We start from the raw sequence: 144,179 nt of genomic DNA, 5'->3' as shown, positions 1-144,179 counted from the left end.
AGCTTATTGCTTTTCCAATAGTTTTCTGGGTAGACAAATGCAATCTATTTAGTCCTAACTGATGACTAAATGACATTGAACGACCAGAAATGATCTTGCCTGATACACAGGAAGGACCTGGAAAAACTTGGGGATGCTGAATTTGCTTTCTTATTACTGAGTTTCTCTCTTACTCTATCATTAGGCTCCGTAAGACAGGGCCAAATGCCTTTCCTTGAATCCATGCCATGGGGAAAGCATCACTATATTTAGAAAGTGCTTTATGGCCATTCCTTTTTTTCTTAAGTCTTTTTTAAAAATTTTATTTTATGTATTTATTTTTGGCTGCGTTGGGTCTTTGTTGCTGTGCGTGGGCTTTCTCTAGTTGTGGTGAGTGGGGCCTACTCTTTGTTGTGGTGCACGGGCTCCTCATTGCAGTGGCTTCTCTTGTTGCAGAGCACAGGCTCTAGGCACATGGGCTTCAGTAGTTGTGGCTTGTGGGCTCTAGAGCGCAGGCTCAATAGTTGTGGCGCACAGGCTTAGTTGCTCCATGGCATGTGGTATCTTCCCGGACCAGGGCTCGAACCCATGTCCCCTGCATTGGCAGGTGGATTCTTAACCACTGCACCACCAGGGAAGCCCTATGGCCATTCTTAAGATGCTGGGCTTACTGGGGTGGGGGCTGCTTCTGAACTCCCGTAAATGAAGGAGCCCAGGAAAGCTGAGCTCCAGATAGCAGCAACTTGCCAGGTGCAAGAAGTCAATTCAGGGGCCATCATTTTAAAGTCTACAAATAACAAATGCTGGAGAGGGTGTGGAGAGAAAGGAACCCTCTACACTGTTGGTGGGAATGTCAACTGGTGCAGCCACTAAGGAGAACAGTATGGAGGTTCCTCAAAAAACTAAAACTAGAGGTACCCTATGATCCAGCAACCCATTCCTGAGCACATATCCAGAAAAATTTATAATTCAAAAGGATACATGCACCCCAGTGTTCATAGCAGCACTATTCACAATAGCCAAGACATGGAAGCAACCTAAATGTCCATCAACAGAGGAAAGAAGACGTGGTACTATATACAATGCAATACTACTCAGCCATAAAAAAGAAATGAATTAATGCTATTTGCAGCAACATGGATGGACCTAGAGATTGTCATAGTGAGTGAACTAAGGTCAGACAGAGAAAGACAAATATCATATGATATCACTCATATGTGGAATCTAAAAAAGGGGTACAAATGAAGTTATCTACAAAACAGAAATAGAGTTACAGATGTAGAAAACAAACTTATGGTTACCGGGGGAAAGAGGGGGATAAATTGGGAGACTGGGATTGACATATACACACTACTATATATAAAACAGATAATAAGGACGTACTGTATAGCACAGGGAACTCTACTCGATACTCTGTAATGACCTATATGGGAAAATCTTAAAAAGAGGGGATATACGTAAATGTATAACTGACTCACTTTGCTGTATAGAAGAAATGAACACAACATTGTAAAGCAACTATACTACAATAAAAAATTTTTTTTTAAAGTTCGTACAGTAAAACGCACTCATTTTGGGTGTAGAATTCTAACTTTGACAAACTCATACAGGCATGTAACCTCTAAAACCAAGATGTAGAGGACCCAAGAATTCCTTTATGTCTTTTGTAGTCAGTTTCCTCCTGCCCCCAGCCTCTGGCTACCACTGATTTTTTTTCCTGTCTTATATAACACTATAGGGTGTCATAAGTGGAATCACACAGCATGTAGCCCTTAGAATTTTTGATGATGACTGTAATAATAGCATTATGCCTGGCTGTTGTTTGTGAGGTCATTCACTGAGCCAACAATGTTCTCAGCTCCTGGGATAAAGAAAGCTCTGGAGGCAGGTGAATCAAGATAGCAGAATAGAAGAGAACAGAAGTACGTGGAGCTCACCTCCTCCCACAAATGCATCAAAAGTACGTCTCCACGTGGAACAGTTCTCATAGCATAACTTACTGAATGCTGGCAGAAGAACTCAGACGCCAGAAGTACAGGAAATATCACCATGTAGCAGGGTAGGATGAAAGAAAGAAAAAAAAAAAAAACAGAGGAAGCAGGACAGGACCTGTGCCCCTAGGAGGGAGCTGTGAAAGAGGAAAGGTTCCTGCACCCTGGGAAGCCCCTTCAAAGCCCTTTCAGCTGGGACAGAAAGGGAGCCTCAGAAGCTTGGAGGAGAGCACAGCAGCTGGTTGGCAGCAGGCAGAACAGAGAGAGACTGACACAGAGGGTCTGTGCTACCAAGCTGCACTTCTCAGCCCAAGAGGCGTGCAACCGGGGGTGTATGGGGAAGAAACCCAAGCCCACCACAGGAGCGAAGCACCACTGTTAAGGGGCATGTGAAGGGGGGGCGCCATAGCACCCTCACTCTTGGTGTGCTCACAGCAGGTGCATGGCCATTGAAACCCCATTGTAATGCATGAAGGGCTCAGTTATGCATCTGCGGTCAGCTGTGGGTTGGATGGGGGCTGGCTGGTACAGAAGGGCTCAGCTGACTCACATCTTGCCTGGGTGTGCTCTCATGGACAGAGCAGGGATTTATGAGAGTGGGGACACACAGGCACAGCTTCAAGTTTGTTTCTAATCCCACCGGCCAAAGCAGGCCCCATGGCCAAGCCAGGGGTAGCCTAGGAAGGGCCTACCTAATGGTGTGGCTACAGGGAAGAGTGAAACATGGTAATCACTAATGCAATCCATCTGCTGTTTTGGTGGAATACAAGTGTCAATCACACAGCATGACCTCTACAAAATTATTTTATGGGACTTTCCTGGTGGTGCAGTCGTTAAGAATCCATCTGCCAATGCAGGGGACATGGGTTCGAGCCCTGGTCTGGGAAGATTCTACATGCCATGGAGCAACTAAGCCTGTGCACCACAACTACTGAGCCTGCCCTCTAGAGCCCATGAGCCACAACTACTGAAGCCTGCACACCTAGAGCCCGTGCTCCGAAACGAGAAGCCACGGCAGTGAGAACCCCGCACACCACAATGAAGAGTAGCCCCTGCTCAATGCAACTAGAGAAAGTCCACACGCAGCAACGAAGACCCAATGCAGCCAAAAATAAATAAATAAATAGATAAATAAAATATTTTATGTAATCCATATGATTCCCAATTTACAAAGTAAAAGAAAAATAAAAATTTTACCCCATCTTCCCCCTCCCCTACAGCCAGCAAGTTCCTCTCCCTGGAGGCGACCACCCTGAACAGTTTCCTGGTATCTTTCCAGAACATTCTATGCATATATAAGCAAATATTTATGTGGACTTTTTATATACATAAATATTCCAAAAAGTTGTATAGTACACCTTTCTACACAAATGGTAGCATGTGGAACAGTTTTCCATCTTGCTTTTATCCATTGTCATCTGAGACCCCTTGTGTCCTTAGACAAGGGGGCTGTATATTATCATTTCACAAAGTTTGGGCATAAGATTTATTAAAAGAATTCCTTATGATTGTTTTGATCTCACTGTGATTTGTTCGGCTCCAGAAAAAGAAATCGCTGAAAAATATTTTTCAGTTATGAATGAAGAATGCTTTTCGTCCGAGTGTGACCACTGAATTGTCCTGTGTTGTAATGCAGCATAGGACTCCTCTGCATAAAAAAGAACTTCCACGTTTTTAAAAAAAATTTTGTTAGGAGATTTCCAATTACACAGAAAGGTATAAAGTACAATAAATGGGGCTTCCCTGGTAGTGCAGTGGTTAAGAATTTGCCTGCCAATGCAGGGGACACGGGTTCGAGCCCTGGTCTGGGAGGATCCCACATACCGCAGAGCAACTAAGCCTGTGCGCCACCACTACTGAAGCCCACATGCCTGGAGGCTGTGCTCTGCAACAAGAGAAGCCACCACAATGAGACGCCAGCGGACTGCAACGAAGAGTAGCCTCCACTCACTGTGACTAAAAAAAAAGTCCCCGTGCAGCAATGAAGGCCCAATGCAGCCCTAAATAAATAATTTATTAAAAAAAAAAAAAACAATAAATGCCCATATTCAATACCTTAAAAAATAATTTTGGTAACATAAAAATATAATACCTAAAAATTTTTAAATAATGAAATTTGCCATATTTTATAACATGTATTTACTTTTAAAAGGGGAAATCGACAGTAACACAATAATAGGAGGGGACTTTAATACCCCACTTACACCAATGGACAGATCATCCAAACAGAAAATAAATAAGGAAACACAAGCTTTAAATGACACAATAGACTAGATAGATTTAATTGATATTTATAGAACATTCCAACTGAGAGTGGCAGAACACACTTTCTTCTCAAGTTCACATGGAACATTCTCCAGGATAGATCACATCTTGGGCCACAAATCAAGCCTTGGAAAATTTAAGAAAATTGAAATCATATCAAGCATCTTTTCTGATCACAATGCTATGAGATTGGAATTCAATTACAGGAAAAAGACTGTAAAAAACACAAACACATGGAGGCTGAACAGTGCGCTACTAAATAACCAAGAGATCACTGAAGAAATAAAAGAAGAAATTTAAAAATACATAGAAACAAATGACAATGAAAACATGATGACCCAAAACCTATGGAATGCAGCAAAAGCAGTTCTAGGAAGGAAGTTTATTGCAATTCAATCTCACCTCAAGAAACAATAAAATCTCAAATAAACAATCTAACCCTACACCTAAAGCAACTAGAGAAAGAAGAACAAAGAAAACCCAAAGTCAGTAGAAGGAAAGAAATCATAAAGATCAGAGAAGAAATAAATAGAAATGAAGAAAACAATAGCAAAATCAATAAAACTAAAAGCTGGTTCTTTGAGAAGATAAACAAAATTGATAAATCCTTAGCCAGATTCATCAAGAAAAAAAGGTAGAGTATGCAAAGCAATAAAATTAGAAATGAAAAGGGAGAAATCACAACTGACACTGCAGAAATACAAAGGATTATAAGAGACTACTACAAACAACTATACGCCAATAAAATGGACAACTACGAAGGAATGAACAAATTCTTGGAAAGGTACAATTTTCCAAGACTGAACCAGGAAGAATTAGAAAATATAAACAGACCTATCACAAGTAATGAAATTGAAACTGTAATTAAAAACCTTCCAACAAACAAAAATCCAGGACCAGATGGCTTCACAGGCAAATTCTATCAAACATTTAGAGAACAGTTAACACCAATCCTTCTCAAACTCTTCCAAAAATTGCAGAGGGAGGAACACTCCCAAGTTCATTCTATGAAGCCAACATCACCCTGATACCAAAACCAAAAAAGATATCACAAAAAAGAAAATTATAGACCAATATTACTGATGAACATAGATGCAAAAATCCTGAACAAAATACTAGCAAACAGAATCCAACAACATATTAAAAGGATCATACACCATGGTCAAGTGGGATTTATCCCAGGGATGCAAGGATTCTTCAATATACACAAATCAATCCATGTGATACAGAACATAAAAAAATTAAGGAATAAAACCCATTATGATCATCTCAATAGATGCAGAAAAAGCTTTTGACAAAATTCAACACCCATTTATGATAAAAAACTCTCCAGAAAATGGGCATAGAGGGAACCTACCTCAACATAATAAAGGCCATATATGACAAACCCACAGCAAGCATCATACTCAATGGTGAAAAACTGAAAGCATTTCCACTAAGATCAGGAACAAGACAAGGATGTCCATTCTCACCACTCTTATTCAACATAGTTTTGGAAGTCCTAGCCACAGCAATCAGAGAAGAAAAAGAAGTAAAATAATACAAATTGGAAAAGAAGAAGTAAAACTGTCACTGTTTGCAGATGACATGATACTATACATAGAAAATCCTAAAGATGCCACCAGAAAACTACTAGAACTAATCAATGAATTTGGTAAGGTTGCAGGATACAAAATTAATGCACAGAAATCTCTGGTATTCCTATACCCTAACAACAAAAAATCAGAAAGTGAAATTAAGGAAACACTCCCTTTTACCATTGCAACAAAAAGAATGAAATACCTAGGAATAAACCTGCCTAAGGAGGCGAAAGATTTGTACTCAGAAAACTATAAAACACTGATGAAAGAAATCAAAGATGACATAAATAGATGGAAAAATATACCATGTTCTTGGATTGGAAGAATCAATATTATGAAAGTGACTATATGACCCAAAGCAGTCTACAGATTCAATGCAATCCCTGTCAAACTACCAATGGCATTCTTCACAGAATTAGAACAAAAAATTTTACAATTTGTATGGAAACACAAAAAACTCCGAATAGCCAAAGCAATATTGAGAAAGAAAAACAGAGCTGGAAGACTTAGGTTCCCCAACTTCAAACTATATCACAAAGCTACAGTAATCAAGACAGTATGGTACTGGCACAAAAACAGAAATATAGATCAATGGTACAGGATAGAAAGCCCAGAGATAAACCCACACACATATAGTCACCTAATTTATGACAAAGGAGGCAAGAACATACAATGGAGAAAAGACAGCCTCTTCAATAAGTGGTGCTGGGAAAACTGGACAGCTACATGTAAAAGAATGAAATTAGAACACTACCTAACACCGTACATAAAAATAAACTCCAAATGGATTAAAGACCTAAATGTAAGACCAGACACTATAAAACTCTTCGAGGAAAACATAGGAAAAACACTGTTTGACATAAACTACTGCAAGATCTTTTTTGACCCACCTCCGGGAGTAATGAAAATAAAAACAAAAATAAACAAATGGGACCTAATTAAACTTTAAAGCTCTTGCACAGCAAAGGAAACCATAAACAAGACAAAAAGACAACCCTCAGAATGGGAGAAAATATTTGCAAGTGAAACAATGGACAAAGGATTAATCACCAAAATATAAAAACAGCTCACGGAGATCAATATCAAAAAAAACCAAAAACCCAATTAAAAAATGGGCAGAAGACCTAAATAGACATTTCACCAAAGAAGACATACAGATGGCCAAGAGACACATGAAAAGATGCTCAACATCACTAATTATTAGAGAAATGCAAATCAAAGCTACAATGAGGTATCACCTCACGCCAGTCAGAATGGCCATTATCAAAAAATCTAGAAACAGGGACTTCCCTGGTGGCACAGTGGCTAAGAATCCATCTGCCAATGCAAGGACACGGGTTTGAGCCCTGTTCCGGGAAGATCCCACATGCCGCGGAGCAACTAAGCCCGTGCACCACAACTACTGAGCCCGTGTGCCACAACTACTGAAGCCCACGCACCTACAGCCCGTGCTCTGCAACAAGAGAAGCCACTGCAATAAGAAGCCCGCGCATGGCAACAAAGACCCAACGCAGCCAAAATTAAATAAATAAATACATAAATTTATTTAAAAATAAAATAAAACGAGGGTGGTGATGATAACAGCAACTTCCTCCTAGAGTCGTTGTGAGCTTTCATACACAGTGAGTACCTAATGAATGAACAAAAAGGTTTTTTCCTCTTCCTGGCTCGTCCTTGCCCTTCTGTGTGGGCTTCTAGACATCCTGCCCGTACTCCAAAGCTGAGCTGACACATCACCACCCCGGGAGACCCCGTGAATGTTTGCCACCCATAAAGTGCTCGAATGGAAATGACTTTTTTCAAACCATTTCTCAGCCGGAACTTTGTGCCAGTCCTGTGCTGAGCATTGAGAATCTGAAGATCAGTTGAGCAAGGTCACAATCTCCTGGAGGAGAAAGACAACTAAGCAGAGAGGATTAAACAGAGCAGCCAGTATTGCTTTGAAGGTAAAAAGTAAGTAACGCATATACACTGCTTAATAGCTATTACCTGCTATTATTATTGTTTATTCATCTTTACAAGGCAATGACCACCGCCTCTCCTGGAGGCTACATCAAAATTTTAAACTTTTTTTTTGGCTGTGTTGGGTCTTTGTTGCTGCGCATGGGCTTTCTCTAGTTGTGGCGAGCGGGGGCTCCTCTTTGTTGAGGTGTGCGGGCTTCTCATTGTCGTGGCTTCTCTTGTTGCGGAGCACGGGCTCTAGGGACGTGGGCTTAGTAGCTGTGGCTTGCGGGCTCTAGAGCGCAGGCTCAGTAGTTGTGGTGCACAGGCTTAGCTGCTCCATGGCATGTGGGATCTTCCCGGACCAAGGCTCAAACCCGTATCCTCTGCATTGGCAGGCATCCGCTTAACCACTGTGCCACCAAGGAAGCTCCCAAATTTTAAACTTTTGACAAAGTCAAAGATGGGGGGAAAATAGTCTCCCTTTAGAGTCTTATTTCATTTCCTAGGGAGACGGAGGAAATGTACATGTTTGTTGGCCAGATTTATCTTCCCTTCTGTGAATTGCCCATTTGTACCCTCCCTGCATTATTCTATTTGTTTCTTTTTTTAGCTTTTATTTATTGATTTACAGGAATTCTTTATTCTGGATATTGACCCTTTGCCTGTTACTCTGTCTGTGGCAGATATTTACTCCTGGCGTGTCCCTTTTCTCTTCACTTTACTTACACAGTGTCTGAAGTCTTGGATTTTGATAAAGTCCAAGAAATCAATTTTTAAATGCTTTTCCTCACCTTACTCTCATAAACACACTTTCCTGTTAGGTCTCATATTTTACAGCCTTGTTTTAGATGTTTAGTTGCTTGAACCTTCTGAAATTTGTTTGAATGACGTGAGGTAAGGATTTAATTTTCTTTTCCCAGTGGAGAGACAACTGAATAATCTTGGTTACTCAGAAAAACAGCCCAAATAACTAATTTATCCAACAGATAGGATGAGCAAATGCATTGTATGCAAATTATCTTATTAATCCCAGCAGCCCCAAGTGGTAGGTATTATTAGCCTCATTTTTTTTTTTTTTTTTTTTTTTTTGCTGTACGCGGGCCTCTCACTGCTGTGGCCTCTCCCATTGCGGAGCACAGGCTCCGGACACACAGGCTCCGCGGCCATGGCTCGCGGGCCTAGCCGCTCCGCGGCATGTGGGATCCTCCCGGACCGGGGCACGAACCCGTGTCCCCTGCATCGGCGGGTGGACTCTCAACCACTGCGCCACCAGGGAAGCCCCAGCCTCATTTTTTTTGTTTTTTTTTTCCAGAGAAGGGAACTAGGTGTAAAGGAATTAAATGATTTGTCCAGAGGATACATGACAAGACTATGAAAGAATTGAGATTGGTTTTCTTACGAGTATCCATCTATGTCACATAACTGGGAGGGGAAACTTCCTTTGTTTAGCTGTTTAAGATGTGGGTTTCCAGGCATTCCAAGGATAGGTCAGTATGAAGAGGGGAGAGATAGATTTTAGAGTAAGACTCTTAATTCACCCCTCACTATTTCCTTGTTTGTTTGGTTGTTTGTTTGCCGCACCAAATGGCTTACAGGATTTTAGTTCCCAGACCAGTGATCAAACCTGTGGCAGTGAGAGAGCCAAGTCCTAACCACTGGACCACCATGGAATTCCCGACCCCTCACTACTTCCTATAATAACCAGTCATTTAGTGCAGGAGACCAGGTCGGGGAGCCTTCAGGGGGTTGAGAGCTCGGCCTCCTGACCCAGATCTACCACGAACCAGCTGTGCAACTTTGGGAAGTGAATTAACTCGGTCTCAGTTTCCTTATCTGTAAAATGGGGACAATGAAGTTCCTACCTCACAGGCTATGGTGAACATCAAGTGAATAATACACATGCTTCACATATATTGACTGCTCAAGAAATGTCATCATGGTATCATTATTACTGAGCACCAGGTACTCAACATGGGGAGAATTCCACAAGTGGTCCTGATAGTTCAGATAATTAAAGGTTGTTCTTAAAATAGACTCAAGTTTGAGGAGCTCCCTCAAGGCCCTGGGGAGCTGGGGAAGGCTGCTGAATGACTTCTTGGGTGAAGATTTCTTCCCGAAAGACAAGAAGGCAGTGAGGAGACAGTGTCCATCCAGAATCTCATTCTATGTCTTTTTTTTTTTTTTTTTTCTTTTTGCGGTATGCGGGCCTCTCACTGTTGTGGCCTCTCCCGTTGCGGAGCACAGGCTCCGGATGCGCAGGCCCAGCGGCCATGGCTCACGGGCCCAGCCGCTCCGCGGCATATGGGATCCTCCCAGACCGGGGCACGAACCCGTATCCCCTGCATCGGCAGGCGGACTCTCAACCACTGCGCCACCAGGGAGGCCCATCATTCTATGTCTTACTCTCATTTTTCTCAAACATCCGTCATTCATATATCTCTTTGTCAACGTTTGCCACGTCTCTGCATTAATGGCTACCACCTTACGACTGTTTCCATTTCCACATAACATCTGAATATAAGTAAACAGTCATTTATCTAATATTTTTATTGTAAATGATCTCGTTTTGTAGAACCCTTTCAAAAGGACCTTTACAAAGGAAACTTTAGAGCAGCCCTATAAACCAAAAGCCAGTTTCATGGGCCATTACAAAAAAATAATAAAGGAAATAAAATCAAGATTAATAAATCATAGCTAGAAGCTGCTGCTTGGTGTGGTAAGTTGAATTACTGGCCCACGTTTTTCATCTTCCTGCTATAGCATAACACATTTTCCTCTCGCTGTAGCCTCATGGCAAGCCAGGGCGCGGAGAAGTAAACTCTGATTACCATGAGGCTGTGGTAAAGGGTAAAGATGTATTATTTCCATGAGCCTTGTCCCTTTGCTGATTGTGCTTTGTATCCTTTCACTGGAATAAACCACAGCCATGATGAGTTCAGTGAGTTCTCCCAGTGAATCACCAAACTTGGGGGTCATCTTGGGGACTGGCAACACAGCTCTCAAACCTTGGGCCAGCACAGATGACCACCGTTCTACCAGAAGTTGAGTGCTGTTGACATCTCTTTGGGGCCCCATGAGTAGCTGACAATTTATTTATTCATTCATTCATTCATTCAACAAAGACTTATGAAACAGCTGCTACGTGGCAGATGCTGTCTTGGGTAACTAGGACAATCAAGATATATGACTTGATGAAGTTTACCTGCTAGTGATGAAAACAGACAACGGACAAATAAACCCAAAAATATAAAATAAAATATAGTTTGTGCTAGTTCTATAAGGTACATGACATAGAACTATGTGATAGTAATGGTGAGGCCACTTTAGATGGGAGGTGGTCTTTTTGAAGAGGTGGTGATTTTGAGCTAAATCCTGAAAGGTGGAAAGGAGCCAGTTATGCAAGAATCTGTGGCAGGGAGAACAGCATGTGCAAAGGTCGAGGGGGACAACAAGGAGGCCAGTGTGGCCAGAGCGGTCAGGCAAAGGAGGCAGTGATGGGGGATAGGGTCAGAGAGGCATCCAGGGTCTTGAAAGCCACAGTAACATCAATTTTTTTTTTTTGGCCGTGCCGCATGGCATGTGGGATCTTAGTTCCCCAACCAGGGATTGAACCCGTTGCCCCTGCAGTGGAAGCGTGGAGTCTTAACCACTGGAGCACAAGGGAAGTCCCCCACAGTAACATCTTTGAATGTTATTGTAGGTGCGTTGGGAAGCGATGGAAGGGTAGAGGAAAGGTGTGATATAATCTGATTTATATTTTCAAGACTTCACTGAAACTATTATGTAAGGAATGACACAGAAGGGGCTATAGGTACAGAGGATCAGTTAGGAGGCTGTTGTACACCAGGTGAGAAACAATCGCATTTGGTGGTGGCAGTGCGTGTGGAAAGCAGTGGACAGATTCAGGGAATACTTTGGAGGTGGAGCTGAGAGCCCTCACGGATGGTCGGAATGGGAAGAGTGAGAGGAAGGGAGGAACCAAGGACGACTTTTGGGCCATGAACCTGACCCGCTGAGTGTCCTGCAGCACATTAGGTAGGGCCACGTGTTTGTGTGTGTGGAGAAAATCCAAAAGTCCCTTTCGGGCATGTTAAGTGTTCGATGTCCGAGTTTCTGAGGTCAGCACCAGGAGAGCCTGGATTACTCAGATATCAGGATTCAAAGACTCTGGGGGTGAGGGTTGGGAGTGGGCTCAGAAATCTGCTCAAAGAGCACAGGCATCTAGCAGGGGCAGTGGCAAAAGTAGGCTCCCGGTACTGTCCGCGGTTCTGAAATCCTTCAGGCGGATCTGTCCGTGGTGCTGAACCAGCCGCTCCTGAGCTGTCCGTGGTACTAAACCTCTAGGAACAAGAGCTGGAGACTCTCCCTCCCTCTCCCTCCCTCCCTCCCTCCTTCCCTCCGTCTCTCTCTGTAACTTTTTCAAAGTACCCACCCTCCTGGGAAAGGCCCCGCTGTTGCCTGGAAACAAAGCTCTCTGGAATGAAAGCAAATGAGGGGAAAAAAATCTGCAGTCATTTTTAAGAGGCATCTTTGGCTCTCAGGACTGCAGGACCTGGCTACATCTTACTGGAATTATTAACACGAAGTTTCCAAAACATCTCTGAATATAGGAAAACAAGGGAAAGATGTGCCAGAACTCAGGCTGTTGGTTACGTTGGATTGGGGGAGGCAGGGAAGTGAGATGGGGAGTGACAAGCCCTTCGTTTCTATGTTGTGACGTGGGGGCTACAAGCAGGATATTATTGTAGATTTACATAAATACATCACGGCTATATTTCATGCCAACCTGAATTGCAAACACTTGAAAACATGAGCTTTGGGTGGCACTTTTTGAAAGGACAAGAAGCCTTGTGATTTAAAAATGCCTCGGGACTTCCCTGATGGTGCAGTGGTTAAGACTCCATACCCCCAATGCAGGGGGCCCCGGGTTCGATCCCTGGGGAAACTAGATCCCACATGCATGCCGCCACTAAGAGTTCGCACGCTGCAACTGAGGAGCCTGCCTGCCGCAACTAAGACCAAGCGCAACCAAATAATAAATAAATAAATAAATAAATATATATATATATATATATATTAAATTTAGAAAAAAACTAAAAAAAATTCCTCAAAAGTCCATACTTGAGAATATGATCAATTGTGTAAACTGTGTTTGTTATTTTCATGTCATCTTAGCTGGTGAATTATCATGCTGGCCATCTTTTGTTAGGATTAGTCTTGATTTATGTAGGTTTTGAATTGTGTAATATCTTAAAAAATGAGTCCCTGGGGTAAAATCCAACCATTCTGGGATTGATGAATGAATGAATGAATGAACACGTTTGTCATTCCCAAAGATCGGGTCACCAGGGAAGCCACAGCTTTTCCCACCACTATGAAGAGACAGACATTCACAAAGCACCCACTATGTGATGGATTTTGCAGGGGACACCCAGGACGCCTGAGGTGTTTCTCCGTTTCCTAAGTGGATGATTTCCACACCTCTTCAAGGGGGAGGAAGATCTGCGGCTTTGATGTGAGCTCGTTGATCAGGTGGAGACGCTGAAATCTGGCCCTTACGTACTCTTCTGTCCTCTCATGGCATTGTCAGCCCAGTGGGTTTTGATGTTCCAAATTCTCTAACGAAGCTGTAGCTCATTACATTCTATATTTTTCTTGCCTATTGTCGGTCTCACCTTCTAGAATTTAGGCTCCATGATGGTAGGGACTATCTGTTTCTATGTCATCCCCAAGCCTCCAGCATCTAGAACACTTCTTCTAGATGGTCTATGAATTTTTTGAAGGGTTAAATGAATTAAAGGTGATGTTTGTAAACACAAGATATCCCAATATCTTAAAGTTGGTAACTCACTAAATTAAAAAGAAAATGAGTGAACTGAACTAAGCACATCAGTTGGCTGGATGCAGCCCAAGATTTGCCCGGTTGAGTCCTCCAAGGTCATGGAATCCCTACTGAGAAAGACTCTGTCATGGGACCACGTCACGGCCAGGAGAAGTGATGTTCCCTCCTTCAGTCCATCAGTGGTGGCCCAGAAGGCAGGGTTGTGTGCCACCAAGCATGGAATCTGGTCAGTAAGGATCACCCCACAAGGATAAGAACTTACTTTATCCCTTTTAACAATTTCAGGGAAAATTAATCACATTGTGTGGGTGCATCTATTTACCGTGGCTCTTCCCCCAACTAGCAGACACTTAGGCTATTTCCAAACAGTAATCATTTGGAAGCCTCAGACCTCTTGAGAGAGATGCAAATTCAACTGTAAACCACACAGCCATGATTTAACCCAGGGCAATCTGTTGCCAAAGACCTTCTTGTTTCACGACTACTGAAGATTCTTCAGTTTACTCTGCAGGCAAAAAGTAGAATGACTAATGTGAGAAAAACTCACCTAGTTGCCAAAAACCTTAAAGCATCCAGTCACTCGGGGTGTCTAGGGTGAAATATAAAATGACAGAGAGTTGCCACATCTGCTTAGAGAAATACGTGCCCACAGAGCTTTTCTGTGGTCTGACTGATGGGGTTCACATTCTAAAGACAGAATCTTTAAAAATCAAATAACATTTATTGATAGCTTATCGTGTCCTCAACAAGATGCTATCCATAGGGTGATGTTATTATCCTCATTTTACAAAACAAAATAGATCTTTGTGGACTGATATGGAAAGGTCTCAAAGACACATCATTGTATAGGAAAAAAGCACGTTGCAAAGCCACAGATGGAGTCTGACATGCCTTATATGAAAAAACCAACAACACGTAAAACAATGTCAGATATTTTCTATGGATGCATAGATGTGTATGTAAAGGCTTGCCAAATTTAAAACACAAAACGTATTTAAAAGAAAAAGCTCACAAGACATTACCGAGTTTATCAAGGTTACATTTGTTTGTTCATGATGAAAACCCACTAATCTTTTTTTTTTTTTTTTTTTTTTTTGCCACACTGCACATCTTGCGGAATCTTAGTTTCCCAACCAGGAACTGGATCCGGGCCCCTGGGAGTGAAAGAGCCAAGTCCTTTCACTGAAGGACTCGAGTAGCTAAACTGCCAGTGAATTTCCCCCCAAAAACCACTAATTATGTTAAACGATTATCACAGTCAGAAAGTTCATGACAGACCCTCAAATTTCAGCATGGCAAAACTCACAGATAGGAGGGCTTCCCTGGTGGCGCAGTGGTTGAGAGTCCACCTGTGATGCAGGGGACGAGGGTTCGTGTCCCGGTCCGGGAGGATCCCACATGCTGCGGAGCAGCTGGGCCCGTGAGCCATGGACGCTGAGCCTGCGCGTCCGGAGCCTGTGCTCCGCAACGGGAGAGGCCACAACAGTGAGAGGCCCGTGTATGGCAAAAAAAACCCCAACCAAACAAACAAAAAAAACAACTCATGGATAAAGTTGATTTTGCTTAAATTCCAGGTTTACAGGAAGTTTTTTGTTTTGGGGGGATCAGGACTAAATAGGATGACCCCGTTAAATTTGGTTAATCTCAGGGTGTAAACTAATTTTTCTTCCTGGACTATGGCACGCCGTGAATGTGACAGTTTTGCTTCCATGTGTATTGCTTACCAAATAAGAAGTTAAAAATCCTAAAATCCAAACATTGACCATTGTATTTCAATGTCAGAGATGTTAGCAATAAAAAAAGTAAAAGTGCACCTTAACATAAATGAAATATGACATATCGATTTAATTATGACAACTTAGTCAATAACAACAGTGCGTATATCCTAGTAAGAGGCTGATATGCATTTGGCATTGTTATTATGGGATGGGTAATATTAGCCAAGATAAGGAAAGTCAGGCCAGTATCAATGCATTCGCAGATATGCACACACAAATTCCATTTCCTTCTGTAGGCACAGAGATGTATGTAAATGAAAAGTAAAAGCGCACTCCCAGTGCACCCCAAATCCACAGCAGTCACTCACCTCTAGAGCAGAGACTGGGGTTGCTGAAGTGAGATCAGCAGGAAATCTTGATCTTTGACAGAGCAAATGTGTGCACTTGTTGACTGTCAAGAAAGAAAAATAAAATAATAAGTTTAAAAGAGAGATTTGGAGAAGGTAAGTCCGTCTCTGAGAGGTGAACTATGAATGGTCTTGCTCACCCCTAATTCCCACTGTCTAGCACACAGCAGTCACCCTTCTGATCCCTATTAAACCAGATCACCTGGCTCATACAGCCAGTCACTAGCAGAGTTGTGATTCAGACCTGAAACTCACAGGCTCTAAAACCTACTCCACCCCACAGACAGCCTACTTCAGAAGGCTTTTCAACACCACGAGAGATAGCCCTCCCCTCCCCAGCCTCACCCCAAAATAGGGTTTGTAAATTCCCCAGGGAGGGGGCTGGGGGATGGCGGTCAGTTCTCCACAAGAGTCCTCTCCTCCCAGAGAGGATCCTGGGTCCACCCTTGGGCAGCCAACCTGTTTTTCTTTCCATCTGTGGGAGACAGTTGATTGCCATGGAAACCCACATCACCCTCCCAACGATCCAGACCACCAGCAATGGGAAAGACAGTCCTACCTTTTGATTCCCTGGTTTGTTGGGCCTGATAGGATAAGATGAGGGCTGTGTGTGTACATGTGTGTGTACAGCATCTCTTGAAGGTTTCTAAAGAACCTGATAATTGTGGTCACCAGAAGAGAATCCGGTGTTGGAAGATGAGGAGAACGTTGTTTTTTGTCTTATATTCTCTGTCCCTTTTGAGTGTTGTATCAAATAAGCTCTTAAATAAATAATAAAGGCATAAGGTGGAAAAATATGTATGTTTTTAAAACATTAGGATAAAATGAATAAAGAATTGGAATACAATGTTGACATGAGATGTACAGTGATTTAAAACTTCTTTCTGGGACTTCCCTGGTGGCACAGTGGTTAAGAATCCGCCTGCCAATGCAGGGGACACGGGTTCGAGCCCTGGTCCGGGAAGATCCCACTTGTCGCAGAGCAACTAAGCCCGTGCACCACAACTACCGAGCCTGCACTCTAGAGCCCATGAACCACAACTACTGAGCCCGCGAGCCAAAACTACTGAGCCCACGTGCCGCTACTACTGAAGCCCGTGCGCCTAGAGCCCATGCTCCACAAGAGAAGCCACTGCAATGAGAAGCCCATGCACTGCAACGAAGTAGCCCCCGCTCGCCGCAACTAGAGAAAAGCCAACACACAGCAACAAAGACCCAATGCAGCCAAAAATAAATGAATAAATAAAATATTAAATTACTTAAAAAAACTTCTTTCTGAAATCAAAGTCATGTACCCACATACTTTAAAAAAATCAAATAGTTCTGAGTGGCAGATACATGGGAGGTAATGGGGGAGGGATGGAGTGGGGGTTTGGGGTCTGCAGATGCAAACTATTATACAGAGAATGGATAGACAAGGTCCTCCTGTAGAGCACAGGGATTTATATTCAATATCCTGGGATACACCATAATGGAAAAGAACATAAAAAGAATGCATACATATGTATATCTGAATCACTTTTCTGTACAGCAGAAACTAACAAAACACTGTAAATCAACTATATGTCAATAAAAAAATACATGGGAGGTAAGTTGTCCTATCCTCTATACTGTCCCATAGGCTTGTAGGATTTCATCATTACTTTTTGAAGGGCAACGGGAGGGTCCCAGTTTCAGGTGAGGTACAGTAAGTACACTCTGCCCTGTATCTCTCACTGAGGCGTTTCAATAAATTAGCAACCTGTAAAGAAGTAGGAGTCAGTCTGAGAATTTTAATCACCAACAGCTGGCACCCTTTGGGTGATACGTAGGACAGGACAAGGCAGCAGGGTCGGAGGCCTTCAGTCAGCAGCTATTTACCAACTTTCAGAGAAGCATCTCAATAGATTAACAACCTGTACAGAAGTAGTGGCGTTTCTCCTATCGATACTTCTCTCTCTGTCTCTGTCTCTGTCTCTCTCTATATATAAGGCTGTATAGTTATATAGTTATATAGACATAAGTATATATACTTCATATATAGTTACATAGTTATATATGTACAATATATACATGCACTATGTATATAGTGTATATATATATACTTTTTAAAAACATAAATGAGAATACACAAGATACACTGTGGTCAATTGTTCATTTGCTTTCTCATTTAACACTGTAACCAGAGCTCCTTCCATATCAGTCTATTCAAGTCTTCCTCACCATTTCTTACCCAGACGAATCCTAAGCTACTTAGCCAACTTTCTAAGGACAGACTCTTGGGTGCTGCCTATTTTTCCTGTCTTCTGAGCAAGGTTTCAGTGAACCTTGGGGTGAGAGGAGGCTATCCTTCCCCCAGATATGCATACAGCGGTCTTTGCCAACTGGGGCTCTGCTCAGATATCCCCTCCTTAGCGAGGCCTCCCCGACTGCCCAAGCTGAAGTAGCCTTCCCCTTCACCCTCCACCTAATTACCTCTGATCATGCTCAGAATTTAGTGCTCATGGCTCCATATGACAAAGGGCTTTGGTTTGCTCACTGCTGGATTCCCAGCCCCTAGAACAGTGCCTGGCACAGAGGAGCTGCTCAGATATTCGCTGAATGAATGACTCTCCACTCACCCTGAAGCCTCTTGTCTCTTGAGATTCCTGATTATCAGAAGATGCAGAAATTCTACATATTCACATACTTAAAACCGCCTCTCCTCCACCACTAAGGGGGAAAGAAAGGAAAAAAACCTCAGGCTCCTTGACCTAATTCTCTCCTCCCCCTTTCCACACACTTCTGCTCACACCAACCTCCCTGTGATACCTTGAATTCAGCAGTGAAAAGTGGCAACTTCACACTTGCCTCTCTCTGTAAAGCAGGTGGTCACTTATAAATAAACACCCACATTCCCTGTAGTCAGCTCTTTAAAGAAACTTGGGCAATAGGAAAATTCCCTCTATGAATTTTCATGCATTGGAGAATATTGGTTGGGTAAATGAGTATCTATGATGAAGGAAATGGAAAATCTATGGAGCCTCCTAGGGTGATGATGCCAGTGGAGGTGAGTGGGTGGGGAGATGGATGGATTTAATTCCCTCCTAATATTTCTCCCTGGTCGTGGGAGACCAATAAACCCCAGGGAAATTTGTTCTGATAATAGGCATGGAGCATGGTTGCACTTGAACCTCACATCAACCTTAGGAAGTGATAATAAAATTATTATAATGATAATTATGACACATAATAGAACCCTTTTGTGCCAAGAACTGTTCTAATTGCTTCACTGTATTACTTCATTTGCTCTTCATTACAACACTATAAGGTAGATACTATCCTTATCCCCATTGTACAGATGAGGTAACTGAGGTGCAGAGAAATTAAGTCACTTTCCCAACATTCCTTAACAGGGGAACAAGAAAGCCAGAATCTGAATGCAGCAGTCCACCCCGGAAGCTATAACCTGATACTGTCATTTGCACCTCGTTGGTCAGAACCTAGTTACCTGGCCACATCCAGCTACAAGTGAGACTGGGAAGTGCAGCTAAAACTTAGGGGTTCTGGCACAATAGAAGTAGAGACAAGTTTTGCGGGACAGTGAGCAGTCTCTACCCGCTCATCCCCAATCTTGGCTTTCTTCCATGTAGTTAAGATCCAAAAACTCAGGAACGCACAGCCCAGCCACCCCACATAATGGGCCAGGCAGTAATTAAGACAGACATTCTTATACATTGGCAGGGGGAGTGCCAGTAGAGAAATCATTCTGGGAAGGTGTATTGGTATCGCTAACTGATGCTATCTCCAGGTAGATAATGTCTCCAACTCCCAGCTGGTGTCAGAGAACTGCTTGGTGGTTTTGGGAAAAACACACATTGGAACTGGTGTCAGAATCAGAAGGTCTAAACTCCAAAATCCTACAGCATCACTTCTGCCATATTGTATTGGTCAAAGCAACCCACAAAGACAGCACATGTTCAGGGAATGGGAAAACAGAATCCAGCTCCTGAGAGCAGAAGCTGCAAAAAATCATGGCCATTTTTAATATCAAAAATGAGAATATATTTATTTATTTATATATTTGTATGTTTGTTTTTTGGCTGCACCACCTGGCTTGTGGGGTCTTAGTTCCTGGTCTTAGTTCCCTGACCAGGGATCGAACCCAGGACCCTGGCAATGGAAGTGCAGAATCCTAACCACTGGACTGCCAGGGGATTCCCAGAGAAAATTTTTAATGGAAAAAGGAAATGGGGGGGGGAAAGAGGAGCAATAAAAAAAGTTTTTTTAAAGCTTATGGGAAGAGGTAGCATGAGGGCCCCAGTCCTAGGACCACACACATGCCCCGGGACGGTGGTCGCAGCTTCAGGGCAGGCAGATTCTGCTCTATCTCCTCCATCTCTGCAAGCTTCAGGATCTAGCGCAGATCCAAATAAAGACAAAACGCAACCACGTGCTACTCCCATCTTGCTGACCCTGTCCTGTGGCCTTTCCCAAATATATTATACCTAAGCCTCTCCTCCTGCAGTTAAATGACATGATATGTGTGTCAAGAGTTTCGGGGGTGCAGAGTACACACTCAAATGATAATAGTAGTGAGACTTGTTATACCCAGTGAGAGGCAACGTCTCATGACTATGAGAAGATTCAAATGGTTAATCCACATCAAGTCCTTAGGACAATCCCTGGCACTTAAAAAAGACCCCCAAAGTGCTGTTGCTATTGTGGTTGCTGTGGGTATTTTAAGAGGCCCCATCAAACTGTTATAAAACTCGAGAAGCTTAGTATATGTCACGAAAACAGCTAAGGCTTTAGAACTACAACGTCCAACGCAGTAGCCAGTAGCCATAGCAACTACGAAAACTTTATCAAATTAAGTACAACTAAGAATTCAGTTCCATGGCCACACTAGCCACACGCCAAGTGCTCAAGAGCCACATGTGGTCAGTGGCCACCATGCTGAACGTCGCGGACACAGAACTTCTGCATCTATGTATAAAGTTGGGTAGGACAGCGCTGTTTTGCGGGCCCCAGTTCCTTTTGAAAGGACTTTATGCCAATTAACTCACGTCATCCACACAACAACCCCATCTATAGTGCAGGTTTCGTGACTGCAACGTCTTTACAGACGAGGAAACCGAGGCTCAGAACATTAGGACACGGGTCCAAAGACACAGAGCTGGGATTTGAACCGGGCAGACCTGTCTCCCAACCAGTCCTAATCAATTCTTGCTGTTTCTTTCAGTATTGTTGAAGCAATTCTTCTTCCCTTCTTCATTCCTGCATCTTCCTCCCCTCCCCGCTCTCCTTCCCAACCCCCTCCCTTCCTTCTTCTCTTCCCTCTCCTTCCTTTCCCCCTCCCCTCCCTCTTCTCTCAAGCCCCTCCCCTCCTGCCCCTCTTTTGGTCTTCCCTCCTCCCCATTTCTCCCTCCTGATCCCCTCCCCTTCTCCCAGTAGGAGTACCACTCTCCTCCCCGCCCCTCTCCATCCCCCCTCCACACTCCACCCCTCCCCTAACTCCTCCGCCCTCCTTCCTTTCCTCCTCCCCTCCCACTCTCTCCAAGCCCCTCTCCATCTCCCTCCTCCCCTCCTCCCCACCAATCCCTCTTCTTCTCCCACCTCTCAGTCCCCGCCCACCCCGGTCGGCGCGCAGAGAAGTCTGGGAGCGCGGGGTGGGTGTGGCCTCACGCGGCGCGGGGGCGGGGCGGGAGCAGTGGAGTCGCGCAGGCGCAGACCGAGCTCTCGCTGGCCATATCGCGGTCAGAACCCCAAAGCGGCCCCGCGGCCGCCGGTGAGTCCACGCAGCCCGCCCCGCCGGGTTCACTGGTCCGCCGGGTTTTCGTCGAGGGGGAGGACCATGCACTTTGGATCGCGGGAGGGACCCTGGAGGGGGCTCTGAATCCCTGCCCCGCCCCTGCGTGCCTCAGTTTCCCCGCCTGGACAGTGGGTGCGAGGACCGCACCTGTAGCCGAGGTGCTATCCATCCGCCGGATCTGCTCCGTTCTCGCTACTGTTTAGGTAATAGTAACGGCCCCGCCGCCGCTGGCAGTCACGGAGCGTTGATTTCCTCAGTGCCGGGCGTTGAGCTGAGTGCTCAGTGCTTAGTCAGCTAAGCTGAGTGCTTAGCTGAATACTCACTCCGCGCCCCGCAGAGGGTGTCCCGCTCCAGCAGTGCCAGCGTCGCCCGCCCGGAGGTCGTCAGAGATGCAGATCCTCGGGCCCCCTCTCCCGGGAAGACCGACCCAGATTCCCTGGGTGTGGCCCCCCGGGGCCGTGGCCTCCTAAGCTCTCCCGGTGATGCTGATGCTGATGAAGTGAGAGAGACGCCCTTTCAGCTCGTTAAACCCTTGCAGTAGCCTGATCCGGTACGCACTGTGACTTCCCCATAACTGAGGCACCGAAAAGAAAAGACTCCCCACCCACCCCACCCTCCCGCACCATCACCACCAGGGGGTTATTAAGTGCGACTTAATAACCACACTTAGGAAGCTCCGAGTCCGGCACCATTCTGGGGTCTTTATCTGTATTGACTCACTCAATTCTCACAACCCTATAAAGCAGGGGTATTATGCCCCTCACCTTACAGAGGAGGAAACAGAGGTTAAGTGACCCGCCCAGGAGCACACAACTAGGATGTGGCAGAGCCGAGACTGGAACCCAGGCATCTGGATCCAGAGTCTGGTCTCCGTCAGAACAGTGCTCTCCAGGGTGGGGCGTCCGCCAGGCCATGCAGTGGGGTGCAGCCAGAGAATGTTAGGGCTTGTGTTCCTGGGTCGTTTCAGTCCGAACATATAGTGATTCACCTTCACTCCTTAATTCGAAGATCCGTTTTTTTTCATAGTTTAATATCTCCGAAATTAGGATGTGTCTTAACCACTGACGGTATGTTGCGGTTTAATTGGCAGATTCTTTTTTTTCCTTAGTGAGATAAAATCATGTTTTCTTTCGACCTATGATCTCTTGGAGTAAATGAAATACAGTTTTTACTAGAGTACATGTATATACATATGTACGGTATTTGGTGTAGTTACGTGTATTAATGTAATTATGGTATTTCATGTGAGCATGTATTAATAGACCTTATTATATACATGTATGTACAGCATTTAGTATATCTTTATATATACACCTTATTTACAAGGGAATATGGTATTTAGAGTTTATTTACCATATATATGTATATATGGTATTTGTTCTGTGTAAATAGTTTATATGCCCATGTATATGGTAGTCAGAACTGTAGTATATATAATCAGTTTACATATATCTTACACACGTGCCTATGTAGTATTTAGTGTGCATGATTACACATTACACATTTATACAGGTATAAATGGTATTTAGTACCATAGCACACAGATATAAGATCACATATATCTTATATACATATATATGTGGCATTTAGTGTGTGACTGAACCACATATACATGTATATGTGATATTTTGTGCATATATCTTATACACATGTCATGTATATCAGTTTCTATATATCTTATATGCATGTACATATGGTATTTAGTATGTGGTTACATCTCATATGCACATAGATATGGTATTTAGAATGTGTGCACCTTATGTACTCAAATATAGATATATCTCGTTTTATTGTGTTTTGCAGATACTGCGTTTTTTTACAAATTGAAGGCTTGTGGCAACCCTGCATTGATCAAGTCTATTGGTGCCATTTTTCCAACAGCATTTGGTGACTTCTTGTCTCTGTGTCACATTTTGGCAATTCTGGAAATACTTCAAACTTTTAAAAATTATTTGTTACGGTAATCTGTGATCAGTGATTTTTGATCTTACTATTGCAAAAAAACTACCACTCACTGAGGCTCAGATGATGGTCAGCATTATTTAGCAATAAAGGATTTTTAAATTAAGATACGTACATTTTTTTAAGACATCATGCTACTGCACACTTAACAGATTACAGTATAATATAGACATAACTTTATATGCCCTGGGAAACCAAAAAATTTGTGTGACTCTCCTTATTGCGATATTTGCCTTATTGTGGTGGTTGGGAACCTAACCCACAATATCTCCAAGGTATGTTTGCACCTGACCATGCATACTCATGGCAGCATTACAACAGCCAAAATGTGAAAACCACCCTAATGTCCATTAGCAGAGGAATGGATAACAAAACATGGTGTGTTCACACAATGGAATATTTTTCAGCCATGAAAAGGAATGAGGCCCTGATACATGCTACCACATGGGTGAACCTCAAATACACCCAGCTCAGTGAAACAAGCCAGACACAAAGGGCCACATAGTGTAGGGTTCCATGTGTATGAAATGTCCAGAACAGGCAAATCCATGGAAACAGAAAGCAGATTGGTGATTGCCAGGGCCTGCGGTGAGGAGGGAATGGGGAGGGACTGCTTCATGGGTGCGAGGTTTCCCTTTGGGGGTGATGAAAATGTTTTGGAACTAGATAGCGGTAATGGTTACCCAACATTATGAATGTGCTAAATGCCACTGAATTGTACAGTTTAAAATGGGTAAAATGTTAAATTTTATGTGTATCTGAGCATAATAAAAAAGGAGGGGGTGGGGGGCGGCTAGTTGTGGGCCAAATCCTTTGCAGGGTACTGGAATAAAAGATAATAAAGGGAAGCCCAGTTTAGTAGGACGAATGTTGAGTATATAGATGGTGATAATAAAATAACAACAACAACAAAACATATATCCCTTACCATATGGCAAGCACTTGTTCATAGCGAGTTACTTACACTAACTTGTTGAAACGTCGTAATGACTCCATGAGATGGGGACCTTATGCCCATTTTCTAGATGAGGAAACTGAGGCACAGAGAGGTTGACTAACCTGTGCAAAGCTACACAGCAGGTAAGTGGCAGAGCCAGAACTGAAACCCAGGTATCCGGCTCCTGCAGCCTCACAGTTCACCAGCCCAGGCAACAAGTGTCAAAGGACAGTGGCAGGCAAGGCTTGGGTCGGCGCCTAGGTGAGAGGCCCTGGTTCTCTCCAGAGCCCCACGAGCTGGGTCAGGGGTGGTGGCCAGAGGAAGCTGATGCAGTACGGAGCAGTCAAGGGCGTGATGAACACTCTGCAGCTGGGGACTGATTTCTCTGTCCCTGGGCCTTTGTTCCTGGGGGATTTTTCATCTGGTAGCAGAGCTGGACCCCAAGTGTAAGCTGGGGCCTGGGGCAGTGGTGGGGGCTCAGCCGCTTGGCCCTAAGGGTGGATCTCAGGTCCAGGTCCTGATGGGGGTGTCTAGGCAGAGTGGGCCTGGGTCTGATCCCACCTGGGAGACACATCCCCACTCCCCACTTCCCCAGCCACCACACTGTGGCGGTGTCTGGGTAGCGTGAGCCCTTGGCGGGTGTGTGCTGTGTGTCTGTGTGTTTCTCTGGATGAGAAGAGCTGTGTGTGTGTACGTGTGAGTGCGTGAATCCAGGGGGCAGGGCTAGGCCTGGTCTCTCACTGTCCCCCCCCCCCACCACAGTTCCATCAGCCCCCAGACCCCACCACCCATCCCCTGGTCACTGTGGGCAGTGCAGGGGTGGCTGCCCAGCTGCCGGCTGACAAGGCCCTGGTGAGTAGTATCAGCTCCTTGCCCTCCTCCTTGTGGGTGGCTCAGCCTGGGCAGCCAGAGTCAAACGAGGCCCTGCTGGAGCCCCCCTCCGGGGCCTGTGCCCTGTCACCTGGGGCAGGGTGGCCACGAATACAGCTTTATGCCGAGTCCCACAAGTCCTCACAGAGAATCATCAAACTTTGGGATGGCCTTGGGGACCGCCACACAGCCCTGAAGCCCCAAACCAAATCCAGTCCCAGCCCTGTACTAATGATGTCATCCTAATGACAGCTGACGTTTCTTGAACACCTACTGTGTGCCAGTGCCATTCTGTGCTGGGGGAGGGGGATAATCCCTGGGAGGACCCACTGTGGCCAGGGCCTTGCCCCACCTCCCTGGCTCCTCCAGCCCTGCCGGCCTGGTTGAACCAGACATCTTTGCTGTCACAGGAGTTGGTGACATTCAAAGATGTGGCCGTGAACTTCCCACAGGAGGAGTGGCAGCAGCTGGAGCCGCCTCAGAGGGACCTGTACCAGGATGTGATGCTTGAGAACTTCCAGAACTTGAGCTCCCTGGGTAAAACGGGGGGTTCTGGGGAGGGCCCTATTCCTAGTTCACAGGTGGCCCCTTCTCGCTGTGTCCTCACAAGGAGGAAGGAGTGAGAGCTCTCACTAATCCCATCTGAGTACTCTGCCTTTATGACCGACTCACCTCCCACCCACCTAATGCCATCGCCTGGGGATTAGGATTTCCACATATGAATTTGCGGGGGGCACATACATTCTGTCCACTGCACACACACACTGGACCTCATTCTAGAGCCCTTAGCAAGTACTTGAGGAGCCTTCTCTTTGCTTTCCCAGCCCCCAGCCTTCACCCCTTCCAGCTCTGCGAGTAGGTGACATGGGTGACATTCGTGTTTTCCGTCTCTTTCAGAAATGGAGTCTAGACTGGAGAGGAACGGCCCAGTGGAAGCTGTCCCTGCAGGAGTATCCCCTGAGCTGGACCTGGAAGAGCTGGGAGGGGGCTGCCCCTGGGGCTGTGCATCAGGAGAGGCCGGGACAGCTTCAGGAAGGGCCCCTTCAGAGCATCAGCCAGGAGACCCCCAGCCAGGAATTCCAGGAGGGAGGGGACCCCACAAGTGCGGCTCGTGGAATCCCAACTGGGAGAGCCCCTGCCGTCACTGAGAAGCCCTGTGTGTGCCAGGAGTGCAGGGAGGCCTTTGTGCACTGCACCGAGCTGGCGCAGCCCCAGCGCGCGCACGCCCTGGACAAACCCTTCGCGTGCGGCGAGTGTGGGAGACGCTCCCGCAGGAAAGCCACGCTCACGGCGCACCGGCGCGTCCACACTGGCGAGAAGCCATTCACGTGCGCGGAGGGCGGCAAGGCCTTCTGCCAGCTTGCCAACCTCACGGTGCACCGGCACAACCACATGGGCGACCGGCCCTACCGGTGTGCCGAGGGCAGCCGCGCCTTCGTGCAGAACACGCAGCTGCTCGGGCACCGACGCACACACACCGGCGAGCGGCCCTACAAGTGCGGCGAGTGCATTAAGGCCTTCACCCTCATCACCAACCTGGTGTACCCACCAGGTGCACCGGCGCATCCACACCAGGGAGAAGTCCTTCGTGTGTGACCTGTGCGGTAAGCGCTTCACCAAGCGCTCCTCCCTCCTCGGGCACCAGTGGGCCCCCAGAGGCGAGAGGCCCCACCCGTGCAGGGTGTGCGGGAAGGCCTCCCGCAAGAAACCCGAGCTGGGCAACCACCACCGCACGCACACGGGCGAGCGGCCGTTCAAGTGCTACGAGTGCGGCAAGGCCTTCAGCCAGAAGGCGTGGCTCGTGGTGTACCGGCGCAGCCACACGGGCAAGAAGCCTTTCCATTGCAGCGCCTGCGGGAGATCCTACAGCCAGAAGGGCTACCTCACCGTGCACCGGCGGCCCCATACCGGAGAGAGACCCTTTGGGTGCACGGAGTGCGGCAAGACCTTCAGCCAGAAGGCGCACCTCTCCATTCACCTGCAGATCCACACGGGCGAGAAGCCCTTACCGCTGCGATGAATGCAGGAGAAGCTTCCGGAAGGTGTCCTTCCTGCTCCAGCATCAGGCCATCCACAGTGACGAGGCCCTTCCAGTGTGGCGTGTGCAGCAAGGCCTTCGTGCGGAAGTCCACCCTGGTCCAGCACGGCTGAAGCCACACAGGGGAGAAGCCCTACCAGTGCGGGCAGCGTGGGAAAGACTTCCGGCACCAGCCCACGCTGACGGCGCACCGGGAACCTCACCTGCCACCAGAAGACCCACGCTGCTGCAGGGGTGCCCGCCAGGGAGCCCAGCCTTCTGCCCAGCCTCCCAGATATCCTGTCACAGGTCAGGCCTGAGAAGGCGGCCAAGTTTCAGCATCCTCCCGTCATCACTTTAGAATTAACTTAGGGACGTCAAGAGACGCCCTTGGGGCTTGTGACACATTCCTGAGAATTCCCTCAGGACAGGCGACAGCCGCCCCACTTCAGCAGCGTGCGACCTGTTCAACCACACAGGGCCTGGCCCACACTCGGTCTCATGCTCTGCAGTCACCATTTTGAAATGCTTAATAATCTCTGGACAGAGGGCCCCATATTTCTGTTTTGCACCAGGCTCCAAAAATTATCCCCATTCCCAGGGGAGAGATTAGATCAGGCAGGGGTTGGCAAACTGCAGCCCTGGGGCCAGACCTGCTTTCACATGGCCCCCGAAGTAAGAACGGCTTTCACACTGTAAAATAAAGCGAAAAGAATACGACACAGAGAGAGCTTTTGTGGCTTGCAAAGAATACATAGTCTCTGGCCTTTTGCAGAAAAGGTTGGCCAACCCCTGCCATCAACCAACAGTTATTTGTGGAATTCCACACCCTTCCTCAGCACACGCTGGCAAAACCCTTTTGGTCTCATGGTCCCTCTTGGTGGTTCCCTCAGGTGGGCTCCTGCGACTAAGTGGAGGAGACTGGCCGGCTCCGTTCTTTCATTTCCCTCTAGGCCTTTTAAAAATTTTATTTATTTATTTATTTTTGGCTGCATTGGGTCTTTGTTTCTGCACGTGGGCTCTCTCTAGTTGCAGAGAGGGGTGGCTACTCTTCGTTGTGGTGCACGGGCTTCTCATTGTGGTGGCTTTTCTTGTTGTGGAGCACGGGCTCTAGGAGTGCGGGCTTCAGTAGTTGTAGTACGTGAGCTCAATAGTTGTGGCTCTCAGGCTCTAGAGCGCAGGCTCAGTAGTTGTGGCGCATGGGCTTAGTTGCTCTGCGGCATGTGGGATCTTCCCGGACCAGGGCTTGAACCTGTGTCCCGTGCATTGGCAGGCAGATTCTTAACCGCTGAGCCACCGGGGAAGCCCTTACTGTGGCTCAGACCAGCTGCTGCCTTTGGTGCTGAACATCACCTGTGTACCTGGCACTTTACCGGGAATAAACGTGATTCTCTGTTAAATGGCTGCTTAGTCACTGCCGGATCCGGCGTCTCTGCCAGAAAGGTCTGTCCAGTGGGAGCTTGCTGTAGCTCACTCACTGTATCCGTTTGCTCCGGCTGCCATGGCAAAAGGCCACAGACAGCACAGTGGACTTGAATGGCAGAAATCTCTTCTCTCGCCGTCCGGGGCCAGGGTGGGAGCAGAGGTGATTCCTCCTAAGGCCTCTCTCCTTGGCTTGCAGATGGCGGCCCTCCTGTGGCCTCTTCACGTGGCTGTCCCTCTGCCCATGTGCGGCCTGGCATCTCTCTCTCTCTCTTCTTAGGACACCAGTCATTGGATTAGGGCCCACTCATATGACCTCACAGAACCCTAATTATCCCTTTAAAGGCCTATCTCCAAATGCAGTCACATTTTGAAGTTACTGGGTGTTAGGATTTCAACATATGAATTTGGGGAGAACACATGCAATCTATAACATCCTTAAATGCCTAGAAACTTAGCCTTTTGCAACTGTAGCTACTGTCTACATGTTACCGGAAAGCGTGAGCACCCACCTGGCATTGTGGGTGGCAGGGGAGACAGCGACCCCCACGCTCCTCACTTTCCTTCCTTCCTGGTGCGGAGTTAGTCCTGGGACGCAGCTGTCCTGTCAGAGGCCGCATTTCCCACTTGCATCCAGGAAGGGGCATGGACCACTCCTCCCTGTGGAAGGTGAGGAGAGGGATGTGTCCAGAAAAGGCTGGGCCTTTGCCACCTGCCCTTCCCCCGTCCACCCCCTGGATGCCGACCCCAGGGTGTTTCCAGAAGCGGTGAGCTGAAGGTGGTAGAGGGAGTTTGGACCCCCGAGTCACCCTGTGGAGATCCTCCTACGATCGGCTGCAAGGAATTAGGCCCCAGGTCTTTGGGGTTTGTTGCTGCATTTCGTCCATGCTGACCCAGCTCTGTGACCGCACCATCACCTCCACCCTGTGTGGGAGGTCAGGCCTCACCTCCACTGAACAGACAAGGAGGCACTGAGCAAGCTCAGGTTCACCACTGGGTGAGGGCCAGTACCAGTGGTTGAGCCCAGGATCCCCGGACCCCAGAGCCCACTTGATCACTCCTCCACTCTGCAGGGGCTGCAGACCACGCGTCCAATCTGTTTCTTGCCCCAGATGTCGTTGGTGTGGCCTGCTTGGGCCTGGCCCAAGTAGCATTTCTTAAATATGGGAATTTGGTGCTGCTTGGGAAATGGAAACATTGCACATAAAAGCTTTCAGCTCCAAGATCTTGAGCAAAGCATTAGTACTCTGAGCCTCAGCTGAAAAACCAGGATAATAATAGCATTCTAGATAGTACTTATTAATATTTTATTTGACTGTTGCTAATAGAGCACTGTATTTATTATTTACTCTTAATTAATGATAACAACAATAGAGCACTATTATCAATAGTAAAATAATAAGATTATTAAGGCTGTGGATGAGGCATATATTAGACAATAAGCCTGCTTGACTCAAAGCACTTTATGTTCACAAGAATCCCATCCAGTATGTCGGGGGGTCATAAATCTGTGATTTGAGAGAGGATGGTTTGCACTTCTCCTGAAATTCCAAAACTTCCAGGAGATTCCTGGCCATCACCAGCTTCTGGATCTGTGTCCAAGCCCTCAGTGAATAATACTGGATGGTGACCATGGGCCTCTGATAACTCCCCAGGGCTTGTCTCTGTCCAAGGTCTCAGTTACCTGCATCCCGTCCTGACCTACCAGGGACCGGGTGGCGCTGAGAGAAGAGGGTGCTCCCACACCCCTCCTCTCTGTCCTTTCCCATTTGATGAGAGGACTGGGCCGGGTGTGGAAAGGTCTAGCAGGGAGAGGCTGAGTGTCCCATCTCATGAGTAGGAGGTGAAGGGAAGGGAAGCACAGGAGGGTGGCGACATGGCTGCCAGGCCAAACCGTCAGAGACCCCGACTCTTAGCTCCTACTGGGGGGCCTAGAAGGTTGCCAAGCTCCATGTGCTCGTTTTATTGAAAGACCATGCCTCATGCCCCTGTCTGACTGCACGATCTGCCTGGACAGGTCCTCAGGGTGCAGCCTGAGGGATGGTTGTCTCCACTTCGTCCTGGAAACACCCCTGGACGACACCTCCCAGCCTCCATGTAGGTCTGAGGGGAGGCAGTTGTCAAAGGCATGGCAGACAGTGGGAGACACTGGGCCACTTCCGGTCTGGTGCTAAGGTGTTGGTCAGACTTACCTCCTCCAGGCTGCCTCCCCTGACCTGCCGCTGGAACGCTCATGGTAGCTGGCAGCCAGCTCTGACCAGCCCTGTGTCCTCAGGGGTGGACGGGATGTAGGTCCTAAGAGACCACAAGGAGTGGGACTGGGTGGATATTTTGGTCTGAGACTGAGAGAGAAGCGAGGCAACAGGAGAGAGACAGAGAGGCTGGGGGCTCTGTTGTCTGAGGCTCTGTGTTGCCAGGACCTGCAGCTTAGCCTGCCCCCGACTATCCTAACAATCAATTGACTTCTTCGGAGATGCCCACTGCCCCCTTTTTAAAGCAGAGGGAACCGCAGCACAGAGGGTTAGAAGGAACTCACTCGCTCACAGCTGGGGCTCACCTTCCATCCACCCAAGGCTCATACTTGCCCTGTGCATCACAGTCACTCACCCGGCCCCCCCTGCCCCCCCTGCCCCCACCAAGCAGGAAACCTGGTCACATGACATCTGTTCTGGCCGACGGGAATGGGGGCATGGCGACGAAAGCTGGTGCAAACAGATGTGACCTGGAGCCTCTCAGCCTCTCTGGGCCCTGCCCCCATCCCGTGGTCAAGAGAGCACAGGGGACAGCCAGGACCGGGGGCTCTCATGGTGACCGAGGCAATGAGAAGACTCCCCAAAGAAAGTGTCACGCGCAGCAGGACCTCACTGTCACAACAAAATCCAGAGAGGCCATCCGATGACGCTGGGGCCGGCTCCTCCGTGTCATCCCACTTCTCCCCGACTGGTGACCTGGGCAGAATGGACCCCACACCCACGTCAAGGGTGGACAGTGGTTTCAGGCCGATCTGGGCAGTCACTCCCATTCATTCCCCTTCCACAGCTACTATTTCAAGGATGAGGGTGAGACCCATATCTAAGCCAATCAGCACATGGCATTTCTCTGGTCAGAACAATCAGCCCCTGGTGAGTCCAGCGGAATGAAGCGTAGGGCTTTTTTGCCAATGACAGGAAGAGGTCTGTCTCCATTTGGACGAGACTCAGGAAATGTGTCAAGAGGAGCTGCTGGAAACCAACACGAAACCACAAGGGACGCCAGCCTGAGGACGAGGCCAGGGCGTGAAGGGAGAGCCGGGGCCCACGGGGAGGCAGTGCTGTGGTTCCGATGCGCCGCGCGTCTGCATCAAGTCCACCCTGACGCCTGCCCCCGACAGACATTCAAACACTGTCCATGGTGCTACATGGCTGTCTCTCCTACCTACAACACGAAGTGTGCTGACTGATATAAGTGGCTGCTTAAAATGAATTATTTATTCTTTGTGAACCCCGGCGTCAGGAAGTGTGGGACATTCAGACACGCCAGGACATTTGCGACCAGTAGCACAGAACATTAAAATAAAAAGGTGGTGGAAAAGGTCCCAGAGAGGGGAGACTGGGGGAACTCTATGTGTACACAGAGCTCAGGTCAGCCTTAGGAGACTCCAAGTTTAACTGCAAAACATAACTATGTAAAGAGACTCAGCTGCGCAACTTGTTGAATCCGGTGAAGCATTTAACCCTGAATATCAAGCCCGTTGTTACTCGCTCCCCGCCCTCTCCCACAAGCACTGGAGCCGACTACAACAGCACACCTGGCACCTGTATCGTTCTCACCTGATGACTGTTTAAGATGACATCGGTCTCCCTTCATGAAAAGTTTTATTTAAAAAAAAGAATTTAACAGACCACTATGAGAAACCTTGGCAGCCAAGGCGGTTACTGTTATCGCTTACTCTGAAAAAAAATTGTTTTCCTCTCACTAACTTGCCAACCTCTACCGCTTATTAGCCTGGGGGGAGGGGGCTTCCAGTACGGTTTAGGGAGACCGCAGGGGGGCTGGGATGTGGAAGGACGACGAAGGGTCCCCGCTAGCTCTTCCCCAGAGGAAACTCACAGACAACCTACGTCTGGACTAGACCGAGGGTGTGTGTGACAAGGGGAGAAACGTCCCCACGCTCTTATCAAGTCCTGCACGCCTCTCCCCAACTTTGCTATCGGAACGGAGACCGACCGGGGGCTCCATCTTAGCGCTTAAAATTTACTGAGCGCTTGGTCTGGAGCCCTGACGCGCTCCGTTCCTGGAACTCCCGTGAATTACCAGCCACAGCCAGCCTTGCAACGTTCCCAAGTACACTGGGCACGGAGGAACTTGCCTTCCGGCTCGGTGGTGTGGACGCCCGGCTGGGAAGCAGCGCGTGGGAACCAAGACCCCCACAATTCCTAAGAGCCGCGGGGCTGCGCCACCCTGGGCCGCCACTTGAGAACTCCCGGAGCCGACGGCCCGTGCTAAGGACCCCGCCCACCTGGTGTAGACTGGGGCGCCCCAAGCTCCCTAGGTGTGGATCCTCAGGTGCCGCGTGAGGTTGGTGTTCCGGCTGAAGGTTTTCCCGCACTCGCCGCACCTGTAGGGCTTCTCCCCGGTGTGGATCCTCTGGTGAACCGTGAGCGAGGAGTTCTTGATGAAGGCCTTGCCGCACTGCGCGCACCGGTACGGCTTCTCGCCCGTGTGGATGCGCTGGTGCTCGATGAGGTAGGCGCTCTGGCTGAAGGCCTTCCCGCACTCGCCGCACGCGTAGGGCTTCTCGCCGGTGTGGCCCATCTGGTGCACCACCAGGGACGAGCGGCCCGTGAAGTGCTTCTTGCAGATGTAGCAGGCGTACGGCTTCTCGCCGGTGTGGATGCGCTGGTGCTGCGTCAGCGCGGAGTTCTTGCTAAACGCCTTGCCGCACTGGCCGCACTCGAAGGGCTTCACCCCGATGTGCAGCCTCTGGTGCTGGATCAGGTAGGCGCTCTGGCTGAAGGCCTTGCCGCACTCGCCGCACGCGTACGGCTTCTCGCCCGTGTGGTTGCGCCGGTGCAGCGTCAGCGACGAGCTCTTGTTGAAGGCGCGGCCGCAGTCCCCGCACGCGTACGGCTTCTCGCCCGTGTGCGTGCGCTGGTGCTCCGTCAGGTGCATGTTCTGGCTGAAGGCGCGCCCGCACTCGCCGCACACGTACGGCTTCTCGCCCGTGTGCGTGCGCTGGTGCACGATCAGGTGCATGTTCTGGCGGAAGGCCTTGCCGCACTCGCCGCACGCGTACGGCTTCTCGCCCGTGTGGACCCGCTCGTGCTGGGCGAGGGAGGAGGTCTTCCGGAAGGCTTTCCCGCACACGCCGCACGCGTACGGCTTCTCGCCGGTGTGCGTGCGCTGGTGCACGATGAGGTTCATGCTCTGGCTGAAGGCGCGGCCGCAGTCCCCGCACGCGTACGGCTTCTCGCCCGTGTGGACCCGCTGGTGGATGGTCAGCGACGACCGTTCCAGAAAGTGCTTCCCACACACGTCGCACTGGAAGGGCTTCTCCCCGGTGTGGATGCGCTGGTGTTTCACCAGCGACGAGCTGCGGCCAAAGGCCTTGCCACACTCGCTGCAGTCGTAGGATTTCTTCTTCACGTCCGGTCTGGAGGGTTTACCAAGGTCTGAGTTACCTGCGAGGTTCTTGCCCCGCATGGCAAACGGGTGGATCCCTGCTTCTCTCGGATCCCCCGACCTGGGTGGCGCCGGGGTGGGGCTCTGGTTAACGAACGCCTGCAATTCATGACATTCGGGGGCCGACTCCCGGGAGATTTCCAGCCGCCCCGGGCAGGTCCTAGCGCTTCCCCGCCGCGACTCCACCCTGTCACCCGGCGTCCGCGCTCCGTCCAGGGCTGAACCCCAGGCCTCGGATGGTCTGTCTTCCGAAATCTCCTCCTTCAGGTCCGGTTCTTTCATTTCAGGTCTCATTTCCAAGTCTGGCGGGGCAGGAGGAGAAGGAGAAGAAATGTACGCGGTTAATGCTGGGTGGAAGTAATTTCCCAAGCGGGGGTCGGTAAACGACAGGGCACGGATGGAGAAGCTAAGAGCAAAGCAATGCGCTGACGACACACGTGGTTTGAGAAGGCAGAACCCACCTAGGAGGTGAGCAGAGAACTAGAAATGTCCCTTTCGGAGCTCGGAGGAGACACACAAGTTGGGCGGGGAGGGGGCGGGTCAGAAAGGCTGTCGCAAACCTGAGTGAGGAGTTTCTGCAATGGATTCCTCCCCTCCAGGGTCCATCCTGAATATCCCCAACCAGTCACGCTTCCCAGAGTATCGATTTTGTATTAGAAATGATACAAATACAGCTGACGTTTATGGCGTGTTCAGGTTACGCCGTCTTCCCGGGCCCCGGCCCAGCTCCATCCCGCACCCCCCCACCCCGGCCCGCCCGTAGGCCCCACTCCCCTCCTCCACCGCCCAGTCATGGAGCGCAGGTATCCCTGTGGGGCTGGCTCCAGACCTCTCCTCTTTGCACATCCATCCCTTCTTGGTCATCAAGCGGAGTCTCCAATCCCCTCTCACGTGTATCCTGTTCATTTCTATTTCCAGTCTGAGTTCTGGACTCTGTATCGTGGACCTAATGGCTTCATTCCCAACATTTAAAAGTTGTGAGATCTTACACAAAAATGTCACGAAAAGTGTGACGATATGACCACACAAAGCCTTTATTCCTATGAGGCGATAAAAAGCAGGAGTGGAGCAGCAGCTGTTCCCAACCCCTCATTTAAACCCCCCCTGGCCCCACCAACACTTGAGTTTGAGACCCCCCTCCCTTAAGTCATGTCATGCCTTCATGGCCCCGCCAAGGGAGTCTGGACTTCTGTATAGTATCTTCTATACAGTGATGCCTCCCAAATGTGTGCCCCCCACCCAGACCTGCTGAGTTCTGCTGAGGACTATTCAGAAGACTCCTGTGTCCCTCCTGTGTCCCTCTTGGGTATGGCAAACCCGTTTAACAGGAAACTTGTGATTTTGGAACCCTCACCCCCACCCCAAATGATAAAAAAAGAAAGAAAGGCTCATCAAAGAGATGTAGCAACATAGTCAGACACAGAAGGACACTCATATGAGGTCCCCAGAGGAGTCAAATTTACAGAGACAGAAAGTAGACGGTGGGTCCCAGGGGCTGGGGGAGGAGGGAATAGGGAGTGTTTACTGGGGACCAGGTTGGGGAAGATGAAAAGGGCTCTGGAGATGGATGGTGGTGATGGCTGCACAATAATATGAATGTACTCAATACCACTACTGTACACGTAAAAAAGGGCTAAAATGGTAAATTTTGTGTTCTATGTATTTTACCATAATTTTAAAAAGTGTTTTAAAAATAAAGATTTAGCAGTCATTTTTGATTCGCCCCTTCCTTCCCATCATCCAGGCTGTTGAGTGCCACTGGACGGGCAAAGCAGCTTGAGCCAGACCAAATCTCTCCAACACAGCCAACCATGGAGTCAGGCACCGCAGATTTCCTGCCTACACCCTCTGCCCTCTACAAGGCGCTGTCCACTCAGTGGTGGGGATCTTCTCAGGCAGGCCAAGCCCTCCAGCATCTCCCCAGCACACTGAGAATCAGGGCCAAGACCTTCCCTCCTGGGCCCTTGGGCAGACACAGCCAGCCTGGATCCTGCCGACCACGCCGGACTGACTCACCTTCCTTTTCTTCAGGCACACTTGCCCTGCGGTTCCCTTTTTACCCCCTTGTCTGTGCTGAGCTCTTCCTGCCTTGGGCCTTTGCACCTGCTGGCTCCTTGATACTCCTTGCATGCTCATCCTCAGGCCTCAGTTAGCATTTATCCTCCATCCTACGGTGGAAAGGAAGATCTCTCTTGGTATCCTCTTGCCTGCTTCCTAGTGATCGTTCGTTATGGCCCGTGGCAACTTGTCTTTGTCCCTTGATCTGTTTACTACCAGTCCCTGCCCTGCAGTGGAAAGTGAGCTCCAGGAGGGCAAGACCCTGGCCTGTGCCTGGTTAGTTACAGTACCTGGCACACAGAAGGTAGCAGGTAAACATGCACTGCACACCTGCAATGTGCCCAGTACAGGGCTGAGCAATCGGCACAGATCATTCCGTGTGGTCCCCACGACTATGTAGTTATGTTTGAGATTATACCCATTTTACAGACAAGGAAACTGAAGCTCTGAGAATTAAGTCACTTACTCAAGGTCACACAGCATACTAGAAGCAGAGCTGAGATTGAAGCCTATGACCACAGAGCCACGGGCCCTGGTCAGTCACTGTTTTGCTGTGTTTTTATGCTTTCCCACGCCAGAGCAAAGGATCTGAGAAATACTTGAGAGTGATTCTGGCTTAGTGACCCTGGGGTGTGGCGTGATGCCCAGATGTTACGGCAGATGGAGGCATGGGGCATGAAGGCCCCGTGGCATGGGTGGGGGTAACTTCTCAGTAGGAAGAGGAAAGGAAGGCTGATGGTGGGTTTGGTTTGGGGTGCATGGGGTCTGAGACGTGCTGGGGACATACACTGGCCTGAGCCTGCAGAGATGGGAGGCAGTGGAGTCTCGGTTGTGAATACAGTTGGAAGTCTTCTGGAATAAATATGAGAGTTGGAGGGAGCATGCCAGCAAAATCCCAGAGTTAAGGGGCAGTTAAAAGGGGGCAGCCTCCCTTTCAGGGATTAAAACCCTTCAGGAGATGTGGCAACATGGATGGACCTAGAGGATATCATATTTAGTGAAGTAAGACAGAGAAAGACAAATATTATATGAAATCACTTATATATGGAATCTAAAAAATAATACGTATGAATCTGTATAAAACAGACAGACACAGAAAACAAACATATGGTTACCAAAGGGGAAAGGGGGGAGGGATAAATTAGGAGATTGGGATTAACAGACACACACTACTATACATAAGCTAGATAAGCAACAAGGATATATTATATAGCACAGGAAACTACATTCAATACCTTGTAATAACCTATAATAGAAAATAATCTAAAAATATATACCTGTGTATATAACTGAATCACTTTGCTGTACACCTGAAACTAACACACTATTGTAAATCAACTCTACTTCAATTAAAAAAAACAACACAAACACCCTTCAGGAGAATTTGCAAAAAAGCAAACATCAGCTCTTACTCGTGAAAAGGTATGCAAACACAGCTCAACATCAGCCAAATTAAAAGGACCCTGCCATATGGCTTTTCACCCATCAGATCGGCAAGGAGCAAAGCATTTGATGATGTGTGGCTGGTGACAGTGTGTGGACATGGGCCTTCTTGCCCACGGCCAAGGGAAATGTTAACAGGACAATGTCTGCAGAGGCCATTTCGGCAACAAGCTACAAACGTCCAAAATGTTATTCATTCCTTTTGGTCTAAATGTGGATTTTATTTTCATGGTACTAGATTTCTTGTCCTTTATAGTTTCTTTTCCCATATTATGTATTTCCACAATTGCTTCTGATCACAAAGTAATTCACACTTGTTATTAAAACATCAAACATCCAAAAATAACATAAATGGAAGTCTCCTGCAATCTCACCATCTAACAGTTTGATGTATAGTTTTAGAATTTTTTCCCAGTGCATACTTTAAAAAAATACGCACCACACACCCTGTATGCACACACACATATGAACACACACTGTTGTTGTTTTTCTAAAACGTGGCCAAGACAGAGTAACAAAGATAAGATTTCCCTCCAGCCTCCAGCCTAAAGCAATGGGAGGAAGAGAGGACAAAATGTATAAAGCAAAGGTTTTCAAGACACTGGACGTCAGGCAACAGAGTGCAGTGGTTCCTGAGACACAGGACCCAAAAGAGGCGGGCCCTCCGGCCACCCAGCTTACTCGCAGGAAGGTTCGCACGCCACAGCACAGGAGGGGAAACTGAGGCGAAGCCCGGCAGACTCCCTGAGTTGAGGAGATGGAATTGAGAGACGGAGGCAGGTGAAGTTCACGGGTCAGAGTACTGGGCAAGAAAGTGTGGAGAGTGGGCTCTGGACACAGGCAAGGTCCTCCCTCCAGGACTTGGGTGACTGATCAGAACACTCATATACAGAAGCTACCCAAGGCTGGAGAAAAACCACCCGAAAGGAATTGAAAACAGTCCCCAGAGCCGACGCAGGGCTGGGAACAGTGCCTCCTCGCACCAGCCATGTAACTCACACCATATAATTCATGGGGCGTTGGGCAGAACATACAGAAGGGTCTTGTGGAGATTAAGTCGTCCTAGACTGAACACAAGCCACAAAGGCAAAAATGAAAGCAGGTCAAATGACGTGGTACTGGTGTCCAGACAGACAAATAGAGGGATGAAACAGAACAGAGTCCAGAATTACACCCACACATATATGGACAGCTGATTTTTGACAAAAGTGCAAAGGCAATTCAGTGGAAGTTTCTCAGTGGAAAAATTCAGTCTTTTCAACACATGGCAGAACAACAGGACATCTCTTTGACACAAAAAAGTGAACTCGAATTAACATTTTGTGTCATTAGAAAAATTAAGGGGATCATAGAACAAAATATGAAACCTAAAACTATACAACATACAGAAGAAAACCTCTGTGGCTTTGAGATAGGCAAAGATTTCTAAAATCTGACACCAAAAGCATGATCCCTAAGGAAAATAATTTATCAATTGGACTTCAAATTTAAAAATTCTCTTCAAACAAATGGTGCTGGGGAGCCTGGATAGCCACATTCAAAGGAGTGACATTAGACCCCTTTTTAACATCATTCACAAAAATTAACTCAAAGTGAACCAAAGATGTACATGAAGAGCTACGACTGTTTCACTCTTAGAAGAAAACACAGGAGTAAATTTTCATGGCCTTGGTTGGGCAATGGTTTCTGAGATACGAAACCAAAAGCACAAGCAACAACAACAAAATAAATAAATTGAACACATCAAAATTTAAAATGTTTGTGTTTCAAATGATGCCATCAAAAAAGAGAAAAGTCTACCCACAGAATGGGACAAAATATTTGCAAAGCATCTACCTGATAAAGGACTTATGTCAATAATAATAATAATAAACCTATAAAGAACTCTCAAAACTCAATAATAAGGAAACAAACAACCCAACTAAATAAAACAGGCAAAAGACTTGAACAGATATTTCACTGAAGAGAATATACATGTGGCAAATAAGCACATGGAAAGATTCTCAATATCAAATGAAAACTACAATAATGATAAGACTACACACCAACGAGAATGGCTAAAATGAAGAAGATTGAGCATACTGAGATTTGGCAAGCACATGGAGCAGCTGAAACTCCCACTCACTGCTGGTGGAAATGTCAAATGTTACAACTGCTTTGAAAAAAAGTTTGGAGTTTCTTAAAAGGTTAGATATACACCTCATATCTGATCCAACCATTCTACCCACCGGTGTTTACTCAAGAGAAAGGAAAGCATATGCCTACAGAAAAACTTGTACACGCACGTTCACAGCAGCTTTATTTGTAATAGTCCAGAATTGGAAACAACCCAAATGTTCATCAACAAGTGAATGGATAAACAAATTGTGGGCTATCCATAGGCAGAATGGTATTCAGCAATAAAAAGATGTGAATTATTGATACATACAACAACATGGGTGAACCTCAAAATCATCATGCCAAGTGAAAGAAGTCAGACCAAAAAGAGACTACATGCTGTATGATTCCATGTATACATGGAATTCTAGAATATGCAAATTAAACCACAGTGACATAAGGCAGACCAGTGGTTGCCTGGGGATGGAGGGTGGGTATGGGAAGGGGAGGGAGATACTACCAAGGGGCATGAGAAACTCTTTGGGGTAATGGATATGTTCATTATCTGGATCATGGTGATGGTTTCCTGGATGTGTACAGATGTTGAAATACATTGAATTATTCTTTAAATATGTGCAGTTAATTATAGGTCAATTATACTTCCACAAAAGCTGTTGAAGAAATGGGACCATACTCTAGTTCTGAAAGTTAGTGTTTCAGCAACACATCAAGGGACATCATTCCATGTCAGTGCCTACAAAGAGTGCACATCTTTGAAAAGCATGGTTTCCATCATATGGCTACACCTTGATATGTTAGTCAGTCTTGTACAGGTGGGCATTTAGGTCATTTCTATTTTTCTTCCTATGGAAAACTTTGTACACTTATAGAAAGATTTCTAAAGGATAGATCCCTAGAAATGGAATTGTTCAAAATTTGGCTGATAATGCCAAACTGTCCTCCAAAAGAGTTGTCCCAACATTATACTCCTAAAAGGACAGAGTCCCTTTCCCAATACCTTCATAATACAGGCTATTATTCTTTTTCATTTCTGTGTACCTCATGAACAAAAACTGTATTTCTTTGACTCAGTTTGTATTTCTTTGACTATTAGTAAGATTTAAAAATCTCTTATAAAGCGTGATTCCATGTATTTCCACATTTATGAACTGCCAGCTATAAGTCTGGCCATCATTCAGTCTTTTTCTTATTTATTCCTAGGAGCTCTTTACACAGTTATAATCCTTTAACTGTTATCCATGTGGTAAATATTATTCCCCATTTCATCATCTGTCAACTTTATTTTTAGCTTTGAGTGATTTAAACTTTCTACGTAGTCAAATCTGTCAGTGATTTAAACTTTCTACATAGTCAAATCTGTCAATCTTTTTTCTTATTTCTCTGTAGTCCTCACATGACAGGCTGATGGTAAGTAACTCAGCGAAGCTGCCCCTTACCCAGCGAGACCAGGTTCTGGAGGTTCTCTAGCATCACATCTCTGTACAGGTCCTTCTGGGCAGGTTCCAGCTGCTGCCACTCCTCCTGGGTGAAGTCCACAGTCACATCCCTGAATGTCACTGACTCCTGTAAGAGGAAACCCACAACCACTCACCGCAGGGCCCTCCTTACAGAGGTCTGGAAGAATGGCCAGAAAAGCTAAGAGGATTTAGGGAAGGCATACAGGATGTATCTGAAGTGATTTCAACAAGGAGCAGCCACTCAGTTATCTTGGTGCCTCATTATTTGGGGATGGTCCTCTGACAGAGAAATAAAACAAATATGAGGCTGTTTAGAGCAGAAAGTCACAGATTTGAGAGACAGAGAAGGAATCAAAGGCAAAATGATCATAACCCAGTGAATCAACACATTCATTAGAAGCCCAGCAAAGGCAGAAAACTAGATGGAACCCAGTAGTTCACCAAAGATTCCTGAGCCCCTACAAAGCTGCAGGCACTGAGCAAGGTGCTGGGATACAGACACAGAAGGTTTAAGAACTAGTTCCTCAAAGGAGGGGCAGACGAAAACACCTGTAACTGACCCACAATCTGGTCAATACTGTCATGCAGGTATGAACAAAATTCTCCAGGCGCCTGAGCAATGGCAGCTTTAGGGGGCGTCCGGGAAGACTTCAGAAAGGTGACACTGAGTTTAGGCTGGGGGAAGGATCAGTGGTCAGGTCCTTGGGGGGAGATTCTGGAGGGAGGAAGAGCTTGGGTCAAGATATGAGGCTTAAAAGGCAGATTAGACCAGTGAGGAATCATGAGAAGTTCATGTGGTGGAAGCATAAGAGACTTTCTAGCTGATGCCATAAGCCCTGGGGATGAAATGAATGTGGCTTAGCAGGGAGAGATGATGATGATGATGGTGATGGTGGTGGTGGTGACGATGGTTGTGGTGATGATGCTGATGACAATGATGTTGTCAATTGTACGTCACAACACGTATCACTTCATAGGCAGTTGCTATGTACCAGGTACTATTCTAAGGATTTGTTATAGGTTGAATTATGCTTCCTCTCCTCCAAACCCATGAGTGGAAGTCCTACTCCCAGCACCTCAGAATGGGACCTTATTTGGAAATAGGGCCACTGGTTAAGACGAGGTCATACTGGAGTAGGTGGGCCCTAATCCAATATGACTGGTGTCCTTATAAATAGAGGAAATTTGGACACAGAGACACGCACACATGGAAAATACCATGTGAAAACAAGCCAAGAACTACTGGGAGCTGAGAGAGAGGCCTGAAATGGATTCTCCTCTAGACCCTTCAGAAGGTACATGGCCCAGCCAACACCTTGATTTTTGACTTCCAGCCTCCAGAACTGTGAGAAAATATGTTTCTGTTGTTTAAGCCTGTCTGTGGTACTTTGTTATGGCAGCCCGAGCAAACCAATACATCCATCTTGCTCTCTACTATTTCCCCAGCGTTTAGTACAAGGCCTGGCATATAGTGGGCACTCAATGAATAGTTCTTGAATGAATAAATGGGTCAGTGAGTAGGGATGGTGGGAGGATTAAATGAGTTAATCCATGTTTGACACTCAGTGCACAGCATACAGTAGGTGCTTAATTACCATCAGCTACTGTTACTGCCACCCACATCCACAGGTCCTTGGCTCTCCCCAGTGCTCTGAGCCCCTGACATGAGAACCGTGAACCCTGGCTCACCCTCCCTGAGAGGAGGCCTCACCTCCTGGCCAGTCCTATCATGGTCCCCATGTGCCCGCCCAGAGGCTTTGGGCTCATGCTGGCCTCCTCTGCCTCGTGGGTCACTACTGTTTGATGAGCAAGAAGTACAACGCAGTGGTTGAGAGTGTGGGCTCGGGAGCCTGGAAGCCTGCAACGAAATCCTGGCTCTACCCTCAACGGCTCTCTTTTCCTTGAGCAAGTGCCTTAACCTCTCTGAACTTCATTTGTTCATAATAACAATGTCCCCCTCTGTAGTTGTCATGGGGGTTGAATGGGGTCATGCCTATATGGTTCCAGCACAGTGTCTGGTATGGCTGGAGTAAGTTCTCGATGAATGTCAACTATTACATTTGATTGACTTTGACATTTCATATGCATCTTATATATATACTTATTATTAGTTATTATTTAATATTTATTTATTTAGTCATGGCATGCAGGATCTTCGTTGCAGCATGTTTAGTTGAAGCGTGCAGGATCTTTAGTTGTGGCACGCGGACTCTTAGTTGCGGCATGCGTGTGGGATCTAGTTCCCCTGTAGTAGTTATTATTATTATATGATATTATTATTTGATTCTTTGGCCCATACATCCTTTGGCCAGTCCTGCTAATAATTCCTTTTTTTAAAAAAAGCCACTTTATGGAGGTATGATTGACCTATTTAACTAATACAACTTGATAAGTTTGGACAGTATGCGCCCATGAAACATGATCACAATCGCGGCCATAAGCTATCCGTCACCTCCAAAGGTTTCCTGCTGCCCCCCTCTATCTGTTTATTTATTTTAAGTTTTAAAAATATTGTAGTTCCTTCAGAGAGTCTTCTCTAAGTATGCCCCACATCAGTGAACTCACTCAATAAATAACATATTTACTGAGTAGGCTCCATGCACTGCTCTGGGGCTGGGCTGGGAGGGGTGCACTAAAACCAAAATGGACAGTCCTAGAAGTCTCAGAGCTGACACCTTACAGCAAAGGATGCTGAAGGGCAGACAGCAGGGGCCGCCCTCCTCTGGAGGGTTGGGAAGACTTCCCCAGAAGTATGGTTTAGCCCCAAATGCACCGAACCTGAGTGCTTTGTCTGTGCATGTCTGAGGCCACTCATTCTCGTGCTTCATCTGTTTTGGTTTCCTGTCTAATGGCACAAACCAATTCGCCACAAGGAAAACCTCCCCAAATTCCAAAGAGCTGAAATCAGATAGGCTCTATTTCTTGAAAATCAGAATATATTTGCACTAGATGTAATTAAGAAGAAAGCACTTAAATAAAAAATCCCAACCATACCAAAATAAAAATAATCAACAAGTCCTTCTAAATTAAGTAGGAAAAAGAAGAAATCAAGACGATAATCACAGACAAGTTAAAAATGAAGACATCATGGTGCAGTTGCTTTGGAAAATAGTCCGACAGTTCCTTAGACAATTAAGCAGTGTTATATTAGGACCCAGCAATTCCACTCCTAAGTATACACCCAAGAGAATTGAGAACACATGTCCAAACTAATGTCTGAACTGCAGCATTCCTAATAACCAAAAAGTGGAAACAGCCCAAATGTCCATCAACCAGTGAATGGATAAATAACATGTGGTCTAACCACACAGTGGAATATTATTCAGTCATGAAAAGGAATGAAGCACTGACACATGCTAAAACATGGATGAATCTCAGAAAAATTATGCTTAAAGAACCCAGACACAAAAGACCATATATCATATGATTTCATTTATATGAAATGTCCAGGATAGACAAATCCAGAGACAAAAAGTAAATGAGTGGTTGCCAGTGGTTGGGGGTCAAGAGAGGAAATGGGAGTGAGTGCCATTGGGTACACACTTCCATTTGGGATGATGAAAATGTTCTAAAATTGACTGTGGTGATGGTTGCACAACTCTGAATATACCATAAGCCAATGAATTGTACACTCTGTGGTATGTGGGATATATCTTAATACAGGTGTTAAATAAATAAAGGCATGACAAACCAAAACTCACAGGTAAGTGAAATGACACATTTAGACATCAAAATAAATTCTAGGTGGATTCAGAAGTTCACTGTTAACATCCAAACGATAAACAGAAAAAAAGGAAGAAAAACAGATGATGTGTGACCTGTGGATGGAGAAACCCTTTTATAGTTTAAAGACAATGGAAGACACCAGAGGAGGAGAGACAGACTCGATTTTAAAAATATGAAATGCTTTTGGACTTAAATATAAAATAAGAAACGAAAAGTAAAGCTGGTAAGTATATTTGCCACAAATATTTCCATACACACACACTTCTTTAAAATCTTCAAGAATACTAAGATTCCTGGAGACTGGTAAAGTACAAGATAGATCATTTAACCCCCTGCAGAAAAGGCTAATAGACATTTTCTAAAAATCAAACCTCACTAATATACATACAATGCTACTCGGAAAAGATTTTGTGACACCATTTGTCACCTATCATGCTCAAAGTTTATACCATTTGTCACCTATCCATTTATCATTTATATCCAACTTGCACAATAAATACCCGACAGCCATAAATAACTAGGGACAAATAAATATCAAACAATAGGGGAACCATTAAGTAAGCCAGGTATGGCCCCAAGATAAAATTTCTATGGAGTCATTAAAATGGATGTTACCAAGGAGTTTTTAACAATGCAGAGAAATGCTCAGGATGAAATCTTCGATGAAAAAGGATATAAAAATTGCTCAGCTGGGGTGATTCTTATTTTTGCAAAAAACATGTATCCAGGGAGAGAAGGACACACAACTTTCGAGGGTGGTTATTTCTAGGATGAGATCAAGGGTCATTCTGATCCTCTTCACTATGCTCTTCTGGATTTTCTAAGCTTTTTGTAATGATCATGGCATTTCCTTATTTATCGGGAATTTTCTTTTACTTTTACAATAGATTATTTACAGCATTGGAAAATGATTTTTTAAAAAGTCAAACTCACCAATACCAGATGGACATTTAGATACACTGATTATGCAGCCAAAACAAGTGATGTCTGTAGTTTTCAAAGGCTGGGGAAATCCTAATGATTAATGTGGGATGGAAAAAAAAAATCTTCCAAGATAAAAATGGCAGAGCCAATACTGGGTCAATTTTTAAAAATAATTATCAGAGAAGGAAGCCAATAAATGAATACACAAATAATCCACACGATTATCTCTGGGTAGAGGCACTATGGGTGAATTATACTGTCTTACCTACAGGTTACTGGATTTTCCCTATTTTCTATAAAGAACATTTATATATTTATTATTATGAAATATTTCTGGCATAAAAGCAAGCTTAGAGAAAAATTCAATACACAGCTATATATGTACCACCCATTAAAACATCATAACACATTACAGTGAGAGCCGGGGATGCCAGCCGTGCGCCCTCCCTATGGGCACCCTCCCTCCCCCGAGGTAACTGCTGTCTGAAATGTGTGGGCCTTGTTCCAGCAAGTCTTGTACACATTTAAACCATCACTTTCCAGGTGCCCTCCTGCGTCTCCTGAGGGCCCCCAGGGCAGAACCAGTCACTCCCCAGCTGCCCTGTCCTCCTTGGCTGACAAAAGCCAATGTCAGGGACAGGAAAGAGAGAGGCTCCTGGGCCTGGAGGGGGCAGGGTGGACAAGAGCATCACCCCTGAGCACTGCTGTCCTTCCTCAGGGTGGACGGAACCCCCAGGAGGTGGGGACATGGGCCCTGGATAGGGCTGGGGGTCAGAGGGTCATCCCTCTGGAAAGGAGAGGGAGGCAACATGACTCACCAGGGCTTCATCAGTCAGCAGCTGGGCAGCCATCCCTCCACTGCCCACGGTGACCGGGAATGGCGGGCTCTGGTCAGGGGGGAAAGAGAGGGAGGCACGGTGAGAGACCAGGCCTAGGCCCACCTCACAATGCACACAGGACAGACACACACATGCCCACAGAGGGGCAGGAGACAGGAACACACACACACATTAACAGCGAACATTCCGGGTGCTTACCGCCTGCAAAGCACTAGACCAACGCCTCTCACTTAATCCTCCTAACACTCCCGCAAGGTGGGCACTATTTCCACCGACCCCATTTCACCATATATGTGGAATCTAAAATACGACACAAATGAGCTTATCTATGAAACAGAAACAGACTCACAGACATAGAGAACAGACTTGTGGTTGCCAAGGGGGAGGGAAGGATTGGGAGTTTGGGGTTAGCAGATGCAAACTATTATATACAGGATGGATAAACAACAAGGTCCTACTGTATAGCACAGGGAACTATATTCAATATCCTGTAATAAACCATAACAGAAAAGAATATGAAAAAGAATACATATAACTAAATTGCTTCGCTGTACAGCAGAAATTAACACAACATTGTAAATCAACTATACTTCAATAAAAAAGGAATATTGTCAAATTCAATGTTGGTCCCTATAAACTTTAAACAGTGAAATTTCAAATTAAAAAGCAATACAATTATTTAAAAAAAGAAGCCCCGCTGCACATCACAAAGGATCACAAAGGTATGGGCTTGTGTCCCCACCACTTCACGTCTGCAAACCCCACAGCAGCGTGCCCGGCCCGCAGCAAGCCCTCCGCAAAAACATCCTCCAGCTTAAAGCTCTCCGGTGGCTTCCCACAGCCTTAGAAATCATCCACAGTCTTCACTGCTGCCCACATGGCCCTTATAGTCTGCCCCGAGGGCCTTCCCCCCCCCCTCCACTCCCCTCTCAAACGCTTGGCCCCAGGTACAGTGGCCTTCGAACCTGCCGCTTCCTCTGCCAGAAATGCTCTTCCCCTGGCTGGCTCCTTCTCACTGTCAGCTCAAATGTCACCTCCATGGAGAAGCCTCCCACTCCCAGGGCCCTGAGCTCAAGTAGCCACCAACGCCCACCCCTGCCATCTTCTTATAGCCCACATCATTGTTGACAACTGTCTCTTTAAAAAGTTTTCAAGTTCATCATCTGTCTTCCCTTCACAAGAATGCAAGCCCCCGGGGAGCAGAGATGATCATTTTTGGATTGTGTTTCCAGCATCTAGGATAACAGTCAGAGGTACCCAAACATAGAGCTGAGTGAATGAATAAGCCAACTTCTATCACTGGCAAAGATGCAAAGAAATGGGCCTCCCACACACAGCTGAAGGAACGGGAGTCACTCAACATTTCTGGAGAGTGAGCTGGCAAAACACAAACCCCATAACCCAGCAGCCTTGTTCCCGGGACTCTGCCCATAGCAACAAAAACTCCATGTAAAAGGTTATATATGGAAAAAAGATGTTTATTATAGCACTATTCCTAGAATCCAACCAAATCAACAAACACACAAAAAAACAGAAACAAAATATAAGTATCCATCAACAAAGGAATGTTGAATAAATGGCGAGGCATCCGTTGTGTGAAATATCAGGTCTCCTTAGCAAACAGGAGTGGGTTCTGCATCTGCTGACATATATATTGGTGATGTCATAATCAGAAAAGCAAGTTACTTGGTTTTATACCTAACTTTAACCCTTCTGTATAAAAATGAACCAGCACATGTGGGTGTTTCTGAGCCTGGGAAAGGCCTGGGGAAGGCCATGGAATAATGGACACCAGATGGTGCCTCGAGGCGTTGGAGGGGGAATGGGAAGGGGGAGTTATTCATTTTTTTTCTTATATTCCTTTGATTGTTTCCCTGGGTGAGTGACTTCATATTAATGTCATAATTTTTTAAACAGAATTTAACTTTTTAAAGAGTATTCTTTCTGGACTGGCAATCTCCATCTGACTCCCATCCCTACACTGTGAGGTCAACAACACTGGCTTTGGCCGGATGTGGACATGACCAGAGCCGACTTACCCAGGAGGCACAGCGAGCCCAAGGCCCCTGATACCTGTAGGGGCCCATGAGAATGTCTTAATTTAAGATCATTAAAAAAAAAAAAAAAGTGACTCGAATCCAGCCTGGATTATATTTGTCTTCATATCAATGTGATCACTAACTGTAATTTTTTTTCTTTCATGAAAAAAGGAGCCCATGAAGGCACAGGGGCCCTGGAAGTGACATGCTCTGGGCTGGTGACTGTTGGACCCATGTGGCCTGAGACCTATGTGGCTACAAAGCTGGGGGCTACTTCCCTCCTCTCCTTCCTTGAGGCTTCTGGCATTTCCTTCCTTCCATTGTTTCTAAGGGTAAGATTCCCATGGGGGGAAAAATCCTGCAACTGTGTGTCAGATGAGCTGATAGGAAGAAAGGATTTCCCATTTGTCTGGTGGTTAAGTGTGCGGTCTCTGGAACCCAGATGCCTGGGTATAGAGTTGGGTCATTCACTTAAGTCTCTGAGCCTCGGTTTCTCCATGTATAAAATGGGGATGATGAGGTCCCTACCTTGGAGTTACTGGGAGGCTTATAAATGAAGTAGTCCCAGCAAAGTGCCCAGAACAGCACTTTGAGGGCCTAATACACATCCTCTGAACAAATCAACGCCGGTCGGGAGTGGGTAGGGGACTCTGACCCTCCTTTAAGAAGGTCCTGTGGAAGGCAAGAGAAGAAGCCTTAGCCCCACATCCTGTCACCCACACACTTCCTGCCACCCCCAACCCTCCAGAGCCTTCTATGAGCCGGACAAGGCTCTGAGGGGCAGGAAGGAGCTGGCGAATCTGGGGGCCCCAGGCCAGGAGACCTGCAGGACAAGAAGGGAGGTAGCTCTGCTAGGCCTCCCTGTCCAAGCGTTCACAGTCTTTCACACATGCTTTTAGGAGGGTCGCACCCAGATGCACTCGCATACAAACACCCAGAAAGGCCCAAAGACAGAGACACACAGGTGAACACACACACACAGAGAGGTAGAGACACTGACGGGGCGGACTTCGGGAGAGACACACCCCATGCTCACAGACACACTCACACCCAGGGACACAGCTACAGAGTGAAAGACGAGACCCAGGTGGACACCTGGATGACACCCTCACACAGAGACACCGTGGGCAGAAATAAAGGCAGACACACACACAACCAAGGATGTGGACATGGCGGTCACCCAGAGATACATGCCCCCACCCCAACAGGGAAGGCAAAGACTAGACATAGAAGACACCCACAGAGACCAAGACCGGTAGGCGCACGAGCGCGTGCGCGCCCCCGCCCCCGACTTACACTGATGCACACACACACAGATTCGCCTCCTTCCCCATCGCATCACATTAAGTCAGTACCGGCCTCCTCCCTCCACTCCTCTCCCCAGCACTCTCTCTGAGCCGGCACTCCCCTCACCTGGGCCCTCACACCTCCCTTCAGGGCCCACCTTCCCCTCAGTCCACACGGCCTCTCCCGGTGCGCACACCCTCCCCTCCTCCCTCACGCCCCTCGCCTAGGCCCGCACACCCTCTCCCTTCAGTCCTCACACCTTCCCCTCAGTCCGTACACCCTCTTGCTGCCCGCACACCCTCCCCTCAGCCCTCAGGCCCCTTGCCTGTGACCTCACGACCCCTCTCCTCAGTCAACATGCCCCCTCCCGAGCCTCGCCCTGCCCTGCCCCGCCCCGCCCTGCCCGTGGCCGTACTCACCAGCGCGGGTCGGTCTGTACAATGACGGCGCCCTACGCCCTCCAGGCCGCACTGCGCCTGCGCAGACGGGCGGACTACACTTCCCAGAAGCCCGCGCGCCTCCGCCTCCGCTCAGGCCTTCCCGCCCGCGGAACCGAATGGAGCCGAGCGGACCCGAACCTACCCGAGACCCGACCGCGCCCCTCCAGCTCCCAGAGGCCCCCGCGGCACCGGAACCGCGGCCTCAGGGGATGGGGGTGCGCGGGGGGTGGGTATTGAGGGATGGGAGGGGAGGAGGAAGAGTGGGGGGGAGGAGGAAGAGTGGAGGGAGAGAGGAGATGGGGGGAAAGGGGAGGGGGAGAAGAGAGAGATGGGCGAGAGGTAGGAGGGGTGGGGGATTGCTTAGGGAGGAAGGTGGGGGAGGTAGGAGGGAGAATTCCAGCAAGGGCGGGGGCATGGGTGGAGGTGGAGAAGGGAGGCTGTAGCCCACCTTCTGCAGACTTCTGGGCTGGACTGAGGGAGGATCCTGGGCAATTTTGTTGAGCGTGATAATGCTGAATTGTAGAAAATTTGTAAAGCACAGAGATACAAACCAGAAAATAATAAGAAAAAAAAGTATTCACTCTTCTTGAGTTTCCTACGTGCCAGCTCCTGTTTGGGGCGTTTTATGACTTAGGAACGTATCTAATCCTCACAACCATGCTACTTTCCAGATGAGGACAGTGGTGCAGACAAAAGAGGTGGCACAAGAGGACAGTGGGGGAGCTGGGGTAGGAACCAGGGCTCCTGGCTGGGCCTGTTACACCATAAACCACAAAGCCAAGTCCAAAAGCATCTGCTGAATGTCTCAGTGGCCACAGAAATGTAAACAGCAGCTAGACTTTTTTTTTTTCTTTTAATTGCAGTATAGTTGATTTACAATGTTGTGTTAGTTTCAGGTGTACAGCAAAGTGAATCAGTTATACCTATATCCACTCTTCATTTGGATTCTTTTCCCATACAGGTTATTACAGAGTACTGAGTAGAGTTCCCTGTGCTCTACAGTAGGTCCTTGCTAGTTATATATTATATATATAGTAGTGAAACAGAGGCTAGTCTTAAGGGGTGATTAATAACTTTAAATACTTTATTTGAGACAAATGTAGGTTCACCTGCAGTTGTAAAAAATACAGAAACCACCGAGAGAGATCCAGTGTACCCTTTATCTGGTTCCCCCAAGGGTGAAGTCTTGTGTTACCAAACCAGGTTCATTTGCCCAAGGCACAGCAAAAAGCCAAGGTTTGCAACAAAGAAAAGATTTATTCAGAGGCAGCCAATGAGGAGAGGGGAAAACATCTCAGATCCACCTCCCTGAGGCGAGGGGGGTGAGATAGTTATGGGTTAAAGAAGCAAGGTGATTCTAGGCATAGGAAAAGGTATTGGCAGTAGGGAAAAGGTGAGGTAATCTGTGTTCTGTGGGTTACATGCTTCCTCATGGGATGCATGTCCCAAAATGGAGGTGCTTATTATGATGTGAGGGAGGAGTTTTTGGCCCTCTGATGTCAAAAGTTTGTTCACCAGACACATCAGGCCTTTGTAAAGGCCCAGGTGTAGGGTCAGTGGTCCCAACCAGTCTTAACTGGCTTGAGCTTGAACTGGACACAGCTCAGTCCAAGTTCCTGGAAAACGACTTGGGCAAATGTCTTACCGTACAGGCTAGGTGTGGCTTGGAGCACATGCAAATCTTCTGAAGCAAAAATTAAAGTGAGCTTGATCAGTGAAGCCTGGTTACAAGTGGAGGTGGTTTTAACGAGCTGTAAGACAAGGTCAAGAATTTCTGTTAGGGGCTTCCCTGGTGGCACAGTGGTTGAGAATCCGCCTGCCAGTGCAGGGGACACGGGTTTGATACCTGGCCCGGGAAGATCCCACATGCCGCGGAGCAACAAGCCTGTGCGCTACAGCTACTGAGCCTCTACTCTAGAGCCCGTGAGCCACAACTACTGAGCCCATGTGCCATACCTACTGAAGCCCACGCGCCTAGAGCCCGTGCTCCGCAACAAGAGAAGCCACGGCAATGAGAAGCCCGCGCGCCGTAACTAGATAAAGCCCATGCGCAGCAACGAAGACACAACGCAGCCAAAAATAAATAAAATAAATTTATTTTAAAAAAGAATTTCTGTTAGTCACCAGTTTCTGTTAACCCTATAGGGCACGGTTTCACTTGCAAAGTCACAAATAGGATACAGACATGAATATTGTCAAGATACAAAACGTTTCCGTCACCACTAGGATCCCTCAGGTTGCCCTTTCATAGCCACACCCACTTTCCTCCATACCCCATCCTTCCTTAACCCTTGACTATCGCTAATTTTTTCTCCATAATTTTGTCATTTCAAAAATGTTATATCAATAGGCATTTTTTTTCATTCAGCGTAATTCTCTGGAGATTTATCCAAGTTGTTATTTGTATCAATAGTTCATTACTTTACTACTGAGTGGTAATCCATGGTAGGGATTTACCACAGTTTGGCTACCACATCTGGGATGTTTCCAGTTTGGGGCTATTCCAGTCACAATTTTCTTTTCATTTCGGTAGAAACACTTAACATAAGATCTACCCTCATAACAAAAATTTAAGTGTACAATACAGTATTGTTAACTAGAGGCACGATGTACAAACACTAGAACTTAATCACCTTGCCTAAATGAAACTTTATACCTGTTGACCAGTAACTCCCCATTTCCCCTTCCCTCAAGACCCTGGCAACCACCATTCTACTCTCTTCCTTGTGTTTGACTGTTTTAGATACCTCATATAAACGCAGTATTTGTCCTTCTGCATCTGGCTTATCTCAGCACAATGTCCTCAAGCTTCACCCACGTTGTGGCATGTGGCAGAATTTCCTTCTTTTTTAAGGTTAAAGGATATTACATTTTATGTGTATACCACATTTTCTTTATCCGTTGACTCACTGATGGACATTTAGGTTGCTTCCACATCTCAGCTATTGTGAATAATGCTGCAGTGAACAATGGAGTGCAAATCATCTGAGATCCTGACTTTCGAGTACCCAGAAGCGAGAAGCGAGATCATTAGGTATTTCTAATTTTTTTTGGAGGAAACTCCATACTGTTTTCCATAGTGGCTGCACCATTTTACATTCCCATCAGCAGGGTACAAAAGTTCTGATTTCCCCACATCCTCTTCAATTTTTTTTAAAAAATAATATTCATTCTAATAGGTGTGTGGTGATATCTCAGTGTGGTTTAGATTTGCATCTCCCTGATGATTAGTGATGCTCTTTACCTTTTCATGTACCTGCTGGCCATTTGTATGTCTTTTTGGAGAAATGTCTATTCTATTCAAGGCTTTTGCCCATTTTAAATTATTTTATCTTTTGCTATTGAGTTGCAGGGGTTCCTTACATATTTTGGATATTAACTCCTTATCAGATATTTGGTTTGCAAATATTTTATCCCATTTCATAGGTTGCCCTTCTACTATTAATTGTTCCTTATTACAGGGTTTCGTGTGAACCTAAATCTTCATTTCTCTAGGATAAATGCCCAGGAGTGCATTTCTAGGTCATATGGTATTTGCATTTTTAGTTTAAGTTTTGTTTTTTTTTTTTTGCCGTACGCGGGCCTCTCACTGTTGTGGCCTCTCCCGTTGTGGAGCACAGGCTCCGGACGCGCAGGCTCAGCGGCCATGGCTCACGGGCCCAGCCGCTCTGCGGCACGTGGGATCTTCCTGGACCGGGGCACGAACCCGTGTCCCCTGCATCGGCAGGCGGACTCTCAACCACTGCGCCACCAGGGAAGCCCCTAGTTTTTTTTTTTTAAACAAACTGCCAAACTGTTTTTCAGAGTGGCCGTACCATTTATATTCCTACCAGCAATTTATGAGATATCCAGTTTCTCCAAATCCTTGCCGATACTGGATGTTGCCATTATACATATACATATTTTACTTTAGCCATTCTGATAAGCGTGTAGTGATATCTCATTATGGGTTCCTTGTTTTGTTTTGTTTTTGTTTTTACTAATGACTTTACTTTTTAGAACAGTTTTAGGTTTACAGAAAAATTGAGCAGACAGTACAGAGTTCTCATACACCCACCTCCCTGCACCCAATTTCCCCTATTAGTAAACGCTTGCATTTAACGTGGAACATTTGTTACAATTAATGAACTGATATTGATACATTATTACTAACAAAACCCCACAGTTTACATTAAGGTTGCTCTTTGTGTTGTACACTTCTGTGGCTTTTGGCAAATGCATAATAATATGTATTCACCATTACAGTAGCATATATTTCAGTGCCCTAAAAATGTCCTGTGCTGCAACTGTTTGTCCTCCTCCATCTTCATGAACCGGTATTTTTTCAGTTTTGTCTTTTCCAGAATGTCACAGAGTTGGAATCAGACAATATATAGCCTTTTTCAGAATGGCTTCTTTCACTTAGCATTTAATATGAACTTAAAGTTCTCCATTTTTTTAGCTCATTTCTTTTTTAAAAAAATTAATTTTTTAAAAATTTTTATTTTTGGCTGCATTGGGTCTTCGTTGCTACATGCAGGTTTTCTCTAGTTGCAGTGAGCAGGGGCTACTCTTCTTTGCAGTGCGTGGGCCTCTCATTGTGGTGGCTTCTCTTGTTGTGGAGCATGGGCTCTAGGCGCACAGGCTTCAGTAGTTGTGGCATGTGGGCTTCAGTAGTTGTGGCTCACGGGCTCTAGAGCAGAGGCTCGGTAGTTGTGGCGCATGGGCTTAGTTTAGATGCTCTGCGGCATGTGGGATCTTCTGGGACCAGGGCTCGAACCCGTGTCCGCTGCATTGGCAGGCGGATTCTTAACCACTGCACCACCAAGGAAGCCCCTGGCTCAATTCTTTTTATCACTAAATAACAATCTACTGGTTGTGCCACAGTATATTTATCCATTCGCCCACTGAAGGACATCTCGGCCGCTTTCATAAAACTGCTGTAAGCACCCACATGCAGCTTTCTGTGTGGACATGTTTTCAATTCATTTGAGCTAATACGTAGAAGTATGGTTGCTGGACAGTGTTTAGCCTTGTAAGAAGCTGCCAAACTGTCTCCCAAAGAGCCTTGGTCTCCAGATCCTTGTTCTTCTTGTTAGACTTGAGGCGACATTTTCAGGATATCTAAATTTTAGTTCCCCAAAGAAGGAAATACTCAACAGATTTTTAAAAAAAAGGTTTCAATGGGTAAGTTTACGTAATTGATTGATTTTTATGGACCCCCCCAAAAGCCCTACATCTGTATTATGCATTTTCAAAACAAGATGTACTTTCTAAATTATTCCGACTCTTTGATGTTCACATTCGTTTTAAGCCACTTATGCCTACTTAACTTGTCGAGTCACATCTTCTTCCTTTTGATCACCTTCCCTTTAAAATTATTCAGAATTATTTTATTTTTTTTTCGGTATGCGGGCCTCTCACTGTTGTGGCCTCCCCCGTTGCGGAGCACAGGCTCCGGACGCGCAGGCTCCGGACGCGCAGGCTCAGCGGCCATGGCTCACGGGCCCAGCCGCTCCGCGGCATATGGGATCCTCCCAGACCGGGGCGCGAACCCGTATCCCCTGCTTCGGCAGGCGGACTCTCAACCACTGCGCCACCAGGGAGGCCCAAAATTATTCAGAATTTGATTAGAGTCTCTCACTTCCTCTGAAAACACTGTATCTTAAAATGACAACAGTGGTATTAGAATCTCAGGAATACTGGCTAGAAGAAATCCTCAGTGGTGCTAGTCCCAATTTGAGTTACTCTGGATCGTCTGTAAATCAGACTGTCTCCTTTTGGGAACCATATTCAAAATGTTTAGTAACAACTGTGGCCCCCAGGTGACCACTCACTGGCCTTATGAGGAATGTTCCAGAATGATACATGAGGTACATGCACTCTGAGTTCTAGGCTCCTTGGATACAAGCAGCACAAACACTTCCTGTGAAGGCCATATCTGGAGTGAGCAGTGGGAATTTTTCCTGCTGTAATCTAGAAATGTTGATTCCCTCAACTTACCATGTGGCTCCTTGTCATCTCCAGACCAACTTCCTATAAAGGTCAAGGTCAGTTCTTCTGGGGCTAAATTGCCAGAAACTTTTCTCAATTGTCACTGTAACTTCTCTCTAGTACCTCTGATGTCTCTCCCTCTTCTTATAAGGTTACCAGTTCTATCAGGTTAGGGCCCCACCCTTATCACTTCATTTAACTGTAATTCCCTCCCCCAAAGCCGTCTCTCTCCATATACAGTCACATTGGGGGTTAGGGCTTCAATATGTGAATTTGGGGGTGGGAGGGATACAATTCAGAACTTACAACCACTCTACAACAAAATACAGAATTTAACCAGCATCCCACCTTAGCAACCCATAAAAGGAGTCTCTCAATTTGGCTTTAAGCAATCTTGTTTGGTTTTTTTTTTTTTATGCGTTACGTGGGCCTCTCACTGTTGTGGCCTCTCCCGCTGCGGAGCACAGGCTCCGGACACGCAGGCTCAGTGGCCATGGCTCACGGGCCCAGCCGCTCCGCGGCATGTGGGATCTTCCTGGACCGGGGCACAAACCCGTGTCCCCTGCATTGGCAGGCGGACTCTCAACCACTGCGCCACCAGGGAAGCCCCAGTTTTAAGCAATCTTAACCCTATGACTTCAAACAGTGTAAGACATCTTTCAACAATATCATACAAAGACCCTTAGTTGCTAGTAGTTCAGAAAGTTCAAGATTTGAGTTTTAAATTACCCAAAACAGTTAGCTACCGGCATCACAGACACTCTTTGGACTTGGCATTCCTCTTCCTCTTGAAACTGTCATTATTCAGGACTCTAGACCTCTATACACCTCAGGCGACTACAACTAATAATAATTCACTTGCGTGTTTGCCCAGTGCACACCACGAGTTGTTACTTTCCTAGGCTAGGAAAGAAACAGGAGTCTCACTTGCCCCATCTCACCCAAACGCCAATCCCTAACACCTCCAATATTCCAAAGATTCTATTGCCTATTACATAATCTTCATACCAAACTCTGACTTGGTTAAGTTTCTTTAACTGCAAGCAAACAAGCAGAAAATGAAGTATTGAGAGGATGGTAAGTCGTTTAAGGAATCGCAGCCTTGGAAAGCACAAAAACTAGGGTGGCTCCAAAGATCACAACCACAAGGGCACCAGCATCATCCCTTTAGGGAACAGATCCTTCTCCCTTTCAAGCTCCAGAGAGAATCTGATTGACTAGGTCCCTCAGAACTGTAAGACAGGGTATGGCCAGTTACTCAAAGGAAAAGAGAGAGTGTAGTCAAAAGAAGGAGGCAAGGACTTCTCTGGTGGCACAGTGGTTAAGAATCCGCCTGCCAATGCAGGGGACATGGGTTCGAGCCCTGGTCCGGGAAGATCCCGCATGCCGTGGAGCAACTAAGCCCGTGCGCCACAACTACTGAGCCTGCGCTCTAGAGCTTATGAGACACAACTACTGAGCTTGCATGCTACAACTACTGAAGCTCACGCACCGAGAGCCCATGCTCTGCAACGAGAAGCCACTGCAATGAGAAGCCCGCACACCACAATGAGTTGCCCCCGCTCACCGCAACTAGAGAAAGCCCAAGCGCGCAACTAAGACCCAACGCAGCCAGAAATAAATAAAATTAAAAAAAAAAAAAAAAAGAAGAAGAAGAAGAAAAAAAAAGAAGGCGGCAAGGAAATCTGGGCAGAGGAAAACAGAAAAACAAGGATTTTTGGTTTTATTTTTGATATTATGATTATGAATTTATACTAGAATACAGGTCTGAAAAAATTCTTTTCATTTAATATAGCACAACTATCTTTTATGGCTATATACACATTTATAGTTTTTCAACAGCCGCGTATAATTCTATTGAAAGAATACAACGTAATTAACTTACCCATCTGCCCATTACCCTAAGTTACTAAGAGTTTATCATTAAAAATGCTTCTCATTATACATTTACCTACCTGTGTTGTACACTTTGGTTTCTGAGGAATATTGATTCGAATGGTCTATACATACAGCAATTTATATAACAAACAATGGAACTGTCTTGTTCTTCACACATTCACCAAAACTGGATATTATCACTCTTCTGTGACTTAAAATCAATCTATTGGGGGAAAAAGTCAATATATCATCACTTTATTTTGCACTGCCTTGATTACTAAAGATAGTAATTTTCCTTAGCTGTTTTTATTTCATCTTCTTTAAAGAGGCTGTTAGCTCTGTCCATGTTTCTGAGTTGCAGATGTTACTATTACTGATTTGTAAGAGTGCTTTAAATATCAGGGATTATTGCCCTTTGTCATATTCGTTGCAGACATTTTCTTTCAGTCTCTCATTTATGTTAACTTTGATGTTTTCCACACAGAAGTGTTACTCAGTTTAATGTCAGCTCCTGGGTTATGTGTAATACTTAAGAAGGTCTGCCTCAAGCCAAGGTTATAGAAATATTCTAAATTTTTCTTGTACTTTAATATTGTACCTTTAGATCTCTAATCTGTCAGAACTTCATCAGTGTGCAAAGTATAGATCTACGTCTTTCCAGAGAGCTAACTGTCCCAAGGCCACCTGATCAATCCGTCTTTGCCCCACTGAAATGAAAAATCCTTTTCATCATATATAAGGGCAGTCAAAACCCCCTACATACTCTGGATAAGATCATCCATCTCCTAGCTTTGATGCCGAAGTAAAGAGGAAGCCCCAAAGCTCCATTTTCCAGTGTCCTCTGGATAAGAGCTCCCATCACATGGCCACAGACAGCAACCAAGAGGAAACCCAAGAGCTCTGGGTACTCCAGGTACCTGTTCAGGTGTAGGAGGTGCTCCAGGTTAAGTATTCTCCTCTAGTGTAAGAGTATCTACTAAAGGGCAGGGGATCTTGTTTTGGGTGATGAAAATGTTCTAAAATTAACTGTGGTGATGGTTGCACAACTCTGAACATACTAAAGTCATTCAATCATATACCTTTTTTTTTTTTTTTTGGCTGCGCCACACGGCTTGCAGGATCTTAGTTCCCCGACCAGGGACTGAACCCAGGCCATGGCAATGAAAGTGCCGAGTCCTAACCACTGGACCACCAGGGAATTCCCTGAATCATATACTTTATGTGGGCAAACTGTATGGTACGTGAAGTATCTCAATAAGACCATTACCAAAACAAAACAAAACCCAAAACAAAACCCTCCACCAGCCTCTAAAGCACGACTGACAAAGAGTGAACAGAACTCTCGTGAACCTTGTTAAGCCATCAATTCTTCCTTCCTGCAATACTCGGAGCATCATAATTATCTGCTTTGAGACTGTCATGATTATTCTCATCATGCCCTTTGGGGCTGAGTCTTTTCTAGTTCCTCCCTAGTCCCTTGGTTCTAATGCCCATATGTTATGGGGGAGTAAAACACTCCCTCCCAGCTCTCCCTGGCTCCCTCTTTAGATCATTTCTCATCATGTACAAGTAGGTACATGTCACATACTTACTATATAGTATTTCAATTTTTAGTTTGTCTTCTCCCACTAGATCTGTGAAGAAAAACGTTTTTGTACATTTTGTACCTCGCTGTATCCCCAGCACCTAAAACAATGTCTGGAACATTAGTAAATGCTCCATTAATGTTAATTTAGTGATTACTACAGTACTACACTCTTTGCTATATCACAGCACTATCTAGGTGGTCAAAATGAGCTTGTCAAGTTAAAAACACATAGGGACTTTTTTTTGGACTATCAATGAATTTACATATTTAACTTGGGGAGAAATATCATTGCCAGACTGAGTCTGTCTACACAGAGACAAGTCTAGCTTTTCATTTACTCTGTTTTTTTTTTTTTTTTTTTTTTTTTTTTTTTTTGCTGTACGCGGGCCTCTCACTGCTGTGGCCTCTCCCGTTGCGGAGCACAGGCTCCGGACACACAGGCTCCGCGGCCATGGCTCGCGGGCCCAGCCGCTCCACGGCATGTGGGATCTTCCGGGATCGGGGCACGAACCCGTGTCCCCTGCATCGGCAGGCGGACTCTCAACCACTGCGCCACCAGGGAAGCCCTGTTTTTTAATATTTAAAAAATATTTAACTTTTGGGCTTCCCTGGTGGCACAGTGGTTGAGAGTCCACCTCCCGATGCAGGGGACATGGGTTCGTGCCCTGGTCTGGGAAGAGCCCACATGCCGCGGAGTGGCTAGGCTCGTGAGCCATGGCCGCTGAGCCTGAGCTCCGCAACGGGAGAGACCACAACAGTGAGAGGCCCGTGTGCCTCAAAAAAAAAAAAAAAAAAAATTTTAACTTTTAACATCCACATTCATAAGCCAACTGCAATATATATGTTTTCCTGTTTTGGTATTAGTCTTGTCAGTCTCATAGAACAAGATGGGAAGCTTTACTGTATTTATTTTATGCTCCAGAACAATTAAATATCACAGGGCTTGTTTGTGATGCTTTTCCACAGGTGAAAGTGTTGAACTACCTTTTGTAGTTTATTTCATGGCTATTAACCTATTCAAGTTTTCTAGCTTGTTCATTTTAGTTCATTTTTAATACTACCCCGTAGTTAGTCCTACATTCTACCTTTTGTTCTAATTGGCCTATTATCACTTGTAAGTGCCAGGTGAGGTGAGACTCTCATCAACAATGCTAGACGTCATTATATTTATTCATAGAGGGAGGTGCAAGCCACCATGTTACCTCATATATCATACAATCTTTCAATTCTGAATGTGTTCATTTTTCCTACCTACTAGGAGAGTAAAGAGTTCTCCGTCTACTTTAAAATTTGTAGGCTTCTTAGTCTTGACCTACTGGTTCATTACACTTGCAGCTGAACATAACTGTAAGGAAAACTCTACCTTAATGGCATTAATTATAAGCACAGGAAGGTATGCTAAACTCTTTAAATGGATTATCTAACATATTCTTCAAAACAAGTGTTTCAAATGGAAAAGTAACATGAATACAGTTCTTTATTTTTAAAAGATTAAGCTGGCTACAGTGCTAAAAATGCACTTGAGGGAAGCAAGAGGAAAAATGGTTGCAACGCTATGCAGAAATCCAAACGAGATGGTTGCATCTTTGACCATGATAATGGCACGAGTTGGAAAGAAGTGGATAGATAGATTTAGAATATTGAAGCTAGAGGACCTGGTGGTATGCAGGTGAAGAGGAGGGAATAATTGAGGATGACTCTCCGGTATGAATTCGCTGATGGTGAGCAAGGTGTACACTCTGCCTAAAGGCTTTTCCACATTCTTTACATTCATAGGGCCTTTCTCCAGTATGAATTCTCCTATGCAGCGTCAGATGGGCAATCTGGCTGAAGGCTTTGCTGCATTCCTTACACTCATACGGTTTCTCTCCTGTGTGAATTCTCTGATGCAGAGTAAGGGATTTACGATGGCTAAAGGCTTTCCCACAGACGTTACATTCGTAAGGTTTCTCGCCTGTATGACACCTTTGGTGACAGATCAGGGATGTCCTCTGTCTGAATGCCTTCCCACATTCAAGACATGCATATGGTCTTTTGCCAGAGTGGAGCCTCTGATGTTGAACAAGATAGGAGCCATCACTAAAGGCCTTCCCACATTCAATACATTCATAAGGCTTCTCGCCAGTATGAACTCGCTGGTGTTGAATAAGGTGTGCAATTTGACTGAAGGCCTTCCCGCATTCCTTACATTCATATGGTTTCTCTCCAGTGTGTACTTTCTGATGTTGTGCCAGGTGTGCATTCTGGCTGAAGGCTTTGCTGCACTCCTTACATTCGTAAGGTTTCTCCCCAGTATGAATTCTCTGATGATGGGCGAGGTGCGTGCTCTGCCGAAAAGCTTTCCCACATTCCTTACATTCGTAGGGTTTCTCTCCAGTATGAACTCTTTGATGAAGAGTGAGTGAGCCACGATGGCTAAAGGCTTTCTCACAGATATTACATTCATAGGGTTTCTCTCCTGTGTGAATTCTCTGATGGACAGTCAGGGATGAGCCATGGCTAAAAGCCTTCCCACACACATTACATTTGTAAGGTCTCTCTCCAGTATGAATTCTCTTATGCTGAATAAGTCCTATATGATCAGTGAAAGCCTTCCCACAATCAATACAATCAAAGGGTTTCTCTCCAGTGTGACAATACCTCCGATGACGTATAAGAGAAGCGTTCTGCCTGAAAGCTTTCCCACAGTCAATGCATTCATAGGGTCTATTCCCAGAGTGAATCCTTCGATGATGAGCTAGAGATGAACAATCACTAAAAGCTTTCCCACATTCGATACATTCATAGGGTTTCTCTCCAGTATGAACCCTCTGGTGTTGAGCAAGATGTGCAAGCTGGCTGAAGGCTTTATGACACTGCTTACATTGATAAGGTTTCTCTCCAGTATGAACTCTCTGATGTTGAATGAGATGAGCATTCTGGCTGAAGGCTTTCCCACATTCAGTACATTCGAAGGGTTTTTCTCCTGTGTGGATTCTCTGATGTTGAGCAAGGTGGGCACTCTGGCTAAAGGCCTTCCCACATTCAATACATTCATAGGGTTTCTCTCCAGTATGAATTCTTTGATGAAGAGTAAGAGTTGAGATTTTGCTGAAAGTTTTCTCACAGTCATTACATTTCAAAAGTTTCTTTTCTCCATAGACTTGCTTGTGTTTTTTCACAAAGGAATGTGCTTTTAAGCTTTTCTTATGTGTGTCAAAATTATATATTCTCTCTTCGATAGGAAATACCTGTTTTATATAAGATAATGTATTCAGATGAAAAACTGTCCCAGATTTGTTAAAGTGGTCTCCTTTCTCAATAAGGGTACCTATATGACTGATTGTCTCTTGCCCAAAATGTGTCTTCTGACTTACCAGCTCCCTCTCAAACAGGTCTTCACGTTTCCAGTTTTCCCCTAATGTGGAACATTCGAGGTCACAGCTTGTAAGTCTTTCCATTATCATTGCCTGGGACAATTTTTCCTCATAGATGTCCTTGTTTGGAGATAATTCCTTTCTCATCCACACATACTCCAAGTCTGAAAGATATTAAGAAAGCAAACGTCTCCCTTATTGAAAGCCAAAAGAACGGAAACTTCCAAATGAAACCATATGAATCAAAACAGTTGCTGAAGCCCACAAAGGTATATGTTTTTGACAGTTCTTAAAGTTAAGCAGTGTGACCACCCTTGCATTTCTTGAATAAACCCTCCTTGGCTCTGGTATATTATTTCAACATGACTTTTTATTTAAGATATTGCACCAATATTCATAATTGATTTCGTCTGTAATTTCCTTTTTTTGGGTGCTGTTTTGGTAATATTTTGGTATCAAATGTTATGCTGTCTTCATAAACACATTTTTTATAGTTCTCCTTTTTATTCTCTGTCATGGAACACTTTAAACAATGTTGATATTGTTCCTTACAGGCTTTATAGAATTTATTTGTAAAACTATTTGGGGTTGTGGCTTATTTTCTTGGGGGAGGCAGTTCTTAGATGACTTTCAACATTTCTTCAATGGTAACCAGTCTGTTTAAATTTTCTATCTCTGGTGTCAGTTGTGGTTATTATATTTTTGTAAAGTATCATCCATTTCATCCAGGTTTTCAAATTATTTACAGGGACTTGCATTCCAAAAATAGATCCGTATGATTCTCTTACGTACTTAGGCATCAGTGGTCATTTACCATTATTTCTTTTCTTGTATTTTCTTTCATTTGTCTGGATAGTTTATATATTTTATTGGTTTTCTAAAGAAGCCTATGTTGGATTTATTTTCATTAGATCTACTGTTTTCTGATTCATTTATTCCTACTTTTATCTCTAGCAGTATAAATCACTATATATAACTTATTTCAGTTTCCCTGAGATTCATTTTGTTCTTTTTCTAATATCTTGAATTGGATGCTTAATTCCTTTTTTTTTATTATTTATTAATGTACACCATTAGGGCTATAAGTGACCTATCAATGTCCACTTCTTAAAACTTTGAGAACTGAAAGCAGGAAAAGGCCACACTACAGGCCACAGAATAAACTAACCTTCTCACTTGAAGCTCATTTCCCTGCAATATATGTCTATAGGCTATTATCTGGCTTTCTAAACCAGAAAAATGGCTTTCAAGCATGACAGGGAAAAAAATTAATAAACTGAAGAAAATAACCTGAGTCAAAAATCCCAATAGGTAGAGTAAAAGTGGGAAGACGATGGACAAAGAGAGAGGTAGTAACATTAGTGGGCTAATTTCTTCATCTTTCATATCGGTATCAAAAGACAATGTTTTGAATCTCAAGTGGATGAATTTTAAAATACAAATTTAAAAATAGATGAAGTCATAAAGTTAACAAGTTGTAGAACTAGAACCTTTCCAACTGAAGGGGGAAAAAAGACATAAACAAAAAGAAACAACAACAATAAAAAATAAACACCAAAGAGAAAAATAATTAAAAGCAGAGAGAACATAGCTATAATACTTGTTAACTTGGTAAGTCACATTTTAAAGAAAGGAAAATACTTAAACAAGTTTGAAAAACTAAACACAAATCTGTCTAAAGAACTCAGAAATGTTTAAAGTCAGGGATGATTACAACAATACAGTGCTTGAGCAGAACTAGGTAAACAGCAATGAAACATAACAGAGTTCAGAAACAGACTGTGGTATTTATAGGAAATCACTAAAGGTAAAGGTGGTATGTCATACCAGTGGGGAAGAAAAGATCCACTTAAAAAAATAGTGTCAGAGGGACTTCCCACGTGGTCCAGTGTTAAAGAATCCACCTTACAACGCAGGGGACGTGGGTTCAATCCCTGATCAGGGAACTAAGATCCCACATGCCACAGGGCAACGAAGCCCACGCGCTACAACTACTGAGCTCACGCACCTCAACTAGAGAGCCTATGTGCCACAAACTACAGGGCCCACGTGTTCTGGAGCCCGCGCGCCACAACTACGGAGGCCACGCACCCTGGAGCTTGCGTGCCACAACTAGAGAGAGAAAACCCACACGCCACAGCTAGAGAGAAGCCCGCATGCCACAACAAAAGATCCTGCATGCCTCAACGAAGATCCCACTTGCTAGAAGCGCCTGCGTGCTGCAAACTGCAGAGCCCATGTGCCCTGGAGCCTGCGCGCCACAACTAGAGAGAGAAAACCTGCATGTCACAACTAGAAAGAAGCCTGCGAGCCAGAAGGAAATATCCTGCATGCCTCAGCAAAGATCCTGCATGCTGCAACTAAGACCTGATGCAGCCCAAAATAAATAAATAAATGATAAATAAAATCTTTAAAAAACATAGTGTTAGAACAAGAAATTTCAATTTGGGAAGGACTTTGAGAGGTATTTTCCAGCAAATATTAGAGGGAAGAAACACCTTTAGGATAGTTTTCCCAACTCTAGTTATCCTGCATTTACCTGGGGGCAGCCCTCTTGTTATCTCTCCTTTCATCATCCAGGGCTCTTTATCCTGCTCCAATAAGGAGATCACATCTGGTTTAGAAATGCAAAGACCTGCATATAAGAGGAAATAAGAAAATTAGCTATGCTGTGAATATTCCAGAGCTATGACAGTCTAAATGGTACTGAGAGAAGAGAAACATTGTAGGAAAATGCTGATAAAGTCATGAAAGGCTACTGAAGTGGAAAGACTCCTAGGGGAAGGTGGAAGGAGGAATATACTCTTACCCAATGAAGCCAGGTTCCTATAGTTCTCTAACATCACCTTCTTATACAAAGTCCTTTGAGCAAGATTCAGCCATTCCCACTCATCTTGGGAGAAGTCTATGGCTATATCCGTGAAAGACACTGAATCCTGAAACGACACAAATATAATCTTGCTCAATCAGTGTTCATGCCCTGACTTAGCTGGCCTTAGGGTAAAGAGTTACGCTGTTCACATTTGGGAAAAAAAAAAATTGTGAGTAACTGCCGTGGGAGGATCTAAATGATCAAGGTCAGGTAGTTATTTACTGAAAAATTTTCTGCCTATATTTATATATATTAATAAAAAGAAAAAATATGAGTGATAACTCTCTGTTCTTGAAGCATTTTATGGTGTGAGAAGACATTCTCAAATAAAAAAGTGTTGACTGCATTCAAAACAGAATATCATCAAGCACTAAATTATTTTATCTATGTTAGGAGTTAGCTCACTTTCTACGTGGAAAAACTAAAGAGCTCTGGGACTGCAACAGAAAGTTTCAAGGAATGATGCTGACCTGATGAGTATGACTTCAATCTCCACAATATATTCTAAGAAATCTTAGTGTTCTCAAGATATTAAGAGGTATGCCTAAAAAGAATGAAAGAAAAAAATGCCCAGCACTATTATTTTGTTTTGAAAAACAAATATGTTTAGGTTAGGAGAGAACTCATTTGGCAAGTTATTTTTTGATAATCTGCTGAGAAGTATCAGGAGATGATATGAGGTAAGCACATGACAGGTAACCTGTGTTTTGTTACATGGGCTGAATTTCTAACCAACCAGGAAGTGAGGCCAGTTCTATGGCTGATGGCAGATGTTTCATTTCTTCCTTTTTTTTTTTTTTTTGTGATTTCACTTATACCAACATCTAAGAATGAGTTTTAAATAAAACCAGAGAAAAAGGTTAGATTATTATTCCAAAGAATTCAGACTCTGTCACTTACTAGCTGGGTGATCTTTGCCAAGTCAATTAACTTCTGTGTGCTTCAAGATTTCCCTCCTAGGGCCTCCCTGGTGGCGCAAGTGGTTGGGAGTCCGCCTGCCGATGCAGGGGATACGGGTTCGTGCCCCGGTCTGGGAGGATCCCATGTGCCGCGGAGCGGCTGGGCCCGTGAGCCATGGCCGCTGAGCCTGCGCGTCCGGAGCCTGCGCGTCCGGAGCCTGTGCTCCGCGGCGGGGGAGGCCACAACAGTGAGAGGCCCGCATACCGCAAAAAAAAAAAAAAAAAAAAAAGATTTCCCTCCTAAAAAAGTGGTAATAATTTTAGTACCTACCTCATGGTAGCACTGTGAGAATTAAATGAAGTAACAGGCACAGCACCTAAGTACTCAAGAATTTTTACCTATGATAATTATGAAGGAGAGATGGGAAAGAAAGAAGAGCAGGAGGCCAGGAAGAGGTGAAACATTTGGTTTAGTATTTCAATAAACGTTTTACCTATATTTTATTTTACTAATTTCAGTAAGCTATAGTAGTTAAGAACATGGTCTCTGAAGCCAGATCACCTATGTTCAAATCCTGTCCGGCTCAGCAAACCTAAGCTATTAGTTTTGGTTTCAACTGTCGAAGATACTTTAAATGCTTCAAAAGAACAGTCTATTGCATTTACATATAAATATTCACCATTTTTGTTGCACTTCCTTCATTCCTAATGTTACAAATTCCCTTCTGATATAATTTCTACTGGAAGAACTTCCTTTTGTAATTCTTTAAAAAATCTGTCTATGAATTTTCTTAGTGTTCATTCACAAGAGAAACTATTTCACCTCCTTGAAGGCTATTTTTACTGGACACAGAATTCTGGGTTGACAGTTCTTTTCTTTGAGCACTTTAAAAAAGTTGTTCTACTTTTCTGACTTCCATGGTTTCTGATGAGAAATCCACAGTTATCCAAATCACTGCTGTCCTGTATGTTAAGCACTGTTTTTCTCTGGCTGCTTTTGAAGTTTTTTTCCCTTGTCTTTAGTTTCAGCAGTCTGATTATGACATTTCTGGGTAGGGATTTCTCTGGGTTCATCACATTGGAGTTTGATGAGCTTTACAGACCCACAGGTTTATGTCTTTCACTAAAGTTGGTAATTTTTCAGCCATTATTTCTTCAAATATTTTTTCTACCTTCATTTTCTCCTCTTTCTGGGGGGATGTCAATGATAGAAATGTTAAACATTTTGCTATTTTCTTATAGGACCCTGAGGCTTTGTTCAGTCTTTTTTCTTGCTATCTTTCAGATTAGATAGTTTCTGTTTATCCTCAAGTTCACTAACTCTCTCCTCTGTCATCTCCATTGTGCCACTAGTCCATCCAGTGAGCTTATTTTGGTTACTATATGTTTCATTTCTTGTTCATATTTTCTATTACTTTGCTGAGACTGTCTTTCCACTAGTTTCAAGAACGTTCAACCTTACTTGTTGGAGCACTTTTATCACAGCTGCTTTAAAGTCTTTATCAGAGAACTCCAACATCGGTGTCACATCAACGTTGGTATCCGGTGGTGGCCTTTTCCCCTACGAATTGAAATTTTCCTAGTTTTTCATTAGCTGAGTAATTTTGGATTATATTTCTGACATTCTGGATATTATGAGACTCTACGTCTTGTTTAAATTCTATGGAGAATGTTGGCTGATATTTTGTTCAGGCTGCAAGTTCTAACCAGCCTTCTGTGGGTGGTGGTTTCAACAGCAGTTCCATTTTCAACCCTGGGCAGTGATATTCACCTTTGTCCTACTTATGCACCAGTGGCCAGCCTGGTCTAAGGCCAGCCTGAGACCTTAGTTCATTCTCATAGATTACGGTATGCTCTTCAGGGTCAGATACATACACGAGCAGCTCAGAGTGAGCTGCTTAGGAGATCATAAACAACTTGATGTGGGTGACTTCCTCCCTCTCTGGGATCTCTCCAGTACTTTGTTTCCCAGGGGGCTCCCCTTTTTCATTCTCTGGCCAGATAACTGGGCCGTATTTATTCCATTCCATTGTGCACTTACCACTTTAAAAGGGAGATTTCTGTTCCCCTCCCCCTCATTCTGAGCATTAGATCCCTTTCCCACTTCTTGAGTCTAAACTAGAAAGTTTCTCCTGCAGTTCTTTCTATCCACGCCAATGCCTACTTCTGAGTTCTGTGCTTGTTGAATCCATGTTAAGAGATACTGGGAGGAAAAAAAAAGGTAATCACACTGCAGGTTTGGTGGGACTTCACATTTTGGGCTTCTTTCCCAATCTGCCTGCTATGTACTGTTTAGAGACTTCAAATTGCTTCGTCATGCATTCTGGAGCATGCATGCTTCATGCATGCATGCATCCCAGCTTTCAGTGGGAAAGACAGGTGGAGCATGCTTAGTCCATTACCCAGAACTAGGACTCTCCCAAATTCAGTGCAAAATGTTATTATTTTTAAAATATTCCACTGGAAATATAAACATTACAGATGTTCAGTGCTTCTTGTGCATTAAACATCATATTGTAGTTCTTCAGTAGCACATATAGCTAGTGCTTATTATGTGCCAAGTACTTTTCTAAACACTTAAAATATACTGACTCATTAATACTCACAACAGTCCTATAAATTAGGTACTATTATTATTCCCATTTGACAGTTGAGTGAACTGAAATTAAGGTGATATGTCTAGTATATGGTGGAGCTAGAATTTGTACCCAGGCAGTTTGGTTCCAGAGTCCTTGTTACTAACCTTTATACCATACTCCGGCACTCTTAAAATATATTCTTCTGACCAATAACAATAATGCTTTTGCTTAAAATGTATATATGCTCTAAGAAACAAGTTTCATCGGTAGTACATGTTCTGTAGCATTAAATCTGTTTTTTTTTTAAAGAAGGTATTTTGCTTTAAGTTGCTTATTGTGTCTTTGATGTAAAATAAAACAATTTTAATATTCTAAGTTGTTTTCATTTGATTAGATTTTAAAATTTATGTACCAATTTTTAGTTTTATAATAATTAAGTTGCTGGTGACACTTGTTCAGTAGTTTAATCAGAACATGAATTATAGTTCTTAAGGTTCTAATGAGTCAATAAGATATTTTACTATTAAAAACATTCTGGAGTAAAGTAAGTGTGAGAAACTCTCATCTGCAAGAAATGAAAAATTAGGAATTCAGTCCAAAGAAATCAGAGATGAGGGCAAGAATTCAAATACAAGGATGATAACTGCAACGCTCTCTATTAAATAGTAAAATATTGGCAACGCTTTACCTATGGGACAACAAAGGGCTGATTAAACAGATTATGGTATTCATCCTAGAAAGAAAAAAGGATGTAGTACATTCCCTGGCATTTTAAGACACTATGGCGCCTGTCAAGTAGGGAGGGGAAATCTTTGTTTACTCTGGCAAAAATGTCACCCATCTCACCTGCGCCTGCAGATCTCCTCCACTTCCTTCAATATGCGACTCAGAAATCCCTTCCTCTGTGACTCAAGCCCTCCCAACGCCTCCTCCATCCAACAATGAGTAACACTGTGCAGGATTTCTCACGAAGGTGGCAAAAAGGAGCTAAAATAAGCAGATTTCCTTCTGCCAGATTGTGGTCTATCACAGAGCTTCATCGGTACAGATGCAGGGGCACCTTTTTGTAATTCACCCAAAGGCACTCATTCGGGCTATTAATGGCCCTTCCCCTCCACTCCACAGGAAGTCCACTCTCCACCTGCAGCACTGATCACACTGTAAAAATAAATGTTTGCTACCTTTTCGTTTCTCCAACAGATAGTAAGCTCTCTGAGAGCAAGGATGGGGGTTTAGGGACTAGGCAGATCGTGGCTCTCAAGTCTCCTCTAAGGACTGTATTTCTGTATTGTCAGATACCTATGAAAAAAATGAGTACAAGGGAAGGGCTCACAGTGGCTCATTTCTTGAGTGAAGAATAAACATTGACTAGGAAAAAGAGGAAGTTCTGTAAGAGTGTATTGGGCTGTTTGAAGCTACCTATAGCCCCATTACTCGTCAGAAAGAGAGGAAACAGGAGCCAGGCCCCAAAGTGGGACAATTTTCAGAAGGAAACAAACATTACCAAATCCTGAAATGCAAGGGAATACTAACCAGGGACATGGCTTTAAGAAGTTCAATTCCCATCACCTTCTCCTTTTCCTGGCTCCTCATGTGGAGAAGGGTTTCATCCTGAGAGGGCACAGCTGGGAGGAAGAGAAAGGAACGGTGAGAGACTCTAGGAACGGTGAGTAGCTCAAATAATCACAACCTAGAAACTTTTCCCTTCAGATCCCTCTGTTCTCACTCCCTTATTCCTACTCCACCCTCCGCTCACAGTCCGGGCACTCCCTGGGAAACCTATAATCTACAGCTGGGGTTCTGCTCTGCTCTGGATTTTCAGGCTGAGGACAATCTCTTGCTCAAAGCCACCCATTCATTAACAACAGAGATGTATTAGGCGTGCTGCATATAGTCATACTCTGATGTGACCTTCACGACCTTCAGTGAAATAGGGAATACCGTCACTGTTTCACACGTGAAAGCTCTGGGAAGTGAAGTCTTTTGCGCAAGTCACACAGCTTGTAAATAATGGAGCCCAGTCATCAACCTGTCTGCGTGACTCTACCAACCAAGTTATATGCTCAAGCAGACACCAGAATATAACAGAAAAAACACCTCATGTGCAACTAACTACTCAGGACTTATAAAGAGTCTATGAGACTTGAGAAAAGCCATCTTCCCCAGAAAAAGGTATTACCTCTGTTACAACAGAGTCCATGTGGCTTACAGATAGCTGGACCAAAAAACTGTCAGGAGACCCAGGCTCTCCTCTCGCTTTCTGGCAAACTATAGCTCTGAAGTCCCTGGCCACCTCACCCCACCCCCAGCCCTCCAGCCGTTTCTTAAATCAGGAAGAGGATAAAAATACCTGACTTAATTCTGGTTTCTTTCCACTAAACTCCACTGCTGTTTCAAAGCATTATTATAATGATGAATCTAAGAATGATTACGGAGCACTAGTTACTATGTGACAGGGACTACACGAAGTGCTTTACAGGTATGAGCTCACTTAATCCTTATAACAGTCCTATGAGGTATAGAATATCATCTTCATTTTACATAACAGAAACTGGGTCAGAAAGTTTAAGGGAAAAAAACTTGCTCAGTGGAGGTCTTGGGATCTGAACTCTTAGGGTCAGCTTCTTAAACTGTCAAAAGTGGTTAAGAATACCCACTTCAAGGGGATTACATGAGGGCCAGTACAGAGGGGGACTCTGGAGTCAGCCTGCCCTGGATGTGAATCCTGGCTCCTCCACTTACTAGTGATTCTTTGTCCTCTCTATGCGTCAGTGTCCTCATCTATAAAAAGGAGGTAAGATAGTTTCTACCTCATAATGTTGTGAGGTTTGGTGTTAACATACCCAGAAGGTCTTAGAACTGTGTCTGGGCCACAGTAAGCACTCAGTAAACATTACCTATCGTTACTGCATGCAGTAAAACAAGCAAAGAACAACAGGGCTATGAGCAGTGCTTCTTTCCCTTCTCTCTCGCTTTACTCACCTGGCTGGGGGCGGGAGGCCGGGTAGAGGGAAACAGAGAAGTGTGAGATGGAAATGGGGGAGTATTTTTGTTCACCTACTAAAAGGTGACTAAGCCATGGAAAGGCTGGGATCCCTCAGCACTTCCAGACGAAGCTGTGAATCTCGCCTTCCTCCCAAGTCGCATCCCACAGTGATAATGTAGGACAGGACTCTAAAAGGTTAAAAAATAAAAATATTAAATACTGAGGTCCTCCTTGGACAGCAGCACAGCACTCAGAGGTAATGTTCTAATGGGGAATGCTCTCTCCCCTGGGTCCTTGGAGACACGCAGACAGACCTGGAAGGGGAATGTCTGGTTAGGAGACTCTGGGCAAGTCAAGACCCCTCCTTGAATTCAGCTCCACACTCTGGCCCGAGATGACCGTCCAAATCTTTGGACTTCTGGGTCCCCCAGACCCTGAGGCCAGGGACGTCCTCCTCCAGCACTTGGGCCCAGGAACAGCACCCCCAAACCTCAAGTTTCACTCCTGCAGCCGTACCGAGGCCCTCTGCCACTCTTACCTCCACACTTAGTCCCGTGGACGTGTGTAGTGTCCCTGCTTCCACACCCTCCAGGCGGGGCAGGCAGGAAATGCTTCAGCCCCACCGGCCCGACCAGGCGCCTTCCCAGGACTCCAGGGCTTTGGGCCACACTGGGTTCTTGGTGGTGGAGTCAGGGTGTGTGGGGGGCTGGGGTGTGGGGGGGTGTGTCGGGGGGTGGCCTCCTCCGGAGGCGTTTCCAGTTCTCAGCCACGTAAAATCCTTCATTCGTCCCAATACACGCCGTCGCTCACATGCTGCTGGGACGTGCAAGGTGCACAAAAGACACGCGCAGAAACACGGGCCCCAGTCACACACTTGCCTCCTCTGCGCCCCACCAGTCACATCTCACACCCGCACACACTCTCCCCCCCATTCACACACGTACCTGCCTCCTCCTCCCGGTCACACACACGCACACACACCACGCGCTGACGGTCACAGTCGCCAAATTACGAGCGCACGCTCACGACCCCGCCGCCCCGCATGCAGACCAGGACGCTGACCTCTCGGCGCCTCCCCGCGCCCGGCTCAGCCGCTGCCGCCGCCCCACTCAGACTTCCTCCTCAAAACCGGCCAGACTCGCTCACGTCCGGGTTTCAAGTCCTCGTCGGAAGTGGGCGCGTCCTCCCAGCGCAAGGGCCCTTGGGAAACGTAGTGCAGACAGGGGTGGCGGTGGCTTTCTGAAATCTGAGGACTAGGCTGCTAGGCAGGGTTCCTCCCCGCGGCCTGGTGATCACTGCCCTCTGTCCCCTATTGGTGCCTCCTGGTCCGGAACAGAGCTACCTAGAAGCCTTTTAGCTTCCGGGTCCCAGAAGTTTTGGCGGCCTCCATGAAAGAAGCCGAGTCCCGGGGACTTCTGGGAGCCGTCGCCGGGCTCGGAGTGCGCAGGCGCAGCTGTCAGGCACTGAAAGCCGAGACCCGAGTAGCAGCTCACCCGCGCCTCCGCCGAAGGTAGGCGGGGTCGCAAGAACGTGGAGCGCGCAGGCGCCTTGAGCAAGGGGAAAAGCCAGGGAAGTGGGCGGAGCTTAGGAGAGGCGGGTCTAGGGGCGGAGCCTTCGGGATAGAAGAGCGGAGATTTGGATTTTGCCTGGTGCTTTGTGCGCTTGCGGGTGTGTGTGTGTGCGCGCTCTGGGGTTTAGGGGAGGCAGATAACTTATTTCCAAAGGTCTACAGAGCAAGAGGAACTGTACTTAAGAAACGACGTCTTATGAGCCTCAACAGCATCTGTACTTAATTTACATGACAAGATTCTTGACTTTGAGCTGATGCTATAATGAGATGCGATTTGGGGAGGGGCCTTGGAAGCCGGTGATTGTTTTGTATGCCGAAGGGAAATGAGTCACCAGGGGCCGGAGGGCAGACTGTGGTAGGCATCCATTAAGGTGGCTCCCAAATGATCCCCGCCTCCTGCTATTCATAACCTCATGTAATCCTCTCCCCTTGGAAGTGAGCTGGACCTAGTGACCCACTTTTAATTAACCAAGTACAAAGATGAGGGGATGCCACTTGTAATATTAGGTTACATAAAGGCTTCGGCTTCCACCTTGGGTACCCTTCTCTTGCCTGCTCACTTACAAGGAAGCCAGCTGCCATGTTGTGAGCTGCCCATGTGGAAAGGAATGGATGTGTCCAGCCAAAGGCCAGCAAGGACCCGAGGCCAGCCAACAGTTTTAATGAGTGACTTTGGAAGATGATTCTCCTCCCATAAAGCCTTCAGATGACTGCTGTCTTGTTGAGAGACCCCAGGAGCCAGAGGCACCCAGCTGAGCCATGCCTGGATTCCTTACCCAAAGAAGTTGTAAGATGACAAATGTATGTTTGTTTTAAGCCACTAAGCTTTAGCGTAGTTTGTTACACAACAGCTAATGAACATACTATCACAGCCTTTACTCTGTGATTCAGTGAGTTAAAATAGGGATTCTATCAGTAGTCAAAGATACCACATCGATAGAACTACAGCAGCTGCTATCACAATTAAAACTCAAGTGTCATTACCTGCACGTATATGTTTGTTTTTCACTTACGTAATAATCCACTGCTGTTGCTCCTGAGTGACTGATGGCTTTCCTCCAAATAGCGGATTAGCGGCCCAGAGTTCTTCCATCTTGCAGTTTTGCCATTCCATACAATTGAGATTCTTCTTCCAGCTGGGTGGTACATCCTCTTCTTAATAACCAAGCCCTGAGTGACACACGTTTCCTATTCAAACCACAGCCAGAACTGGAAGCAATAGTGGCTGAGTAATGCAGGATGTGCCTCGGCAGTCACATTCCGGAATCGATTTTCAGGCAACAGAAAGGGAAGCACAAACTTTGGGCAGTTGTCTAATCAGATCATAGGTATCATTAACAAATGCTACATACCCAGGACCTTGGAAAATAACCATATGGGTTTGTGGTCATTGTACCTGCTACAAGCTACACTACATAAGAATTCCCCCATGAGCCCTCACTCTGCACAAATACGTCGTTCAGGAATTCCAGCGGAAATGTTCATAGAGACTGATTACAATCTTTCAAGGAGACTCAGTCTCCTTTCTGTTGACTCAAGTCGATGTGGGACTTGGATGCCGTGCCATGGAGTGCTTCTAACTAAAACAAGACCCTAGTGCAGTTTCAACCTTGGGGATCAATAAGGTAAAAATGTCAGATATCAGAACATTCTTAGGATTTCTGTGTTTATTGTGACCATTTCGTTTTATTCTCATGATTAACTGTTGCGTCTTATACTCCAGCTACTGCACATGCCCTAGTTCAGTGCACTTTCCAAATGTAATCACTGTCATGAGAAATCCCAGTACCTAAAGGAGACAGGAGATTTTTAATATGCTGGTACTTCATGTCAAAAGAACATAGAAAAGCTACTAGACCCTGACAGGGGAACTTTCAAAAGGTAAGTCAGGGGTAGGGACATAAATGATCCAATCCAGCACTATAAACTCTTGAATTCTTTCAAGTCCTTATATATTATGCAATGTAAATTCTAACCCTCAAAGTGACGTTTCCAAAAATGTGTCCTAGATTTTTGATATAATAAAGGATATTAAGTATTTCTGGATGACATGAGTCTCCTCCCCGTCTGCATTTCAAGACTAGAAAAGCAGACTCAAGAGTTTTGTCATGGATGTATGGCAAAGAGAATGAGTAGGCAGGTTTCTTAAGGTATGAGAGTCAGAAGTTTTCTAAGATGCTTGAATCTTTCGTGATAGCCCCATTCCAGTTACATGGATTCAAGTCTTTCCCAACACTTCACTTTCATTGAAGAGAAGTGGCGAGGTTGGGAATTCAGTAAGTATCATAGCTCAGCAAACACTTGGATCTTCTGTTGCACTTGGCTTTCAGGATTTGCCAGTCCCGTGGTTAGAAGCAGTTAAGAAGACTCCCAACACAGTCATAGATCTGACTTCAATGCCTTTCTTAAGGTCAGAATTTCAAGTGGCCTTTCACTTTTAATTATCTAATTTCATCGTAAACAAGCACCACACTTACTTTTGGAGCTAGCATTGCTCACCACCTTTAGTTTTTGGTAAGAGCTATCCAGCCCCTTGTGTGCAGTGGGCTTATGATCCTGCTACATCATGACTATCCTTTCCTAACACAACACAGGATTACAAGCTTCTCTTTTAACCTATCTCTTTCAATCAGCCCTTAATATTCTGCTTCTCTGTAGTCTGAGAATCATCCTCTAGTACCAATTTCTATATGAGAATAAAAGATGACTCCAGCTTAGAAGTTAAATATTGAAAGGATACCAGATACCTTGAAGATTTAAAGAACCGAACAAAACTAGGATGTGAGGATGCAGGAATCATTTTAATGGATCAGACAGGTAGAGATGCAGAAATCTTTAGGCTGCTGCCAAAGGATGACTCAATTCCACCTATTTGCAGTCCAGGAGTGATGTTCCATATCTTTATAATAGCTGTTACAACAAGTGGCCCAACCAATCAAAAGGAATACTGACTAAAAGAAAACATCCCTTATGGCCCATACATAAAGCCTAGTATTTGCCCCGTGTCTCTGGTCAAAATACAAAGAATTAAAAACCTGACTGGCTTAATTAGAGCCATGTGTGACTGGCAGTCCAACAGAACAATACAGAATGAAGGCAAAGTGCCAACAAAGAGTTAGGAAAAGCATGTGTTAAAGACAAAAACAGATTTCAACATATATACTGAAAAAATATATATATATAGACACACACACACATATACACGCACATATATTCAATATTAATTTTGATTCTATGACTACAAGATTATTTTACACATAAAGTTCTGCAAATCACATATTGCATTTAATATATTGTGGACAGACAATACTCCATAGGAGCACATGTAGAGCTTAATCTCTTTTTCTAACTGGACAATACTGTATTGAATAATCACAATTTAATCAATCTGCTTGGCAGGATACTGAAATCCTATTTGTTGTGATTAAAAAGATTTTGCAATCAACATTTGTATCTATATATTTATTCCACTGGGATGAAACTCCTAGATCTAGAATTACTGTTTCAAAAGGAATGCATATTTATAGTGTGGATAGGTCATGCCATATTGCCACCCCAAACAGGAGGAGACAAATCTACACTGGTAATGATGAACAGCCTCCTGTTTTCCCACAATAACTAGTATGGGAAATTAACTGCAGTTTAGATTTTAATCCATCTGCGAGTCAAGAAGATTCGTTTTAAATCTGTAATTTTCTGAGCAACGAGGTTAAGAACCTAACAAATTTTCTTTATTCGAGTTTTTCCACTGTGACACGCCTGTTGGTAAGCACTGCCTAGTTCCCCGACTGCTTTGTGTCATAGCACTGTTCTTAAATGACATATTTTTTCATTTGCATTGTATTTTCTGCCAGTTGTCTCTTACATCTTTTTTGACACCTTTCACCATATCGAACTTTATTTAAATCTTTGTATAGGCCAGCTTACTCTCTTCATGTCTTCCAGGGCTCCATGTCCTACTCAGTAAAGCCTTCCTCCTTTCTGTGTTCGCCTCTAACATATTATTTCATAATTAGAGCCGATAAATACAACTGTATTATATTTCTCTGTAAGGTCTAGGTATGCTCCTCTTTTTGGAGAGTGGATAATCAATTGTTACAACATCATTTCCCCAATAATGAAACACTAATCTTATTATATACCAAAACATTTTTTCAATGATTTTTTTTTTTTTCTGGCCGCACCACGTGGCATGCGGGACGTTAGCTCCCCCACCAGGGATCGAACCTGCACCCCCTGCGGTGGAAGCACAGAGTCCTAACCACTGGACCGCCAGGGAAGTCCCACCAAAACATTTTTTAAATGTCCTGCTATGTTTGACAAATCATCTTTCCTTGTGTGGTTTTCAACTGTCAGAGCAAACATATCCTACTGGGACTCCGTTGGGAGTGACAATTTACAAACATTTTAACGGTATTACTTCATCTAGAAAAATGTAGTATTTCTTTTTATTGACATTTCCTATTGTTCAACAGTTTAATAACATTCTCACCTCTATTCATAAGTTCCTTTATAGTTTTTCTTGCTTTTGATGGGAGAGTTGTATTATCCTCATAGAATTAATTAGAACCTTTTGTGTATTTTTCTCTGCACTGGAGCAGGAGTCGGCACGCTTTCTCTGCACAAGGACAGAGAGTAAATATTGGAAGTTTTGCAGGCAATACTGTCTCTGTTGCAGCTACTCAGGTCTGCTATTGTAGAGTGAAAGCAGCCCTAGGCAGTATGTAAACCCATGAGCATGGCTGTGAGCCAATAAGACTTTATTTACAGACACTGAAATTTAAATTTCATATAATTTTCATGTTGTCTTAAGCTATTATTCTTTTCACTTGTTCCTCCACTAAAATAATTTTAAAAAATCAGATCATGGGCCATACAAAACAGTCACTGAGGCTCTGGCCAGGAGTCATAGTCAAGATTAGTCCTGCCTCAAGGTTAGTGGTTCTTTGAAACTTTAATGGAATTCACGCATAAGCCCAGGTGACTTTTTTCTTTTCTTTTTTTTTCTGTACGCGGGCCTCTCACTGCTGTGGCCTCTCCCGTTGTGGAGCACAGGCTCCGGACGCGCAGGCTCAGCGGCCATGGCTCACGGGCCCAGCCGCTCCGCGGCATGTGGGATCTTCCCGGACCGGGGCACGAACCCGTGTCCCCTGCATCGGCAGGCAGACTCTCAAGCACTGCGCCACCAGGGAAGCCCTACCCAGGTGACTTTAAATGATCAAATCTTGCCAAATTTTCTAATACATGTCAGAAGGTTTAACTGTACGCAGGTGAGCCTTGTCTTCTCCTCTGATTGTTTCAGTTCTTTTCTTCCAGGTGGCCTCCTCAGCCATGTTCTCTACACACTTTCTAAGACTGTTGTGAGATGTAATTTTCTCACCAACAAGGTCACAGCACCTTACACTTTATGCAGATAAATGAAAAGCTATAATACTAACTCAACATTATGGAATCAAGTTTTAAACCAGAGCAGGCAAAGCCTCACTGACTGTCTTGAAACGCCTGTTTCTGATCTAATGTCTGGCTTCTCTTAGCTTCATTCTATGCATCATTTTCAGTTGCCTATGGTAACTTTTCAATGTCTGAAAACAATGTTTTTAAAAGAGCTAACATTACTGAACGCTTAGTATGGACCAGCCATTGTGCTACACACATCTTATGCATTAATCAATATGAAGGATCTCAACGTAGGTATTTACATGAGGAGTAAATGAATTCTATTTTCACTTAAAACAAACATCTTCACGTTCTAACTGCAAAAACGTGAAGAACAAACTTGTACAGGACAAGAACAGAATAGACAGAAAGGAGAGAGAGAACAGGTTTTAAGCTGCTGGAGTGGTCTGAGTCACAATGTCTCGGGACTATAGTGATGGGAGTGAGGGTGGATTCCAGAGACACCTGGGTAACAGATCCACAGGATTTGACGTAGCAGGTAAAGAGGGGCGTGCCGGTGGCTCTCCAGTGTGGATTCTCTGATGTGCAAAGTGTGTGCTCTGCCTGAAGACTTTTCTGCTTCTCTTATGGTTGTGGGGTCTCTCTCCTGTGTGCACTCTTTTGTGCTGATTGAGGTGTCCGATTTGGATGAAGGTTTTCCTGCATTCCTTGCATTCATACGGTTTCTTTCCAGAGTGAATCCTCTGATGGACGCTAAGGGACTGCCGATGGCTGAAGGCTTTGCCACACACGCTACATTCGTAAGGTTTCTCCCCAGTGTGACTTCTGCGATGACAGATGAGGGACGACTTTGTCTTGAAGGCCTTCCCACATTCAATACATTCGTAGGGCCTTTGGCCAGTGTGAAGCCTCTGGTGCTGAGTGCAGGAGGAGTTGTCGCCAAAGGCCTTCCCACATTCCATGCACTTATAGGGTTTCTCTCCCGTGTGAACTCGCTGGTGTTGAATAAGGTGTGTGGTCTGGCTGAAGGCCTTCCCGCACTCCTTACACTCGTAGGGTTTCTCTCCTGTGTGAGTTTTCTGATGCTGCGCCAGGTGAGCCTTCTGGGTGAAAGCTTTGCTGCAGACCTTACAAGCGTAGGGCTTCTCTCCGGTATGAATTCTCTGATGGGTGGCCAGCTGGGAACTGATGCTAAAGGACTTACCACATTCCCCACATTCGAAGGGCTTCTCGCCAGTATGAATCCTCAGATGGCTAGCAAGGTGTATATTCTGCCTAAAGGCTTTCCCACATTCTTTACATGTAAAAGGCTTCTCTCCAGAATGCACCCTTTGGTGCTGAGTGAGTGAGGCATGATGGCTAAAGGCTTTTCTACACACCTCACATTCGTACGGTTTCTCTCCTGTGTGAATTCTCTGATGGACAGTCAGGGATGAGCCATACCTAAAGGCTTTGTCACACACATCACATTTGTAGGGCTTCTCTCCAGTATGAATTCTCCTGTGCTGATTGAGTCCAATGTGATCACTGAAGGCTTTCCCACAGTCGATGCAGTCAAAGGGTTTCTCCCCGGTGTGATAATACCTCCAGTGACGGATAAGGGATGTGTTCTGTATGAAGGCTTTCCCACATTCCATACATTCGTAGGGCTTCTTGCCGGTGTGACATCTCTGATGTCGGGCAAAGGATGAGCCGTCACTGAAGGCCTTTCCACATTCCTTACATTTATAGGGCTTCTCTCCAGTATGAATTCTCTGATGCACAGTGAGGGATGAGCTCTGGGTAAAGGTTTTCTTACATTCATTACATTTGAAAAGTTTTTTTCCTGCATAGATTCCTGCATGTTTTATTACCACTGAACTTGCGGGGAAAGTTTTCTTAACTGAATCACAGCGGTGAACTCTCTCTTCTGAAATGTCCAAGTGGAACCATCTTCCAGATTTGTTATACGGACACTCTCTTTCCTTAGAGAGGGTTTTGCTGTGAGTGACTGCCTCCTGCCTGAATTGTGTCTTCTGACCTGCCAGCTTCCTTTCACACAGACCCTCGGCGTCCCAGCTTCCTCTGAGAGTGGAACTCTCCAGGTTAGGGTTTGAAGTTCTGTCCGTTACCACTTCAGCCAATGGATCCTGCTTCAGAAATAACTCCTGGGTCTCACGTACAGACTGCTGGCCTGAAAGATATCAAGAAAATAAACAAGAAACAAACATTTCTTTTATCATAGGCTGGGAGAAAAGGAATCTACTAAAAGGAAAACTGTGAAGAAACTCACTAATTGGTGAATTAAACCACATAAATTGTGCACCTCTAAAACATGTGAACATGCAGCGTACAATGTATGTAAGATGACCCCAGACTGGATTCATACGGGAACCCAAGAGAGGTGAATAGAGAAAAAGTTAAATGTATGTGGAATCAGTCACACATCAGAAGCGTCAGGAGTCAGAAAAATGTTCTGCAATCACATCACCTAAAAATACAGTCTATGCCAGTCGTTCTCTCCACCCTTTCTCACCCCTGGCTATGCAGCTTTGATGCCAGGGAAGTCATCCTGTCACCAAAGTTGTTCCAAGAAGCATACCAAACACAAAAGGACAGTGTGTTCTATAACGTTCATTAAGAGGCCTGAAAGCCCAATAACTCCCCTACAACCAGAGATGGTGTTTCTGTTAACCGTATCTTGTTCGACTGATTTCAACAGAACCTATGGCACCAATTGATGGCTAAAGTTCAGTGGTCACATAGAAATCATTTTTACACTGAACTGCTTGCTTCTGCAAGCCTGAAAAAATCCTCACTTCTTCTCTGGCCATTTAGTAATGGAATTTCTCATTCTGGAGAGACTCTTTTTATAAAAATAGTGAGTGCTGATATTATATTTAATTACATCGTACACACCACTGATCGGGTATATGGCTTACCTCAGACTACAAGCTTGCAGGGAGGAATGATTATGTCTGAAATCCCTTTGCTAAATCACTTGGCATGTACCAAAAACTTGTGCAAGTAGAGCCATATCACAATAAACGTACAGAGATCAAAGTGGTGTTGGGGAGAGAGATGATGCAGAGAGTCAGATGTTTGGGAAAAGATGATCTTTAAAAAAGGAAAATGAAGTATTTTTTTTAAATGGCATCTAAACACTGAAAGCTTTCCTTCTTAGGTCAATAACAAGACAAAGATACCTGGGAAGTTCCAGCCAGAGCAATTAGAAATAGAAATAAAAGGCATCCAAATTAGAAAGGAAAAAAAAAACTGTACTTGCTGATGATATCATCCCATATATAGAAAACCCTAAACAATCCACAAGAAAGGTATTAGAGGTAAGTCATCAAAACTGCAGTATACAAGATCAACACACAAAAATCAGCTGTATTTCCATATGCTAGGAATGAACAATCTGAAAAGGAAATTATGAAAATAATTCCATGAAAAATAGCAGTGAATGAATAAGTTATTGAGGAATAAAGTTACCTTAAAGGGTATAAGACTGTACACTGAAAACTACAAACATTGCTTAATAAAAGTAAGAGCTAGATAAATGGAAAGACATCCTGTGTTCATGGATAGGTAGACTTAATAAGGTATTCATGGAGAGAAACAAGGAAGAATTAAATAAGCAACAGAAACAAGACCAAACAAATTTGTTGTACAGTACAAATGGGAGTAATATACCTATTAACAGAAACAAAAAACCATGAATGAAACAAAAATCAAAGCTAAAGCTTCTATAAATGAAGCTACCACACAATCTAAAATAGTGGATAGCAAGAAACACCACATGCAACCTTTCAAGCCACAGGAAATTGGGGGAAAAAATATCACATTTATAAAACAGGATTTACATTCATGCTATATACAGGCAAGGAAATACGACCCAGCAGAAATGTGGGCAATGGGCATGAAGACATCACTAACAGAGTATAAAAACCCTGAATGGATTTAAATACATGTATTCACAACCTCACAAGTAGTCTGCAAAATAAAAATTAAACAAAAACTCAATTTTCACCCCACAGCTTGGAAAATATTTAAAAAAAAAAACCGAAATACTATTAGTGAAGATGTATGGAAACAGGTATTCTCATATATTGTTTACCAATGGTATTATAGCCTGTTATTATGTTCATGAAACTTAAAAGACGTGTATACTTTGATCATACAAAGAGATATGAACAAACTGGACCACAGTTTATTACAGGTGAAAACCAGAAAAAACCTAAAGGTTCAAATATCCTCAACAGTAGATTAGTTAAGTAAATTATGGTATTTCCATATATTGTAATACTAGACAGCTTCTTAGATGAAGTTTCTGTACTTTCTAAGGATACAAATAGAAGGAGAAATCATAAAAGTAGTAATATATTAGACTATATAAATTTTTTTTTAATTTTAGGTACAATTTAAAAAATTCTGGTGAAAAGAAAAATACTTATTACCGTATGTGAAAGATAGTTTGAGACAATACATTAAAAAATTAATGTTTACATTAAAAAAACCCACTGGGACTGGACTGGCGGTGCAGTGGTTAAGACTCTGCACTTCCACTGCAGGGGGCACGGGTTTGATCCCTGGTTGGGGAACTAAGATGCCACATGCTGTGCAGCACAGCCAAAAAAGAAAAAAAAAACCCAAAAAACAAAAAAATAGGGACTTCCTTGGTGGTCCAGTAGTAAAGAATCTGCCTTCCAATGCAGGGCTTGTGGGTTTGAACCCTGGTCAGGGAACTAAATCCCACATGCTGCGTGGTCATAACTACTGGGCCCGTGCACCTCAACCAGAGAGCCCATGTGCTGCAAACTGCAGAGCCCACATGCTCTGGAGCCCATGTGCCACAGTTAGAGAGAGAAAACCCACATGCCACTAGAGAGAAGCCCGCATGCTGCAATGAAAGATCCTGCATGCCACAACTAAGACTGGACACAGCCAAATATTAAAAAAAAAATCAAAAACAAAAAAAACTTAAGACACAAATAGAGAAATGGATATAAATGAGGGACATTTTACAAAAGGATAAAGACAATAATAAAATTTGGGGAAAGTATTCAACTCGTTTTCATAATAAAAAAATAACCTTAGGCTATAATCTTTCACCAAATAAGAAGCTAAACATTTTCACCAAACTACCCAATGCTACGAAGGTGCAATTAAACCCATACATCTAGTCATCTGGTCATTGCTAGAGTCACTAGAACAGAAAACTCTCAGAGCCCAGCAGATTTTCACTTCCAGGGATACAGGCATCCCCAAAATGTACAGCCTTCACTAACATAAAGGTGCCTATTATAAGTATATTTTTAACACCAAGAAATGTGACGCAACCTAATTGAGCAGTGGCACACGGAACATGGAACTCACGTGGAAATATCGGTACGCAGGACGGAATGCAAACTCTATTTCTACCACGTAAAACAACATATGTGTTCATCAGGGCTTGAAGGGCGTAAAGGTGTCTTGTTAACATATTGTGATTACAGGTTATGATTTTCTATTCCTTTCCCAGACAGGTGACAGGATTACACTTTCTGAAAACCATTATTTTCAAAAGAAGTTTCTTTTCCTTCCTTGTGTATCGAAGAAACGGCCCTCCGCCCACGTCTTCTTGCAATCCATCTGCCCACCCTCTCCAACCCAGACAAGGATTCTCTGGGGGGAACCCTCTCCTTTGCCTCTGTAAGGCCATGTTGGGAACTTCACAAGCTCTGGTTTATGCAAGTCATTCATGCACATGTCATCCCCTCCATGGGAGTAAATATTTGATGGCTGAGGACAGAAGTGTAAGTTCCCTCGTTCTCCAATCGCCTGCCAATGTCAAGCCAAGTGGCTCCCTCCTTCAATTTGTGGTTCTTACAGGAATGGATGCATCACGAAGTGAGTGGCCATCTGACCATGAACATCAGACCTTTGGAAGACAGCTCCAGAAACCCTCGGGGTCTGGAAGAGATCATTTAAGGAACCAAGTGGCTGATCCATGTCTGAGTGGCCAAGGACAGGAGCAGAGCTACAGGGAGGAGTTACCAACCAAGAGAAGGTGGGGTGGGGGGGAGGGGGAGGGGAGGGGAAGGGGAGGGGGAGGGGGAGGGGAGGGGGAGGAGGAGGGGAGGGGAGGGGGAGGGGAGGGGAGGGGAGGGGGAGGGGGAGGAGAGAACAGTGTAATTTTCAAAGCTCGGATCTCAATCTTCTTTCCAGACCCGAGGACGTGGTGGGCTTTCTCTGTACGTTAGGGAGCACCTGGCTTCTTTGGTGAGAACTACACTCTGGCTTGCAGTGGCATTTCCACCCCAGGCCTCCCGTGCTCACCTGGGGACGGGTCTCTTGCCAGCTCTCCTTTCACCACCCAGGGTTCCTTCCCAAGGTCCAGCAAAGAGACCAAGTCTAGCTCAGACACACAACGTCCTGCACATGGGAAAAGACAGGGGTTTCGGTCATACCTTGGCATTCTTAAATGGACAACCAATTCCTTGGCTTTGAAGGAAGAGCGCTTTACTACAGGAAGGACCAGGAAGAAAAGTGAAGAGTATTTTAAGGATATTGAAGTTGATGCTTCAAGTATGACACAGATACTAACTTTCAACTCTACAAACATCACACTCTTAAGAACTGCGAGTAAACATTCAACCCAGTGCTTTGGAAGACAACCCTGTCACCCCACCCCACCCCCACACACACACACAATTCAAAACTGAGGAACGAAAATGGAGGCTTCTGAAGATTCAGATTTGGGAGAGGAACATCCTTACCTACTGCCCTCAGATTGTGGTCCTCCCACATGACATTCTTACAGAAACTCTTCCGAGTTGGGTCTGGCTGCTGGGAGACGTCTACGGCCATGTTCGTGATGGTCACCAAGCCCTGAAATGGTACAAACACGTTTCTCATCAAACCGTGCTCGTGAACCCACGATGGCTCTGTGGGGTGGGCTGCATCCACATGCTGTGAGAGGCACTCTGTACCAAGAATTTTCACTAGGTTCTGAGTGATACCGGTCACATGATGACTGAGCTAGTTATGTCGTATATGTTTAGGCGGAAAGAAAAGAAAACTAGGGTAAACTGTTTGTGCCATGGAGAATCTGTAATTTCTGGAGGAGAATGACGGTACAGAGGGTATGGATTTCCTGAAGTTCACGGGAGGCTTCCTGACAGTCAACACACGTTGTTCAGTGAAGTCTGCAGAGGGTTGTTCTCTCATATGAAATCCCTGATGAAAAGGAAGGGTTGAGAGCCTATTCAAAGTTTTCTCACATCCATTACAAGTCGAACATTTCTGATTTAAACAGACTTGTTTACGACTGGCTGTGACCCAGTGTCCCCCCTCGTGTGTATCAAGACTGCAGGTACTCCCTCTTCTGGGGGGACGCTCTGTCGGTAAGCAGCCCTGGATTCCAACGGAAGCTTCTCCCACACTTACTGCAGACAAGATCGCTGTCCTAAGGACGGGTTTCTTTGTGAGGGACACAAGGAAGCTCCTGGGAGTCATCAGCGTTGCCTCTCTAAGTGCCTTACTAGGAATCTCGCCGAGTCTACCTCATGCAACTTATCCGTAAGCGTGTCTCCCCCTCCATGTACACCCTGACTCACCAGATGCCTCTCCAACACAGCACTGTAACCCCAGTCTGCCCCTAGAACGGAGCACTCCAGACTGTAGGTCGTGGGCCTCTCCATGAGCACCGCCTGGGAGGACGTTTCTTCACAGAAGCTCTTCTTTGAAGATAACTCCTTAGTCTTTGGCAGAGCCCGTGAGTCTAAAAGATATTTTTAAGAAGGTAAATATCTCTTCGATGACATACTAGTATGAAGAAATCTTCCAAAATGTAATCAGATGGGAAGAAATCCTCAAAAAAAGTATACTGTTTGGAAAGCTGTTTTGTGTAACCAACGGGCCTTCCATTCCCAAATTTGTGTAGCTTTAATCCTGAAGGACACAATGTGAGTTTTCACACCTAAATGTGGACCAAGTAGTGCATGGTACGGTTTTAGCAGGAGACTGGGGAAAGAGATCGAAGTGCAGGAGGTGAGAGAGTTCACAGAGATTTAAATCTAAGATGAAATGTGGCCAAAACAGACAAAGAGGGGGTACAGCCTATTGAAGGAAACGCTAGATGATCCTTATCTCAGCGCTATTACGGAAGTCTCACTTTGACTTTCTCCATTTTATTTAGCAAAAATTTCTTCTTTTTAAAAAAAATAACATCTCTCTTTTTTTTTTTATTACAATGCTAACTAATCAATGTTCAGATCCTGGCCTTAAAAGTACAAGTCTTCAAAATCAACTACAGTCTCAGCAAGAGAGGAAGGGTCAACAGAAGGGAAAAAACAGTCCTGCCTCAGAAAACTAGCTCAGAGAATGTGATTTAGTACCATGATAAATGGAAAACTTTCCCCCAAAACGCCACTCCAGTTCTCCTGGGCCATACGATGACCCATGTGAGTTGTCAGAGTTTGTAAACTGTCCTGTTGATACAAACTTTGCCGCCAAAGTACGGTTTGAACAAAGAGGTCTTACAAGATTCTCAATTCTCTAGAAACAGTAGTCATTTCCTATTACAGGAACCTCCAAAAGAAATCTGTAATTCGGATTCCTTGTCTTACTTGGCTAACTTGCTATTCCAGAAATAGTGTTGTGGTTGAAATCTCTGTACTCCCAAGTGGTATAAATATGATGATATCTGCATCACAACATCTGCAAGAACATTCCATCAAATCAGAATCAGTGTCCCTTCCTTCTGAGAGCCAGTCGCCCACCTGTGTGCAGCCTGTTTGCACGGGGGAAGTCCGCCTGGGCCCCAGACGGATCACGGCCCAACACAAATCCTCTCCTGAACTACCAATCTCTTTCTTCTCGTTCTCACCTTTCTGCTCAAGGCTCTACCCTTGTGCCTCGTTTCCCTGGCTTGAAACCGGGAATAACTTTTTTCTTCCTCTTAGGTACCTATTTACACTAATCATATGTAGGACAGCACTTTCTACTGCACTTATGTGTACAGAAATGTCTTGTCGCCCCTAAGGGATGGTTAGTTTTCTAAGGGCTTACGCTCATCTTCCCAGCCAGCACCTGGTGGGCTCACTCAAAGCTGACGCGCAGTAACAATCAGTTAAAAGAAGTCTGTAAATGAAAGTCATTTCATCAAAGAGAAATAAGATAGTAAAACCTACATCAGAATCAGCCGAAGATTTTTAAAGAAAGTGACGATTGTGTTAGTGTGAAAGGCAAAAGGGTAAGATGGGTGCTGGGAAAACATGAGATCCAGAGGAGAAGACAAGAGTTACCAGAGTTGTAACACGACTTCCCTGGTGGTCCAAGGGTTAGGACCCTGCCTTCCACTGCAGGGGGGTGCGGGTTCAATCCCTGGTTGTGGAACTAAGATCCCAGAGGCTGCGTGGCGTGGCCACAAAAACAAACAAACAAAAAAGTTACACTTAGTAGGGGGGGGGCGGAAGCAGAGGTGGAGAGAAGAGATGGGGAGAAGGAGAATTTGCAAAGCCCAGGCCTTGATTTTCCCTCCAGGCCAGAGGCTCAAGTCTGCTGATGATCCCAGGTGCCTGAGGGCTCAGAGCTGCGACCCGCCACGGCCTCACCCAACCTGGGTCTCCCACGCTCACCTGGACATCCGCCTCTTGTCAACGTTCTCTTCGCCGCCCAGGGCTCCTTCCTCTGTTCCAATGAGGAGATCATTTTGGGCTTAGAAACACAAAGTCCTAAATATGTAAGAAGAAACGGGACGTGGTCATGCTGTGGGTCTGTCCTTGGCTTGAAGGAAGAGGATGGTGCAGGGTGTGGTGAGGAGGAGGGAGGGAGGGGCCTTTACCCAGCGAGACCAGGCTCCTGTAGTTTTCCAGCATCACACTCCTGTACAGACTCCTCTGAGCAGAGTCCAGCCACTCCCACTCTTCTGGGGAGAACTCTACAGCCACATCCCCAAATGTCACCAAGCTCTGAAACGGCAAAACCACATTCTTGCTGGACCAGTGCTCAGGCCCTGCCCCCCAAATGCACATGTCGAAGTCCCAACGCCCCGTACCCAGAAGGTGACTGTATTTGGAGACGGGGCCTTCAAAGAGGTGACTAAAAGTTAAATGAAGTCACACGGTTGGGCCCTGATCCAATCTGACTGGTATTCTTGTAAGAGGAGGAAGAAATCAGGGATGGGTGAGCGCAGAGGGAGGACCATGTGACAACAGAGCGAGAGGGCGACTGCCTGCAAGTCAACGAGAGAGGCCTCAGGGGAAACCAACTCCGCTCACCCCTTGGTCTTAAACTTCTGTCCTCCAGAACGGTATACGGTTTGCTGTTTTAGCTGCCCAGCCTGTGGTGTTCTCCTTATGGCAGTCCTTGCAAGTTAATATAGGGGCCTAAGGGTTACCTCCTCTTCATTTTAGGTAGGAGATTATACAGGTGAGGGAAAATACCCAGTGATGTGGAAATCTAGCTAATTACTGGACAGCGGGCCTCATTACATCGTAAACTTCAGAGAAAAGGGAAAAATAGAGAGCATCTACCCTTGGAGAACTGGCAATTTTGTGCTAGTGACAGGAGGTACACACAAGAGAAATATGTGACATCAATTAGAAACAATAAATAACGGAGGCTAAATTGTTCCACGCACAACAGGTACCAGAGCGTTTTTTACCATGAGGACAGTCAAGTGCCCTGGATCAGCACAAGAATGGGGAACTAGGAGACATTGCTTTGGGAAAGATCCCCAGTGTTCTGAGCACTTCCTGCAAGTAATGATAAATCCTTCTTTCTCCCGGGGGAAAAAAAAAAAAGAATGGGGAAATAAACCTGGAGGTGAACATCACATGCCTAAACCCCAAACTGTGTTCTAAGGATTTCTATTTGCTTTTAGTGCTCACCCCATGTTGAATGTTCATTTAAAACAAACAAACTAACTGGATTCTTTTTTTCTGAAATAAAGATGAGTGTATAATTAGAATGAAAAATACTTTCATTAATAAGATGCCTTTGAGAATCAAGGTGTATTGTACACCACAGGGAATACAGCCAACATTTTATAATAGTTATAAGTGGAGTATAACCTTTAAAAATTGTGAATCACTATGTTGTCAACTACACCACAATTACAAAAAAAGAATCAAGGTGCCATCTCAGAGAAGCGGGTAAGTATTGAGGAGGCATTGCAAGCCCGTTTATGACTGGGTCTGCTACTCACGCACTGCTGGTGGAATTTTATGTAGCATAATTTTATGATTTCAGTGTACAATGCTGATATCCTAATGTACATCAAACATTTATTCAATTCAAACTGACCTCCAGAATCTGAGGCTAACGGAAGGTATATTTAAATATCTGGCAGCCTTGGGATTTTCAAAGCACAGACTCAAGTCAGGAAGCAAAAAAGTCCAACTACCCCGAAGGCTGAATTCAGGACTGTCCGTTCACCGGCTCTGAAACCTCGGCTAGTTACTTAACCCCTCTACGTCTCAGTTGCCCATGTTTAAGAGGGAAACATCAACAAAACCAACCTCACAGACCGTGACGTGGGTTAAAAAGGATGGCACAAGCACGGCGCTCAGAATGTGAGGTGCCTTGTAAACGCCAAATGAACATTCACTGTGCTGACTTTGACCCACGGCTCAACCTTTCCATTTAAATTCTACCAGCAACGAAAGCCCCTTGGAGATTTGTTATCTGTTGAATAATATATAATACTATCACACGTTCTTTAACTCGCACCAACTTTGAAGATTTTTTTTTTTTTTTTTTTTTTTGCGGTATGCGGGCCTCTCACTGTTGTGGCCTCCCCCGTTGCAGAGCACAGGCTCCGGACGCGCAGGCTCAGCGGCCATGGCTCACGGGCCCAGCCGCTCCGCGGCATATGGGATCCTCCCAGACTGGGGCACGAACCCGTATCCCCTGCATCGGCAGGCAGACTCTCAACCACTTGCGCCACCAGGGAGGCCCAACTTTGAAGATTTTTAACTGAACTGTGTAAAGGGTTCTGTGAGTGGTATCTTGCTGTGTGGAGATGGTGAATTCCTGATGCAGGGCTCTCCTAAGCAGGAGACGCCAAGGCCCCATAAAACACGGAAAACACCTGGTAACACCTGCAGAAAATAGCTGGGAACTGCTTAGTCAGCCCTGAGCAAAGCCCTGCTCAAATGCAGGCCAGCTCACAGCAGCAAGTCCTCAAGTCAGTGCACCCAGCCTCAAAGGCAGAGGAACGGATTTGCTGGCTGAGTGGCTGGCAGGAGCGCTTACCTCGCTAGGCAGGCTTGGCTCTCATTCCCTGGGTTGTTCACCCTGATCTGTTACTGATCTGCATTTTGCACCAGCGGTTCCTTAAATTCTTTCAAGTTTTGAAAATTGTGCAAGACTCAGCAGTGGAAAATCTTTAGGTATATGAAAACCCAAACATTTCGAAGCATATGCTAAGTGACATAAGCCTGAGAGGACAAAAACTGCATGATTGATCTCACCTATATGTGGAATCTAAAATAGTCCCAACTCTTATAAACAGAGAGTAGTATGGTGGCTTCCAGGGGCCAGTGGAGGGGGAAATGGAGAGGTTATGATCAAAGAGTACAAAGTTTCAGTAATGCAGGATGAGTAAGTTCTGGAGTTCTAATGTACAGCACAGTGCCTATAGCTAAAAATACTGCACTGTATTCTTTTCTTTTTTGGCCACACCCCACGGCTTGTGGGATCTTAGTTCCCCAACCAGGGATTGAACGTGGGCCCTCAGCAGTGAAAGCACGGAGTCCTAACCACTGGACCGGCAGGGAATTCCCTGCACTGCATTCTTAAAGTCGGCCAAGAAGGTAGGTCTTATGCTAAGTGCTTGCACTGCCAAAAAAGTAAGAATACTAAAGAGGGAAGAGAGGAAACTTCGGGAGCTGATAGATAAGTCTATGGCCTTGATGGGGTTGCTGGTTTCATGAGTATATATTTATCCTCAAACTCAGCGAGTTGTACATATTAAAAATGTGCAGCTTTCTATGTGTCAATCTTGCCTCAACAAAGTGGTTTAAAAGCAAACAAAACATTTCAATGCAGATTTTTTTTTTGGCAAACATTTTCAATTACGTTCAAAGACATAGGTGCCGAGACAGAGGCTACTTTTCTGCTTCTTTTCTGACCTAATTCTAAAAGATGGGTTTTTGGGACTTCCCTGGTGGTCCAGTGGATAAGACTCCGTGCTCCCAATGCAGGGGCCCGGGTTCAATTCCACATGCATGCCACAACTAAGAGTTCGCATGCCGCAACAAAGATCCCACGTGCGGCAACTGAGACCTGGCACAGCATGAATGAATGAATGAATGAATGATGGGTTTTTGCAGGTTCCAATCTTACAATTCTAACTGCCTGCTCCTTGGCTGGGAAGTCTTGCACTTATTTTTTTCAGATATTCAAATAGCTTTCAGATATTCCTTACTAAATGAAACAAAATATATACATTATATGTAGTATATAAATTGTATACAAATTACAGTATCTTTTAAAATATCTTCACAGGATCTTTACAGTAACTTTATAAGTCTGTTGGAGCCAGAGAAAATGTTGCCTATTTTTCTAGCATTTGTCCCTACTTTGTTATTGGTAAAACTGGAATTTGGGGGCCCTTAAAGAGAAGAATACAAGTTCAAATATTTTCTTATACTGGCAACTGGGTTTTTTGGTTTTGATTTTTCTTCTTAATAAGAAACATCCCCTTCCCCATCTCTCCAATCCCATGTTCCAGAGGGACCCCAAAGTAACAGTACGTGCATAACCTTTTAAGACATTTTCCCAGTTTATACAGATTGCTCCTTACATACAGAATCAATGACTTTTGTTAGCTCTTTGTCTGAAAGTTTGTGTCCCCCTAAACTTCTTATGTTGACATCCTAATGCCCTGTGCAATGGTATTTGGAGGTGGGGGCCTCTGGGAGGCCCACCCTCATGAATGGGATTGGTGTTCTTATAGATGAGGCCCCAGAGACCTCCCCAGCCCCTTCCACCATGTGAGGACACAGCGAGAATGTGCAGGTCCTGGTCTTATTCCTGTTGCCATCATACAGATGTGTAGACTTTCAAGTGGGTTTCACAGGGTCATACTACACCACAGAGGAAACACACAGGTACAGAATCTGTACTGATAATATGAAATTGATCTGGTGCTTTAACTCTCAATCATATAAAGACGAGATAAACTTTAAAAACAAATAAAAACCAAAAAGCAACTTTATCCTTACAGAAAAATACTTTGTGTTAACTTTTTACAGGAAAAAACGAGTAAAAAGTATTTTACAGGAGGGACTTCTCTGGTGGTCCAGCAGTTAGTACTCCATGCTCCCAATGCAGGGGGCCCGGGTTCGATCCCTGGTCGGGGAATTAGATCCTACGTGACGCAACTAAAGATCACACACACCGCAACTAAGACCTGGTGCAGCCAAACAAATGAATAAAAATTAAAGCAAACAAACTAGTTAAAAAAAAAAAAAGTATTTTACAGGCAAAAAAAATGCATCAATGGGTTTTTTTTGGTTCAATTCAATTCAGTTAATTTTTAAAATACACAAATGAAAAGTCTGTAATAATTTTTTTGAGGGGGGTAAAGTTTACTTTTTTTTAAAGTAAAAAAGTAAAATCTAGAATTCTAGCTTTTGAGACCCTACTGCTGTTCCATCCACATATAATTTTTAAGGTATTTTGCTTTCATGTAACTTTGGTAAACTTTAATCCACAAGGAATGAAAAACTTCTGGGAATATACTCATAGAAAGTAATCAGAGATAATGCACATTTTCAGGTATAAAAAGTATCATTGTAATGCTATATTAAATAGTGAAACATTGGCTCCAGGAGAACTTTAAGACTACATTCACACATTCATCCACCACATATTTTCCATATCAGGTGCTGGGGCAACAGAATCCAAAAGCCCTGCCTGTGTCAAATGTACTTCGTGGTACAAGAGAATCAGACAAGAGAAAACCAGATAAACTAAGTACATAGTATGTTAAAAAGTGCTAAGAGTCTTAAAAAGTAAAGCAAGGAAGAGGGATGTGAGGAATTTGGGCGGGAGGCTCTGAAATTTTAGACACAGTGACTAGGAAAACGAGAAGGCAACTTTTGAGAAAGCAAAGTGAGTGATGGGGGAGTGTGGTAGCACACGTCAGAGTTCAGGGGCCCGGGTCACTCGGGGCCCTGTCAGTCACATTAAGGATCTGGCCTTCATTTGGGAAAGCCATTGGGGCGTTTGAGCAGAGAGTGACAGAACAGACTCCTCTGGCTGCTGCACTGGGAAGCGACCACGGGGAGCATGAGCAGAAGGGGCCAACGGTAAGATAATGAGTGGCAGTGGTGATAACTGTCAGATTCTGGGTACAACATGAAAACAGTGCTGACAGGATTTGCAAATGGGCCAAACGTGGGAGGTGAGGGCAAGAGAGGAGACCAGAATGACAGCAGAGCTTGTGGCCTGAGTAACGCAGAGCATGAAACTGCCACAGAGACAGAGGCGATGGTCGGGGGAACCCCAGGAACCTGGGTCTGGACGTGTTAGGTTCATGTCACCTATTCGACATTCACGTGGAGGAGTCCAGTTGGACACAGAGGCCTGGAGCTCAGAGGAGAGCTTTGGGCTGGAAAGGCGGATTGGGAGAAACCAGTGCTTGGCTGGTCTGTGCAGACAAGAACTGGCTGACCTCTCCAAGGAAAGTGCTGCAGACAGACAAGAGGAGAGAGCCAAGTACAGAGCCCAGAGGCACAGGGACAGCTGTAGGTCAGGAGGATGAGGAGGAACCAGCAGTGAAAGCTGAGAAGTCAGGAAGGTGGGAGGGCCAGGTTGAGCTCTTTCAGGGGGTGGCAGTTACCTGTTTTTGTAAGTAAAATTTTATTGGAACGCAACCCCACCCAATCACTTACATATTGTCTGTGGCTGCTTTAGCTCTAGAAGGCAGAGAGAAGTAGCTGCAGCAGAGACCTCACAGCCTGCAAAGCCTAAAATATTTACTACCTGGCCCTTTACAGTGAAAGCCTGCCAACCCCTGAATTATTTCAAACGCCAACGGTCATCAAGCGCCAAAGATAATCAAGAAAGACGAAGAACTGAGCACTGCCTTTGGTAATGTGGATGGAGATCACTGGTTATCTATGCAGTCTGGGCAACTGGAACCCAGCTCATACGTTTATGAGCTGGCGATCACATATTTAGGAGACAGCTGACAGAAACAAAGAATTTATTAGCATTCTAAGAAGCAACGCAATCAAGTAAGGAAAAGACAGCCTCCATGTTGCACCAGGGCTGCCCTTTCCTCTTCTGTCTGCCAAACTTCTCCTCTCCCCTCCCTTCAAAACATGGGGCTCAGAAACCACCTCCTTACTCTTCCCCGACAGGCAGCTAGGAGCCAAGAGTTCCTCCCGCCCACTCTCACAGTACCCGGTCCTAAAACTCACACTCAGAACCTTGTATGCTTCCATGACTTTCCACCCACAGGCTGTGAGCTCCTTGGGAGCAGGGGCTGGGGCTTAGCCATCTGTCTCTCCAGGGGCTGGCACAAAGAGAATACCAAACACACCAGGTACAATACAAGGGGCTGTCCTGTTTGCGCTAAGGAGTACCTTTCTGCTCCGTCAGAGTCCCTCTGAGAAAAGCTGCCCAGGGAGGGGCTGAATCGTTTCTTCGATGAAGAACGAACTCTGAGTGGGATGAAGAGGAAGCAGGGAGGGAGGCCCTGGGCTGTCCCTGTAGCCCATCGCCCACCAGAACGTGAGGAAATGGGAACCAGCTCCCCTGACAGGTCTCTTAGATTGAAAACTTTTAAAAGAAAATAAATATTGTTAAGTCCTGAAAAGCAAGCTTGCATTTCAGAGAGGAGAGAGGAAATGCCAACTCACCTGGGAGGTGGCTTGCCGTTCAATTCCTGTCCCTGCCGCCTCCTGCTTGTGTCTCCTCACCTGGACAAAGGCCGTGTCGCTGGAAGGCAGAGCTGGGGGAAGAGAGAGAAGTAGCTACAGGCCAGATCTACACCACGCTCCCCTCCTGCTGAGTCTTAAACGACAGCTGTAAATCTGAAACGGATTCAACAAGTGGAGCGTCAAATGCTCGAGCATGAGTAGGATGGGACCAGTTTTGAAGGGTCACCTGGGATGTGGTCGCTACTCTACTAGGGGCTGTCACGGGTAGGGAGGGGGGGTGTCTTCTCTCTAGGAGCCCTGAAGTAGGGAGGAGGCCGGTTAGAGTGATCCTGTACCGCGGACTGATGCTCTCGGGTTGAATTTCCAGGACTTTGGATGCCCCCATCCAACAGCCCCGGGGCCCAGGGACGCCATTCACCAGCACTTGGGCCCCGAGAAGCCTCCTGTCCCAGACCCCACCCTCCCCTCACCCTGAGGGGATGAATTCGTCCCCGTCCACCCGCCGGGCCACCTGTCACACTCACCTCTGTTCTCAGGCCCCGTGGTCGCCGCTCCCCGCTGGCCCCTGGATGTGAGACCACTCCTTGCGCGCGGCCTTCCCCGGGCAGGGCAAGGGAAAGCAACCGGGGTCCCCGCGCTCCGGCCGCGGCCCGCTCCGGGCTTTGTGCGGGGGACGCCTCGTTGCGGCGGGGATCCCAGGCCGCGGGCTCGCGCGCTCGCCGCCCCCCGCATGTCACCACCGTGCGTGCACACGTCCCCGGGGTCGCGCAAACACACCCTGCCCGCCCGGGCACGCCGGGCACCCAGCGGGCCCTGCCCGGCCGGCCGCCGAGCCAGCCACCCTGCCTGGCCAGCTGGAACCCAGGTGGCGGGCCGCCGCCGGAAGTGGGCGTGTCCGTCAGCCGCGGCGCCCTCTGGGAAACAGAGTCCCGGCCTGCGTCCCGGCGGCGCCAAGAGGAGCGCGGGCGGGGAGGAGAGGGCCCGTCTGGGCCTACACAGCGTCCGTCGACTCGGCCCCAAGTCAGCGGCTCCTGGCCGTTCCGGACCGCGGCTGCCCAGGTGGTTGTCCACACAGGAACCGAGTCTGGCCGGAACTACAGGCCGCGCCGCTAAACAGGACAGCGCCCCAAGGGCTTATGGGAGTCGCTCCCGGCTAGGAGCGCGCGGGAGCTGTTGCAAGCCGGGGCGGGGCTTATGGAGAGGGGCGGGGCCGCGGGGGACATTGACGATGTCTCTGGGCGGGGCAGGTGGTGTGGTCCTTGGAGTTCGTTTCTCCCAGGTGTCAGCCAACAGAACTGGGGGATGTGCGGTGGGGGAAGGGCAGGGTCCAGAATGTGATTGTGATGGGGGGTGTGTGAGCACAGTGTGTCTTCCTTGTGTCCGGTCTGCAGCCCACCTTTCACCTCAGGTGGGTCCCCTCTGCTGATGCAGGGACCTCCCCCACCTATCCTCCAAATGCCAGGCTTCAGGGACCACCAGGAATGAGCAGTCTTCCCCCAAACTTTCCTCTGGGCTGGCTCCTTTTTGCTATTAGCCTCTCATCTCCTGGGAGAGAGCTGCGCAGCCCCGCAAATGCCACCAACCCCTTGTCAATGAAAATAATCAATAAATATATAATAAAAATAGAAAAGAGTTTTATTTGAGCCAAACTGAGGACTATAGTCCAGAAGACAGCCTCCCAGATTATTCTGAGAAATTTCTGCAGAGAAGCATGGTTTTCAGCACAGTGTTTTATACTGTCAGAACAAAGAACATTAAATAAGTCAGAGGTACATTTCTTCAAGGTCTGAGTTAGCTGAGGCTTGTATTCATTTACATGTTTAGGGCTGGTCTTAGCAGAGTCGTTCAGAACTTTTTTTAAAAATTTATTTTATTGAAGTATACTTGATTTACAATGTTGTGTTAGATTCCAGATTTTATTAGGAAGGCTTTCAGCTTTTCATCAGAGTATTATCTTGCCTGTGGGTTTGTCATAAATAGCTTTTATTATGTTGAGGTATGTTCCCTCTATACCCACTTTCATAAGTTTTTATCATGACTGGATGTTGAATTTTATCAAATACCTTTTCTGTATCTATTGAGATGATCATGTGGTTTTTTTCTTTTCTTTTGTTGATGTGGTGTATCACATTGATTGATTTGTGTATGTTGAACCATCCTTGTGACCCTGGGATGAATCCAACTTGGTTGTGGTGTACAATCTTTTTTATGTGTTGTTGGATTCAGTTTGCTAATATTTTGTTGAGAATTTTCCCATCTACTTTCATCAAAGATATTGGACTATAATTTTCTTTTTTTGGTGGTGTCTTTGTCTGGTTTTGGTATCCCAGTGACGGTGGCTTCATAGAATGTCTTTGGGAGTGTTCCCTCCTCTTCAATCTTTTGGAAGAGCTTGAGAAGGATTAGTATATAAGTTCTTCTTTGTATGTTTGGTAGAATTCACCTGTGAAGACATCTGGTCCTGGACTTTTGTTTGTAGGAAGTCTTTTTTTTTTAAATTACATATTCTATTTTATTTCTAGTGATTGGTCTGTTCAAATTATCTATTTCTTTTTGATTCAGTTTTGGTGCATTGTATGTTTCTAAAAACTTGTCCATTTCTTCTAGGTTGTCCAATTTGTTGGCATATAATTGTTCATAGTATTCTCATTTTTTCATTGCATTTCTGTGGTATCAGTTGCTATTTCTCTTTCATTTCTTATTTTGTTTATTTGGGTCCTCTCTCTTTTCTTCTTGGTGAGCCTGGCCAAAGGTTTGTCAATTTTGTTTACCCTTTCAAAGAACCAGCTCTTTGTTTTATTGATTTTTTTCTATTGCTTTTAAAAAATCTCTCTTTATTTCCTCTCTGATCTTTATTATTTCATCCCTTCTGCTGACTGTAGGTTTTGTTTATTCTTCTTTTTCTAATTCTTTTAGGTGGTAGGTTAGTTTGTTTGAGATTTTTCCTATTTCTTGAAGAAGGCCTGTATCACTATGAACTTCCCTCTAAGAACTGCTTTTGCTGCTTCCCATAGATTTTGTATGATTGTGTTTTGTCATTTGTCTCAAGGTATTTTTTAATTTCCTCTTTGATTTCCTCCTTGACCCATTGGTTTTTTAGTAGCATGTTGTTTATTCTCCATGTAATTGTTGTTTTTCTCATTTTTTTTCCTGTGGTTGATTTCTAGTTTCATGCTCTTGTGGTCAGAAAAGATGCTTGAAATAATTTCTATACTCTTAAATTTGTTGAGGCTTGTTTTATGCCCTAGTATGTAATCAATCCTAGAGAATTTTCCATGTGCACTTGAAAAAATGTGTATTCTGGTTTTTTTTGGATGTAATGTCCTGAAAATATCAATTAAGTCTAACTGTTCTATTGTATCATTCAGGATCTCTGTTGCTTTATTGATTTGCTGTCTGGAAGATCTGTCCATTGATGTGAGTGGGGTGTTATAGTCCCATTGATTTCCTCCTTTATGTCTGTTAGTATTTATTTTATGCATTTGGGTGCTCCTATATTGGTGCATATATGTTGACGAGTGTAATATCCTCTTCTTTTATCATTATATAGTGTCCTTCTTTATCTTTCCTGTTTATAGCCTCTGTTTTGTTTGATATGAGTGTTGTGACCCCTGCTTTCTTGTCATTTCCATTTGCATGAAATATCTTTTTCCATCCCCTCACTTTCAATCTATGTGTGTCCTTTGCCCCAAAGTGGGTCTCTTGTAGACAGTATATTGTAGGCTTTTTTGTTTTTTTTAAATCTAACCTGCCACTCTATGTCTTTTTATTGGAACATTTAGTCCATTGTCATTTAAGGTAATTATTGATAGATATGTCCTTATTGCCATTTTAAACCTTGTTTTCCCATTGATTTTGTATTTCTTCTTGTTCCTTTCTGTTTTTCCTTTTGTGGTTTGATGATTTTCTTTGTATTATGCTTGTGTTCTCTTCTTTTTTGGTTTTTGTGAATCTATTGTATGTTTTTTGATTTGTGGTTACCCTGTTTTTCAAGTATGTTAACCCCTTCCTATATCTACTTGCTTGGACTGGTAGTCATATAAGCTGAAACACATTCTGAAAAAAAAAACCCACTACATTTTCTTACTCTCCTCCCCACATTGTATGATCTTGACGTCCTCTTTTTTTTTTTTTTCTTTTTGCGGTATGCGGGCCTCTCACTGTTGTGGCCTCTCCCGTTGCGGAGCACAGGCTCCGGATGCTGGGCCATAGCTCACGGGCCCAGCCGCTCCGCGGCATATGGGATCCTCCCAGACCGGGGCACGAACCCGTATCCCCTGCATCGGCAGGCGGACTCTTAACCACTGCGCCACCAGGGAGGCCCCTTGACGTCCTCTTTTACATCTGCAGGTTTATCCTTCTGCCATTCATTGTGGCTATCAGCACTTTCACAGAAAATTTTGCAGAACTTTTTTTGATTTTTAAAAAATCTGTGCACTGGCTTATTTAAGTGATTTACTTTCCAGTTGTGATTTTCTCTTTCCTATAGAGTCTTGCTGCTTTTCTATTTAGAGAAGGCCTTTCAATATTTCCTTTGGGCTAGGTTTAGTATTGCTGTATTCTTTTACTTTTTGCTTGTCTGAGAATTTCTTTCTCTCTTCTTCTATTCTATTCTTCTAAATAATCTTGCTGGGTAGAGTATCCTAGGTTGCAGATTTTTCCCTTTCAGGACTTTGAATGTATCTTGCCCCTCCCTTCTAACCTGCAATGTTTCTGTAGAGAAATTACCTGATAGCCTTATGGGGGTTCCCTTGTAATTAACTTTTTCTTTTGCTGCCTTTAGAATCCCCTCTTTAACTTTTGCCATTTTAATTATGATATGTCTTGGTGTAGGTCTGTTTGGGTTCATCTTGTTTGGGACCCTCTGTGCTTCCTGTACCTGGATATGTTTCCTTCTTTAGGTTTGGGAAATTTTCAGCCATATTTCTTCAAATGCATTTTCAATCCCCTTTTCTCTTTCTTCTCCTTCCGGTATCCCTATTTTGCATATATTGGCATGCTTTATATTATCCCATAGGTCTCTTATATTGCTTTCTTCTTTTTTTTCTTCATTTGGCTTTCTGTCTGCTGTTCTGATTGGGAGATTTCCATTATTCTATCTTCCAGATCACATATTCATTTTCCATATTCAATCTGCTATTTATTGTCTTTAGCTCAGCTTTCACCTCACCAAATGAATTTAAAATTTTTTCTTGGTTCCTTTTATAGCTTCTAGTTTCTTTTTACAGTAATCTGCATTTCTATCAACAGCTCTTAATTCCTTTAATATTTTCATTATCTCCTTTTTTAAATTCAGTGTCTATTAGACTGAGGAGGTCTGTTTCATTGTTTGTTCTTTCAGGGGAATTCTCTTGATCTTTTAATCTGGAGTGATGCCTCTGCTTCTTCATTTTACGTATATTTCTCTTACCCTATGGGTTTAGGAGGAACAGTTATCTACTGTGGTCTTAGAGGGCTTTTTTTTTTTTTATGTTGGCTAAACATGCTGCGTGTCTTGCGGGATCTCAGTTCTCTGACCAGGGACTGAACCTGGGCCATGGCAATGAAAGCACCAAATCCTAACCACTAGACCACCAGGGAACTCCCGAGGGCTATTTTTATATGGAATGTCCCTGTGTAGCCTGCGTGGTTTTAATACTTTTGGTGCAAGGGCTGCTTTTAGTATGGATGCCTGCTGCGTCTTTCCCCAGTGTGTGCTGGCCATTATCCACTTGATGGGGGTGTGACTGATGTTGCGGTGACCAGAGCCTGCCCTGGATAGTGAGTGGGGCTTCCTCTTTGCTCTGTGGTTTTCACTGCCCTGTTGGGGTAAGGGCATGCTCCCTAGTTGTTGGAGTAGAGGCCCCCAGACCCATTTCTAAGCTGTGGTGTGAGGTGGGTGGGATGGGAGAGGAGTCAGTGAGTATTCCTCAATTGGAGCTGCCCATCAGGCAGCATGCTGTGGTGTCATTTGTCACCTGTTGTGTGGGCTCACAAAGTACACTGTTGTTGGCACTGCCCTCGGCCCTGCCTCCACTGTGGGAAGGCAAGAAATCAGCCCAGATGTCCCTCAGGCGCTGTGTTCACAAAAGTACAAGCACAGATTTGTAGGCACTGATCCACTAAAGTCAGGTATCGGGACTGCAGCGGAAGCAGCCCAGACTCCAGGCCAGCCACACAGCTGCTAAGGCCAGACTATCCCAACTGTGGGAACACCTGCAGTCTACTTGGCTGTCCTGCAGGCACTGAGTTTACAAAGGCGGTGGCAGTAACATAAATCCAAGGTGTGGACAGCCGCTGAGGATCAGCTCTGATTTCAGTCCCGTCTCCATTCTCTGGCCAATCGCTGGTGCTTACGCACTCCCACACTCCCAGAGGTCCAAGAAAGAGGCTGGTATGGCGGGCCCTCCCCTTCTCAACATCAAATGAAACTGGTCCAGACCTCCAGAATCACCCTGCATGGGAAACACTAAATGGACATTCTGGGCGATTTGTTACTTGGCAAGAGCTAACAGACACAACCATGAAAGTCAGGACTTTGAGTTGGGGGAAAACATCTGGAAAAGGGAGATGTTTCCTCATACTGAAAAAAAGACTGCAGTCCACTCTAAAAATCACCCTCCACAGGTCTGTCAGGGGAGAGGTGCTTCCTTCTAAAACAACTTTCCCTGCCCTGGAGTTCTCTGCTCATTTTTCGCTAAGTTTGGAAGCACTGTTTCAGTCTTAGGGATCCACATTTATTCTTTTATAAATTTATTTATTTATTTACTTATGGCTGTGTGGGGTCTTCATTGCTGCGTGCGGGCTTTCTCTAGTTGTGGCGAGCAGGGGCTACTCTTAGTTGTGGTGCGCGGGCTTCTCGTTGGGGTGGCTTGTTGCACAGCACGGGCTCTAGGTGCACAGGCTTCAGTAGTTGTGGCTCACAGGCTCTAGAGCACAGGCTCAGTAGCTGTGGTGCATGGGCTTAGTTGCTCTGCGGCACGTGGGGTCTTCCTGGACCAGGGCTCGAACCCATGTTCCCTACATTGGCAGGCGGATTCTTAACCACTGCACCACCAGGGAAGTCCCCACATTTATTCTTAAGACCCTGCTCCCTGTTACCATGCCAAGTGCACCAAAGGAACTGAACCTTTTATTTATTTAAATGTATGGACCAAATGTCTACTCAGTCATAAAATGAACAATCAAAAGGCCGGCCAGAGACTCACAGATATATCTTCGGGTCTACTTTCATGGGTTACAATTAGAATATTGAACCAGGAAGGTGGTGGAGGTGAGTCTGGTAGATGCGAGGTCCAGTCCTGACCCTGTGACATCCTTCCTGTGTGATCTCGGGCACCACATGGAGCCTCCCAGAGCCTTGGCTTCCTCATCAGCAACATGGGGATGGTAGGGTATCTACCCGCTAGTGCTGAGAGCCCGAGCATAAAAGGCTCAGCGGGGTGCCTGCCTATAGGAGGCCCTGGCAGCCCTCAGCCCTCATTCTTGGGCTGGTCCACCACGGTTTCTGCAGGACCACCACCATCAACAGGCTCCTCCTCCCGGTCGGAGCTCAGGTGTTGAGTCAGGTGCGGCAGCTGGGCAAAGGTGTCCCCCACCTTCTTGTCAGCGTGTGTCCTCTGGTGTCGAGTGAGGGCGGAGGAGAAGCTGAAGGCCTTGCCGCAGCCGCTGCACTCGTACAGCTTCTCCTCAGTGTGCACGATGTGGTGCTGGATCAGGTAGGAGCGGTTGCTGAAGGCCTTGCCACACTCGGGGCACGCGTAGGGCCGCTCGCCGGTGTGCGTGCGCCGGTGCAGCGTCAGCGACGAGTCCTGGCTGAAGGCGCGGCCGCAGTCCTTGCACCGGTAGGGCTTCTCTCCGGTGTGGACCTTCTGGTGCTCAATTAGGGAGGACACGTGGCTGAAGGTGGCGCCGCACTCCAGGCACTTGTAGGGCCGCGCCCCTGTGTGCACGAGGTGGTGCTGCACCAGGTGCGAGCGGTTGCTGAAGGCGCGGCCGCAGTCCTGGCAGGCGTAGGGCCGCTCGCCAGTGTGCATGCGCCGGTGCTGGCTCAGGTGCAACACCTGCGTGAAGGCCTGGCCGCACTGTGCGCACGTGTACGGCTTCTCGCCCATGTGGATGCGCCAGTGCTCAGCTAGTGAGGCGCTCTGGCTGAAGGGCGCACTGCACTCGGGGCACGTGTAGGGCTTCTCGCCTGTGTGCACGCGACGGTGCTGCGCCAGGTGCGTGATCTGCATGAAGGCCTTGGCACACTGGCCACAGGCGTAGGGCCGCTCGGCAGTGTGCGTGCGCTGGTGGCGGATGAGCGCTGAGGAGAAGCGGAAGGCCTTGTCGCACTGTGCACACACAAACGGCTTCTCGCCCGTGTGGATGCGCTGGTGCTCCAGCAGGGAGGAGTGGTTGCGAAAGGCCTTGGCACACTGGCCACACGAGAAGGGCCGCTCGCCCGTGTGCACACGCCGGTGCTGCGCCAGGTGCGTGGGGCGCACGAAAGCCTTGCCGCAGTCTACACAGCTGTGTGGCCGCTGGCCCGTGTGCGTGCGCCGGTGCGCTGCCAGGTAGGAGCCCTGGCTGAAGGCCTTGCCGCACTCACCGCACGTGTAGGGCCACTCGCCTGTCTGCGTCCGCCGGTGCAGCATCAGGTGCATGCTCTGGCTAAAGGCCTTGCTGCAGTCGGGGCAGGAGAATGGCTTCTCCCCTGTGTGGGTTCTTTGGTGTAGGGTGAAGGCCGAGCAGTAGCTGAAGGCCTTTCCGCAGTCCTGACACTTCCACGGCTTTCTGGTGCCACCACCTCGTTCCTCCTCCTCCTCTGCACTGGCGTCTGTGTTCTTCTGGTTCGGGCTCTTTCTTGGTGCACCGCGCCTCTGGGGCCTGCAGTCAGCCTGGGTAGTTGGGGCGCTCGATCTGGTCCTGGGGGTTCTGGTGCATTCATCATGCTCTGGGACGCAGTCCTCAGTGGGGTCTTCGTCATGGACCTCCTGCTTCAAACAACTTTCCTGGTTCTCCCGGCCATCCCTGAAATGACCTTCGTGTTTCCGAGTTTCTTCCAACTCAGAGTCTTGCTGGACGGCAACCGTCAAGAGTCCTTCCATCCCGGCTTTGCAAGCTGCTGCCTCGATTTCATATCTTCGTTACTGGATGAGAAAGAAAGAGAGGGAGGGAGGGAAAGAGGTAGGGAGGGAAGGGAGGGAAGGAAGAGGAGGAAAGAAGGAAAGAAAGAAAAAAAGAAAGACAACAAAAAACCAAACAGGTTTGTCACCTGTCCCAGGCTGGAAAAGGATCAGTGCAGGGTCTGTCTACTGACAGTCTGGGTCAGATCACGCTTTGTTGCAGGACTATCCTGTGCATTGTAGGATGTTGAGCAGCATCCCTGGCCTCTACTCACTGGATGCCCCCAGATGTGACAACCAAAAATGTTTCTAAGCCCTGCTGTTATGGGTTCAATTGCATCCATGCAAAAGATGTTCTGAAGTCCTAATCCCTGGTGCCTGTGACTATGTGCACGTGTGGAGAGCAGTCAGTGACCTGCTTTGGGTTCAGCCCCCTGGGGTGGGTGGGACAAGTGGGGGCCATCCTAGGGGTGATGAGTTTCTCCTGGTATCACCAGCAGCCCACCCCTCCCTGAAAGACCCTGCTCACATGGGTCCAGAAGGCCCTGTGTCTGTCTCCCACCAGCAGCAACCAGCTTCCAGCTTGCTCCCTGCTGTGTGCAAAGTCACACTCACAGGCTGAGCCTGAGCCTCCCTCAAAAGGCTCTGAGCTTCCCACATCCCCCTGGTGCTCCCCACCCCAACCCCAGCAAAGACGAGCTACAGGTGGTGACGAGCAGGTATGTGTGGCACACAGAACATGCACAGCAGGTACAGGAAGCCAGTGAAAGTTTTCACGGGCGGGCGGGCCACATGTCCGGACCAGGAGGAGACATTTCATCTTAACTAGCACACAGAGCAAGACAGCCGTCAACACAGAGGTCCTGATTTCCACTCTGAGATCAACACCGCTCCACCCTCGCCCAAGGCCCAGCAGCATCAGCATTGCCCAGGACAAGTGCAGAGCTCGGCCCCTCCCCAGGCCTGGTAACTTGGAATCTGCCTTCTGATAAGAGCCCCGGGTGGTTTGTGGGCACAGGAACATCTAAGAGGTACTGGTCCCGGCCACTCTGAAGCCAACTCGGGTTTTATAGTATGATTATAGTGGCCAAAATAACCAGCACCTGTTGAACACAGACCTATGTGTCCAGCACCCTTTAAGCTATTTTATTCCTCAGTGAGGCTCCCAGAAGTGGCAATACTAGGACCCACACTTGGGCTGCCCAGCTCCAGAGCTTTTCCTCTTCCTCTCTCTCCCAATTAAAATCACTAATGGCGGGACTTCCCTGATGGTCCAGTGGTTAAGACACTGAGATCCTAATGCAGGGGGCCCAGGTTTGATCCCTGGTTGGGGAACTAAGATCCCACATGCCACAACTAAGACCCTGTACAGCCAAATAAATAAATACTTTAAAAAAAATCACTAATGGCTCCATAAATGCCACACTCCTCTCCATGGCCTACACAGCATCTCCCTGACCTCGGCCTCTACAACACCCTCACCTGCTCTGGGCTTGCCCTGCTCCAGCCAGAGGCCTCCTCCCTGTTCCACAGACACTCCAGGCATGCTCCTGCCACAGGGCCTTTGCACTGGCCGTTCCATCTACCTGGAATGCTTGTCCCTCAGTGCAGGGCTCAGTGAGCCGAGACTTGGAGGAAGTTATGGAGCGATCATTCCAGCCCATGAGCCCAGCTAGTGCAAAGGCAGGACCATGATGGAGGTGATGGAGGAACAGTTAAAGGGCTGGGCAGAGTTGGGGGGTGCTGGAGAAGAGTGACCTAGGCGGAGAGCAGGGAAGATTAGATATGGCAGGGTGAGGGCCAGATCATGCAGGGTCTTTGTGCAGAGGTGAGAACTTTGCTGGTGGGAGCCAAATGGGGCCAGTCCCAGTTCTGGTGCCACCCCCACAGGCAGCCCTCAGGCTTGAGTGGGGCCTGACTGGGTCCCCAGAGCAGGCTGTGGTACCCACCTCGTGGGTTTGGGAGCATCGGGTCCTCTCCATGTCACTCAGGCTGTAGCCCCTGCCGTGGCCACACATGCCTCAGTGGGTCCAGTCACCATCTGTGAGAGAAAGAAACAGGGACCCCTGAAGGAAGATGCTGGGGCAGGCGCAGGTGAGTGGGTGGAGCAAGAACGCAGGGTGTTTCCTCTGTGTGCACGTGGGGAAGGTAAGTGGATTCAGGGTGGGGTACACCTGGGCCAGTCAGGTGCACAAGCAAGCAACCAAAAAGGAGACAGACATGCTCAGAGGCAGACACACGTCACATCACACACAGACACACACATGGAGTTGCATGCAACCACACAGCGGGGGCAGTTATACCACCCCCTGCCTTGGCCCTCAGATGCCCTTACACAGGCACCCATATGCTGTGGCACAGTCCTTCCCATACACAAGGAGGCAGGCAGTCTCGCACACCCACACAACTCCAAGCATGTCTGTGGTCACGCCTGCCCATGCACACATGGGTACACACACAACAAAGTCACACATGCCGCCCTGCTCAACGGGCAGGCCTGGCCTGGGACACCACCCACAGTGGCACCCCTAGTCACACGCAGAGTCATGCGGTGGGCAGAGCTCCGCACATGTCCAGAGCCGCAGGTTTTCAGGGTCTCACCCACGCACAAACACACACACGCACACACACACACACGCAGTACTCCCACCCTCGCAGTGTCTCTCATCAATATCCTGTGCACAGCCCTCCACTCAGGCACACCCTGACCATCCAGCTCCATGCTGGCAGGAACACCCACCCAGCCACCCTACGCAGTTGCACAGCCAGGAATTGTGGAATTATACACCTCACACCCGCCTAGGAGTTCCACACATGCCCAAAGTCACAGATAGGCAGAGGTCCCCAAATGCTCAGATTCACAGGCACAGGCCGCTAGGGTCAGGCACGTGCAAACATGTGGTGGCACTTGCGGACGGACTCACATGAAGTCTCATGCACAGATGGGACAGGCGGGCCTACACGCACAGTGATACACATAGCTACACGCCCGCACCGGCACAAAGTTCTGGAGTGGCACGCAGGGCAGGCCTCACACGCACAGGAACACGACGCTAGAGTCGGGATCATACCGGCACACACAGACACACAGGGGACAGGCGTACACGCAATCGCGCATGCGCACCGCGGTGCCCTCGCCTCCGGGACCAGCTCTGAAGGCCTTGGGCGACTCCCGCCGAGCCTGGCGGGTTTGGGTCAGTTTCTCCACGGTCTCTGGCCTATCCGGCCCACGCGGAGCCCCGGTGACCCCTCGTCCCGCGGTGGGCCACACAGGTCAAGGTAGCAGCTGCCACAAACTAGCCCAAGCGCCAGGACCGGCCCGGACTGCGCGTGCGCACTGGGAGAGTTGCGGCTCGCTCGGGTCCCTCAAGAACTACAACTCCCAGAAGGCGCCGCGCTGCGCCTGCACTGTGACGGCCCGCAGCGCCGGTGTCACGGAAACTACAAGTACCAGAAGGCCGTGCGACTGCACACAGTGGGATGACGAATCTCAGCGGCTCCGGAAGCCCGAGGGGGGCAGGGCGGCTGGGGGCGGGGCTTGGGTGTGTCTACCCGAGCTCCGCTCACCAAGACCTGGGCGCCCTGGTGGGCGGGGCCAGTAATATGGGGGCGGGAATCTTCTTCCTCAAGGAGGGGGTGGAGTCCACAGGTGAGGGTAAAAAAGACCCTTAGGATCAGAGAGGCTAAGTGAGTCACCCCAGGCCACACAGCACAGAAAGGGCTTGAGCTGGAGTTTGCAACCCACAGTTCACCCTTAAGCCATGGAAATCATTTGTCTCAGAGATATGATGTAATTCTAGACCAGAGCGGAAAAGGTGACAAATCCATCGACGTGGGCAAACGATTATAGTACAGAACTCGACATAAGAGTCACTATTGGCCTGATGTTTTTGTAAAGTGCTTCTCCATAGAGTTAGGCTTCCTAAATTATTCCCTTCATAGGATTAGCCTTCATAAATCATTCCTTCGGCCATTAGAGAAATGGGCACAAGCTCATTTTTAGACAGTTGGGAAAGCAGAGAAACATGTGAATATACAATGGAAAGACGTATGTATGTCACCAGAATCAACATGCTACAGATTGTGAGATACCGTATTATTTTACATACTCCCAAGGCTGCCAGTTAAACCATGACACCTGCTTTTCATTGTTTTTAATTGAGGTATAGTTGATGTACAATATTATATGAGTTTCAGGTGTACAGCATAGTGATTCAAATTTTTAAAGGTTATACACCATTTATAGTTATTATAAAATACTGGTTATATTCCCTATGTTGTACAATATGTCTTTGTAGCTTATTTATTTTATATATAGTGATTTGTATCTCAATCCTATACCCCTATTTTACCCCTCCCCCCTTCCCTCACTCCACTGGAAACATGCTTTCTTTACCTTTCAAGTTTTTGTTTTATGTGTAGATGTCCAGAGGCATTGTGGGTTTCCCCTCATCCTTCTGGAAGCTTCTGGCCTTGCATGGTAAGAACACGCCCACTGCCCCTCCAAGCCTGGGACTCACGGAGCAGAGCCTCCCAGCCAATCCACAGACCTGTAAGCATGAGAAGAAAGGATTTTTGTTTTAAGCCACCAAGGTTTTAAAATTCTTTTCTGGTTTAGTTTTACATTTGGATAGTTAAAAAACATGAGGGAACTTCGCTGGTGGCGCAGTGGTTAAGAATCTGCCTGCCACTGCAGGGGACACAAGTTCGAGCCCTGGTCTGGGAAGATCCCACATGCCGTGGAGCAACTAAGCCCATGCGTCACAACTACTGAGCCTGTGCTCTAGAGCCCGTGAGCCACAACTACTGAGCCCACGTGCCATAACTACTGAAGCCCACGCGCCTAGAGCCCGGGCTCCGCAACAAGAGAAGCCACCGCAATGAAGCCCATGCACCGCAATGAAGAGCGGTCCCCACTCACCACAACCAGAGAAAGCCCGCACACAGCAACGAAGACCCAGCACAGCCAAAAATTAATTAATTAATTAATTAATTTTAAAAAATAAAAATAAAAAAACGCCTCTTACACTTTCCTCATAAACCATGTAGGGAGCTCAGAAGGCTGAAGGTTTTTTGTTTTTTTTTTACTAAAAAGCTTTTCTTCCCCCCCTTTAAAAAAAAGGCAGGGATTACTCAAATACAGGAAAGGACCTTTCTATTCAAGTATATGATGTGGAAATATTATGAAGAAAAACATTTTATCATGCTCATTTCATTATTCTGTGGTTATTAGGAAAAAACGTTCTATTAGTAGCAATTCAAGCAGGGCACAGAGGGAGGGCTCCATCTCTGCCCCACAGTGGGACTTTATCGGGGTGGCGTGATGAGCCAGGGATGGCTGGGATGGCTCAGTTCGTCCATACATCTGGGGCCTGGCTCTTCTCCATGCAGTGGGTGTTGGGACTGGCCAGACACCTCCGTGTGGCTCGCTTGGGCCTCCTCGCAGCACAGTGGACCCAGAGTAGTAGAACTTCTCATACAGTGGTTCCAGGCTTTAACAGGAGTAAGCCAGGAGCAAGCCACTGAGTGGAGGGTCGATTTGTTACATAGCAGTTTATTGGCAATAAAGTGACTGAGACAGAGGCAGGGCCCAGAGATGAGGCTGAAGTGTAGGCCGGGTAATTCAGGTTCTTGTGGGCCATGCTAAGAACACTTCCTGAATGCGCGAGGCAATCGCTGCTGTGTTTTATATCTTTTAAAGCTGGAAGTGGGAATTTCCTGGTGGTCCAGTGGTTAGGGCTCAGCACTTTCACTGCTGGGGCCCTGGGGTTTGATCCTTTGTGGTGGGACTAAGATCCCGCATGCCATGCAGTGCGGCCAAAAAGAAAAAGAAAGCTGGAATAGTCTGCATTTATGATACTACGTGTGCCTGCCTGGTGTGAGTACTGAACACTGTTTCCTTAACCCTTTTGGGAAGTTCTTTCCCTGGCCTTGGACCATGGTTCTGCTAAGCGCTCAAGGGGGACCCTCTGCAGATCTCCGGGTGGCCCTATTCGCTTCAGTACCCTTTCCTAGGAACTCAGGCCATGTTGGTTTTCCTGGATTCTCAGCTCCATCTCTTCAACTCAGGGCGTCTACAGGGCTCTGCCTGGACTCCTCCCCCTGCACCATGACCTAGAAACGCTCTTAAGATAGTAAGCCAGGGAAATGGTAGGGCTCCCTTCATTCATTTCCCATGTCCCACCGTCGTTTGTAGTCTGATGTGCACTGTCTTAAAAAGCACTATGTTTTATGTTTTGCCCCTTTTATGGTTGTTTCATAAGGGAGGGAAAATCTGGTCCCTGTTACTCCAACTTGGCCAGAAGCAGAAGTCCATGGTGGTTTTTAACTAAAATTAGCCTCATTTTGGATAGAGAACAACAAGAAGTATGATTTTACCAAAGAAAAGCAGAAATAGTTCAATTTATACCAAGAAAAAATATTTTTTCTTGAATGAAAAATAGTGGTGATTTTACTTCAGTGATATAAATTGGGTTGGCCAAAAAGTTTGTTCAGTTTATGGATATATTTTTCAGTAAAGTTCGTGGGAAAAATGAAAAATGTGTCTTTTATTTTTACTTAAAACCGAACCAACTTTTTGACCAACTCAGTATTATCTTCACTCTTAAGGGTTTATGGATACTTGTCCGCCCTTGCTGAAATCATGAGAGGGGACATTTTCCTCAAAGAATGGACAATGGAAACAGCTCAAAGTTATTTTCCTTTAAATATTTTTGTTTTTATTTTTTATTGACGTATAGTTGATTTACAAGTTTGTGTTAGTTTCTGGTATGATTCAGTTATATATACATATAGATATATATAAATATATTTGCATATGTATATATAAAACTGAATATATATATTCTTTTTCAGATTCTTTTCCATTATAGTTTATTACAATGTATTGAATATAGTTTCCTGTGCCATACAGTAGGACCTTGTTGTTTGTCTATTTTATACATAGTAGTTTGTATCTGCTAATCCCAAATTCCTAATTTATCCCTTCCTTCCCTTTCCCCTTTGGTAACCATAAGTTTGTTTTCTATGTCTGTGAGTCTGTTCCTGTTTTGTAAATAAGTTCATTTGTGGGTTTTTTTGGCCATGCCACCATGTGGCTTGTGGGATCTTAGTCCCCCGACCAGGGATTGAACCTGGGCCCCAGCAGTGAAAGTGCTGAATCCTAGCCACTGGACCGCTGGGAAATTCCCATTTGTGTCATTTTTTTTTTTTAAAGATTCCACATATAAATGATAAATGTGATTTTTAAAATAGTTTTCTTTATAAAGTTATATTTACCTGTTATGAGCTGAATTGTGTCTGCCTCACATCCCCTCCCACCAATATTTTGAAGTCCTAACCCTCAGTATCTCAGAATGTTATTTGGGGGTAGAGACTTTACAGAGGAAATCAAGTTAAAATTAGGTCATTAGGGTGGGTCCTAATCCCATAGGACTGGTGTCCTTATAAAAAGGGGAAATTTGGATACAGAGCCAGGCAGGCATAGAAGGAAGATGATTTAAAGCGACACAGGCCATCCACAAGGGAAGGAGAAAAGCCTGGAACTGATCTTCCCTCAAGACCCTCAGAAAGAACCAACCTTGCTGATATCTTGGTTTCAGAATTCCAGCCTCCAGAACTGTTAGGCAATACATTTCTCTTTCCTAAGCACCCCCAGTCCATGGTACTTTGTTACAGCAGCCCTAGCAACTAATACAGAGGCTATAAACAACAGCTGTGGTTTAGCTCATTAGCCGTGGGCTGGGTTCAGCTGAGCAGTTCTTCTGGTCTTTCTGGGCCCACTCATGCATCACTGGTCAGCCATGGGCTGACTGGGGACTGGCTCATTTAAGGTGGCCTCACCTGCGATGGCTCATTTCTGCTCCAACAGGCTAGCCCGAGCCTGTCCACATGGCAGCTGGGTGGGGTTCCAAGAGTGTGAGCAGAGTCTGCAACACCACTTGAACCCCAGGCTCCACGTGGATGCATTTCCATGTTCACAGCATTCTATTGGCCAAAGCAAACTACAGGTACAGTCCAGATTCAAGGAGTGGGAAAATGGAAATGTTGCAAGACAGGCCGATTCAAGAAAGGGTGGAAAATTAGCTTCACTTTTTGGGTAATCTATAACACACATACACATAAATATAAGGGATCAGATATAGTCTGGGGTCACACACACTAGTGGAATTGCACACACTCCTCCTGTATAAAAAATAGATGCAAAGATCTTTCAACTACTCCTTAAGTGACGTTGTTTCCAGACATCTTCTTTCAGGGTCAACCCCTTTCACACATAATTATTATCATGCTAAAATGTATTCCCAAGCATGGCTTGAATCTCTCTATCCCTTATTGGTAAAAGAAGTCCAAAGTTGGCAAGTACCTAAATTACACCTTACATTTATTTAGCAAATCCTCAACTGAAGACCATTTATGTGCTTTCCACATTCTCTCTGGGATGAAGGATGTTGCTGTCAACATCTGGTTTTTCTCAGTTTTAAAACTAGGTGATACTATGGGATGCAGCAAAAGCAGTTCTAAGAGGGAAGTTTATAGCAATGTAATCCTACCTCAAGAAACAAGAAACATCTCAGATAAACAACCTAACCTTACACCGAAAGCAATTAGAGAAAGAAGAACAAAAAAACCCCAAAGTTAGCAGAAGGAAGGAAATCATAAATATCAGATCAGAAATAAATGAATAAGAAATGAAGAAAGCAATAGTAAAGATCAATAAGAATAAAAGCTGGTTCTTTGAGAAGATAAACAAAATTGATAAAACATTAGCCAGATTCATCAAGAAATAAAGGGAGAAGACTCAAATCAACAGAATTAGAAATGAAAAAGAAGTAACAACTGACACTGCAGAAATACAAAGGATCATGAGAGATTACTACAAGCAACTATATGCCAATAAAATGGATAACCTGGAAGAAATGGATAAATTCTTAGAAAAGCACAACCTTCCGAGACTCAACCGGGAAGAAATAAAAAATATAAACAGATCAATCACAAGCACTGAAATTGAGACTGTCATTAAAAATCTTCCAGCAAGCGAAAGCCCAGGACCAGGTGGCTTCACAGGCGAATTCTATCAAACATTTAGAGAAGAGCTAACACCTATCCTTCTCAAACTCTTCCAAAATAAAGCAGAGGGAGGAACACTCCCAAACTCATTCTACAAGGCCACTATCACCCTGATACCAAAACCAGACAAAGATATCATAAAGAAAGAAAACTACAGGCTAATATCACTGATGAACATAGATGCAAAAATCCTCAACAAAATACTAGCAAACAGAATCCAACAGCACATTAAAAGGATAATACACCATGATCAAGTGGGGTTTATTCCAAGAATGCAAGGATTCTTCAATATACACAAATCAATCAATGTGATACACCATATTAACAAATTAAGGAATAAAAACAATATGTTCATCTCAATAGATGCAGAAAAAGCTTTCAACAAAATTCAACACCCATTTATGATAAAACCCTCCAGAAAGTAGGCATAGAGGGAAGTTACCTCAGCATAATAAAGGCCATATATGACAAACCCACAGCCAACATCATCCTCAATGGTGAAAAACTGAAACCATTTCCACTAAGATCAGTAAAAAGACAAGGTTGTTCACTCTCACCACTATTATCCAACATAGTTTTGGAAGTTTTAGCCACAGCAATCAGAGAAGAAAAAGAAATAAAAGGAATCCAAATTGGAAAAGAAGAAGTAAAGATGTCACTGTTTGCAGATGACATGATACTATACACAGAGAATCCTAAAGATGCTACCAGAAAACTACTAGAGCTAATCAACGAATCTGGTAAAGTAGCATGATACAAAATTAATGCATAGAAATCTCTTGCATTCCTATACACTAATGATGAAAAATCTGAAAGAGAAATAAAGGAAACATTCACATCTACCAATGCAACAAAAAGAATAAAATACCTAGGAATAAACCTACCTAAGGAGACAAAAGACCTGTATGCAGAAAACTATAAGACACTGATGAAAGAAATTAAAGCTGATACAAACAGATGGAGAGATATACCATGTTCCTGGACTGGAAGAATCAACATTGTGAAAATGACTCTACTACCAAAAGCAATCTACAGATTCAATGCAATCCCTATCAAACTACCAATGGCAGTTTTCACAGAACTAGAACAAAAAATTTCACAATTTGTATGGAAACACAAAACATCCTGAATAGCCAAAGCAATCTTGAGAAAGAAAAATGGAGCTGGAGGAATAAGGCTCCCAGACTTCAGACTATACTACAAAGCTACAGTAATCAAGAAAGTATGGTACTGGCACAAAAACAGAAAGATAGATCAATGGAACAGGATAAAAAGCCCAGAGGTAAACCCACACACATATGGTCAACTTATTTTTGATAAAGGAGGCAAGAATATACAATGGAGAAAAGACAGCCTCTGCAATAAGTGGTGCTGGGAAAACTGGACAGCTACATGTAAAAGAATGAAATTAAAACAATCCCTAACACCATACACAAAAGTAAACTCAAAATGGTTTAAAGACCTAAATGTAAGGCCAGACACTATAAAACTCTTAGAGGAAAACATAGGCAGAACACTCTATGACATAAATCACAGCAAGATCCTTTTTGATCCACCTACTAGAGAAATGGAAATAAAAACAAAAATAAACAAATGGGACCTAATGAAACTTAAAAACTTTTGCACAGCAAAGGAAACCATAAACAAGACCAAAAGACAACCCTCAGAACGGGAGAAAATATTTGTAAACGAAGCAACTGGCAAAGGATTAACCTCCAAAATATACAAGCAGCTCATGCAGCTCAATAACAAAAAAACAAACAACCCAATCCAAAAGTGGGCAGAAGACCTAAATAGACATTTCTCCAAAGAAGATATACAGACTGCCAACAAACACATGAAAGAATGCTCAACATCATTAATCATTAGAAAAATGCAAATCAAAACTACAATGAGATATCATCTCACACCAGTCAGAATGGCCATCATCAAAAAATCTACAAACAATAAATGCTGGAGAGGGTGTGGAGAAAAGGGAACCCTCTTGCACTGTTGGTGGGAATGTAAATTGATACAGCCACTATGGAGAACAGTATGGAAGTTCCTTAAAAAACTAAAAATAGAATTACCATACGACCCAGCAATCCCACTACTGGGCATCTACCCTGAGAAAAGCATAATTCAAAAAGAGTCATGTACCACAGTGTTCATTGCAGCTCTATTTACAATAGTCAGGACATGGAAGCAACCCAAGTGTCCATCGCCAGATGAATGGATAAAGAAGATGTGGCACATATATACAATGGAATATTACTAAGCCATAAAAAGAAATGAACTTGAGTTTTTTTTGTAGTGAGGTGGATGGACCTAGAGTCTATCGTACAGAGTGAAATAAGTCAGAAAGAGAAAAACAAATACCGTATGCTAACACATATATATGGAATCTAAAAAGAAAAAAATGGTTATGAAGAACCTAGGGGCAAGACAGGAATAAAGACGCAGGCGTAGAGAATGGACTTGAGGACACGGGGAGGGGGAAGGGTAAGCTGGGATGAAGTGAGAGAGTGGCATGGACATATATACACTACCAAATGTAAAATAGATAGCTAGTGGGAAGCAGCTGCATAGCACAGGGAGATCAGCTCGGTGCTTTGTGACCACCTAGAGGGGTGGGATAGGGAGGGTGGGAGGGAGACGCAAGAGGGAGGATATATGGGGGTATATGTATATGTATAGCTGATTCACTTTGTTATATAGCAGAAACTAACACACCATTGTAAAGCAATTATACTCCAGTAAAGATGTTAAAAAAAAAGAGAGATTATACAGTGTATAGCATTTGGTAATCTTGCTTTTTTTTCACTTAAATACACATACCAAGAACTATTTTTTTTGTCATTAAGACTTTTTCTGCAACATATTTTTTAATGGCTGCCAGTATTGAAACAACACTTTCTAAAAATGTTGACTTTATCTGCTGTATTTTTCTATGAGTATTAACACACGCACAGATTCAATACCACCAGCACCACCACAATCAGGATGCAGAATGACTCCACCACCCCCAAATCGCCCCTCATTTCCCCCTTTTATAGTCACTTCCTGTCTCTTCCCCTAACCCCTGTCAACAACCAATATGGTTTTCATCTCTATAATTTCACATTTTCCAGAATATCATACACGTGTATCAAAGACATCTTTAAGAGGATGGAATGTCCTGGTTGCCATGGTAACCTGCAGGCAGACGCTCGACTTAGAGAAAGGAATTCAGGAATTGAGAGAAAGAACATACACAGTGATTTGTTGGGGTGGGGGGGCAGTTAGGTCCATCCCCTCCCCTGCAGCTCATGTTAGAAATTCGTAACCCTTCCCCCGCAGCTGGGGTGAGAGGTTTGAGGAGAACTTCCCAGCAGACATCTCCCCAGGGACTCCAAATCCATGATTCCCGGGGTGGCTGCTGCTGCCTGAGGCCCCACAGACCAAGTTCTCTTTACACTATCTGTAATCTCCCTGCACAAACGTCTGAGGCAGGATTAGAGGCATCCAATGTTCTTGATATTTTCCACCTTCCCCATTACCTCATCCAGGTGTCTCATTCAGGTGTCTCACCTGAATCCGCAAGACCCCCTTCCCTTGTCTCCTGTCCGCTCCACTCCCCTTCAGTCCCATTCAAGTCTCCACTCAGCAGACAGAAGAAATGTTCAGAGGAAATGAAATTAAGGTACAAGTCGGATTAAACCCCACAGGGGCTTCTTTCTTTGCTCAGAATAACTCAAATTCTTCTGTGGCTGGCCAGGCCCTGCTGACTTTATCTCCCCCTTGGTCACTGGGCTCCAGCCACACCGGCTTCTCTGCCTCTTCAAAGAATCAACCTCAGGTCCTCTGCACCTGCTGTTCCTCCCACCCCTCCTCTCCTGAGTCCTTATGTGGTTCTTTCCTGTCTCCATTCAGGGTTCTGGCCAGAGGTCACCTCCTCAGGGAAGTCCACCCTGACTGTCATCTCCAGAGGCCCTCCGTGCATACCTCTGCCTTGTTTCCATCACAAACCTGATGCTTCTCTTGTCTGCTTATTTCATTACTGCATGTTCCCCCATCGGAATGTAAACTCTTAGGACGATGGCACAAAGAATGGAGCTAAGTTTCTGGGTTTCTGCTGGTGTATATTTCTCACTGGGAATTGAAAAGATCCAAAGAGAAAAGATAACAACTGTTCCTGATTTCCTATGAAATTATTAAAATATTCTCTTCTTGTTGCTACTTTTATCAGGGAAACAGGAATCCAGTAACAATGAAGATGAGAGCGTCGATGTCTGAGGACAGAAAAAGCAGGTGTGTAGCAAGTATTACTGGAGGTGGCCCAGTTTACCTTTCCTTGGATGTTCGGGGGCAGGATGAGGGGGGTGCTGATGCAGGAAACAGGGGCTCAGGACCACACAGCCAGGAACCCTCCCGTCTCTGAACCCAGCGTTCTCATCTGTCGGGGGCAGATGCTCCGAGGACCTCGCTGACAGTCAGGGCTGCTGGGCACGGTGTGCATATTTCACGCTGCCGGTAGGCACCGTCCGAGGAGATGCGAGGATGTGAAACCCAGCCTACACTCCATCCCCAAGCCACGTCCACGCCTGGGCTGCAGGAATCCCACAGGACATTGTGCTGTATATCCAAAGCCCTACAGACTTCCAAGGCCGTGTGCATGATTATCATAATTTGGGGGAAAAGTCATATTAAACAAAAAACCCTTAAAAATACGAAGTAACAAAAGTATCTCGGTTATTTTCTGTTTCAATTTTAGGGAATGCTTTTGAGTTCATGAAGTGCCTGTGAGGTCGCTAGATGGCGCCCTTGAATCGTAGGAAAGTAAACAGGCTTTTTTTTTTTTTTTTTAATTAAAAAAATGTGTGAAAAATAACGCATGTAGAAAAAGTACACAGGACAAGATTTTACAATGCAAAGAATAATATTTAACATATAACCGTACCCTTGTCTAGTAAAATCATACATTTTCTTATGTTCAAAGAGTTTTTCTTGATTCCTTTCCTCACTACCCTCTTGCTTCCCCCCAGACATGAGTACAATACTGGTGTCTAACAGTATAATTTTGTTTTAGCTGCTGTTAGACGTTATATACGTGGCTTCGTACACTATATGTTTCTGGATATCTCGTTCAACACATTTGTGAGATTTAACTATGTTGTTGCATGTAGGTGTCATTTGGTCATTTTCATTGCTTTTTTTCCCCCATCATTTAGGTCCATCTTTTTTTTTTTTTTTTTTTTTCTTTTTGCGGTATGTGGGCCTCTCACTGTTGTGGCCTCTCCCGTTGCGGAACACAGGCTCCGGATGCGCAGGCCCAGCGGCCATGGCTCACGGGCCCAGCCGCTCCGCGGCATATGGGATCCTCCCAGACCGGGGCACGAACCCGTATCCCCTGCATCGGCAGGCGGACTCTTAACCACTGCGCCACCAGGGAGGCCCTAGGTCCATCTTTTTACAATGAAATTTTATCTCAAGAAGGTGACATTTTTAATTTATTTTATTTTTTCTTTTCTTTTTTTCTCATTGCGTTTGTTTCTGGTTAAATTTTTCTCATATTTTGGTGTTAATGGACATTTGTGTGGTTTCTGGTTTGACGCTGCTATAAATATTTTTGTACGTGTCTGGGTGCTCAAGCCCATGCATTACCCCTAAATACACATGTAGGAGTGGAACTGCTTTGTCATAAATTTGTGTGCATTAACCTTTAGTAGATACTACCAATTTTATTGCCACAGTCGACCGATTTACACCCCTAGCAGTAGTGAATGAGTATTTCCATCTATTTCCCATTCCAAAACTTGGCAGTAAGCACAGTTTGGTGTTGGCTGTATATGAGGTTTGTAGTTGTATCTCATTATGTTTTTCTTTTGCATTTTCATGATTGCTAACGAGTTTGTGTATTTTTTCATCTAATGAATGGCAGTTCAATATTCTTCTTTCTGATGGGCTAGTTTAAGTTTCTTCCCCACTGTTTTCTTCTGAAGTATTTTCCTCTCTTTTTCTTTTTCTTTTTTTTTTGCTTCGCCCCGCAGCTTGTTGGATCTTATTTCCCCAAACAGGGATCGAACCTGGGATCCCAGCAGTGGAAGCACAGACTCCTAACCACTGGACAACCAGGGAATTCCCTCTTTTTGCTTTATAGACATTATTTCTGTGTTCAAGATATGAGCTCTTTTTCAAATATATGTGTTGCAAAGAATTTCCCACACTATAGCTTGACTTTTCAGTCCCTTCACTGTGTGTGTGTGATAGAGTGCTTAGTTATCATATAACTAAACCAGTTGCGCTTCTTTCCAAGTCTAAAGAGACCCCAAAGCAATGTGTCTCCTACCATCTTTTAAGAGTTTTATTGATTTTGAATTTACTTTTCCTTCTTCCTTTAGAACATACTTTTTTTTTGGTCTTTTATCTTTTTAAAAAAATTTTACTGGAGTATAGTTGATTTACAACGTTGTGTTAGTTTCGATATATGTATATTATAGAGGGCACATAGTTTTAAGAAGAGTTTGAGCTTGAGAAAATTTCACACTCTCTTTTTAAAAAAAATTAAATTTATTTATTTATTTATTTTTGGCTACCTTGGGTCTTTGTTGCTGCGCGCAGGCTTTTCTCTGGTTGTGGAGAGCGGGGGCTACACTTCGTTGCCGTGCGTGGGCTTTTCATTGCCGTGGCTTCTCGTTGCAGAGCACAGGCTCTAGGCATGAGGGCTTCAGTAGTTGTGGCATGTGGGCTCAGTAGTTGTGGCACATGGGCTTAGTTGCTCCGAGGCATGTGGGATCTTCCCAGACCAGGGCTTGAACCCGTGTCCCTTGCACTGGCAGGCGGATTCTTAACCACTGCGTCACCAGGGAAGTCCTCTCACGTTCTCTTAGTAGTGGTGAATTGGGCTAAGGCCGTTTATTGAAATGCCTTTACTTTCTTCACTTCTCTGAAATACCATTTTTTCTTATCAATTAAATAAACATTTGTGTGTTGGCTCAGTTCTCTGCTCTCTTTGCTAGCTCACTGGTCAGATTTCCTTATTGCTAATTTCTGTAGCTTTGAGACAAGCATTGTTTTCCACTAGAGTTGGTCCTTTACCTTCGCATATACGTTTTAGGATTCAGTTTGCTTCGTTTCACACATACACACACTTACACATGCACACACATACCCTTGTGGGATTTTGACTGGGATGACACAAAATGTACAGAATAATATAGGTAAAAATTCAAAGTGAAAATTACTGACTACTCAAGTTTATAACATGCGCCCATTTATGTAGGTCCTCTTCAATTCTTCTTTTTAATGTCATTTAATTTTTAAGTGAAAATTGTATATATTTAAGGTATACAGCATGATAATTTTAAAAAGTTTTAAAAATTGAAGTATAGTTGATTTACATTATTGTGTTAATTTTGGGGTAGAGTAAAGTAATTCAGTTATACACATGTTTTCTGATTATTTTCCATTATAGGTTATTGCAAGATATTGAATGCAGTTTCCTGTGCTATCCAGTAAACACTTGTTGCTTATCTATTTTATATATAGTTGTGTGTACCTTTTTTCTTTCTTTTCTTTTTTTTAGTATAGATGTGTTTTTATTTGAAACTTAGACTAATTATAAGTCTTCCATTTGTATCAGGTAGAATACTCCAGGAGAAATCACTTTTTTTAAACATCTTTATTGGAGTATAATTGCTTTACAATGGTATGTTAGTTTCTGCTTTATAACAAAGTGAATCAGTTATACATATACATATGTTCCCATATCTCTTCCCTCTTGCATCTCCCTCCCTCCCACCCTCCCTATCCCACCCCTCTAGGTGGTCACAAAGCACCGAGCTGTTCTCCCTGTGCTATGCGGCTGTTTCCCACTAGCTATCTATTTTACGTTTGGTAGTGTATATGTGTCCATGCCACTCTCTCACTTTGTCACAGCTTACCCTTCCCCCTCCCCATATCCTCAAGTCCATTCTCTAGTAGGTTTGTGTCTTTATTCCTGTCTAACTCTTAGGTTCTTCATGACATTTTTTTTCTTGGATTCCATATATATGTGTTAGCATATGGTATTTGTCTTTCTCTTTCTGACTTACTTCACTCTGTATGACAGACTCTAGGTCCATCCACCTCACTACAAATAACTCAATTTCGTTTCTTTTTATGGCTGAGTAATAGTCCATGGTATATATGTGCCACATCTTCTTTATTCATTCATCCGATGATGGACACTTAGGTTGCTTCCATCTCCTGGCTATTGTAAATAGAGCTGCAATGAACATTTTGGTACATGGCTCTTTTTGAATTATGGTTTTCTCAGTGTATATGCCCAGTAGTGGGATTGCTGGGTCATATTGTAGTTCCATTTGTAGTTTTTTAAGGAACCTCCATATTGTTCTCCATAGTGGCTGTGCCAATTCACATTCCCACCAGCAATGCAAGAGTGTTCCCTTTTCTCTACACCCACTCCAGCATTTACTGTTTCTAAATTTTTTATGATGGCCATTCTGACCAGTGTGAGATGATATCTCATTGTAGTTTTGATTTGCATTTCTCTAATGATTAATGATGTTGAGCATTCTTTCATGTGTTTGTTGGCAATCTGTATATCTTCTTTGGAGAAATGTCTATTTAGGTCTTCTGCCTATTTTTGGATTGGGTTGTTTTTTTGTTTTTGAGCTGTATGACCTGCTTGTAAATTTTGGAGATTAATCCTTTGTCAGTTGCTTCATTTGCAAATATTTTCTCCCATTCTGAGGGTTTTCTTTTCGTCTTGTTTATGGTTTCCTTTGCTGTGCAAAAGCTTTTAAGTTTCATTAGGTCCCATTTGTTTATTTTTGTTTTTATTTCCATTTCTCTAGGGGGTGGGTCAAAAAGGATCTTGCTGTGATTTATGTCATAGAGTGTTCTGCCTATGTTTTCCTCTAAGAGTTTGATAGTTTCTGGCCTTACATTTAGGTCTTTAATCCATTTTGAGCTTATTTTTGTGTATGGTGTTAGGGAGTGTTCTAATCTCATACTTTTACATGTAGCTGTCCAGTTTTCTCAGCACCACTTATTGAAGAGGCTGTCTTTTCTCCATTGTATATTCTTGCCTCCTTTATCAAAGATAAGGTGACCATATGTGCGTGGGTTTATCTCTGGGCTTTCTATCGAAATTGAGTTATTTGTAGTGAGGTGGATGGACCTAGAGTCTGTCATACAGAGTGAAGTAAGTCAGAAAGAGAAAGACAAATACCGTATGCTAACACATATATATGGAATCTAAGAAAAAAAATGTCATGAAGAACCTAGGGGTAAGACGGGAATAAAGACACAGACCTACTAGAGAATGGACTTGAGGATATGGGGAGGGGGAAGGGTAAGCTGTGACAAAGTGAGAGAGTGGCATGGACACATATACACTACCAAACGTAAAATAGCTAGTGGGAAGCAGCCGGGAACATATGTATATGTATAACTGATTCACTTTGTTATAAAGCAGAAACTAACACACCATTGTAAAGCAATCATACTCCAATAAAGATGTTAAAAAAAAAAGAACTGTCAAACTGTTTTCCAAGTGTTCAATACCCTACTTTACAAATATATGTATGTCAGGGTAAGGAGGGCAATTATAAATGGTAATTTATAGATGAGATGATGCAAATGAGCAATGAATCTAATAAGTCTCCTTGATATTCAGGAAGAATGCTAGTTACAATGTTTTACCATCACTGTACCAGATCAGGAAAAATTCAAATGATTGTTAACACCTAGAACTGAAGTGGTCTTTAAAAAGTGGGCACTCTCTCTCATACATTGCTGGTGGTGGCATAAATTGTTAAAACCTTCTTGGAGAACAGCCTGGTATCACCTATTAAAAATTTGAATTGGGATTTCCCTGGTGGCACAGTGGGTAAGAATCTGCCTGCCAATGCAGGGGACACTGGTTCGATCCCTGGTCCGGGAAGATCCCACATGCTGCAGAGCAACTAAGCTAAACAACTACTCAGCCCGTGTGCCACAACCTCTGAAGGCTGCGTGCTCTAGGTCCTGTGTGCTGCAACTGCTGAGCCTGCATGCTGCAGCTACTGACGCCCGCGCGCCTAGAGCCCGTGCTCCAAAACAAGAGAAGCCACCACGATGAGAAGCCCACGCACCACAATGAAGAGTAGCCCCCGCTTGCCGCAACTAGAGAAAGCCTGCACGCAGCAACAAAGACCCAACACAGCCAAAATAAATAAATAAATAAATAAAATAAAAATTGAATTGTTCTGGCTACAATCTGACCCAGAATCACCACGTTTGCAGATATCTCACAGGAATATTAAAGCACTGATCTGTAAAAATACAGGTACAAGGATGTTTATTGTAGCATTGTTTTAAGTGGCCCAAACTGGAAAGAATGTGAATATTCACCAATAACATAATGACTGAATAGGTTATGTTGTCCCCATATTGTGAAACCTTATGAAGCAATTTTAAAAAATTAGTTGTATCTCTGTATATTGACATGGAGGCCTGATATAGTTATAAATAAAAATGTAAAAATTTACAGTAAAATTCTAAATAAAATTCTAAATTAAAAAATGTAAAGACAAAAATTCTAGACCTAGCTACAGGTGTTTGCATATGAGGATGCACAGCCCAAAATTCAAGGAATTGAATTTTTTTTCCCAAATTTCAGCAATCATGAAAGTTATTAACTGAAATTGGTATGTTTCTGGAGGGCAATTTGTCAATATGCATTAAAATCTGAATGTTCATGGCCTTTGACAATGTATCATTTTAAGGATTTTTTTGCCAAGAAAATAACTTAGGAATGCTTGCAACCATGTAATCGTGAGAATATTCATAGCATTTTGTGCTTCTTTTTCTTTTCTTTTCTTTTCTTTTTTTAAAAAAATTTTTGGCCATGCCACACGGCATGTGGGATCTTAGTTCCCTGATGGAACCCGTGCCCCCTGCAGTGGAAGCGCAGAGTCTTAACCACTGGACCGCCAGGGAAGTCCCAGCATTTTGTGCCTCGAATGGAGAGCTGTTGGGAGAAACCTCTATTCAACAATAGAGGGGTCGTTAAACTGAGGCACAGCTACACATGGAATACTACAATGCCATGAAAAACAAATTTTGTAAGTATATTTACTTCCATGAAAGATGTCGATTATATATCGTGATGTGGAAAATTCAGGTTAGAAAACAGCATGGACAGTGTAATTACGTTTTGATTTTGTAATGCAATGAGTGTATGTATGTATATTGGTAAGAATTTGAAAATCAACACTGAAATGCTAATGGCGATTGCCAGTGTGTGGCAGACCTTGGGAAGGCTTTGCTTTCATTTTCACTTCATTGTATTTTGTCAAAAAATTTGTGTGTGTGTGGCAAGCATGTATTGCTTTTATAATAAGATTATTTTTCAATATTAAAAAATCACTGTAATCTCTGTCTTCTGCCCAAGAGATAGAGCCGAACCTGACCCCCATTCAGCTTCTTTCTGCCCCACAGATGACAGCAGTGCCCAGCAACATTGGGAATTGTTGGGTTTATGGTTTTCTTCATTCTGCTCCTTTCCCTGTTCTAGGATGCATCTCCCTCATGGAATTGTAGCTGCAGTAGAATCTGATATTTTCTTGACTCCATTATCACCTAAAGAGGTGTCCTTTTGGTCACATACCCCACTGGGGGAGAAACGCTACCCCACGCTCTGCCCTTATGACTTGAGTGAACCGGCCACAGCGGCTCTTGGGTCTAGGGGAAGGCATGTAACACCTGCTGGCCAACTAGAGCATTGCAACCTCCCCCTGCCCCACTCCCAGGCCAACAACCACAATTATTGGTTCAAGGCTTGGGAAGGATCGCAGCCTGGGAATGAGAAGAACCATGGGCAAAGAGCACAGACTCAAAGTGCTCCCACACCTGGCCAGGTGGAGCTTTGAAAAGAGGAGTATTTCTGAGGAAAGAGGAAACATGAAAATTTTTGGTGGCACAAATTTTTCCAAACAATTGGAACCAAGCTCTTCCATTTCCCAGATCATATTTGGCATCCTGCTTTTGTCATTTAGCAATGTATCTGTGAGACTTGCACATAGAGAATTTTTATGACCATTTTAAAGGGCGTTCTGCTAACCATGGTCGGAATTCAGGTGGAAAAGGCCAGTCTTGAACTTTGCTTGCCACCATGCCAAAGAGAAAAGAGAGATCTGGAGGGTCTCACACCAGGAATTAAATGATTTGGTCTAGAAGTGACATAATTACTCACTGGCCAGTACCACTCACATGATCCCACCCATGCATAAAGAGCCTGGAAGGTAGAGAGCTGGAAACATCAGTGAAGATGAAGATAAAATGGTAATAGCTGTGTCAAAGTGAATGTGAATTTAAAATCTGATAAATATTGGCCAATTGTTTTCCGAAAACACTGCCTCAATCTGCATTCCCACAGTAGTCTTAGAGGGTACATTGCCCCACATCCAACCAACACTGGGTTCTCTCAAAGGATTTTTTTTTTAATTTGCCCTGAGCAAATTAAAAGATGCTGCACTAGGGGGGAGCATCTTATTTGAGTTTCATTTCTTTAGTTGTGGTGGAGATTGAATATTATTCCATAGTTTATTGGCCATTTCTATTGCCTTTTTTTGGATGAACTATTGGGTTATTTGTCTTTGTGCAAATAGTTTGGAATAGGTATCATTGTAGGTCAACTTTTGCCCATATCTTTTACTTTCTTCTCCAGGATAAATTCCCAAAGTTGAATGGATAAATGCAAGGCCATTCAGATTCTCGAGGCTTTTTGTATTTATTAGCAAACTGCCCTTCTAAAACGTACCAACATATACTCTCACAAACCACACTAGAACATGTTCATTTCCCTTGAGGCATTGTCAACACGATTTTTTTTTTCTTCTTTTTGGCCGCACCACGCTGCATGTGGGATCTTAGTTCCCCGACCAGGGATGGAACCTGCGCCCCCTTCAGCGGAAGCACGGAGTCTTAACCACTGAACCGCCAGGGAAGTCCCCCAACACGAATTTTTATTACTTAAAATAAAAATAAAAATATGCTAGTATGGTAGTAAGTCATTCTAGAGAAGGTCTTTCTTTGAATTTCTGTGTTCTCTTATAAAATGCATATCTATTCTATTATAAAGGTACTACAAGTTTGTTGCAAAATATTCAAATGTATAAAATAGAAAATATGAGTCCCCTGTGGTCTCAAGCCTAAAAACATAGCTAATAACTCTTTGATATATATCTTTTCAGATTCCTTTCTAGGTTTTTAGTTATTAACATAAATAACTACTGCAATTAGTCTATTATTGTTGTTTTACAAATCTTTGACATACTCTTATACTGCTTCTTTCGTTTTTAACTAAACAACATACAGTCTCCCCATGGCAGTATCTGCAAGTCTGGTTTAATCTCTTTAACGAATGCCCGTTATTTCACACTATGTATATAATGTAACATATTTAAATAATTTCACGTTCGTGGACATTTGAGTTATTTGCAAAAATTTCCAATAAAATAATGTTTATTCCAAATTTCACACTGTTGAAATAAAAATTCTTGTCCTTAAATTTTGTATTATACTTTTTTTTACAGTGGGCAAGGAGTAAATTTCCATTTCTTGGATTACTAGAGGGCATGCACATCTTTTTTGTAGGTTATCAGCCACTTACATGTTTCCTTCAATAGACTTCATGTTCATGACCATTTTCTTTTTAGTTTTTCTCTCGGTGGAGGTCTTCATATTTTTCTCCTTTATTTAAAGAAGTCTTTATACGTTATGTTGCAAATATTTTCCTCCGGATTTCTATTTGCCTTTGAAAGCTGTGCACGTGTTTTGGCCAAGAAAGTGTTAAAATCAGGAGCAGGAAATGTCAGTTCTCGATGAAGAGACTCAGCGCTGGGGGAGGGTTTTCCTGCAGCGCTGCGTGGACCTCCTTGTTCTGCAGGCAGTAGACTAGATCAGGCAGCACATGGGCGTGGCCACCGTGTAGATGACGGACAGCAACTTGTTGAGGTCAGTGGGTTCCACACGGCTGGGGCGGGACTACGTGAAGAGAACCACTGAGCAGAAGATGTCCACCACAATCAGGTGGGAGGCGCAGGTGGAGGGGTTTGCTGCCCGCAGCAGCCGAAGGCATTTGGAGCACAGCCCTCCTGATGGCCGCATATGAGGCCAGAGCAACCAGCAGGGTCCTGCAGATGACGATGGCAAAGATGAAGTCGACCAGCTCCGTCAGGGTCACGTGGGTGCAGGACAGGTTGAGCAGAGGGGAGACATCACAGAAGAATTGGTTGAGGACATTGGGGCCATAGGAGGACAGGCTGGCGATGCATGATATCTTGACCACCGAGACCAACAGCCCACAAAGCCATGAAGACAAAGCTAAACCCAGGCAGATCTGGGGCCTCATGAGCAGCAGGTAGTGTAATGGGCGGCAGATGGCCACATAGTGGTCATAGGCCATGGAGGCCAGGAGGGTGCACTTGGTGCCAATGAGAGATGTGAATAAAAAAAGCTGAATTATGCAGGCTATGAAGGGCACATGGCATGCACTGGACCTCAGCCCCACGAGCAAACTGGGCATGCTCACTGACATGTAGCACATCTCCAGGCAGCTCAGGTTGCCCAGAAAGAAGTATATGGGCTTTCAGAGCTCACCATGACTGCAGACAAGGAAAATGATGAGCGTGTTCCCCAGGAGGGTCAGCAGGTAGAGTCAGGAAGACGGCAAACAGCACAATCCTTATGCCTTGCCTGGCAGATAAACCCAGTAGGATAAACTTTTGCACTCTGGACATATTGCCCAAGTCCAGAGACCTCTCCATCTATGTAAGAAAGAAACAGGTTCATAGAGACCATGATCCATGCAGAAATAAATTGATCAAAGGGGGAGAGCATATACAGTTAGGGCCCCTAGAGCCAATGCTACTTTGCTGTATGTTGACTCTTGTTCTGAGCGCCAGCAATGAGCAATTGGGAAATTGCAAAACCGGAAACGGAAAATTTAACACTATTTACTACATATCTGATCATTGACAAGATACTCAACCTTTGTGAGCCTCCATTATCTTATCTGTAAAATGGATGTGAAATCTATCCCCAGGAGGTCCTTAGTCCTTATGGATATTAAACATGGCAACAGACGAGAAAGTGCTTTATAAAGAGAGTCATGATTATTCCTTTACTTTTTTAAAAAAATAAATTTATTTATTTTTGGCTGTGTTGGATCTTCATTGCAGTGCATGTGCTTCTCTTTGCAGTGGTTTCTCTTTGCGGTGGCTTCTCTTGCTGTGGAGCACCGGCTGTAGGTGCGTGGGCTTCAGTAGTTGTGGCTCACAGGCTCTAGAGCACAGGCTCAGTAGTTGTGGCGCACTGGGTTCATTGCTCCGTAGCTTGTGAGATCTTCCCGGACCAGGGCTCAAACCCGTCCCCTGCATTGGCAGGCTGATTCTTAACCACTGCGCCACCAGGGAAGCCCCATGCACTGCTTTTTGAGCCTTCCCTGCCATTCACGAGCTTTTCCGAAGACACAACATGACCAATCTCAAGGCAGTGCCTGTTTTCTTCCTCCAGGTTTCTCAGTGGTCCCTGAGATACAGCTGCTCAGTGCTGCTGCCTTCCTTCTGGTTTACCTGGCTGCGTTTCTGGGGAACATCTCCATCGTGGCCGCCGTGATGCTGGACGCCCGACTGCACACGCCCATGTACTTCTTCCTCAAACACCTCTCCTTGGTGGATATCTGCTCCGTGTCCTCCACCCTGCCCCGGGCCCTGGTGGCCACCCTGCTGGGCTCGGGGCAGATTTCCCTCCATGCGTGCACGTCCCAACTCTTTTCCTTTGTCTGCCTGAAGTCTGCAGTGTTTTCTCATCACCTCCATGGCTTATGACCATTGTCTGGCCACCTACAGGCCCCTGGTGTACGGGGCAGCCATGAGGCCCCGGACCTGCGTCTCCGTGGTGGCGGCCTGGGGCAGCGGGCTCCTCTTCTCTGCCTTCCCCTAACCAACACCTTCTCCCTGCTCTTCTGCAGCCCCAACGTGATTGACCACTTCTGTGACATCCCGCTACTCATGCGCCTAGCCTGTGCCGACACAAGTGTCCACAACACTGCAAGATTTGCAGCCAGCGGTTGTGCCATCATCAGCTGCTTCAGCCTCACTGTCCTGTCCTATGTGCACATCTTGGCCATGGTGGTTCAGATCCGCTCAGCAGCCAGCCGCTGGAAGGCCTTCTCCACATGTTCCTCCCACCTGGCCACCGTCCTCCTGTTTTACGGCACTGGCAGCTCTGCCTACATGCAGCCCACCGCGCGATATTCCCCATAGCAAGGGCGTCTGGCTGCCGTCTTCTACTGCATCCTCATGCCCACCCTAAATCCACTTATCTACAGCCTGAGGAACAAGGACATGAAGGGATCCCTGCGGAAGCTGTATCTTCAGGTGCCACCTTAGGACATGGAGTGACCCAGAAATCCAGCCTCACAAGATTTTCCTTGTGGTCATAGTGGAGGTGTTAATGTCTCAGAGACCACCAGGAACACACTGGGTGGCCCAAAAAGTTGACAACGTTGATGATGATTCATGCAGGAAGCCACAATAGGCAGCTGGGTAAAATGGAGACGTGTCCAAGGTGCATTTAATTTAGGCAAATGGTACTGTACATACACAGGGGAAGGTAGAAAGAGGGAAAGAATAATTTAAAATACAGTTGACTTTCGGTATTCACAGGCTCCACATTTGCAGATTCAACCAACCGTGGATCATGTACTCTGTTTACAATCCCTGGTTGGTCGAACCCATGAGTGCAGAACCTGTGGGTATGGAGGGCAGACTATGGGACTTGAGCATCCGTTCTGGTATCCTGGTGGGTCCTGGAACTAATCCCCTGTGGGTTCTGAACGACAACTGTGGTGAGGGGTCATTTCATCCCAAAGCCCACCAATGACCCTGTATCCTGGAGTGTGAGTCCACTAGGGGACTTTCTGCCCAGCTCATCCATTTCCATGGACCTCCCACAAGTGATCACACCTTGGCCTGCTCAAAATGATTCTAATGCTTAGTGGTACACATTTTCCATCTAATATTTGTCTGAAATGCAAGTCAGTGAGTTCATCAGAAGTAACTATTCCAGAAGAATAGTCCATATCGTACTTGCAGAGACATGGTCTTCATGTGGCTCCCTCCTAAGAGAACATCAGGGATACTTTTTTCTTTCTCTAATGTTTACCTGATAGCACTGTATTGGTTGGGTTTTAGGTTCAGCTGCTTTAACAGACCAAACAACAGTGGCTTAAATAATACAGAGGGGTTTTTTTTCTTTCCTGTAAACATGGGTGTCTCTACACCACAAAGTCATCCTGAGACCAGGTTCCTCCCATCTCATTGCTGTACCATCCCATACAGTCTCCTTATCCACGTGGTAGAAGGCTCACTAGCAACTCATTCACAGTCCAGCTGCAGGAAGGAAGACAGAGGAGGTAGAGGGCAAAGAGAGTGCTTTTCAGATGTGACCTGGAAGTTGTACCCATCACTTCTGCTGACATCCCATTGGCCAGTGCTTAGTCACATGGCCACTCTGACCTGCAAGGGATGCTGGGAAATGTTGTCTCCAGCTGGGTTGCCATGTGCTCAGATAAAGCTCCAGAAAAAAATGGAGAGAACAATATTTACTATTTTTTAACCACTCCTCCACATCTGATCTCTTGATGAGGCACTATTTTTTAAAATAAATTTATTTATTTTATTTTTGGCTGCATTGGGTCTTTGTTGCAGCAAGTGCGGGCTGCTCTTCGTTGTGATGTGCAGGCTTCTCATTGCGGTGGCCTCTCGTTGCGGAGCATGGGCTCTAGGTGCACAGGCTTCAGTAGCTGTGGCACGTAGGCTGAGTAGTTGTGGCTCGCAGGCTCGAGTGCAGGCTCAGTCATTGTGGCACGTGGGCTTAGTTGCTCCGCGGCATGTGGGATCTTCCCGGACCAGGGCTCGAACCCTGTCCCTTGCATTGGCAGGTGGATTCTTAACCACTGCACCACCAAGGAAGTCCCCAAGCCACTATTTTTTATTCCACCTATTGTCATGCTTCCAATTCTTCCCTTTTTTCCAGGCCACCTGTACTAGTCACTTTTGTACATTATCTCTATCACTCTTTATAAAATTCTGTTCATTTTACATGTGGAAGATGAAATTCAGATAGGATAGGCAATCTACCCAAAGTTCAGAGGGTTGAGAAAGGATCCAATATTTTTGCTCCAGAACCATTTGGGGTTCTACTTTTGGGGGTGGGTTCTGCTTTTTAATGATAGAGATTGGATTGTATTTCTCTAGGACTTTAAAATGTCTTACCTTGTTGAGACATTTCTTTGGGAGTTTTTAGGATAGGGTTGCAGTGCTACCAACATATCCTTGAGGGTTGAAGAGCTCTCCTTTACTTGAGAACATCAACCTCTTGATCAAATGCATAATCCCTGGGAGAGACATAAATTGGCATGTGACCAGTCAGCCAGATCAGGCAAGTCTTTGGTGATTCCTGGGGTTGGCAGGCACATGCCAATGAGTCCCATCCTGGTATAACCCCTTCCCCTTGTGTGGAAGGAAACTGTGATTTAACTTTAGCAAATAGAATACAGCAAAGGTGACGGGTGTCACTCCCACGATTACCTGAGATATACTGAGGCAAAAAACATCAAGGCGCTTGGTGTAACCCCCAGACCCCTGAGTGGCCAACTCCCTATCAGCTCCAAGGTCACCTCACCCGAACGACCTTCTGTGGCCCTGCCATCCAAAGCAGATCCCCTCCAGGTGACTCACCATGCCTGCATCCTGTTTTGTTACCTCCATTGCATTTATCATCCTTCTGAAATTACCTAAGTTATTCAGTTTGTTTGTTCTGCCCCGAATCTCCATCCCCTTCCTTCAGATATAACCCCCATGAGGGCAGTGCTCTGGTCTCCTCAGTACTGTATCCCCTGGGTGTTGTAGTGTCTGGCACACACTAGGTATTCAATGTGTATTTTTCTGAACGAATATGAAGCAGAACAGCAAAACACAAAAATCAGAGCTTCTCTGGTGTGAGCTGGGGTCCGGGGGCTGGGATTCCTGAGCCTTGGTGGTTTCCCATGTCCATGGTAATTTCTGCAACACCTACCTGGAATCTTTGGGCTCCACAAACCCAGTTCAGGCACCCCTTCCTGAATCAGATTAATACCTGCTAGTGAATCTAAACCACCATTCATTGAAAGATACTCCATTATTTTATGTTCCACTAAGGAAGAGATACTGCCAATCAAACCATGACACCTCATCAATAGAACACATCCTGATCTCCTATGTTAAAACGTGCTGTTCAGCCTTCAGATCACAGTTCAAGCATTACTTATCACCCCCTGCTGGCCAACTTAGCCCATTTTTTCCTATACTCTCATCACTCTCATTTCTTCAAAATATGCATTGCAATTTTAATTATTGTGTAATCATTTGTTTAAAATTTGTCCCCCAACACTAGAATGAAAGCTGCATGAAGATAGACATTACTTTGGCTTGTTTACTGTGGTGCTGATAAATCAACTCTCTGGAAAAAAAAATAGCATTTGCCAATTTCCATGGTGTAAACAATCTCACCACAGCTAATGCCAAGCTACTGATAGCTTAATGACTGATTGGCAACATTCTTGTTTAACAATTAGCTCTTGTGAGCTGGTACTAGCGTGCTCCAGCACACAGTTAACCCAGACCAGACTCTCTGTACATAATAGGAGCTCAGTAAACAACTGGTTAGTGAATGGGTAGTCATTGAATCACATTGAATGGACATGTAGCAAGTACTTCAGACTTCACACATCTACACAGAGCTCTTCATTTATCCTCCACACCCGCATCGTCCCGTTTTCACCCCACTTAGTGGCACTGTCACCCATGAATCAGGACAGAATCCTAGAAGGCATACCGTATGGTCAGGCCACTCAAGGTGGCTGTTTTCTTGCTCTCTCTACATCCCTGCTGGACCAGTGCCTGCATCACCTACACTCACACACATGACTGACTTTCCTACACTTGCCCCAAGCCCCAGCTGATGATTGTTCTTATCAAAGGGGCTGTGAGGGGCGTGCTCCTCTGCTGTTTTCCCTGGTAACCAATGAGCCCACCTGATAATTCCCCCATAACTGGCAATCTCCCCTTCCTCGCCAGGGAGTGAAGATGCCATATCCTGTCTGCCGTCTGCCACACACGGTGCAGTGTTGCTTCAGACGTGTAAGCGCCCCAACCCATTAAACCACTGATGTCTCTGTTGCTGACTCCGGGCTCTTTCTTCGGTCTTGAGGCCGGGCAAGTTCAGGCCTTGTAGGCCTGTGGGGTGCAGCCCAACAACTGGCAGAGCCAGCCAGCAGACCGAGGAAACTCCTGTGAGCACCAAGATGTCGGGAAATACAGGATGGGAAATGGAAAGTTGTGGGGGCCGTCCGCTCACATGTGGGGCCCAAAGGTTCCAGGGGTGATCCCGAGTGTTGCAGGGGAAATCCCGGGGTGGCTGTCCACTAGTATGCGGGGCCCTGTGGTGGCTGTTGATAAAAGAAATGTTCACACATTGAGATACAGGGAAGTCATTCAGGCTTATACCTGAGTTAACTCGAATGTTATGCTACTTAAAATAGCCTGTTTGTGGCCTGTCATATATACGTTGTACATCTGCTTTAATTATTTAAGGGCACACTGACCAGAAGTAAAGAATGTCCATGTTAAAAATAAACATTAAGTGCCTCTCTTCCTTGTCCTCCTTTGATGATAAAGACTCCCTTCCCAGGTGCCAAGACCATACTGACTCGCTGTGTATGTGCTGATCTGTTTTTTTTTTTTTTTTTTTGAAACACTGAAGAAATATAACCCTGATTTGTTTAATGTTCTTTGTTCTGACAATATATAAAACTGTACTGAAAACTGGAGCAGCTTCTCAAGAGTAATCTGGGAAGATGGCTTTCAGGTTAGCCCTCAGTTTGGCTTATAAAAATAAAAACTTTTCTATAATAAAACTTTTCTATTCTTTTATAGATTATTATTTTCATTAACATTGCTTTGGTATAGTCAGCAGGATATCAGAAGAACCCACCTGAGGTCACCTGGAGTCTACTTTAGACCACGCTTGTAACAAGCATGGGCCCCTTGAGCCCCTCTGGCTTCACAGCACCCTTCAGGTGATTTGGTGAGTTTTTCCCGATACCTGGATCTCCTTATATTAAGTGATGGTCCACGACTTTTATTTGAGCTGTTATCTTAAGACTTGGAGTCTTAAGAGGGTGCCGGTACGTTTCCTAGGCAGAGGACCTGGGGGAAGTTCCAGGCAGGAAGGCTTGGAAGGAATTTTGCAGTGAACTGGGTTGGCTGACTTTTTAAATGTGGCTTAGAATTGGAAATTTAAATTTAGATTTGCACGTTATAGTAAACTGAAACTAAAAGAAAGCAGGAGATTGTGCTTCTAAAGCTCCCAGCTCCTGGACAGGCAGCCACCCACTGGAGCTCCGGCTGGCTTCTACAACTGGTACGGAGCCAATACTTACAGATATTTACCTAACCCTTAATTGGCCAAGATGAAATTTTTTTTGACATTCCAAAACTAATTTTGCATGCACAGTTAAACACAGCTGGCTTGATAAAACATCTTTTCAAAATTCTGACCCTCAGAAAGAAAAGTACTCCTAGGAGAAGGCTTGAAGTTATAACTCTTATCATGTCCTTGAAATGCAAACACAGCCCACGCTGCCTCAGACTACAGCCTTGGCTCAATTCGTAGAAACTAAAACCTTAAAAAAAATGGACTTTTAAAACTCAAGCAGGAAAACTATGAGATCTGTGTCTATCTGGATGTACGTACGTTTGTGTATGTTATAAATGTGATCTGTTTCTACCTACAGATGATATTATCAATATGAATTTGTAAAAGAGTTCTATTGACTTAAAAGCACTTACAAATTAGATATTTTTAAATGTAAAAAAAAGTAATCCAAATGTTTAAAGGATCATGTGATATAGAATTACTCTTTAATAAATGAAAACAAGCCTAAGTTGTTGCTTTGATTAATACAGACATGTATTTAGGGTCATCAGCATTAAGTATTAATACTTTAATTGTTCCTAGGTTTACTAAAAGTCAATAAGTTCATGTTATCTTTGTTACAAAATTTGTCAGCAAGAAAATTAACTTGGTATGGTGATATTTTCATAGGTAATGAAATAGAGATCAATGGGATTAAAATTTTTACATGAATTCTTTAAAAATGATTGTTTTATGCCATGTCTACCTAAAATCAATTTCTCCAGATGTTTGATAACTTGAAACTTTAGAGTTTTCCTAAATTAAATTAAATGATGGGAATTCACTGAATATCCAGATCATTTCCAGTTAGGATAAAAATACTGAAACATTCATTGCTAAACATGCCTAAATTTACCTACTTTGTCGTCTTTAGAGAAACACTAAAGATTTGGGGTTTATTAAACACATATCTGATACTATATTAAAAAGAGAAATTATGGGGGGGGGGGACTTCCCTGGCAGTCCAGTGGTTAGGACTCCATGCTTCCACTTCAGGGGGAGTGGATTCGATCCCTAGTTGGGGAACTAAGATCCTGCAAGCTGTGTGGTGCAGCCAAAAAACAAACAACCAAAAAAGCCCCACAAAAAAAAACCAAAAAAACCCCCAAACCAAAACAAAACACAAAAAACAAAACCCACACACCTATAGTCAATGAATCCAAATGGGTCTCTTCACCTGAAAGGCTGAAGTGGGTTGGGTACCATGGCAATGTACCTGTACTTCATCCCTCCTTCAGGGTCCCACCTGGAGGAGACCTGACTGTCAGATGGTCTGGGCACCAGCCCTAGACCCAGAGTGGTAGGAGATTCAAAGCTGGGGCCCAGGTGGGCGTATGGCTGACCCTTCTAAGGTGGTGGTATTCATAAGTGTGTGTGTGTGTGTGTGTGTGTGCATGTGCATGCACATACTTACTGCTATGCTTCTCTGCATTTTCCTTCAAGAGCATCTACGGCCCCCAACTGCTGGAAGTGTAGGGTTTGGCTAGCTTGAATGCATGTAGTGGGGCAACAGTGAAGTAACCCCATTTCTGGGATGCTGGCTTTCTGAGAATTATAACAAAAAAGAAAAACCCTACACAAAGAAACCTACAACTGCAACAATATGTAGGAATAACTAAGGGGAACTTACTTTGCTGGCTGATAAAAGTGCTTGAGTACATAAAAGAACAATATCATATTCCTGGATGCTAAGTTTAAATGTAACAATGTTAATTCTTCCTAATTCATTTATAAATTCACTTCAATAGTCATCAAAAGGCTGTTTTTGTTAAACAACTTTTCATCTGGAAGAGCAACAAAATTCATTTTCTCATATAAATATAACACACATAAATAAACTTCTTAAAGGCAAAGTGATAGAAAACTCAAATGAGGCTATAAAAGTTAAAAAGAATACAGATCTACGATATAATAGGGTGACAAAACAATGAAACAACGTGGATGATCCAGATACAGAACTGTATTATAAAATATGACTACGTATCATGTACTAAAATTGATGCTGGGGCAATTAACAACGGAGGATAATTTTTATCTTCACATAATACAAAGTAAATTCAGTAATAGTTAAAGTATATTTTACAAATAATAAAAACTGCAGAAAAAATACTACTGCTTAGAGAAGGTTAGATTTTTTAGGTTTAAAAAAGATATCAGAATTGAGTTATATAAAAATTGAAACCTCGTCAAAAAAAATAATTCAAAGAAAAGGCCAAACGGGGAAAACATTGATGGCCAAAATGAAGACAAATAATATCTTTATTACATAAAGAGACTTCAAATTGATAGGAAGATATTAAAGCCACACAGACAATGCAAAGAGAAGAAATATAATTGCTTAACAAGCTTAAGAGGAAAATGTTCAACATCCTTAAAAACTAAATAAATGCAATTAAAATTAGTGGCCCCCCTTATTAAATTAGCAAAGGTGAAAAGTGCTCTTAATACACAATGCTAGCGAGAATGTGTGGAACACACACCATCCAACATGTGTTAATTGCAGCAGTGCAAACTGGTGCTCTTTCAAAGGAAAACTTAGACGTGTGTATCAGGAACCTTAAAACAATTATTTCCCTTCTGACACAGTAATCCCCCATTGGCGAAACCTTACAGAATCCTAAATTTACAAAAATATTTTAAGTACCAGAATGCTCATTACATTATCATTTACAATTATGAAAAATCACAACTAAATTAAACATTCAAACAACAGAGGGAGGGCCACACAGATAAAGCTCTGGGTATACTGTGCAGCTATTAACAAGGTGAAAACGACTGACAAGGGGGTGATAGAGCAGTCTGTAAGGTGTACAACAGGGTGGAAAAAATATGCTACTGCACACATGGAATGATCACAGCTATTTGAAAACTATAAACACCTTACAGCCACATGCGTAAATAGGTGAAAAAGAACAGAGGTACCGTGAGAACTAGATCTCTTCCCCACCACTCCCTAGAGGCAAGCACTTCCATAAATCTGGCAATTATTTTTAAATTATAAGAAATCAAACCAAAACGTTAATGGTGTTCATGGTGTTTTGGGGGCACGAGTGGCAGCAAGGCAGAGGGAGTAGGAGATCTACCTTTCTGTAAAATAGAAATTGTTTTTAATGCGTTAAGTATTGCTTTAAAATGAAAAACATGAATCTTTCAGAAATGCATACTTTAAGAAAAGGAAAGTGAGTTCAGGCAAATCAGAAAGAACAAGCACAAAGACACAATAGCTAAAATGGGCAAAAGGCCTAGATTATACACAAAGAACTTTAAAAGCATATGGGGGGCGGGGCTTCCCTGGTGGCGCAGTGGTTAACAATCTGCCTGCCAAGGTAGGGGACACGGGTTAGAGCCCTGGTCCGGGAAGGTCCCACATGCTGCAGTGCAACTAAGCCTGCGCGCTACAACTACTGAGGCTGCGCTCTAGAGCCCACGACCCACATCTACTGAGCCCATGTGCCACAACTACTGAAGCCCGCGTGCCTAGAGCCCGTGCTCTGCAACAAGAGAAGCCACTGCAATGAGAAGCCCATGTACCGCAATGAAGAGCAGCCCCTGCTCGCCGCAACTAGAGAAAGCCTGTGTGCAGCAACGAAGACCCAACGCAGCCAAAAATAAAATATAAATAGATAAATTTATATTAAAAAAAACATTGGGGAAGAATTCATTAGTAAGCAAGAAGCACTTTTTTGGTTTATCAAATAGGCAAACTTTTTTGTTGGTTTGTTTTAAGTAATAAATATCCAATGCTGGTAAAATTGTTCAAATGCTTATTTATACCAGGCGTAGCAAAGACATTTCTTTGCATGTACAAACTGCTTAGTTTGTTTTACCTGGGTGGTATGCTGAGAACGATTACAAGCCTGTCTTCAGGTTCAGTGGACCCAGAGAGAGCGTGATTGATTAGCAACACCTGTCACTGACTTAGGAGGGAGACGCTTGCCACACCCCTGGGCCCCCCTTAGTGGGGGATGTGAATGCCCCTCCAGAAACAAATTCAGCACCATCTTTCGAGAACCACAGAGATGTTTTTCACGTCTCATCTAGTGGTATCATTTTTTGGAAATCTATCTTAAGAAAGCAACTATAAATACAATGCTTTATGCTCTGTTAATCAAACATTTGTATAATTGTCATTTAAAAATTGTCATTACAAAATAGGTGAGAGAAAAAGAACTTCAAATTTGCGATTATATGAAAAACCTTACAGAAAAGCTTATAAGTACAGAGACTACTGAAACATGATAAAATGTGGTTGTGTCTGATGTGTGGCTGTGGTTTACAATCCTGTAGTTTAATAACTGCCACTAAGAAAACTCTTAGAACAGCCACTGGTTGCTGAGTGCCTCCTATGTACCAGGCAGTGTTTGGCTCTGTTACACAGGTGAGCTCCAGGCCTTTCAACAGTTCCAGGGGGAGGCACTGTTACCTCAGTTCCTAAGAAAATGAGGTTTAATCAGCTTCTAAGGAAGGGGCTGGATTTCGCTTCAGGTCAGCCTGGCTCCAAAGCCCACACTCTCCCTTCCCAGCCAAGGGGCTCTTCTACCAGTGAACACAACTACAATCCTGGGCTTGTAGTGATTGAGAGCATCCTTGGGAAGTTTATTAGCCTTTTTTGCTTTCTGAAATTTTATTTAATATGCTTAATACTGCTTATTTAATGAGGAAAATAAACCTAATAGAACTGTTAAAATGAGGGTTTGAACAAACTATTTCATCTGTGGCTCTTTCCAGGCCTGATGTCAGTCCTGTTACTCCCTAAGATGGGTTCAGAGTGCAAATTCTCCACGGAGAAAGCGAGTGTAGGGCAGAGTTGAATAGTTTAGTTATTCCCAAGAGAAAAAAATCAGCACAACTTTTAGATCTTGAGGGGATGAGGCAAGGAGTGTTTCCAAAGCCTTCAAGATACACATACCTTTTGGCCCAGAAGTTCTACTGCTGGGAATTTCCCCTTGGGAAACATAACCATATGCAAGCAAAGACATCAGAGCAAATTGCTAAGGGAAATTTCAAGACCCAAGAGATAAAGGGGAAGTGTAACTACAGCAGCAATGCACACATAAGAGATAAATTATAGGTGTACAACATAGTGATTCAATATTCTTATACATTATGAAGTGATCACAATACACCCAGTTACCATCTGCCACCATACAAAGTTGTCACAATATTACTGACTATATTCTCTATTTGTACATTACAATCCTCTGACTTATTTTGTTTTTTTAAAACATCTTTATTGTAGTATAACTGCTTTACAATGTTGTTAGTTTCTGCTGTATAACAAAGTGAATCAGGTATATGTATACATATATCCTCATATCTCCTCCCTCTTGCATCTCTCTCCCACCCGCCCTATCCCACCCCTCTAGGTGGTCACAAAGCTGATCTCCCTGTGCTATGCGGCTGCTTCCCACTAGCTATCTGTCTTACATTTGGTAGTGTATATATGTCAATGCCACTCTCTCACTTCATCCCAGCTTACCCTTCCACCTCTCCGTGTCCTCAAATCCATTCTCTACGTCTGTGTCTTTATTATATGAGGCGATGGGGGCACAGACCAAATAGATGAAAGAGATTAAGAGGTACAAACTTCCAGCTATAAAATAAGTAAGTCAGGACAGGAATAAAGATGCTGACTTACTTATTTTATAGCTGGAAGTTTAGTATCTCTTAATTCCCTTCACCTATTTGGTCTGTCCCCCCATCTCCTCATATAATATAGTATGTTAATTATAACTAAATAAAAATAAATAAATTTTAAAAGGTTTTCAATGGAATAAAAAAAGAGATAAATTACCGTAACCCCAGTTTCCAACCCTAGAAGTCTAGTGAAATTAGGCCACATCTATGCAACCAAGTACCAGGCAGTCCTAAAAGATGAAACTGAGAGATATATTTATGAATATGGGCAGATGTTCATGATATATTAGTATGAAAATTGAAGCCTTTAAAACAATGTTAGGGAGGGAGATGCAAGAGGGAAGAGATATGGGGATATATGTATATGTATAACTGATTCACTTTGTTATAAAGCAGAAACTAACACACCATTGTAAAGCAATTATACTCCAATAAAGATGTTAAAAATAAAATCATTTGAATAAAATTACTTAAGTGAAAAAAAACAACGTTAATGGTATGAGTCTATTTCATAAAAATATATTTTATTTAAAAATCTATATAAACCTATACATAGGAAAAAATGTCTGGACAATGTCTACCCCTTTTAGCAGCAAGTCTATTTGAGTCGAGACACGGAAATACAAATATTCCAAAAAAAAAAAAAAAAAAAACCCAGAGATGTATTTTCTAATTTTCTTCAACAGATATGTACTACTTGCATAATCATCAAAGAAAGCTTAAAACATGGCTTTTTTTGTTGTTGTTGTTGTTTTTAGCGGTACGTCAGCCTCTCGCTCTTGTGGCCTCTCCCGTTGCGGAGCACAGGCTCCAGACGCGCAGGCTCAGTGGCCATGGCTCACGGGCCCAGCCGCTCCGCGGCATGTGGGATCCTCCCAGACCAGGGAACGAACCCGTGTCCCCTGCCTCGGCAGGCGGACTCTGAACCACTGCGCCACCAGGGAAGCCCCTCCACCACCTCTTAATTCAAGTACCTAAAGACCAGGGTGGAGTAATGGAGGGAGGCACATTGAGAAAAGTCTAGAAGAGGTAATGAAGAAGGAACTAAAGCAGCTGGACCATGAGTGATAGTGGAAACTTTGAAACCTCATTGCCTGTTAATGGTGCAGTGGCTTGGAGAACGACTTTAAAAAGGCTGGACCTTTGGGAGAGCTAAAGCCTGACGGGATATGATATAAAGTACACAAAACCACCTATGAGGTGTTCTTGCCAAAGAAGTTGAAGATGAATCTAATTAAGTCTCCAGAGTTTAGAGCTAACTTCCATTTACAGAAAATATATAGAGAGGAACAAGCTTAAGGATACCACAGGAAGCAAACAGACACATTTAGAAGGGGGGACATTCCACAGGACAACCGACCCAGTTTCTTCCAGTATTACTTGCATAATCACACAAAGCTTTAAAGAAAAAAAACCAAGAGTGCTAGAATCATGGTTGCCAGGGCTGTAAGGAGGGGGAAAGGGAGAGTTACTGTTTAATGGATACAGAGTTTGAGTTTTGCAAGATGGGGATCTATTGCACAACAATGTGACTCTACTTAACAGTACTGAACTGGACACTTTAAAATGTTTGACACGGTTAATTTTATGTTATGTGTTTCTTACCACAATTAAAAATTTAAGAATTTTAAAACGAGCGCTTCTAAATTTAAAAAAAATTAAACCTGCATATAAGGAGTACCAAGACTGTTACATATATTAGGAATTGGGTGGAGAGAGGAGGGAAATACATTTCTGCATTATTCTTGGGGTCACACAAGGCATTAAAAAAGTGAGAGGAGATTGCTTTAGACTGAGAGAGAATCAAGAGGTCAGACAACCAAATGCATGTTTGGATCCAGATTCAAACAAGCCAACTGTTAAAGGACATCTTGAAAATGATTGGGAAAATCTGATTATGGTCTGGGTAAAATCCTTTGACTTGACTTAAAATTTTCCTTTTTAGGTATATGTATTGAAGTTTTTTAAAAAAATAGAGATGACACAATTGAAAGAAAGTGTTAAGCAAATAACAAACCAGGTAGAATATAGATTTAGCAAAAATGATGAAGGAAGAAATGAAATGATAGATTGATAAGGGTGTAAGTAAACCTATGACCCCGGGGAAAGCAGCAAATTTCACAAGACAGTGATGAGGTAGAAGCTATCATAAAGGCATGGGGTTTTCCTGGAGGTGAAGGGAGAGAAATTAAGCAGG

The 144,179-nt window shown here is 44.8% G+C and overlaps 5 protein-coding genes and 1 pseudogene across 21 annotated transcripts; 2 read left to right on the top strand and 4 right to left on the bottom strand.

Moving 5' to 3' along the window:
- The first annotated feature begins 26,132 nt into the window (after positions 1–26,132).
- LOC132480665 (zinc finger protein 239-like) lies at positions 26,133–27,288 on the top strand. The gene is made up of 2 exons (XM_060085046.1): positions 26,133–26,783; positions 26,821–27,288. The coding sequence occupies exons 1-2, from the start codon at positions 26,133–26,135 to the stop codon at positions 27,286–27,288; spliced, it is 1,119 nt and encodes a 372-aa protein (XP_059941029.1).
- A 2,837-nt stretch (positions 27,289–30,125) lies between these two features.
- ZNF71 (zinc finger protein 71) lies at positions 30,126–58,722 on the bottom strand. Of its 8 annotated transcripts, none has more exons than XM_060084337.1 (6): positions 50,679–50,734; positions 49,501–49,644; positions 47,132–47,233; positions 46,913–46,981; positions 41,424–41,550; positions 30,126–34,670 (listed from the first exon to the last, which is right to left on the bottom strand). In XM_060084337.1, the coding sequence occupies exons 4-6, from the start codon at positions 46,943–46,945 to the stop codon at positions 33,235–33,237; spliced, it is 1,596 nt and encodes a 531-aa protein (XP_059940320.1). In that variant the 5' UTR covers positions 46,946–46,981; positions 47,132–47,233; positions 49,501–49,644; positions 50,679–50,734; the 3' UTR covers positions 30,126–33,234. The 8 variants fall into 8 exon arrangements, with proteins under 8 accessions (XP_059940320.1, XP_059940322.1, XP_059940318.1 ...); XM_060084339.1 differs by lacking the exon at positions 50,679–50,734 and adding an exon at positions 50,269–50,320; XM_060084335.1 differs by lacking the exons at positions 47,132–47,233; positions 49,501–49,644; positions 50,679–50,734 and adding exons at positions 52,345–52,450; positions 58,628–58,722.
- Positions 58,723–60,955: 2,233 nt separating this feature from the next.
- Positions 60,956–97,532, bottom strand: ZNF470 (zinc finger protein 470). Of its 10 annotated transcripts, none has more exons than XM_060084321.1 (8): positions 73,893–74,117; positions 73,369–73,643; positions 72,827–73,018; positions 71,378–71,469; positions 66,304–66,430; positions 66,034–66,129; positions 63,495–63,658; positions 60,956–63,368 (listed from the first exon to the last, which is right to left on the bottom strand). In XM_060084321.1, the coding sequence occupies exons 4-8, from the start codon at positions 71,435–71,437 to the stop codon at positions 61,785–61,787; spliced, it is 2,031 nt and encodes a 676-aa protein (XP_059940304.1). In that variant the 5' UTR covers positions 71,438–71,469; positions 72,827–73,018; positions 73,369–73,643; positions 73,893–74,117; the 3' UTR covers positions 60,956–61,784. The 10 variants fall into 10 exon arrangements, with proteins under 10 accessions (XP_059940304.1, XP_059940298.1, XP_059940297.1 ...); XM_060084312.1 differs by lacking the exons at positions 60,956–63,368; positions 63,495–63,658; positions 66,034–66,129; ... (3 more) ...; positions 73,369–73,643; positions 73,893–74,117 and adding exons at positions 79,144–81,970; positions 86,098–86,193; positions 86,538–86,649; ... (3 more) ...; positions 96,639–96,730; positions 97,184–97,532; XM_060084315.1 differs by having other exon boundaries at positions 60,956–63,658; positions 73,369–73,646.
- A 6,557-nt stretch (positions 97,533–104,089) lies between these two features.
- Positions 104,090–109,032, bottom strand: ZNF835 (zinc finger protein 835). The gene is given in 4 exon segments (XM_060084343.1): positions 104,090–104,240; positions 104,243–105,772; positions 107,698–107,789; positions 108,873–109,032. Coding segments are annotated over 2 exon segments (1,566 nt in total). The 5' UTR covers positions 105,731–105,772; positions 107,698–107,789; positions 108,873–109,032; the 3' UTR covers positions 104,090–104,162.
- Positions 109,033–128,636: 19,604 nt separating this feature from the next.
- LOC132480664 (olfactory receptor 6Z7-like) lies at positions 128,637–129,591 on the bottom strand (annotated as a pseudogene).
- A 140-nt stretch (positions 129,592–129,731) lies between these two features.
- LOC132480663 (olfactory receptor 2G6-like) lies at positions 129,732–131,217 on the top strand. The gene is given in 4 exon segments (XM_060085045.1): positions 129,732–129,819; positions 130,340–130,613; positions 130,615–130,760; positions 130,763–131,217. Coding segments are annotated over 4 exon segments (963 nt in total).
- Positions 131,218–144,179: the final 12,962 nt, after the last annotated feature.

This window comes from Mesoplodon densirostris, chromosome 19, assembly GCF_025265405.1.
Source record: "Mesoplodon densirostris isolate mMesDen1 chromosome 19, mMesDen1 primary haplotype, whole genome shotgun sequence".
Classification (NCBI taxonomy): domain Eukaryota; kingdom Metazoa; phylum Chordata; class Mammalia; order Artiodactyla; family Ziphiidae; genus Mesoplodon; species Mesoplodon densirostris.
Note: the sequence above shows the minus strand (reverse complement) of the source record. Positions and strands in the feature narration are given on the sequence as shown.

Coding starts and splice junctions, on each gene's coding strand:
- LOC132480665 (XM_060085046.1), top strand. CDS start 26,133: ATGGGTGACATTCGTGTTTTCCGTCTCTTTCAGAAATGGAGTCTAGAC. Junction 26,784..26,820: donor AGTGCGGCGAGTGCATTAAG/GCCTTCACCCTC, acceptor TGTACCCACCAG/GTGCACCGGCGCATCCACAC.
- ZNF71 (XM_060084335.1), bottom strand. CDS start 52,374: ATGTGCTCCAAGCCACACCTAGCCTGTACG. Junction 46,982..52,344: donor AGCCACACCTAGCCTGTACG/GTAAGACATTTG, acceptor CCCCCTGACCAG/AGCCCGCCATTCCCGGTCAC. Junction 34,671..41,423: donor CCAGAACCTGGTCTCGCTGG/GTAAGGGGCAGC, acceptor CTGCCCCGCCAG/ACTTGGAAATGAGACCTGAA.
- ZNF470 (XM_060084312.1), bottom strand. CDS start 97,391: ATGCGGGGGGCGGCGAGCGCGCGAGCCCGCGGCCTGGGATCCCCGCCG. Junction 89,733..96,638: donor AACGGCAAGCCACCTCCCAG/GTGAGTTGGCAT, acceptor TTGCCGTTTCAG/AGCTTGGTGACATTTGGGGA. Junction 89,496..89,605: donor CAGGAGCCTGGTCTCGCTGG/GTAAAGGCCCCT, acceptor TTACATATTTAG/GACTTTGTGTTTCTAAGCCC.